Raw genomic sequence first — 144,179 nt, 5'->3', positions numbered from 1 at the left:
GTGCTGTGAATTGTGTAAAATTGATGAATCACAGACTGTACCCTTGAGACAAATAATAAATTTATGTTAATAATAAAAAAAAAGAATTTCACCACATAATTCATTGATGTTTAAGAAGTCTTACTGTCTTTAACTACAAGGAAGGGATATTCTGTTATTTACTGTTAGGTTGAAGATTTTTCTTTGAAGGTGAAAATAAAGAGAAAAATGTACAAATTATTAACATTTTTTAAAAACCTACCAAAGCGTAGTGAATAGTTTCTGTAAAAAAAAGTTTTCATAATTGCATGTGAATGTATCACTTTTCCCTTTGAGATCAAAGTCCTGTTCCTTAGATGCTGACTCTGGAAAATTTAACGTATTATTATGAGAGCAGGGGTTAGAAAACCTCAGTAATTCTAGTCCCAATAATGAATGGGCTGGAGTGTGTGGACAGAATGCATAAGCAGAAAGAAGACTGTGCCTACCAGAGGAACAGTGGAAAATCCTCTTCCCGGTTCTTCAGTTTTATCTCCCATTAGGAGAAATACTTTGAGAATAGCAATTGGAAGTAATTTTCAAAAGATCACTTCATTAATACCATGCAAAAACTATGCAGAATTGGAGAATTCAAAAAAATAAGGCAGTAAGAAAAGTAGGGAGGGAAGAATAAAGGAGAAGAAACCACAATACTAAATAATGTTCTCTAAGATCTTCTGAAGATTCCTTTGTTATTTCTTCTAAGCATTTTAACTTCTCAACATTAAGGCAGTTGTAGCACAATACACAGTCTGTATGTTGAATACTATAATATCATAAATTTTCTTATGCAGTTAAAAGAATTTTAGCTTCTCTAACTTTGGGACTCATCTTGCCTTAATTTCTTTTTTTTTTATTACTTTTACTTTTTGTCAGAGAACTGACATTGGTTGCATAAGAGAAAGAAGACTTAGAGTCAGGTTGTTCTAGGGTTTTCTTATATTACTTAGTGGATTGGGCTACTTTCTTAACCTCGGTTTTCTCATGTGTGAAGTATATAAACACCATCTACTTTGCAGGGCTACTGTGTAGAGTAAATGAAATGATATCCAGGTACACCAATAATACAAAGTATTTCATTTGCTATTATTGTGTAATCTAGTTGTTCTGGATTTTAATAAATTGCTTTTAAGTGTAATTTACTAGATTGTTTCTATGGCAGCTGATAATTTGGGTTATTAAAGTTTGAATACACACAGGAACTTCATAAGGATATCGTACTGTCTCCTCCATTTCTCAGGACAAAGTTGTAGTCCACAGAGAAATGTGTTCTGTCCTTATATAGAGCTGGAAAAGTGACGGCCACTCTCTTACCTGCTGACACAGTAGAGAAAAAAGATGGGAGTGTACCCCATCATCCCCTCTGGAGCAAGATAAGAATTTTGCTTCTTGGTTTAAGATCTCCAGATTTGGTTTATAAATATCATCATTCACATGAAGAAATTGAAGGATAAATGTTCCCCAATGAAAAACTGTGTTCAGTATTGGATTTAGTGATTCTTCCAAATTAATCCTGATGCCACTGATTAAAATGAATGACTCATAAAATTTACTTTATATATATACATTCATATACACACATTTATATATATATACATTTATTATATATATGCTTATATATATATACACACAGTTATATATATACATATTTACTATATATATACACACACTTCTCTCATTCCTGAACTACAGATAGCCTAAATAGTCTAAGATAAACTTTAGTCTTCAGTTATGTCCTGTGTTGGATTAAAAGAAGAATGAAGGTAAACGATTAGCAGAGATTACTAGGAGTGTGAAAAAATTTTTGACAAGAATATGTACTTCACCTGATGAGAGATGGCGCTAACTCAGTTTCACTGATGTGTATTATAAGTAGTGTGAAATCAATGAAAGGTAATCTTGCTTAAAGTGGCTCTCCTGCCTGCCACTCCTCAATGATTGCAAATCCAACAGGAAGAGAGGTACCCCAAGTCAGCACTACTTTATTTATTTATTGAAAAAGATATACGTGGTGTTTTTTTTGAACATTTTTCAAATTTTTTTTCTTTTTTTTTCAATTTATTTATTTTTAGAAAAACAGTATTCATTATTTTTTCACCACACCCAGTGCTCCATGCAATCCATGCCCTCTATAATACCCACCACCTGATATAAGTGTTTTTATTTTATTTTCAAATTTTAACTTTAGTATAGTTAACATACAGTGTTATTTTAGTTTCAGATATACAATATAGTGATTCAACAAGGTCAGTACTACTTTTGCTGCTTTTTACTTTTTACTATCCCAGAAGGAGGAAGAAATGTTCTCTTCCCCAGCAACAGCCCAGCAATGACCACTGAGAAACAGTCATAACTCAGCCAATGAGAAACCACTATACTTTAAATTCCAGGTTACTCCAATTGACTTTTTAAATTATTATTATTATTATTATTATTTTTTAATATAATAGCCCTCTCAGCTTCCCTTTTCCTCTTCATAAAGCCATGTACATCTCCTTTGCTCAGTTTTGTTGTAGCTTACTCTTGTTATTCCCGGGTTAAACCCATTTTTGCTGGTGAAACAACTGGCAGTTTTATTTTTAAGGTTCATAGTACTTTGACATCTTTTGCTGTTTTGTTAGATCAGGGCCTTCCAAGGTATATCTTTTGTCCATTTCTTTTTATAAGAAGTTTTACCATGAAAAAGCCACGTTTCTTGCAAATTCTGCTGTGGGGGGAAAAAAAAACTGTTCTGTGCCCTTTATGTGGAATATGGCCAGCCAGGGTAACACTTGGATGCAACAAAGGCACTTGACATTCGGCTAATGAAAAGCAGAACTTCTGTTCAAGTGAGTAAAGTGGAGTCTGGATAGAAGATAATCACATCTTGAAAGATCAAACTAACGTTTATGATAATCGCTGTCTTTTGTCCCACTTCACTGACGGTTGCTATCCAATTATTGTACTAACTAGAAAAATGAATAGGAATATTTATCATACAAATTGTCCTTTGTTATCCTTGTGCTAACATTATACAATAATAGCACAATTTTAACATTTAATAAATTTTTAGTTCTTCTCATATCCTTTTAAAAAGAATTTTAATTTCAGTATAGTTAACATACAGTGTTATATGAATTTCAGGTTTACAATATAGTGATTCAACAATTCTATACATGACTCAGTGTTTATAAGAAAAGTGGACTCTTTTATCCCCTTCACCTCTTTCACCCATCACTCCCACCCTCTTTTGTCTCTATAGGCTAGAGTCTGTTTTTTGGTTTGTCTCTTCATTTTTCCTGTTTGTTTTGCTTCTTAAATTCTATGTGTGAGTGAAATCATTTGCATTTGCCATATTTCTCTCTTTTTTTTTTAATGTATTTCCAGTTGAGTATGTCAGTTCATTGTTGTATTTATATATAAAGCCCTTGGAGTTAGGGTCCAAAGTTTGTTTTTTGGTTGTGCTTTTCAGTCTTAGGAATAATTATTCCTATTAGTTGAAGTGATAGGACATTAATACAAAAGTAAAATAATGTAAATAAACTCAGAACTCTCACCGTGCTGTGAGAGGCCCAACCCACGTGGAGAAGCCCTGTGTGGGGGTCCGATCATCAGACTCAGCTGAGCTCCCAGGAACAGTATTTACCATCCACTTCACAGGGTCTTCAGATGATTGAAGCCTCTGTCAACAGGGGACTGCAGGGGCCCCGGCTGAGGCTTCTCCAGATTTCTGACTGCCAAAATCACTAGCAGAATAAAATGGTGGTATTGAGCCAGGGGGTTTGGAGGTATAAAAATAGATAAAGAGAACAAAATTTTGTACCTGGAAGTGAGATGCTGCTTAACAAAACCTGAAACACAGGCATTGGTTTTTAAGCCAGGGTATGTTCAGAAGCCCAATGAGTTTGGAGGAAACTATTAGAGTTTGAAAGAAAATGAGAAAAATGCAGTTAGAAACAGGAGAGGTCACTTTACTACATGGAAGCAGCAGTTTGGCAACACTGTTGCAGCTGGTAATGTGGGAAGTAGGAAATGTACCTAATGAATTCAGTGATCTAGCTGACTAGGGCACCTATGAGAGGAACCAACCCTGAAGGGCCTCATCCACACCTGGCCCTGACTTGGGTGATGAGATCCAGACTTGGAACCAGAGCCTGATGCTTTAATTGGATGAGGCTTCTGGGGATCTTGGCAGAGTATAAACGTGTTTGATTGCAGAGAGAATGTAACAAATGTGTTGCTGGAGGCTGGACTAAGGTAGTTTTAACACATGGCTGTGATTTCTTTGCCCCTCTTTCTGCGGAGAAGTATGGAATCCCAAGCTTCACTTTGCTGGTGAAGCTTGGGATTCCTTCAATGGAGAAATGAACTAAGCCAAATAAGACTAGTTGGGGCCTTATGTGCAAGTGATTTATAGATTGGTGGCAAAGGATAAATGGAAGGCCATCATGGGTCCACTGCACTTTCCAATAGACTGAAAGTACCAAGTACAGAAAGGAGGAGGCTTTGCATAATTCAGTCTTTTTTTTTTTTTTAAGATTTTATTTATTTGACAGACCGAGATCACAAGTAGGCAGAGAGGCAGGCAGAGAGAGAGGAGGTAGCAGGCTCCCTGCTGAGCAGAGAGCCTGATGTGGGGCTCCATCCCAGGACTCTGGGATCATGACCTCAGCCGAAGGCAGAGGCTTTAACCCACTGAGCCACTCAGGTGCCCCTGCATAATCAGTCTTAAATCTGTCCTAGAATGAGGTAGAGAATAAACAAAGGAGCTAAATTAATAATTAAATGTGGTCAACCTTGACTCCATCATTTCTGTGTTAGAGTATATGGGGTAACAATATGGCGTTATGTGTACTTTATATTCATTGCTTCAGGAAATCCAGCATATCATTCTCTTCCCTAACTTGAACTGCCCCCAAATGCCAAGGAGGGTGGAGTCTTACTTTGATGTCTAGGTGGAAAGAGAGACCGTAGAGTCTACTGGAGCACTGACATTTCTGTTGGTGCCGTTTGGTATCCTTTCTCAGTCAGTTGTTCATCTGGATCCTTCCACTACTGTAGTGGTTTTTTACGCTAGGATCCAAAAATAGAGCCTATAGGTCTTTATGCAGTGCTCAGACATTTCTCCCTGAAGCACTACTAATGTCTGAATGCAGCCCCTACTCTTGGGCCCCAGTATTCAGCCTAGGGAACCAGCTCAGTCTCTGCCTTCATGGCAAGGTCCCTTTTGGAGTATTTGTATTCCTTTTGGCCTTAAGACCTGGTTCAGGGTCATTCTCACCTGTCCTAAATTAAATTCCCAGTAAGGTTTGAGTTATTGGCCATTTCTCATGAAGAAAGTTGATCTTCCCCGTCCCAAGGAATGCAGAACAAAAAGGAGAAACCATGTTTTCATCACTGAGAAATCACTCAGGTGAGCTTCTAAAGAGCAGAGGTAATTCCAAGGTGACTTTGAGTCTGTCTATACACAGAAATACTGAAGAGTTTATCTTACTAATAAATAAATGTAATGTAAATATGAATTACACCTCACCAAGCATCCTGTTACAGTTTGTGATCTTGACGGTATGATCCTAATGTTCATGGGAAGGGGAAACTGGTGATGGACAGTGACTCTGACAGGATACCCCACCATGCTTTTAGTCTACCCTAAAACTAAAATGTGCCTTCCTATCAGATCACAGCTTGGAAACATTGTTTTAGCAAGAAATTTGAAGAATTCTAGTTCTTTTATTTTTAAAATTGTTCTACTAAACTTCATCTTTTTTTTTTAAGGTTTTTGTTTTTCAGATGTTAATTCCAGTATAGTTAACATGCAGCGTTATATTAGTTTTGGGTAAACAAGATAGTGATTCAGCAACTCTATAAATGACTCAGTGCCCATTGTAAGTGTACTCTTAACCCCTTTCATTTATTTCACCCATCTTCTCTCCAGTCTCCCCTCTGGTAACCATCAGATTGTTCTCTATAGTTGAGTCTGTTTCTTGGTTGGTTTGTTTTTTTTCTTAAATTCCCCACGTGAGAGGAAATCATATTTGTCTTTCTCTGACTGACTTAACTTCACTTAGCAGTCTACTCTCAACACTCATGTTTTATAAATGGCAACATTTCATTTTTTTAATGGATGAGTAATATTCCATTTTGTGTGTGTGAGCATGCATGTGTATGCTTGTGCATGCACACACACACACACACACACACACACACCCCACTTCATCCATTCATTCATGGACAGGCAGCTTCCATAATTTGGCTATTGGAAATAATACTGCAATAAACATAGGGATGCGTATATCTTTTCAAATAAGTGTTTTCATATTCTTTGAAATATGAAATATCCAGTTGTGAAATTACTGGATCATATGGTAATTCTATTTTTATTTTTTTGTGTTACATACATACATACCTACATACATACATTCCACAGTGACTGTACCAGTTTGCATTCCCATGAACAGTGCATGAGGTTTCCTGTTTCTTCATATCCTGGCCAAGAAACTTGTTGTTCCTTGTGTTTTTGATTTTAGCCATTCTGACAGATATGAGGTGATATCTCATTGTGGTTTTGATTTGCATTTTTCCTGATGATTAGCAATATTCAGAATCCTTTCATGTGTCTGTTGGCCATCTGTATATCTTCTTTGGGGAAAAGTCTGTTCATGTCTTCTGCCCATTTTTAAAGTAGAATTTTTTGTGGGGGGGTGTTGAGTTGTATGAGATCTTTATATATTTTGGATACTAACTCTTTTTTAGATATGTCATTTGCAAATATCTTCTCCCATTCAGTAAGTTGCCTTTTAGTCTTGTTGATTTTTTCCTTTGCTGTGCAGAAGCTTTTTATTTTGGTATAGTCCCAATAGTTTATTTTTGTTTTGATTTCCTTTAGGAGACATATCCAGGAAAATGTTGCTATGGCAATGTCAAATAAATTACTGCTTGTGCTCTCTTCTAGGATTTTTACAGTTTCAGATTTCACATTTAGGTTCTTAATCCATTTTGAGTTTATTTTGGTGTATAGTGTAAGAAAGTCGTCCAGTTTCATTCTTTCACATATGGCTAACCAGTCTTCCCAAGCTATCTGTTGAAGAGACTGTCTTTTCCCATTGCAGATTCTTGCCTCCTTTGTCAGAGATTTGACCACGTAATCACGGACTTATTTCGGGGTGCTCTGTTCCGTTTCATTGATCTGTGTGCTTATTTTCATGCTAGTCTCATACTGATTTGATGCTACAGCTTTGTAGTATATATTGTAATCTGGGATGATGACACCTCCAGTCTTTTCTTTTTCAAGATTGTTTTGGCTGTTGGGGGTCTTTTGTGGTTCTGTACAAATTTTAGGATTATTTGTTCCAGTTCTGAAAAAAAAAAATCTGTTGGTAGTTGTACAGAGATTGCATTAATCCGTAGATCGTTTAGGGTCGTATAGACATTTTAACAATATTTGTTGTTCCAATCCATGAACATAGAATTTCTTTCCATTTGTACTGTCTCCAGTTTCTTTCCTCAGTGTTTTATAGTTTTCAGAGTGTAGGTCTTTCACCTTCTTGGTTAAGCTTATTCCTAGGTATTTTATTATCTTTGGTGAAATTATAAATGGGATTGTTCTCTTAATTTTTCTTTACTTCATTATTTGTGTGTAGAAATGCAACAAATTTCCATATTGATTTTGTAACCCATGACCTTACTGAATTTATTAATCAATTCTAGTAGTTTTTGGTTCAGTCTTTATGGTTTGCTCTCTTTATAGTATCATGTCATCTGCAAATAGTGCTGCTTCCTTACCATATTGGACGTCTTTTATTTTATGTCTGATTTCTGTGCTAGGACTTCTAGTACTATGTTGACTAAAAATGGTGAGTGGGTATCCTTGTCTTATTCCTGACGTTAGAGGAAAAGCTCTTGGTTTTTCAGCATTGAATTTGATGTTAGCTGTGGGTTTTTCATTTATGGTCTTTATTACATTGAGGTATGTTCCCCCCACCCACCCAAACCTCTTTCTTTGAAAGTTTTTACATGAATGGGTGTTGGATGGATAACAACTTTTCTGCATCTATGGAAATGATCCTATGGATTTTCTTTTCTTGATGTGTGTACGTATCATGTTGATTTATTTGCAAATAATGAACCACACTGCATCCAAGGAACAAATCCTCTTTGATCATAGTGAATGACTTTTTTAAAATGTGTTGTTGGATTTAGTTTGCTAATTTTGCCAATTTTGTTGAGGATTTTGCATCTGTGTTCCTCAGAAATATTGGCTGATAGTTCTCTTTGTAGAGTCTTTTTCTGATTTTGTATCAGGGTGAATCTGGTCTCATTGAATGAATTTGGAAGCTTTTCTTCCTCTTCTGTTTTTTGGAATAGTTTGAGAAGAATAAATATTGCCTCTTCTTTAAACGTTTGGTAGAATTCACCTATGAAGCCATATGGTCTTGTACTTTTGTTTATTGGGAGGTTTTTGATTACTGATTCAGTTTCATTGATGGTAATCAGTCTATTCATATTTTATATTTCTTCCTGATTTAGTTTTGGGATATTATATGTTTCTAGGAATTTATCCATTTCTTCTGTCCAATTTGTAGGTATATAGTTTTTCATAATATTTTCTTTTAATCATTTGCATTTCTGTGAGATTGTTTATTTCTTTTTCATTTCTGATTATGTTTAAGTCCTCTCTCTCTTTTCTCCTTTTTCTCCCCCCTCCCTCCCTTCCTTTGGATGAGTCTGGATATAATCTTATCCATTTTGTTGATCTTTTCAAAGAACCAGCTCCTGGTTTTTCCTTCTGGCTTGGGGCTTTATTATTTTTTTTTTTCTGGCTCCTTTAGATATAAGGTTAGGTTGTTTGAGACTTTTCTTTTTTCTGGAGGTAGGCCTGCATTGCTATAAACTTGCCTCTTAGAACAGTTTTGCTGCATCCCAAAGATTTTGAACCATTGGGTTTTCATCTGCATTCATCTTTGTGTATTGTTTGATGCCCTCTTTACTTCTTGGTTGACATGTTCATTGTTTAGTAGCATGTTATTTATCCTCTATGAATTTGTATTCTTTCCAGCTTTTTTCTTATGGTTGACTTCCAGTTCCACAGCATTGCTGTCGGAAAGAAGCATGTTATGACTTCGATCTTTTTGAATTTGTTGGAGATTGTTTTGTGTCCTAATATGTGATCTATTCTGTAGAATGTTCCATATGTGCTTGAAAAGAATGTGTAGTCTGCTGTTTTAGGACAGACTGTTCTGATGTATCATTTAGATCCATCCATCATGTCCAATGTGCCATTCAAAGCCACTGTTTCCTGGCTGATTTTCTGTTTGGGTGATCTATCCATTGATATAAATGGGGTGTTAAAATCCCCTACTCTTAATATATTACTATTGTTCATTTTCTTTGTTATATGCTGCTCTGTGTACTTGGGTGTTCTCATGTTGGGTACATAAATATTTACAATTTTTCTATCTTTATGTTGGATTGTTACTTTTATGATTATATATTGTCCTCCTTTGTCTCTTGTTACAGTCTTTGTTTTAAAGTCTATTTTGTCTGATGTAAGAATTGATACCCCAGCTTTCTTTTCACTATGGTTGCATACGTAGTGATTGCATATGGTTGCATATTCAATGCTTCTTATCTCTTCACTTTTAATCTGCTTGTGTGTTTAGGTCTGAAATGAGTTGTAGGCAGTATATAAATGGGTCTTGCTTTTCTATCCATTTTGTCACCCTATGTCTTTTGATTAGAGCATTTAATCCATTTACATTCCAAGTAATTATTGGTAAGTATGTACTTATTGCCATTTTGCTACCTGCTTTATGGTTGTTTTTGTAGTTCTCTGTTCCCTCTCATACTCTCTTTCATGGTTTATTCGCTGTCTTTGGTGATCTACTTGGATTCCTTTCTATTTGTTTTTTGCTTCTCTACCAGAGGTTTTTATTTGTGGTTGCCATTAAGTTCATCTTATGCATATAGTAGTAGTCTATATTAAGTTGATGGCTTAAGTTTGAATCAGTTATTTTCTCCTTTCCCCTGTTCCCCCCCCCACATTTTAGTTATATGATGTCATACTTTATATTCTTTAATTTTGTGAATCCCTTTACTGATTTTATAGGTATACTTAATTTTACTGCTTTTGTGCTTCCTACTTTTCTTGCTTCTGTTTATGGTCTTTCCTTTCCATTCATAGAGTCCCCTTTAATATTTCTTGTGGGGCTGGCTTAGTGGTCATGAATTTCTTAAACTGTTGTTTACCTAGGGAACTCTTTATCTTATTCTGAACGAATAAGAATTAATTATAATTAATTATAAGGCTAGCTGGATAGAGTATTCTTGGTTGCAGATCTATTTCTTTTAGCATTTTGAATATATCACGGCACTCTCTTCTGGCCTGTAAAATTTCTGCTGAAAAATCAGCTGATAGGCTTTTGAGGTTCCCCTAATATGTAATTGTCTTTTTTTCTCTTGAAACCTTTGGTATTCTTTATCACTTTTTTTTGCCATTTTTCTTTCTTTTTTTTTAATTTAAAGATTTTATTTATTTATTTGACAGAGAGACAGAGAGAATGAGAGAGAGAGAGAGCGAGAGCATGAATGGAGAAAGGTCGGTGGGAGAAGCAGACTCTCTGCTGAGCAGGGAGCCCAATGTAGGACTCAATCCTGGGACTCCAGGATCATGACTTGAGCCGAAGGCAGTCGCTTAACCAACTGAGCCACCCAGGTGCCCCTTTTCTTTTGCCATTTTAATTACTATGTGTCCTAGTGTGGATCTCCTTGGGTTGATTTACTTGGGGCTTCTCTGCCTCTTGCATCTGGATTTCTGCTCTCTTTCCCAGATTTGGGAAGTTTTCACCTATTTCCTCAAATAAATTTTCTGCCCCCTTTTCTGTCTCTTCTCTTTCTGGGGTCCATATAATGTGCATATTATTTTTGGTGGTGTCACTAAGTTCCCCAAGTCTATTTTCATTTTTTTTCTCTCTCTCTCTCTCCTATTCAGTCAGATTGCTTTCCATTACTCTGTCCTCCAGGTTACCAATCTATTTCTCTGCTTCCTCTAGTTCTACTATTTATTCTGTCTCTATATTTTTAAATTTAACTATTGTTTCTTTGTCTCTGATTGGTTATGTTTTCTGTCTCTTTGTTGAAGGTCTCACTGAGGTCTTTTCTCAAGCCCATCGGGCATTTTTGTGACCATTACTTTAAATTCTCAATCTGGCATATATAATTATCCCTATTACATGTGGGTCTTTTCTCACATCCACTGAGTATTTTTGTGACCATTACTTTAAACTCTCTATCAGGTGTATATATTAATTATCTCCATTACATTTAGCTCTCTGGCTATGATTTTTTTCCTGTTGCTTTAATTGGGACAAATTCTGCTGTCTTCTCATTTTATGTAACTCCATGTCTGTTTCTATGTGTTAGGGAAGTCAGCTATATCTCCTACTGTTGACAGCCATGGCCTTATCAACAAGAGGTCCTAAGTGCCTTGCAGTGTGATGTCCCTTGTTCACCAGAACCATGCTTCAAGGGCATCTCCTGTGTGTGTTGCATGCACCCTACTATTGCGGCTGAGCTACATTTACCTGTAGGCTACTTGTCTGCAATGGCTCTTTGTTGTGACCAGCATTTGGTACCTGTGTTGTTAATGGGCCATTCTGGAACTCAACTGCTTGAGTTGAGTTAGACCAGGTGTTTGCTGGAGTTGAGGTAGCAGCAAACTGCAGTGTGCTTTTCTTGTATTGTCCCCTGAGAAGTTTTTATTAATGGGGCGGGGGAGGCTGCAGTCAGATCAGATATCTTTCCCCAGCCCCCTACTGGAGCCCCAGTCAGTCTGGTGCTTGTGGTTATCTTTCCCTCTTCCTGGTTTAGAGACTCTTTAAATTGTACTGGCCTCTGTCAGGGCTGCTTGCACACTGCCAGGTTTGTGGCCCGATGTTCTATGGCCAAGGGTGTTTGGGAAAGTACAGGTCCACAGGTAAATGTGGGGGCAAAGCATGTGGTGCCAGCAATGTCCTCACTGGTCTACTTCTGGAGTGGACCAGCAACTGCCAGGGAGAATTTCTGTAGAGGCCAAAGAGGATGGAGGGTACAGATCTATAGAAACCCACAGGGGTGGGCACACTGTTGCCAGTTTAGGTGAAATGTTCAGGCTGCACTGGTTCCTGCAGGTGTCTCTGTATTTAGGTTGGCAGTGGAGGAGGAAAATGGCACCTGCCAGTTCCTTTGTTCTTGAAGTATCCCAAAGATCCCTGCCCCTCCAGCACAAGCTCTAAGATTAGTGAATACATCTCCATTTCCTATGCCCCAGGCATTTTATAAAAATGCTGCTTCTAGGGGCACCTGGCTGATTTAGTTGGTAGAGTATACAACTCTTGATCTCTAGGCTCTGAGTTCAAGCCCCATGTTGGGTGTAGTTATTACTTAAACATAAAAATCTTACAACATAGATGAAGCACTTTTTTTTTTTTTAAATTTAAATCTCAGTAGGGTTGTTTGTTGTGCTGTCTCTTTAACGGTGGGAAGGGCCACCTTCTAAAACAGAGTTTTGTGTTTTGTGGCCCTTCAGCTTTCCTAGAACCAAGTTGCTGATTTTAAATTTCCAGGTGTTAAGCCCCATGATTATAAGAACTTGCAAAGTTAGGCCCCTTTGGTGTTCAAAGCCAAATATTATGGGTATTTGTATTCCAAGTGCAGATCCCCTACTTGGAGTGCAATTTTCTGTTTCTTTTCCCTCCTTGTGCCTGTGACATCCCTCTCTTCTGTGGGCAGTCCTGTTGGTCCATTTAGCTCCCAGCTGCATTTCCACCCTTCTTACACTCTGGATGTGGTCTCTTCTCTATATGTAGTTGCGGAGAGTCCATTCTTCCAGTTTCTGGGTTGTTTTCTGGATGTTTACACTGTTGTGGATGTTATCAAGTTGTATACATGGAACGAGGTGAGTTTAGGGTCCTCCCCATTCTTTTTCCCAAAAGTCAAGTAATCTTTTATTAGGAAAAATTTGTTATATTTATAATTAACCAAAACCAGTTTTAAATGTCTTTTTTCATTCTTTACAAATATATAAATATTTTGTAAATTAAACTAGATACCTACACTTCCTCTTGTTTAGGAATCCTTCATTTTAAGAAAGATAGCACCTAGTTTTGTTACTTGAACAGATTTTTTTAGTGTTTTGGTGAGACTTCTTTGTGTGTTATATTTTGCTGAACGTGTGCATTCTTGATCTTTTTAAGTAGAATATTGTTAGCATGAGAGAGACTGATTTGTGCTCAAGGACATGACCTAAAGCTCACCATTGGGTGGAAGAGGCCACCTGTGAAATGGTAGACAACATTTTTCTTATCCAGGCAACTGAATATCGGGCTGCTTCCAAAAATGTTTCTACAGCAGAAGTGTCATCAACACAGATTTTCAAATTCGGTATCATGTGTCCTATTATCTGCTTCATTGCATTTGTAAATTGCTTGTGTTAAAAAGCCATAAGCACAATTTGGCAGGCCTGTTTCTCACATATTAAGACAGTTAAAATGTACCTTTAAGGGATACAGAATAATGATTTGAAAGCCAACATTCCCAACCAGCAAGTGTTTAGGGAATGCCTTAGCTGCCCCAAACAGATTTGTAGTTAATTTTTAAGTGTCAGTGCAAGCAGTTGGTCTAATCACGTTTTCTCCTTGACAGAGGGCTTTTTAATGGCTGCAACTTCTGACTCAACCCTAGAGCACAACAGGCACATGCTTTGCAAATGTTGAAAATGAAAGATAATACTAGATAATAATGCTTGCTCCTGGTACTTCAGTAACATGCATATCCTTGATAGGAGTGAAAGGATAATTTACTTGAATAGAGCTTTTACCTATCTCTTACCAGCCTTTGCTTATCTGCTATGAATTACCCAAATAGGAGTGTTTCACAAATAACTTCTCTTTCTCTATATGCAACACACACACACACACACACACACACACACGAATGTACCAGTTTTGCTTAAAGTTGTCTTTCAAAGATACTTCTAAAGCCGAAAATTAAAGGGAGTAGGCAATTGATCTAGATTTGTATCAATTGCTATGTCACTTTGTCATTTAGTTTTATTCACCAATACAACCCAGAGAGTTTAATTCTAGAGCCTGTGCTCTTAACCACCATACTATAGTGACTTTTATTTAATGAAGAAGAAGATAAGGAATCTTTTAAGTAATAAAGGTTACTAAGAAAGGGGACTGACTGACCAGAACCCCATGATAGTCTCCTAATGCTTTTCTCTCTCTCCTTCTCTTCCCCTCCTAATTTCACACACATAGAGTTGGGCTTAAAACAGCAAGTGTCAGAGGAGTAAGTGGAAAGCAGGTATTCTTCTGCTAGCAAAAGCCATGAATAATCTAATAGCTTTGGTCTTAACACTATGGGACTGAGTGTGTGTTCACTTCACTGTGCTGTCATTGTCTACATTCCGTGGTTGTTTGCAAAATTAGCCTCTAATAAGTATACACTAAAAAGGGGAGCACAGTCTTTATGCTAATAGACACTAATATAGGCTTGATTTTTTTTTCTTTCAGTTAATGCTCATCCTATAGAGTAAATAAAATTATCAGACAGTATCTCATTCTTTGGGGGTTTTTGGCCAGGAAGACCTCAAATGATTTCATGGATCTTTCAAAAAAGATGTATTTATTAGTAGATATTAAGGAATATTACATGGAGCATTTTCAGATGTAATAAATTACACCAATTTTCAGGAATGATGAGAGCTCTTCCTTCATATAAAACAAGGGGGTATTGCCAATTATGGAACTACAATTAAGCAAACACCAAGATGAGTGACACTGAATGTGTGGTGACCTTGAGGTTCTTCAAGGAAAATTTGAATAGGAAGAGAACAGAGCTTCTGCTATGGATTGTATGCCGGCACTGATAAACATATTATGCTAGAACCATCTCTCTGTAGTTCGTTGTAGAAAATAACCTAGGATACTGCCTATCTATTCACATCTGAACCATGAGTCAGCCTGTCTATGCACCACACTGCTTTCCTTTTCCTTTGCAGTACCCATCATGCCCCACCCCTCCTAGGGACTTCGTCTGTGTGTCCCTCTAATGGAAGCCTCCTTGTGCATCCATTCATTTCTCAAGTCTCAGCTCCTGCATTACCTCTTCAAAGACATCATCCCTGACCTCTTTCATTTGGTCATTGGCTTCTATTAATCCTTCTCTTTGTACCATTTTTGCTCATTTGCATTGCTTGTCAGAATTGTAATTTTATGTTTGTGCAATTCATTCATTAAGATCTCTTTCCCCTATGGGGCGCCTGGGTGGCTCAGTGGGTTAAAGCCTCTTCCTTCGGCTCAGGTCATGATCCCAGGGTCCTGGGATCGAGCCCCACATCAGGCTCTCTGCTCAGCAGGGAGCCTGCTTCCTCCTCTCTCTCTGCCTGCCTCTCTGCCTATTGTGATCTCTGTCTGTCAAATAAATAAATAAACAAAATCTTTAAAAAAAAAAAAAAAGAAAAAAGATCTTTTTCCCCCAATAGACTTTAGGCTCAGAGAACAAGGACTTTAGTGCTGACACATAGCGGGCACTCAAAAATTATCTGTAGAAAGAATGAAGAATGAATAAATTTCTGTCATTATTTCCAACTACTTCCTTACCTTTAAAAAAAAAACCCTCATTTTCCAATGTGAATCAAAACCTTTAAACAGGCTATGAATGTGATAGATTAACATTACCTAGAAAACTAGAAAAAGTATATTAAAGGAAACAGCATAGATTCAGTCTTGCTAATGAAGAAAACAATAAAGATGTAAAAAGGTTTATTTAGTTTTTTGGATATTGGTTGTTTTTCCATTTTCTTTCAATGCTTTGTCTATTTTTTTCCCCAAAGATTTCTTAAAAATATGCATTTCCCACTTTGACCTCCTACTGTCACCCCTTCCATTTCACACTCTGAAATTTAGAACGTGTGTCTTTCTTCTTTTGCTCTTTTGTCTTGCTCCTCTGTGTGGCACTAAATTCTGACAAAAGAAAATCTGAAATCTTATACCTCTGGTTATTTTGTTTACTCTTTTGTTTTTAATAATGTTGTAAATTTTTTTAAAAGATTTTATTTATTTGACAGAGAGAGAGATCACAAGTAGGCAGAGAGGCAGGCAGAGGGGATGGGGAAGCAGGCTCCCTGCTGAGCAGAGCCTGATGCGGGCTCGATCCTAGGACCCTGAGATCATGACCTGAGCCGAAGGCAGAGACCTTACCCACTGAGCCACCCAGGCACCCCATGTTCTACATGTTTTGCTGAATATATCTAAAGTTCCACCCTTGGGTAGGCTGGTCATTTATTCAGAATACAGGCTGGGTATTTTTCTTTGTCCCCTCCAGTTTCCTTCTCTACCTGTTCTTTACCCTGCTTTGTCCTCTGAGAAACTAACATATAACCCTAAGGATTATATCATCAGGTTCTCTAGTCCTGCAGCTTCTGATACGGTTTGGCCAGTGGGAGGTATCAATAATAGATTGGAGGGTGGAGAATGAGTTTGTGAAATGTATTTTTCTGGCTCTCTTCCTGGCAAGTCCATTCAGGTTAGCTATAACTCTCTCCCTAAGGTTTCCAGTCTTATCAGTCAGCGTTTCCATTTCGCCTTTCTTTCTGGATTTGGGTAACCTCTTTCCCCTTTGCTAGTTCAGTCATAGAAGCAAAAATGGCTCCCAGTTGTTGCTAGCTTCTGGGTACTGCATCAACTCTTATTTCCCATAACTCTACCCATATCTTTATTTACTAAACTCTCTACAATTTTTCTGTGTGACTATAACATGTATTTCCTGCTAGGATCCTGCTCTACTCTAAAAAAATAACAACCCAAACTTGAAAGGTATTGCTTCTTAAGTAGTGCTTCAAATGGATCTTTGATAGGGTATTCAACTGTTCATAAGGTTGGCTAGTTCAGGGTTGGTCATCCACTACTGGCAAATATGTCACATAAGCATTGTTAGGAGCCAAGTCAGCCCTTTGGGATAAAACTCCATGTTATCAAAATTCCTGCATAATCTTCATCCCTGTTGTCATGATTACTTTTCAATGAAATCATTAAATAAATGTCTTAACATTTAATCATAAAAGATACCTCTACAAAAGGGTCTTTACTCAGTAACCATATGAAACCTCAACATCTTCATATTTTAGGTCCATTTTGAGTTTAGTCCTTCTAGTTATTTCTCAAACTTCCTTGTCTAATAGTTCTATTTTCAAGTCCATGACAATGTGGCCAAATTGTTGACATCCATTTATGAATAAACAAATAATTCAAGTCCTCTCTTCTTCCAGTCAAAGTAGATAACCAGGAGCATTTCCCCTGATCGGTACCAACAGATCCTCTGTAGCCATCTATGAATGTAGTTTAATTTTTTTCCCCAGTGAACTATCATAAGGTCCCTTTCATGAGTCATAGGTCCATGTTAAGACAGCACCTCAAGAGTCAACATACTATTGTAACCAGTATTTTTATGTAACTTTCTCATGCCTTCATGACTTTCTCAAGCACTGTATGAATATACCACTTCTGCTCAATAATGGAGTGCTGTGGGGCACAGCTAACTTTAGGCTTGATGGATCAGATCACATCTAGTTTATGCTGGGCTTCTTATGTCATTGAGTGATGATTCAGGGTACAGGAGCAACTTCTCAAAAGAACAATTTTTTGCTTGAAACCACATGAATTTTCTCCAAAACCCCAGGGACCCCCAACTATGGTTCTCTAAAAGACATTTTCCATAGGTTGCATACAGCATCCTGTTCTGACAGATATTTTGAGCACCATTGGGTACATTATGCCATGCCTACCGGTAGATCTACATATACAGTAGAATGGATTCTGTTGAAAAACATTTTATTTCTCTGGGTTTTGCTCAAATCTGGTAGGTGATTAGAGTTGTGCCTCTTTCTTAACAGAGAATGCAAGGTGCAGCAACTTATCTTTCACCTTGGAGGAGCTGTCTTACTGGACTCCTCAAGTCTGTTTTAGAAGACTTGCATTTTCCTAAGATTTATTTCCCATTCATTAGCATATGTAAGTCTTTTGGAGGCATCGAGATCACATGCTTTCTAATATTCTCCAGATCTTAGAATGCCACCAACGTAAAGAATTTGTGTGGTGTCCTGTGGAATAAGAGTATCAAAACTCGGCAGACTAAATTGTGGCAAAGAGCTAGGAAGTCCTATGACTTTGAAGGAAGATAGTGAGGATGCAATACTATCTCTTCCAGGTGAAAGCGAATTCCCTTGGTGTTCTCCACTTACTGGGAAAGGAGGAAAGGACCAGCTGCTGTATTCAAGGCAGCAGAGACCACTTTGATGTGTTCTAGTAAAGACTACAACCTGAAGAACAGTTAAAATTAAGGTTGTGACTTCATTAAGCTAAAGATAATTCTTATCATTCTTTTGAAGCCATTCTCTTGCTACAATGGCCAATCATGATGAAATATAGTTTCCTTAGGGAGAATGTGTTAATTATGAAATAATATACTAAATATGAATGTGTTCATCTCTATATCCTCAGAGTCTTTATGTGCCTACCACAATAAGTATGGCCCAATGAGTGAATGACTAAATGGATAGAAATGTGATAATTGACAATCCTATATGTATGAATGAGTGAATGGGAGTTTGATCATATTCTAGACTGGCACTTTAAAGCTTTTCATGCTAACTTTCATTTAAGAATTAAGATTAATAGGTATCAGGTGCTGTATAATTGGTTAGGACCTAGGGAATATCACTATATGTATTAAATCATATAGTGAAGAAACAAAAATTACTAAAATCCTAGCAATTGTAGCTATGGGTTAAGAAACATAAAAAAATGAATCAAATAGAAAAGAGGATTTAATTATTATGAATATTTAGATCAGAGAAGAGAAAAATGATTAAATCCTTCAAGTATATAAAATATTTTTAAAAGCTGTATAGTAATTGCTTCTTTATTGCTACACAGTTGATCACTCCATAAGGCAATGAATGTTTCTTATTTCACAGTGTCTGTGGTCAAGAATTGGGAACCGCTTCGCCAGGTGGCTCTGGCTCCAAGTTCGTGGCTTCATGAGGTTTCAGTCAAGATTTAAACCTAGGCTACAGTCAGTTGAAGGCTTGTTTAAAGTGGAGGACCAGGCTTTAAGATGGCTCACTTACATGAATGTTGGCAGGAAGCTTCAGTACTCACAGACCGCTGGCAGTCATGTGGGCTTTTCTGTAGGACTTTCTGAGTATCGCAAGCCCTAGAGCTAGTGATCGAAAGGAGAGCAAAGATGGAGCTGTGGATGCCTTTTATGACCTAATTTTGGAAGTCACCCAAATGTAATTTCTGCCACATTCTGTTCATTAGATGCAAGTCACTAAGTCTAGTCCACACGGAAGAGATGGGGAATTATGCACCATCTCTAGAAGGAAAAAGGTCAAATAATTTATGGACCTATCTGAAAGTCGTCATAGGTGGTGGTCAGCTGAATAAAAGTAAATGGTATTAAATTATAAGAAAGAACTCCATGATATATCCACCCCCATAAAATATGGAAGCAAAAAAGATAATTTGGGATATACATACATATGTATGGTTTTTTTTTAATATATATTTTTGAGTGTGTGAATGAACATATAAACCAGTGGAACTCAACTGAAGCAGTACCACTGACTAGGAGGTCTTTCAAAAAATTTGAGTTGACTTTTTGTTTTTTTGTTTTTTTTTTAAAGATTTTATTTATTTATTTGACAGAGATCACAAGTAGGCAGAGAAGCAGGCAGAGAGAGAGAGGAGGAAGCAGACTCCCTGCTGAGCAGAGAGCCTGATGCGGGGCTCAATCCCAGGACCCTGAGATCATGACCTGAGCCGAAGGCAGAGGCTTTAACCCACTGAGCCACCCAGGCACCCCTGAGTTGACTTTTTGATTGTCATAGTGTTTGAGGGGGAGTGCTACTGGCATTTAGTGGATGGGAGCCAGGAAAGGTAGATGTTTTGCAATATCTGGGATAGTTCTATACAACCAAGAATTATCTCACTTACTGCTTGACTTCCCCATGTCCCTCATGTAAATGGCTACTCATTTTTAAGTCTTTGAATCTAGAACTTCTGTTTTAAAATTACAAACATTATTTTTGCATGGTTTCAGTGAATACCAAGGGAATTTGAAGAGTGTAATTTTTTGTTAGAAATCACTAAGATTTATTCACTTAAGAAAATCATATCGTTAACAACACATTTGTATTATTTAAGTCTCTTACACAGTAAGTACATTTACATATTCTTGTAGTTATAGCTGTTACATTCAGTGATTCTATCTATAGGTGCATACAACTAGCTTCATTCACTACCTTTTGGTTTAGCCACTTAAGCATTTGCATATTGATATGCATACTTTATAAACTATTTTCTATTTCTCATTTACATTACATCAGGACATGATATTGATATTTTAAAAGAAATTATGTATGTGGGTGAGTTTGTTATATGTATTATTTTAAAATTGCAAAAGGAACATGGCAAAATATTTATTATAAAAAGGATGCATGGGGTATGATGTGGTTAGAGAAGGACTGACCTGCAAATCTGAAGTTACAGCACTATTTTTTTTTAAAGATTTTAAAAATTATTTTCTAGAGAGAGAGCATGTGAGTTGGGGGAGGGGTAGAAGGAGAGTGAAAGAGAGAATTTCAAGCAGACTCCCTGCCAAGCACAGAACCTAATGCAGGGCTCAATTTTATGACCCCAAGATCATGATCTGAGCTGAAATTAAGAGTTGAACACAGGTGAATAAGCTACCCAGGTGCCCCAACAAATCTGTGATGTAATGGCACTATTAATCAGCTTATATAACAATCCTTGACATTCGTGGAGAAAATTTAAGGGCAGATCTATCCAGGAGCAACAAAATGTGAGTCACGTGTAATGTCATTTTCCATAGCCATTGTTAAGAGAATAAAGAGAGATAAGTGAAAAATTAACTTTAATAATATATTGTATTTAACAATGAGTTCAGATATGATCAATGTAAAAATTATTGAAATTTTAGTTCTTTTTTTCTGCATACTGTCATTAAAATCTGATGTGTATTTTGTACTTCTAACATGTCTCGGTTTAGATAAGCCACAGTTAAGTGTTCAGTGGACTCAAGTGGCTAGTGGCTACCATATTGGATAGCAGATTCCAAGAAGTGCCATGAATAGAGAAATTCTAAGAAAGGGAGTAAAATGTGGCAGTCCCGATTTGTTCACAGATAAAATGCTGTTGCTGCATGTCTCCATTTCCTCCTTTTTTCCCCCCTGTCAAATTCCTCCAGTGAAGGTGTGACAAGATGGGGAATTGATGGAGGAGATAAAACTAGATACCCTTGGCTGAGGTGACTTGGTTGAGCTGGTCTTTGCAGCTGCTAGCAAAGATTTGACGTTCCAGCTCAAGCACAGATGGTCGGCAACACAGCTTCTGTGCCAGTTTGTCTAGAGAGGTGTAGCAGCGACTTCATATCACAGCCACCTGTCTCAATGTAAAACTACAGAACCTAGAAGGGCATTCTTCCCTTGACAATTAAATCTTTGTTCCTTTCTCCTTTGTCCCCAGGTACCAGCTCCCTCCCAACCAGATACTTGTCCTCTCCTGCCAAGTACAAAGTTTTTCTTTTCAAGTGACAGAGTTCCAAAATTACCTGTGATATCTCCTTTCCTACCATATGTGTCCAGCATCCTGCTGCTCCTCATCTAGCCAATATCCATGTAGTTTCCCACTGCTAACAAGCTCATTCCTAATTTATCCTCTAACAGGCAGCATTACAGCTGCCTGGTGGTTAAAGCTTAAGCTTTAGACAGCAACAAACCTAACTTTAAGCCCTGTTCATGCCACTGAAAACCATGACCCTGAGAAGTAAATAAAATTCTGAGGGGTGCTTGGGTGGCTCAGTAGGTTATGTGTCCAACTCTTGATGTTGGCTCAGGTCATGATCTTGGGGTTGTGCAGTCGGGCTTACATGCTGGGCATGGAACCTGCTTAGGATTCTCTCTCTGCCCCTCCCTGCCATCTCTTTACTGCAGCTTTGTTTTTTTTACCCTACAAAATCTGAGTGAAAATAATATCTACCTTATAGAATTATTGCAAGACTCAAATGAGACAATGGATGCAATACAATTAGCATAGTACTTGACCCATTGTAAATGATTAATATATTGAAGCTCTTATCATTATACTGTTTCCTCAGTCTATAAATTCTTCCCTGCTCCTGGCTACCTGATCCAAGTTCTAGTAATTTTTCAGTCTTTGCCAGGTTCAGCTCTTCTCTATGGCTTTGGTAAATTTTAAAGATTTTATTTATTTATTTGAGAGGGCATGAAAGCTCATGGGCATGAGGGAGGGGCAAAAGGAGAGAGGGAGAGAGAGAATCTCAAGCAAATTCCTTGTTGAGGGTGGAGCTCGACTTGAGGTTCAATCTCACCACCCTAGATCATGACCTGAGCAGAATTTGAGTCAGATGCTAAACCAACTGAGCCACTCAGGTACCTGCTTCTGCAAATTTTGTTGCTCCTTTTCCTGTTTTTTTTTTTTTTTTTGAAGTCTGATATAAACTCTATTGGTATTGACTTCTAGTACTGGACACATAGTGGCCCCTTAGTAAATTCGTTGGTTAATTGATGAAAAAGGGAAAGAAACTATGGTAGATTCTGCTAATGCCCCTCACATCCCTTCCGTTCTTCTGGGTTTGCTTGCAGCTATGGTAGGCTATTTCACCATGCCCCTCAGTAAGCATGTTCTATGTGGTTCCTCAGAAGGTCCTCAGCAGGATGGAGTCACCACGCCCCCAAAAGTACCCCACTTGTGAACATGCCTTTTGTTGGTTTTGCTTCCTTCCCACTTACGCTTCCTAGAATTATCTCCTAAATTAACCTACCCACAGCAAAGTCCTTTTCTCCGGGATTTACATCTGGGAACCCTAAAATAGGAACTAACGTTAACCAAGTCCATATTGCATGCAAAGCACCATGTTAGGTATTATACTTTATTATCTTCTTTCATATTCTCAACATTCTTATAGGATTTGGTATTGTTGTGCCCATTTTGTAGCAAGAAATTAGAAAGCCAAAACTAAAACAATTAAATGACTTGTTCAGTGTCATAAGTATATTAAGAAGCCAACCTAGCAATCTAAATACTTCTTTATGTGCCATTTCTGAGTTAATATTTGTATAGGAAATGAATAAAATATTTCAGGATAAAAGAAAAATATTGCAGGAAATAGGTAAAAGTGGACCTCTTAGTTTTAGTTAAAATGTGACTACAAAAAAAGACATAAAAGCAGAGTATAATGAAATAGCATCCAGAGACATTGGCCACTGAATGCTTAGATGACATTTAAATGCTTTCTTTACAGTCCACTATCTTTGTTCTGGGAAATACAGACAGGAAGATAAGGCAGCAGAGGACTGCCTGAGTGAATCAGATTTTATAAGACTGTATTAGAAGATGAAACCTATTTGGCTCTATGACATTGAAGAAAGAATGAAACAAAGACTTTTCTGGGTACTTAGATAGTAAAAGGAAAGACTTGGATGGATGAGAAAAATTATTGAGAAAAATTTCTCTTCCATATTAAAATTCTCATTCAGAATTGATTTTTTTTTTATCTTCCTGAGTCACACAGGCCATGTACCTGAGGGTGATTGAATTATTACATGAACTGTCAAATCCAATAAATGTGAGTAAGGAGATAGCTGGGCAACTGTTAAGGGAAGCAAAGGAAAAAGAGATAGGTTTTCCATATGCAGAGGCAAGTGTTTTAAGATGGCTAGTGCATTTTCTAGATTTTTAGGAACTATATAAGTCAGACTGAAAACGTTAGAAACATTCAGTTAGAATTAGATGGTACTATTTAGCTAATGCCTGTTACTTTCTGTCATTCTATATTCTCACTGTCAGTCAAGTTCATAATTCTTGGAAAATAAAGGTGGTGAGTTTATATGATGTAAAGCTCAGCATTTTCTGAAAAAACAGAATCAAGCCTTCAGTTTTCCTTAAGTTTGAGAACACTTGATATTTATACTAAGCTTTGAGATTATCTGACAAAATGCAGAAAAAAATCTTTATTATATATTGCCACTAAAGTTGCTGATGTTTGCCTTTCATAATGGCATATAAAGTCATAAAGAACTAGTCAATGTGAATTGGGTACTATAGTTTCATTCGGTTGAATTTTTAAATGGTTTTCACTTATATATAACCCAAAAGAATTACATCATAATATTTACTGTAAATTTATTAGCTCTGCTATGAAGTCATTTAGTTTTAAGCCCTAGAAAAAAAGTGACTTCAAGCCAACCAAGCATTTGTAGTGTGCCCTCTAATTCACATTCTAATAAATGTCATTTTCTAAGTGCATTACCTCAGGTTTTGGCTACAACCCAGATGAGTCCTGAGAGATTAAGAGAAATGTGTTTTCTGACTGATTCATCCATATTTTATTTTACTTTTCATTAAGAAATTACTCTTTGAAGAAAATCAATAATCTCCTGTGACTGAGGGGAGAGGTTAGTGTGTTGCAGTCATGCATTCTAATTTCTCAAATCAGACTGCCTTTAGTCAGCTGTCGCTGATAGAGTTTTTGTCCTTTTTTGTTCCTGCAGCCTGGGTACATGGAGACCCTAGGAGAGTGGCCTACCCTACAGACAGCAAGGGTCACTTTTGTGGCCAGAAGGGCACCCCCAATGAGTGAGTATGGCTGCCTTTCCTTTGTCTGATATTACTGTCTAAGGGGGAGCCAAGAAATAGTAACTGAACCAGCGTGAGCTCACTCCTTGGTGAGTCTCAGGTAGAAACTACATCAGGTGAGTTGTTACACAAAGGAAACTTTATTTGCACTAAATAAGTTGATCACAGGAAATAAAGTTGTAACTCTCTGAGCAAGGATGAATGGGTCCCTTTTATTTGAGGTTAGGATGAATATTTAGATAGGAAAGCCTTGTCATTGTATGCAGAGGTAAGTATAAGGTCATACCTGAACCTTAAAGAACTATGCCTAAAGATATATATATATATATATATATACATACTTTTGAGATATATATCATATGGTATGTAAATGAGGCTCATGCTCCATCTTGGGCAGAGATTTTAGTATTACAATGAAGTTAAGGTAATTGTAGGTCATTCCAGAGGTCATTCCATGGTCCATCTGTGCAGAAGTGAGTCAGGGTTTAGCTCAAACTGGCTTGGTGGTCTGGGCCACCAGAGCTCTTCCTCAGGCAGTCATTATTGCTTGAGGTAGTTTCAATGTCCATCATGAGAAGTTATGCCCATAAGGTCCTTTGTCTGAGTTAAGAGCTAAGTTGGGAAGAAGAGCTTAAGGAAAAGGTGGGACAAATGTTGGTGGGTACAAGCAGGTGAGCCGTAATGGCCAGGACTTGGGGTCTCGCTGGTGAGAAAATAATTTGTACAATAATCCTACTAGACTTTGTAGGAAGATTGAAATTCGAAAAGAAGTTTTTCCCACCAGTTTTTCTTAGATACATATATAAGCAATTGGGAAATTTCATACCATATGACTTAGGACAAATTGTCATTGTTATGCAGCATTTATTAGAATGCATGAAGACTCTGCTTAGTAAAAGTATAATTATAGTGGATGAATTGGATGAGTGATTTTTATCAGAAACCATTTTTTAAAATGCCTTATGAAATAGGCTTTTGGAACGCTGAGTTCTGACTGGCTAAACATTACAGTTAGAATTGTTTTTGCCACAGTGCCTACTGACAAATCACTTCACATTTGAAAATGTGTGTCACCCAGAAGTCTTCAGTGAGTGGTAGGCTTTTCAGGGCTTCTTGGTTACCAGAGATAATGACTCTGACTAGCTGAAATAAAGGAGGATGTTCTATCAAATTCCTTTCTAATGTTAATCATAACAAAAGTTTCCAATTTCCGAAAGCACGTTTTCTATTTCTTTACCCTAAAAAAACAAAATAAAAACATAAATTTCACATTTTTAGAAACTCTCCTCTCCTTTCCCACTGGTCCATTTCTTTTCTGGCAATACCTGGGTTTTTACTAGATCTCCTGGTTCTTCATAGCTAAATCCATTTCTGTAAAAGTTAGCATTGAATAGGTTAAAAAAAAAAAAAGCAACCCTCACCTCTACCAAAAGCAACAAAAATATAAGTCCCAAAACATTTTTTGTGTGCTTTCGTGTGAATGTTTGTTGTGTTCAGTCTGTTGCCCACCCATAACTTTGGAGCTTATTATTCCAAGAGATACAAATTTAAAAAATAGATTCAGGAAAGTATTAAAATTCACAGAGTAGAATTATTACAGATGATCGAGAGAAACTAGAAATTTGGGCAGCAGGGTGGGTGAGGATCAAATCCTTAATCATATCAGATTGAGTTTATGACAGAGGAGCGAACTCCTACAAAATGTCCTCGTTGCCCATTGGAGACTGGACTGTCCTCATCTAGAGCGGTAATTCTTATTTAACCTCAGTAACTCAGAAAATCCTAGACATTGCCAAAATGCTTTTATACTATGAAGGACAAAGAAAGCACCAGATGGTGTAAAAAACAAAATAAAACATACAACTGTCCTAATCTCTAGTTCTTAAAATAGGCTATTTTTAAAAGGATCTGTGTAACAGTAAGTTTTCTAGATCTAAGCCAATGACCTACTTATATCCAACAAAAATGGGATACAAATTGCAGCACCTAAAGATCATTCAAAGACAATCCTAGTGTAACACAGACATGTGCATTAAACTATGATTTATAACAACAATATATTGGAAACTCTACAGATATCCAGAAATGTGTGGATGATGATAAATTATGATGCCTCTAATGTAATGGAGCCATTAAAAATTATGTTTGTGTTTTTAGGAGGTAATTCTGTTGATTTTTTTCCATTATAGTTTTTAGATTTTTTTTATTGTTATGTTGGTCACCATACAGTAGTACATCATTAGTTTTTGATGTAGTGTTCCATGATAAATTGTTTGCATATAACACCCTGTACTCCATGCAATCTGTGCCCTCATTAATACCCATCACCCAGCTCACCCATCCCCTCAACGCCCTCCCTTCTAAAACCCCCAGTTTGTTTCCCAGAGTACATAGTCTCTCATGGTTTGTCTTCTGCTCGGATTTCTCTCCCTTTGTTTTTCCCTTCCTTCTCCTAATGGCCTCCATGTTATTCCTTATGTTCCACAAGTAAGTGAAACCATATGATAATTGACTTTCTCTGTTTAACTTATTTCACTCAGTATAATCTCCAGTCCCATCCATGTTGATGCAAAAGTTGGGTATTCATCCTTTCTGATGGCTAACTAATATTCCATTGTGTATATGGACTGCATCTTCTTTATCTGTTGAAAGGCATCTAAGCTCTTTCCACAATTTAGCTATTGTGGACATTGCTGCTTTGAACACTGAGGTTCATGTGACACTTCTTTTCACTATATCTGTATCTTTGGGGTAAATACACAGTAGTGCAATTGCTGGGTCATAGGGTAATTCTATTTTTAATTTTTCGAGGAAATTTCACGCTGTTTTCCCAAGTGGCTGCACCAACTTGCATTCGCACCAACAGTGTAAGAGGGTTCCCCTTTCTCCACAACGTCTCCAATCTTTGTTGTTTCTTGTTTTGTTGATTTTTGCCATGCTAACTGGTGTAAGGTAGTATATCAGTGTGGTTTTGATTTGAATTTCCCTGATGGCTAAGGATGATGAACACTTTTTCATGTGTCTGTTAGCCAATTTTATGTCTTTTTTGGAGAAGTGTCTGTTCATGTCTTCTGCCCATTTTTTGACTTGATTATTTGTTTTGTTTTGTTGGGGGGGGTATTGAGTTTGAGAAGATCTTTATAGATCTTGGGTATCAGCCCTTTCTCTGTAGTGTCATTTGCAAATATCTTCTCCTATTCTGTAGGTTACCTTTTAGTTTTGTTGACTCTTTCTTTTGCTGCGCAGAAGGTTTTTGTCTTGATGAAGTCCTAGTAGTTCATTTTTGCCTTTGTTTCCCTTCCCTTTGGAAAAGAGTCTTGCAAGAAGTTGCTGCAGCCAAGGTTGAAGAGGTTGCTGTGTGTGCTCTCCTCAAGGATTTTGATGGATTCCTGTCTCATATTGAGGTCTTTCATCTATTTAGAGTTTATCTTTGTGTAGAATGTAAGAGAATGGTTGAGTTTCAGTCTTCTGTATATAGCTGTTCAATTTTCCCAGCACCATTTATTGAAGAGACTGTCTTTTTCCCATTGGATATTTTTTCTGCTTTTTCAAAGATTATTTGACCATAGAGTTGATAGTCCATATCTGGGCTCTCTATTCTGTTCCATTGGTCTATGTGTCTATTTTTGTGCCAGTACCATACTGTCTTGGTGATCACAGCTTTGTAATGTAGCTTGAAATCAGGCAGTGTGATGCCCCCAGCTTTGTTTCTCTTTTTCAGCATTTCTTTGGCAATTCAGGGTCTTTTCTGGTTCCATACAGATTTTAGGATTGTTTGTTCCAGCATTCTGAAAAATTGCCATTGTTATTTTGATTGGGATAGCATTGAAGGTATAGATTGCTCTAGGCAGCATAGACATGTTAATAATGTTTATTCTTCTGATCCACGAGCTTGGAATGTTTTTCTATCTTTTTGTGTCTTCAATTTCTTTCATGAATGTTCTCCTAAAGTATAGATCCTTACCTCTTTGGCAAGGTTTATTCCAAGGTATCTGATAGTTTTTAGTGCTATTGTAAGTGGAATTGATTCTCTAATTTCTCTTTTTACAGTTCCATTGCTAGTATATAAGAAAGCAGCTGATTAGTTTCTGGATTTTGTGTCATGACTAGAACTGCTTTCCTACTCTTGAAAATAACATTCACCTTTATTTCTCTTGTATTTTTGTGGTTCCTTTAATTTTATATTTAAATTTCTAATCTACTTAGAATTTCTTTTTTGTAAATGGACTGAAGTAGGAATCCAAATTTTTTCTAACTGCAGATGCAATTATCTGAGAATAGTTGGTAGTTGGTTGAGCAATATGTTTTGCCCACTGATTTCTGATACCATAACTATCATGTAATAATTACATAATACATGATAAATTTATAGTTTTAAGCTTCTCAATTGTTTTAATTCTCATAATAAATGTATATTAATATGAAAATTTATGAAGGAGGTTTAAATGATGGTTAGTTTTTAATCGTAAATGAAAATATTTATGAGAATGTCAGATTTCAATCACTTAAACAGTGTGGAACTATCATAGAAATAGGCAGAAAGAAGTAAATACATTTATAAATATAAATTTGGAATGTGATAAAGGTAGGATTTTGAATCAGTAACAAAAATGAATTGTTAAATAGTACTGGATTAATGGAAATACTATTCAAAAATTAGATATTTATCTCCTACCTTACACCAAAATGAATACTGAAACACTGAAGATTTTGTACATAAAATATACAATAAAAGAAGTAACGGAAGAAAACATAGAGGTATGTTTATAGAATTATGGGTAAGAAAGTCTATCTAAAAATATATTGCCACTGTGTTACCACTTAACTCATTGTATACAAAGTTAAAAGATAAGTGGCAGTCCAGAAAAAAATATTTTCAATGTATGTATCTAACAATGGGTCAATAGCTTTATTATATGAACTGTGTGACAAGATCAAAGAGGAAAAGAATAATTCAGTATCAATGCTGGCAAAAGTCATAAAGAGAAAATAACATAATGGCCAATAATCATACGAGACACTGTTCAACTATAGTTAAAGAAATGCAAATTAATACTTTTTTTGTTTATTAGGTTGTCAGATTTAAAACATTAAAATTTTACAGTGCTAAACAGAGTAAGGGGGGAAAGCATCTCATTTTCTACTGTGGAATTAAATATAATATATGAAATGAAATATAATATTTATCAAAACTGTGGTATCTAAATGTGGTGTTTCCCTCTCAGGAGAAGGAATGGGGGGGCACCAGATGTGAGGCTACTATCAGGTGGAAGCCAGTGGCGCTGGCAGTAGCAAGAATTCACCTGAGGCAGGGGTGCTTGGGTGGCTCAGATGTTTCGGCATCTGCCTTTGGCTCAGGTCATGATCTGCAGATCTTGGGATGGAACCCTGCAACAGGCTTCCTGATGAGTGGGGAGCCTTCTTCTCCCTCTCCTTCTGCCCCTCCCCCTGCTGTTTATTGAATCCATCTCAAGAGAGCTGCAGGCCAGAGAGATCTGCAAGGAAGGTAGTGAGTTGAGTAGGGGCTGTTTTTAAAGGGGGAAGGTGAGGAGGTATGGAAACATGAACTTCCCTGTTTTGATAACTGTGGCTGGTTGTAAATGGCTCATGGGTTATCTCTAACCTATGGACCTTTTGAGGTGGGTCCCCTGATGGGCCTGTTGTATTCATTCAGCCAGGGTCACTTTGGGCCCTTCTGCCTTGATCAAGTTTCCATTGCCCAAGCCTGTTGTCTAAAAGTGGCTTCTCTGAAATACTCATCAAATTTGTATGTTCTTTCTGACTCAGAAGTTTTCCTCCTAGAAACTTATCTAGTGGAAATTTGCATAAAATTTCCTAATGTTACAGTGACACAGGTACTATGAAATAGTAGTAATAAAGTGGGAAAAGCTTACATGACCATCAATAGAGATTAATTAAATAAATTATAGAACAGTTCTATGATAAAGCATTGCATATTTACCAGTCCTAAAAACCTTGAACATAAACTGGTAAAATGTCATTAAAATAACACACACACACACACAAACACGCATGCACACATTTCTGTTGTAAAATGTAATGCATCTATGTTAGGATGTGTAATTAATTTAAGAACCCCAAACGAAACAGTCCAGGATATTCTTGTTAGATTATAACAGAATATTTGTACTAAGTTAATGTCACAATGTACTTACAACAACTTTTAGATTCTCAGCTCTCAAATACCTTCCTTATAACTAAGCTTAAATTTCATGTTTAGAAATGGCATGATAACATTTGGGATGTAGAGTTTGACCATTTTGTGTTTTGTTTATCCATGCCTAACCAAAAGGACTCTTGGAGAAGCACTGGAGTTTTCTAAAATGTTGAAACAGATAAGACAGAGACCTCAAAGGAAAACAGAGTTCTCTGTTGATGTAACTTTCTCTGCCTATTGAGTTTCAGGCAAGTTATTCCTGATACTTGCATATGTTCCTGTTCTTTGGGATTTCCACTCAATTGATTTTGATGCCACCTTCTGGCTACTACAAAAACTTCAGCTTATAGAAGTGTTTTGAACATGGACGCAGCATAGTTACCAAATCAGAGGGAAATACCATCCCTAGTATGTGATTCAGTTAGAGACACAGGTAAGATTAAGAGCAAAACTCTCACGTTTAAGTTTTGGCATCTAAGTCAAGCAAGAAAACTTGTCTTCAATTTACTGTAGAACCTCTCCTAAAATAGCAAGAAATTCTCACCAATTTGTTGAAACACACTACAAGCCCAGATATATTACTTGATTTAATTTTAAAAATCTATATTGATATAACAGGTATAATATATACATGTAAAGATAAACTGAATATTAATGAAAAGCTTATAAAGGCAATAAAAGCAATGGTTTCCTGTCCTATGACTCCTTACTGACAATTTTATTCCAGAGACCCTCTCTTATTTCTCTGGTTCACTTAGTGAATTCAGGCTGCTATAACAAAATAGGGTGGCTTGTGAATGACAGAAATTCATTCCTTATAGTTCTGGGGACTGGAAGTCCAAGATCAGGGTGCCAGTGTGGTCAGGCTCTTGGTGAGGGCCTGTTCCCCAATGTGCAGACAGAAGTCCTCACTCTGTATCTTCAAATGGAGGAAGGGGCTCGAGAGCTCTCTGGAGTCTAAGAGCACTAATCCTGTTCATGGGAGCTCCACCCACATGACCCATTCACCTCCCAAAAGTTCTGCCTCCTAGGATTATCACATTGGGGGTTAGGATTTCATCATATGAGTTTGTGGCTAAACACAGGCATTCAGTCTGTAAAACTGGCCTTAGTTCTCTGGTGGTTTTTTTGCATAACTTTAAGTAATATGCTTATTCTTTTGTTCTGTGCTTTATTAATGTTAGAAAGTATGCATTAAAAAAAGTATTCATTGCCAGCCTGCTATGAAAAATGAAGATTTAACTCAGGATCTTCACCTGATCCCTTCCTCTTCCCTTGTTTGCAGTTAGATTATTACCTTTAGATTTTCATATGGTTACTTCTGTGACTTTAAATAGTATACTAACAGCTCTATTTCTTGTTCCATTAACTTTTGTCAGTGTTTTGATTCCTCTTTATATAAAAGGAGGATATTATCCTGCTACCCTTCTCTCCCTTCCCCTTCCACTTTCTATATTTACCTTTTACATAATCAAATTTGTTATGATGTTCAGTTCCACAACTTTAACAGTACCTGTCTTGTTCCACTGGTAGGTTGATTTTAGAAGTTGGAAGCAAAAGACTTTGTGTTATAACTCTATAAACTTTATTCAATACCAGGCCATATCAAAGTTAGATCTTTTGCTTTATTAGTGGCTTAGTATCATCCCACATTTTAGTTTGCTTTAACATAGGATATTAACATTCTTAATTATATTTTGTTTGCCAACAAGTTTTTTTCCTTAAAAATTTTTTAACTGGCCTATAGTTGACTTATACTTTTACCTTTTATGTAATATAATATGTAATTATATGTAAAAATGTTGACATACTGTTTCAGGTGTGCAATGTAGTGATTCAACAACTGTATACATTTCCATATGCTCACCATGTCAAGGGTAGTTACCATCTGTCCTCAGAGAAAGTTATTACAGTATTATTGACTCTATTCCCTATGCTGTGCTTCTCATCCCTGTGACCTATTTATTTTATAACTGGAAGTATATACCTTTTCATCCTCATCTGCCTATTTTGCCTATCTCTCTGCTCCTATCCCTCTGGCAACCACCAGTTTATTCTCTGTATTTATGAGTCTGTTGCTCTTTTGTTGTATTCATGTGTTCACTTGTTTTGTGCCATATAAACATAATGGAATATTAGCCACTAAAAAGGAATGAAATCTTGCCATTTGCAATAACATGGGTGGAACTAGAAGGTATTATGTGAAGTTTTTAATGAACAACCTTTATCAGGACCACAAGTTTTGCTACCCAATCACCCCATTTTTCAGAGGCCCTTTTTTTTCTGAAGACAACCCTGCAGAACCTCTGTCCTTTTGTTTCACTCAGGACCTGGTAAATTTTAGATCTACTGCATAACTTTAATTTTGGGACCTGTCTACCCCATTAGATTGGATCCTGATTCTAGAGTTGCCAGATTTAGTGAACAAAAACACAGAATTCCCACTTAAATTTTAATTTCAGATAAACAACAGACACTTGTTAAAGTATGTACATGTCCCAGGTACTGTTTTCTGTTTGCCAATTCATATTCCTTGCTGACACCCTTGTTTTGATGGAGAACATTCTCGATATTCCTAGGAAAAGAAAGCACAGGAAGTATATTTCCCGAGTCCCTAGAAATACTTTTCTCTCTTTATAGTTAATTGATGGCCTACTGAAAGATTTGTACTTTTTTTTTCATTTTATTTTATTTTATTTTAATTTTATTTTATTTTAGTTCTTTCCAGTGTTCCAGCATTCATGATTTATGCACCACACCCAGTGCTCCATGCAATACCTGCCCTCTAATACCCACTACCAGGCTCACCCAACCCCCCCACCCCTCCCCTCCAAAATCCTCAGTTTGTTTCTCAGAGTCCACAGTGTCTCATGGTTTGTCTCCCCCTCCATTTCCCCCTAACTCACTTCTTTTTTGAAGGACAATTTTTGTCAGAGATTTGAAGACATTTTTTTCAGTGTTTTTGAAGTCCAGTATGGCTAATGCCCGTCTGATTCACATACTTTGTGGTGACATTTTTCCTTTTGGAAAATACATTTAAAAATCATTTCTTTTTCCTTAGTGTTTTGAAATCTCACAATGTGACATAGAACTTTTTCTCTTCTTAAATTCTTTTTTTCAGTCCTGAGTCTGTCAATTCTGGAAAACTAGGATTCTTATTAGGCCTGGAAAATTTTCTTCAGTTATTTCTTTGCTGTTTTCATTCTTTCCATTTTATAGGTTGTCTGTTTGGAATTCTGTTATTCACACCTTGGACTTCCTGGATTAACTTCTTTTCTTTCTTTCTTTTTTTTTTTTTTTCTAGTTTCACATTTTTATTTAAATTTCAGTTGGTTAACATACAATGTAATGCTAATTTCAGGTGTAGTTTAGTGACTCATCACTTTCTATAATACCCAATGCTGCTCACAACCAGTGCCCATTTAACCCATCCCCCCACCCATCTCCTCTCCAGCAACCCTCAGTTTGTTCTCTATAGTTAAGAGTTGGTTTTATGGGTTACCTCTCTTTTTCCCCCTTCTGTTCATGTTTTGTTTCTTAAATTCCACATAGGACTGAACTCATACAGTATTTTTCTTTCTCTTACTGATTTATTTCACTTAGCATAATACTCTAGTTTCATCTACTTTGTTTCAAATGGCAAGATTTCATTCTTTTTAATGGCTGAGTAATATTCCTGTGTGTGTGTGTGTGTGTGTATTTACACACACCCCAAATATTCTTTATCCGTTAATCAGTTGAGGAGTATTTGGGCTCTTTCCACAATTGGACTATTGTTGATAGTGCTGCTATAAACATCAGGATGCATGTATCCCTTCAAATGAGTATTTTTCTATCTTTTGGGTGAATACCTAGTGGTACCATTGCTGGGACATAGACTAGTTCTATTTTTAACTTTCTGAGGAGCCTCCATACTGTTTTCCAGAGTGGCTCCACCAGTGTGCATTCCTACAAACGGTATAAGAGTGTTTCCCTTTCTCCACATCTTTGCCAACATTTGTTGTTTCCTGTGTTGTTATTTTTAGCCATTTTGACAGGAATGTGGTGATATCTCACTGTAGTTTTATTTGCATTTTTCTGATGAGCAATGATATTGAGCAACTTTTCATGTGTCTGTTGGCCATCTGGAAGTCTCCTTTGGAAAAATGTCTGATCATGTCTTCAGCCCATTTTTTTAACTGGATTATTTGTTTTCTGAGTGTTGAGTTTGATGAGTTCTTTTTAGATTTTAGATACCAACAGTTTATCAGACGTGTCATTTGCTAATATCTTCCTCCATTTCATGATGCCTTATAGTTTTGTTGATTGTTTCCTTTGCTGTGCAGAAGATTTTTATCTTGATAAAGTCCCAATAGTTCATTTTTGCTTCTATTTTCTGTGCCTCCCGTGACAGGTTTAGTAAGAAGCTGCTACAGCTGATGTGAAAGAGGTTATCATCAAAGAGGATTTTGCTGGTTTCCTATCTCACATTTAGGTCTTCAATCCATTTTTATTTTTGTGTATGGTGTAGGAAAGTGTCCAGTAAATGACATTGCTTATGGTTTTCCCTATCCACTCAAAGAGTCCCCGTTAACATTTTTTGTAGGGCTGGTGTAGTGGTCATGAGTTCCTTTAATTTTTGTTTGTCTGGGAAATTCTTTTTTTCTTTCTATTCTGTCTGATGCCTTGCTAGATAGAGCATTCTTAGTTGCAGGTTTTTTTTCTTTCAGTATTTTGAATACATCATGCCATCCTCTTCAGGCTTACAAAATTTCTGCTGAAAAATCAGCTGATGCCTTATGGGATTTTCCTTGTATGCACCTGTTTTCTTTTGCTGCTTTTAAAATTCTCTCCTTACCACTACTTTTTGCCGTTTTAATTACTATGTATCTTGGTGTGGACCTTCCTGGATTGATGTTGATGGGAGTTCTCTGGGAGTTTTGAATCTAGATTTCTGTCTCCTTCCCCCAGATTTGAGAAGTTTTCACCTATTATTTCTTCAGATAAATTTTCTAGCTTTCTTTTTTCTTTGTTCTTTTTCTAGGATCTGTATAATGCAAATGTAGATACACTGGATGGTGTCACTGAGGTCCCTAAGTCCTTTTCCATTTTGTATTATCTTTTTCTCTCACTTGTTCAGGTTGATTGCTTTCTATTAGTCTGTCCTCCAGATCATTAATTTTTTTTCTCCATCTCCTCTAGTCCACTATTTATTCCATTTAGTCTTTTTTTAAAATTTTTGTTATTTCTTCATCTCTGGTTTGTTTTTGTTTTCTGTCTCTTTGTTGGGGGTCTCATTGAATTCCTCCACTCTTTTCTCAAGTCCACTGAGTATTTTTGTGCCCATTATTTTAAATTCTCTATTTAAGAGAAGGCATATATATATATTATTTCATTACATTTAGTGCTCTTGCTATAGTTTTGCCCTCTTCTTTTATTTGGAACAAGTTCATCTGTCTCCTTAATTTGTGGAACTCTGTGTCTATTTTTATGTGTTAGGAAAGTCAGCTGTATTTCCTGCTCTTGAAAGTAATGGCCTTATAAAGGGGAGGTCCTGCAGTGCCCTGTCCTGGAATGTTCTCCATTTACCAGAACCTGGCACTTTAGGAATGTCTCTGTGTGTTGGGTGTGCCCTGCTGTGGTGGCTGAGCTGTATTTGCCTTTAGTCCAGTTATCTGCAATGGCTCTCTCCTTGTGGGCAGTGTTGTGCCCTGTGTTAGTGGACTAGTCTGCAGCCATCTTGCAGTTGAGTTGAGTCAGACTAAATGTTTGCCAGAGATGGTGTAGCACCGAACTGTAAGGTTCTTTCCTCTCTGGTGTCCCTTGAGAAGCTTTTGTTGGTGGGAAGGGTCAGTAGTCAGGCCAGATGTCTGCCCATCCTAACTTTGTGGCCAAATTCAGTCTGGTATGTGTGGTTATCACCCCCTTTCCCCTGGGCAGGAGTCACTTTGAAGTTGTGCTGGCATCTCTCAGGGCTGCTTGCACACTGCCAGCCTCATGAGAGAACTTTGAATGGTCTCTCCATGGTTGTATTGGAGGGGGCAAGTCCACAGGAGAACACAGGGGTGAGGTACATGGTGTCAGGAAGCTTTGCTCAAGTCTGCTTGGCAGTGGCCCTAGAATAAAGGCTTGGCTGTGGAGAGGCATGTCTGCTGGAGACTGCGAGGGCAGGGTACAGTGTTAGCAAGCAAGGATATCAAGTGTTGGCACTATGTTGGTTAGACACAGGTGTCTTTGTGTCTAAGCTGAGGGGCATTGTAAGGGGAGGAATGACACCTGTCCTCTTTTGTTCTTGGTGAAATCCCCCCAAATCCCTGCCCTTCCAGACTTCACTCCCAGATTAGTAAACAAATCTCCATCCTGTGTATCCCAAGTGTTTTTCAAACTGCTGCTTCTATACTGTACCTTAGTGGGACTATTTGTTGTGTGATCTTTTTAAGGGTGGGGAGTCCGTTTCCTCCTGTCTTTCAGGCTCTCCCAGCTCTTCCAGAATCCACCCTGCTGACTTTTAAAGTTCCAGGTATTAAGCCCCAGTGACTGTAAAAACTCACAAAACTCACTCTGTCTGATTTTCAAAGTCAAATGCTGTGGTGGTATCTTCTCGATGCAGATTCTCTATGCCTGGGATACCTGGTTTACTTGCATTATCCCTCTGGGGACAGTCCTGTGGGTCTGTTTAACTCTTCTCTGTATCTCTGTTCTTCCTACCCCCTTCAGGGTGACCTCTTCTTTACATTTAGCTTTGGAGAATCTGTTCTGCCAATCTTTTGGTCATTTTCTGGGTTATTTATACTGATGGGGGTGTTCTCTTGTATCCATGGGATGTGGGGAGCTTAGGGTCTTCTTACTCTTCCATTCTCCTCATTTTTTTCATCTTTAAAGGCTTTATCCTCTATTCCTTTGTAATGTTATAATATTTTTATTTTATGGACAGTCTGCTTGAATTACCTTGAAAATACTGGATTTTCTTTCAAGGTCCATACTATGGACTAAATTATTTTGTTTCATTCAGCATCAGTTTTAGTTTTGTTTTTTTTTTTTTTTAATTTAGTCTTTCTCTTTTCATATTCTGGTTCCTCCTTACATTTCTGATTCTACTTGATTACCCATTATTATTTAAAAAAAAAAATAAGTCACCTGTGTGAATTGGTCCCACAGCTATGTTAGTAAGTCAGTTTTCCTGTGAGACCTCTGCACTGTAGAAGGTAATGAAGCCATGTTTGCTTCACTGCGGCATGAACTGATGGGAAGCTGGCTGTCAGGCACGTGCTTGGGAACATGCCAGAATATGAAGGCATGTAGGCTGGGACACCAAATTCCATAAAAGCCTCTGCTAACCCCAGAAGGTTCATTCCATAATGGAGGCCTCAATTTTGCATGTTTTTCTTGGATGCTGGAATTCTAAGTGCCGAGATTCAGGAAAAACAGAGAGGTGCTGGTTTGTACTATAGCTCTGTATATAAAACTTCAGTTACTTTTGTGATCAGCCACATTTTTCATTTTCAACTCCAAATCCAGCATCTCATGATTTCTAACAGGCAAGTTGTATTTCACCCTTTCCCTACCCCTCTGTGGTGCATTCATCACTCAACATACTCTCATATGCTTTCCATCTTCCAGAAATTGTTGAACTCTCATACAGTTGTGAACAGATCCTGTCTTTCCCACTTTCAGCTGGTGTGGTGAGGTTTATTCCTTTTTGTACTTCCATTCTTTTATTTCTGTGAGTCTCAGGAAAGAGGAGAGAAGGCTTAAGTGTATGGTACATCATTTTGAACTAGTAGTTTGCAGTTGATTTTACTTTGTTTTTTCTTGATGGAAATACAGTTTAAGTTAGTTACTCCCTCATTCATTCCCATGGCATTGCTCAGTTGCAACCACCATCCCCAAGGCTGTACCTGAGGAATATGAGGTTCACTGAAGTTTGTTTTTGTTTTCTAAGATTTATTTTAGAGAAAGAGTACATGGGTGGGGAAATTGCAAAGAAAGAGCACAGAACTCAATGTGGGGTTCTGTCCCAGACATTCAGTTCATGACACTGAACTGAAATCAAGAGCCAGGGGCACCCCATGAGGTTCACTAATGTTTAAAGATATCAGACAGACCTGGGTTGAATGTAGATTTGTACTGGGAATCTAAGGAGGTTTCTTTTCTTTTCTTTTCTTTTTTTTTTTAAAGATTTTATTTATTTAACAGACAGAGATCACAAGTAGGCAGAGAGGCAGGCAGAGAGAGAGGAGGAAGCAGGCTCCCTGCTGAGCAGAGAGCCCAATGCAGGGCTCCATCCCAGGACCCCGGGATCATGACCCAAGCCTAAGGCAGAGGCTTTAACCCACTGAGCCACCCAGGCGCCCCTCTAAGGAGGTTTCTAAGATGAAACAACATCTTACTCTGGAGTTATTCTCATTCATTCAGCAACACTTAATAAATATCTAGAATGAGCCAAATACTAGGATAAGTGTTGGAAAAGTGGGATATAAAGGTGAAAGAGGTATAAACCTTACCCTTGACAATAGCATAATCTGGTGAATAACTTGAGTTTTGGTAGCATTTTGCCATTTGTAAATCAATTTTACCTATAAGGGACTCTTGACACTTAGTGATTTACCATTCACAGTTTTAATTACTCCCAAGGAACTCCAATAATGCATGACATGCAATAATTTATTCATTTGCATAGATGCAAATTCAAATCACATGTACCACAAGACTGTGTGGATGATAGGGCTGTTTGGTGCAGGAGCAAAGTTGGCTCTTGTGGAATCATGAAGTACCTGTGTGCATACTATGTGTAAGATGATGGCAGTATTCTTGAGGTCTCTGAAATTGATAGAATTATAAACATGAAATGGGTTTATTTTTCCCCTATCCTTGCCTTGAACAAAGTTCTTTCAAGTCTGTCTTCTTACTTCAAGGTCTCTGGTAGATTCTGTATTTTTCCAGACCCTTTCTGTTGTTACAGAGTTTAGTGTCACCCAGTTTAAACTTTGAATCTCTCTTCTTCCAATCCCCCAGCTCAAGTTTGAACTCTGAAAGGGAACTGAGAGAGGAAGAGAGGGCCTGGTCTGCTGTTTCCCTTCTCTTCCCTCTCTTTTGGTTCTGGCTCTTTCATTGTGTTATGAGGGACAGAAGGAGGAGGAGTGTCTGGCCATGGCCCTCGTCCCATGTGGTTGTTGCTACTGCAGTTAAGACATGATTAAATAGACATCAACACCTTCTTTGGAGTAAGCATCTAAAAGTTGACTCTCCCATGGTGATTCTCTGGGGGAAACTCCTTACTAAATAGTACTTCAGTTTGAGAGATCAGCTCTGGCTTATCACCCTCCAAACCCCCTCAGCTCCATCTCTGGTGATGCACCTCCTGTCTCTTGGTGCCAGATGAGGTATCACCAGGGAAGTACAAGCCCATTTACTTGATTCTACATCCTTCCTTAAGAGGCTACTTCAGGGCTGCCCTCTTTCTGTGCCATTGGCTTTTCTAACCCTCTGTGGTCTCTTTGGGTTTCATTTCTCACTTCTAAAATGGGCACAAAGTAAGTCTGCCACAGAAGAGATGTACAATTGAAAATGAGATGCTGGTCTGCCCTTCCTATAGGTACCCTCAGTTTTTATGAGAGGTTCTCTCAGGGCCCTCTGCAATTTGGAATTGGGAAAAAATTCACCCATTCAAGGGGAGGAAGAGGGTAGAAATGATGTAAGAATCTAGCCATTATTTATTGTGGAGAGCTTTCTTTGTTTTTACATTTGGATCCTACTTGGCAATTCTGAGTCAACAATCTATTATACATTCTGCTGTGTATGTAGTTACATTAATTAATGGGGACTTAACAAATACTTGAATGTTTAGGGCTGTATTTCTCAAGGTATGGTTTATAAACCACTAGTATCTAAATCTGGGAAGGAAGTGGAAGGAAGATGGCAGAACAGTAGGGCCCTTGTTTCATCTGGTCCCTTGAATTCAGCTAGATACCTATCAAATCATTCTGTATGCCTGAAAAGTCAAACTGAGATCTAAGAAAAGAATGGCTGCAATTCTACAAATAGAAAATGGCCACTTTCTGCAAAGAGAAGTATAGAGGTATGGAGAAGTGAATCTTAGCCATTATATTGGAAGAAAAACTGTAGGGGGAGGGAGACTCTGTAAACTGACAACTGGAAAGTGATATAGCAGCAGAGCATAAAATCGGAACTTTTGGAAGTCTTCTCAGGTGAGTGACATCTCTGCCTAAAAGATGTTCAGGTGGTGAAGTGGGGCAGAAAGATAGGTAGGACAGTGTGGTCTCAGGATCCCCAGGGTCACAGAAAGAATGGGGGTGCTTGAGTGGAGCAGAGTTCCCAAGCATTGGAGCAGGAAAGCCAGCTATCATTAGCAAGCCCCAGAGTGGCCTCTCAGCTAGGTGGGAGGCCAGTCCTGGAAGAACTGGTGCACTGCAGGAGTCTGTGGGCACCACAAAAGTCTGTGGAGTTTGATGTACAGAAAAGTGGTTCCTGCTTTTCCCTGAGAGTACACTGAAGAGTGGGGGCCACAATCATTCAGCCCAGGGGCTGGAGATAGGGTTGCCACCATTTTTTTTTTTTTCCATCTCAAATGGCATGAAAAGCCTTCAAAGAACAAAAGCCACTTAGAGCAACCCAGAGCAACTTATACTGAGCCCAGCCCCCTGGCAGGGGGTGGTGTAAGTCTGCCCAGGAAAAGACACCTGAGAATCAGCACAGTAGGCTCCTCCCATGGAAGATCAGCAGAAATATCAGGCGAATACAAAGTTTATGGATCACACAGAACTGGAAAACTCCTGCGGTAGGGGAAAATAGTATATAGAATTTGAGGGGTTTTTTCTTATAATTCCTTAATCTTTTAATTTAAAATTTTCTTTTTCTTTTGTTTTTCTGTTTTTCCCTTTCTTTAATTTAATTTCTTTGCAGTGTAAAAGAATTCATTGTTTATGCACCACACCCAGTGCTCCAGCAATACGCGCCTTCCATAATACCCACCACCAGGCTCCCCCACCTTCCACCCCCCCACCCCTTCAAAACCGTCAGATTGTTTTTCAGAGTCCATAGTCTCTCATGGTTCATCTCTGCCTCCAATTTCCCTCAACTCCCTTTTCCCCATCTCCCCATGTCCTTCCTGTTATTTCTTATGCTCCACAAATAAGTGAAACCATATGATAATTGACTCTCTCTGCTTGACTTATTTCACTCAGCATAATCTCTTCCAGTCCCATCCATGTTGCTACAAAAGTTGGGTATTCATCCTTTCTGATGGAGGCATAGTACTCCATACTGTATATGGACCACATCTTCTTTATCCATTCATCTGTTGAAGGGCATCTTGGTTCTTTCCACAGTTTGGCGACCGGGGCCATTGCTGCTATGAACATTGGGGTACAGATGGCCCTTCTTTTCACGACATCTGTATCTTTGGGGTAAATACCCAGTAGTGCAATGGCAGGGTCATAGGGAAGCTCTATTTTTAATTTCTTGAGGAATCTCCACACTGTTCTCCAAAGTGGCTGCACCAACTTGCATTCCCACCAACAGTGTAAGAGGGTTCCCCTTTTTCCATATCCCTTCCAACAGTTGTTGTTTCCTGTCTTGCTAATTTTGGCCATTCTAAGTGGGTGTAAGGTGGCATCTCAATGTGGTTTTGATTTGAATCTCCCTGATGGCTAATGATGAGGAACATTTTTTCATGTGCATTAGCCATTTATATGTCTTCATTGGAGAGGTGTCTGTTCATGTCTTCTGCCCATTTCTTGACATGATTATCTGTTTTGTGTGTGTTGAGTTTGAGAAGTTCTTTATAGATCCTGGATATCAACCTTTTGTCTATACTGTCATTTGCAAATATCTTCTCCCATTCCGTGGGTTGCCTCTTTGTTTTGTTGACTGTTTCCTTTCTATGCAGAAGCTTTTGATCTTGATGAAGTCCCCAGAATTCATTTTTGCTTTTGTTTCCTTTGCCTTTGGAGACATAATCTTGAAAGAAGTGGCTGATATCGAAGAGGTTACTGCCTATGTTCTCCTCTAGGATTCTGATGGATTCCTGCTTCACATTGAGGTCTTTTATCCATTTTGAGTTTATCTTTGTGAACGGTGTAAGAGAATGGTCGAGTTTCATTCTTCTACATATAGCTGTCCAATATTCCCAGCACCATTTATTGAAGAGACTGTCTTTTTTCCACTATATATTTTTTTCCTGTTTTGTCAAAGATTATTTGACTATAGAGTTGAGGGTACATATCTGGATTCTTTACTGTTTCACTGGTTTATGTGTCTGTTTTTATGCCAGTACCATGCTGCCTTGGTGATCACAGCTTTGTAGTAAAGCTTGAAATCAGGCAATGTGGTGCTGCCAGTTTTGTTTTTGTTTTTCAACATTTCCTTAGCAATTTGGGGTCTCTTCTGATTCCATACAAATTTTAGGATTATTTTCTCTAGCTCTTTGAAAAATAACGGTGGAATTTTGATTGGAATGGCATTAAAAGTATAGATTGTTCTAGGCAGTATAGACATTTTAACAATGTTTATTCTTCCTATCCAAGAGCATGGAATGCTCTTCCATCTTTTTGTGTCTTCTTCAGTTTCTTCATGAGTGTTCTGTAGTTCCTTGAGTACAGATCCTTTACCTCTTTCATTAGGTTTATTCCCAGGTATCTTATGGTTCTTGGTGCTATAGTAAACGGAATCATTCTCTAATTTCCCTTTCTATTTTTTCATTGTTAGTATATAAGAAAGCAACTGATTTCTGTACATTGACTTTGTATCCTGCCACGTTACTGAATTGCTGTATGAGTTCTAGTAGTTTGGGGGTGGAGTCTTTTGGGTTTTCCATATAAAGTATCATGTCATCTGCAAAGAGAGAGAGTTTGACTTCTTCATTGCCAATTTGGATACCTTTATTTCTCTTTGTTGTCTGATTGCTGTTGCTAGGACTTCTAATACTATGTTGAACAAGAGTGGTGAGAGGGGGCATCCTTGTCGTGTTCCTGATCTCAACGGGAAGGCTGTGAGCTTTTTCCCATTGAGGATGATATTTGCTGTGGGTTTTTCATAGATAGATTTTATGAAGTTGAGGAATGTTCCCTCTATCCCTATACTTTGAAGCGTTTTAATCAGGAACAGATGCTGGATTTTGTCAAATGCTTTTTCTGCATCAACTGAGAGGACCATGTGGTTCTTCTCTCTCCTCTTATTGATTTGTTCTATCACATTGAATGATTTGCGAATGTTGAACCATCTTTGCAACCCAAGGATAAAGCCCACCTGGTGATGGTGGATAATCTTTTTAATGTGCTGTTGGATCCTAGCTAGGATCTTGTTGAGAATCTTAACATCCATATTCATCAGGGATATTGGTCTGAAATTCTCCTTTTTGGTAGGGTCTTTGCCTGGTTTGGGGATCAGGGTAATCCTGGCTTCATAAAAAGACTCTGGAAATTTTCCTTCTGCTTCAATTTTTTGAAACAGCTTCAGGAGAATAGGTGTTATTTCTTCTATGAAAGTTTGGTGGCATTCCCCAGGGAATCCATCAGGTCCTGGGCTCTTGTTTTTTGGGAGGTTTTTGATCACTGCTTCAATCTCGTTACTAGATATTGGTCTATTCAGGTTGTCAATTTCTTCCTGGTTCAATTTTGGAAGTTTATAGTTTTCCAGGAATGCATCCATTTCATCTAGGTTGCTTAACTTATTGACATATAACTGTTGATAATAACTTCTGATGATTGTTTCTATCTCCTTGGTGTTGGTTGTGATCTCTCCCTTTTCATTCATAATTTTATTAATTTGGGCCTTCTCTCTTTTCTTTCGGATTAATTTGGCCAATGGTTTATCGATCTTATTGATTCTTTCAAAAAACCAGCTTCTAGTTTCATTGATATGTTCTACTGTATTTCTAGTTTCTATCTCATTGATCTCTGCTCTAATCTTGATTATCTTCCTTCTTGTGTGTGGAGCTGGCTTAATTTGTTGTTGATTCTCCAGTTCTTTAAGGTATAGAGACAGCTGGTATATTCTGGATTTTTCAATTTTTTTGAGGGAGGCTTGGATGGCTATGTATTTTCCCCTTAGGACTGCTTTTGCTGTATCCCATAGGTTTGGGACCAAAGTTTATTAATTCTCATTGGTTTCCATGAATTGTTTAAGTTCTTCTTTGATTTCCTGGTTGATCCATGCATTCTTAAGCAAGGTGGTCTTTAGCTTCCAGGTATTTGAGTTCCTTCCAAACTTTTCCTTGTGGTTGAGCTCCAGTTTCAAAGCCCTGTGATCTGAGAAAATGCAGGGAATAATCTCAGTCCTTTGGTATCGGTTGAGCCCTGATTTGTGATCCAGTATGTGGTCTATTCTGGAGAAGGTTCCATGTTCTCTCGAGAGGAATGAGTATTCTGTTGTTTTAGGGTGGAATGTTCTGTATGTACCTATGAGGTCCATCTGGTCCAATGTGTCATTCAATGCTCTTGTTTCTTTGTTGATTTTCTGCTTCGATGATCTGTCTGTTACTGAGAGTGGTGTGTTAAGATCCCCTTCTATTAATGTATTCATATCAATATGGCTCTTTATCTTACAGTTGTCCTGTGCAGTTGGCTGCTTCCATATTGGGAGCATAAATAATTACAATTGTTAGATCTTCTTGGTGGATAGACCCTTTAAGAATGATGTAGTGTCCTTCTGTATCTCTGAGTATAGTCTTTAGTTTAAAATCGAATTTACCTGATATGAGAATCGCTACCCCAGCCTTCTTTTGAGGCCCTTTGGCATTAAAGGTGCTTCTCCATCCCTTCACTTTCAGTCTGGGTATATCCTTAGGTTTGAAATGGGTCTCTTGTAGACAACATATGGATGTGTCCTGTCGTTTTATCCAATCTGCAACCCTGTGTCATTTTATGGGCACATTTAGGCCATTCACATTGAGAGTGATTATTGAGAGATACATTTTTATTGACATCATGTTACCTGTGAAGTCTTTGTTTCTGTAGATTGCCTCCATATATTTCTGTTCAATGATATTCTTAGAATTTTTCCTCTTTTATAAAACCCCCCTTAGTATTTTCTGCAGTGTCGGCTTGGTGGTCGCATACTCCTTTAAACCTTGCTGGTCTTGGAAGCTGTTTATCCCTTCATCCATTTTGAATGTCAGTCTTACTGGATAAAGTATTCTTGGCTGCATGTTCTTCTCATTTAGTGCCCTGAATACGTCTTGCCAGCCCTTTCTCTGTTTTTCCTTTTCAACTAGCTTCCTTTTTCAACTCCTTATGTCTTTTTTCAATTTTAATTTTTACATATACATTTTATAGATATATTCTTCATTTCTGGCTTCCTTTCACTGTATTCAGTTTTGTGTGTGTGTGTGTGTGTGTGTGTTCTTTCTTTCTTTCTTTACAGTTTTGGGATCAGGTGTCTTCTAACAAACAGACAAAAGTATATCCAGGACCAAGGGTAGCACCTTGTTCTACCTGTTTGATTATAGTCTCTACTCCCACCTTTTTTTCTTTCCTTTTTTGGTTTTTAATCTCTTCTGATTTGCCTAGTGTATTTTTACTGGGGTCATGGTTGATATTTTTATTTTTTATTTCTTTTTTGTTCTCTTGTTCATCTATTTTTTCTCTAGACAAAATGAGCAGAAGGAAAAATTTCCAGAAAAAAAGAACAAGAAGTAATCACTGTAATAGACTTAATAAATATGGATTTTGGTAAAATGTCAGAGCTAGAATTAAGAACAATGATTATAAAGACACTAGCTGGGCTTTAAAAAAGCACAGAGGACACAAGAGAATCCCTTTCTGGGGAAATAAAAGAATTAAGACCTAATCAGATTGAAAAGGTTGATGCTGAGGTGCAATCAACAATGGAGGCTCTTACTGCTAGGATAAATAAGGCAGAAGAGAGAATAAGTGATATAGAAGATAAAATTTTGGAGAATAAAGAAACTGAGCAGAAGTGAGATAACCAAATACTGGACCATGAGGTCAGGATTCAAGAGCTCAGTGATAATATAAAGCAAAGCAGGATTAGAATTATGGATATTCCAGAGGAAGAAGAAAGAGAAGGGCAGAAGATAGGTATCTTTGAGCAAATTATAGCTGAGAACATCTCTAACCTGGGGAAGGATATAGGCTTTCATGTCCAGGAGGCAGAGAGAATCTCCCTTAAAATCAATAAATATAGATCAGCACCCTGACAAATAACAGTGAAGCTTGCAAATTTCAGAGATAAAGAGAAAATCTTGAAAGCAGCTTGAGACAAGAGGTCCTTAACCTACTACGGTAGAAACATTACACCAGCAAAAAACTTATCCACAGATATCAGGCAGGCTAGAAAGGGCTGAAATGACATGTTCAGGGTACTAAATGAGACAAATATAAAGCCAAGAATACTTTATCCAGCAAGGCTGTCATTCAGAATGGAAGGATAGCTAAAGAGCTTCTAGGACAAACAGAAACTTAAAGAATTTGTGATTGTTAAACCAGCTCTGTATGAAATATTAGAAGGGACCTCTCAAGTGAAGAGAGAGCCCAGAATTAACATTGACCAGAAAGGAACAGAGACAATACACAGAAGCAGTGATTTTACAGGTAATACAATGACACTAAATTCTTATATTTCAATAGTTACTCTGAATGTAAATGGACTAAATGCTCCAATCAAAAAACACAGGGTATTAGACTGAATTAAAAAGCAAAACCCATTGATATGCTGTCTGTAGGAGACTCATTTTAGACCTGAAGACCCCTCCAGACTGAAAGAGAGTGGAGAACAATTCGTTATGCTAATGGACATCAAAAGAAAGCTAGGGTTGCAATCCTAATGTTAGACAAACTAGATTTTAAACCAAAGACTGTAGTAAGGGATAAAGAGGGATACTATATCATACTTAAAGTGTCTATCCAATAAGAAGATCTAATAATTTTAAATATTTATGTGCCCAACATATGAGCAGCCAATTCTATCAACCAATTAATAACAAAATTAAACACATTGATAATAATACAATAATAGTAGGGGATTTTAACACCCCACAGATCATCTAAGCAGATTAACAAGGAAACAAGGGCTTTGAATGACACACTGGACCAGATGGACTTCACAGATATATACAGAGCATTCCGTCCTAAAGCAACAGAATACACATTCTTTCTGAGGGCACATGGAACATTTTCCAGAATAGATCACATACTGGGTCACAAATCAGGTCTCAACAAGTAATGAAAGATTGAGATTATTCCTTGCATATTTTTAAGCCATGGGGCTTTGAAACTTGAATTCAATCACAAGAGGAAATTTGGAAGGAACTCAAATACTTGGAGGTTAAAGTACATCCTATCAAAGAATGCATGGGTCAACCAGGAAATTAAAGAAGAATTTTAAAAATTCATGGAAACAAATGAAAATGAAAAAACAAACAAAAAAACCAACCCTGTTCAAAATCACTGGGATACTGCAAAGGTGGTCCAAAGAGAGGAAGTACATAGCAATACAAGTCTTTCTCAAGAAATTAGAAAAGTATGAGATACACAAGCTAATCTTACATCTAAAGGAGCTGGAGAAAGAAGAGCAAATAGAGCCTACATCTAGCCAGAGATGAGAAATAATAAAGATTAGAACAGAAATCAATCAAATTAAAACCAAAGGAGCAGTAGAACAGAAGAACAGTAGAAGCTGGTTTTTTGAAAGAATTAATAAGACTGATAAACCCCTAGCCAGACTTATCAAAAAGGGGGAAAAAAGCCCAAATTAATAAAATCATGAATGGAAGAGGAGAAATCATGACCAACACCAAGGAAATAGACCATTATAAGAACATATTATGAACAACTAACTATACACCAACAAACTAGGAAACCTGGAAGAAATGGGTGTATTCCTAGAGATGTATAAACTACCAAAACCGAACCAAAAAGAAACAGAAAACATGAGCAGACCCATAACTAGTAAGGAAATTGAAGCAGTAATAAAAAAGTCTCCCAACAAACAAGAGGCCAGGGCCATATGGCTTCCCAGGGGAATTCTACCAAGCTTTTAAAGAAGAATTAATACCCATTATTCTGAAGCTTTTTCAAAAAACAGAAATGGAAAGACAACTTCCAAATTCTATGAGGTCAGTATTACCCTGATCCCAAAAGCAAAGACCCCACCAAAAAGAATTACAGACATGTCCCTGATGAACACAGATGCCAAAATATTCACCAAGATACTAACCCACAGGATCCAACAGTACATTAAAAGATCTTGGTCACCAAGACCAAGAGAGATTTATTCCTGGGCTGCAAGAGTGGTTCAACATCTGCAAATCAATCAGTGTGGTATACTACATTAATATTAAGTAATATAGATATTCATAAATGACAAATCAAATAATTGATTTGCAAATCAATTTGCAAATGACAAATCAGATAAAGGGCTAGTATCCAAGATCTATAAAGAACTTATCAAACTCAACATTGAAAGAACAAATAATCCAAGAAACAGGCAGAAGACTGAACAGACATTTCTCCAAAGAAGACCTTCAAATAGCCAACAGACACATGAAAAAATGTTCAACGTGATTTGGCATCAGGGAATAACAAATCAAAACTACCTCACACATACTGGGTCACACTCAAAATGGCTAAAATTAAGTCAGGAAACAACAAATGTTGTCAAGGATGTGGAGAAGGGGGAACCCTCTTACATTGTTGGTGGGAATGCATGCTGGTACAGCCACTCTGGAAAACAGTATGGATGATCCTCAGAAAGTTAAAAATAGATCTACCTGAGACACAGCAATTGCACTTCTAGGTACTCACCCCAGAGATACAAATGTAGTGATCTGAGGGGGCACATGTATCCCAATTTTATAGAAGTCCACAATAGCTGAACTATGGAAAGGGCTGAGAATGTCCATTGACAGATGAATGGATTAAAAAAAAGATGTGGTGTATACATACACATGCACACACACACACACACACACACATACACACACACAGAGAGGAATATTACTCAGCCATCAGAAAGGATGAATACCACCATTTATATGATGTGGTTGGAACTGGAGGGTGTTAGGCTGAGTGAAGTAAGTCAGAGAAAAGACAATTAAATGGTTTCACTCATATGTGGAATATAAGAAAGAGCATAAAGGATCATAGAAGAAGTGAAGAAAAACTGAATGGGAAGTAATCAGAGGGAGAAAAACTATGAGAGACTCTAAACTATAGGAAACAAACTGAGGATTGCTGGAGGGTAGGGGGTGAGGAATGGGCTAACTAGATGTTGGGCATTAGGGAGGGCTCGTGTTGTGATGAGTACTGGGTGTTACAACTGATGAATTATTGAACTCTACATCTGAAATTAATGATATACTATATGTTGGCTATTCAAATTTACATAAAAATAATTAGAAAAATAAATCCACTGGGGAGAATAGGGGAAAAAAATGTGAATTCCAAAATCCTCAAGGGTTGAGGAAGAGTCAGGAATCATGATTTTCAACAAAGACTTCAAATTTTAGAAATACATATTGGAGTTGGACAGCCACTTGTCTTGAGTTCACTACATATTCTCTTATGTCCTTCCAACACAACTGTGAAGTTAGTAGGGCTGGTATTATCCCCCATTGTACAGATGAAATTGAGATTCAAAAGAGAATCATGGATTGCTAAATGGCAGATTACTACTCTACTCAATTCTAGTGATAGTGAATATCACCCTGCCTCATTATTATGCTACTGCCCACAATTTCAAACAGAATATCTCACTGAATTTATTTGTCTTTTTTTAGTTTACCAAAGTGATACCTTTATTTTAGAAAATCCATAAAGACACAAAAATTAACTAAACATATTATCCTGCTATTCATATATATTAATTTGTTTCTACATATGTTTTATCTGTTTTTGAAAAACTAAAATCTAACTATATTTTAATACTTTTTAGTGACCTGCTTCCTAAAATTAATGTATTGTGAATTTACCCATCTGTTAAACATTTTCTTCAATATTATTTTCAATGGTAATATAGTCTTCTTTGTGGACATAAAATTCTGTAACTAATCTACTGTTGATGGACAATTTCATTATTTCAACTTTTTATTATTACAAAAAGTTTTGAATGTTAGGCAGCTTAAAGGGGAGTTGTGGACTATATTGTAGCTATCTGGGGAAAATGAAACCAAATTTTAAAGGTCATTATATTAAAGGTGTACAGGGTCTGAAATGATATAGACTATTTCCACAATCACTAAAAAGATTATTTTATGCTGTTTTCTTAACAGGAACAAGACCATTTTGTTTTACTTTAACTTGTTCAGCTGTACTAGTCCTTCTGTGGTGGTAAACCTACAGTGCCCTACTACACAGGTAAGGCAGAAAATGTGTTTCAATTTTGAACATTCTTGGATAAAAGAATAAGCAATTCCATTTGAATCCGGAGTGTGTATAGTTAATGATAAATTTATGGAAGATGGGAAGACATAAGCATGAGCACATGTTTGTTCATATACCATCAAAATAAGGCAGGATTAATTATTGTAGTATCACTAAAGATTTTCTTTGACCACCTAATTTTATAAAATGAACAAACTACTGTCCTGAGAAGTGGCATTTTTTTCTCAAGGTCAGTATTAGGAAGAGCAAAGCTAGCTAGTATAATGAATAAACTTGAGTTTCTTAAGTATCTTAACACAGTAAAGTTTATTTCTGGTCATGTTACAGTATAAGGCTGGTGTTTGTGGTCAGTAGGCAGCCCTTCTCTAAGCTCCTTTCACCTGGTGGCTCTGCCTTAAGACCTTATCATCTGTATCTACCTGCCAGAAGGAAACATAAGACAAATAAGCATCTCTGCTGTTTTTTAATTTTTTATTTTTTATTAACATATAATGTATTATTAGCCCCAGGGATACAGGTCTGTGAATTGCCAGGTTTATACACATCACCATACTCACCATAGCACATACCTTCCCCAGTGTCCATAACCCAACCACCCTCTCCCTGCCTCCCTCCCCCCAGCAACCCTCAGTTTGTTTTGTGAGAATAAGAGTCTCTTATGGTTTGTCTCCCTCCCGATCCCATCTTACTTCATTTATTCCCTTCCTACCCTCCAAACCCCCAACACTGCCTCTCAACTTCCTCATATCAGGGAGATCGTATGATAACTGTCTTTCTCTGACTGACTTATTTCATTAAGCATAATACCCTCTAGTTTCCATCCACATTGTCGCAAATGGCAAGATTTCATTTCCTTTGATGGCTGTGTAGTATTCCATTGTATATATATACCTCTTCTTTATCTGTTCATCTGTTGATGGACATCTAGGTTCTTTCCATAGTTTGGCTATTGTGGACATTGCTGCTATAAACATTCGGGTACACGTGCCCCTTCGGATCACTACGTTTGTATCTTTAGGGTAAATACCCAGTAGTGCAATTGCTGGGTCATAAGGTAGCTCTATTTTCAACTTTTTGGGGAACCTCCATGCTGTTTTCCAGAGTGGCTGCACCAGCTTGCATTCCCACCAACAGTGTAGGAGGGTTCCCCTTTCTCCGCATCCTTGCCAGCATCTATCATTTCCTGACTTGTTAATTTTAGCCATTCTGACTGGTGTGAGGTGGTGTCTCATTGTGGTTTTGATTTGTATGTCCCTGATGCCAAGTGATGTGGAGCACTTTTTCATGTGTCTGTTGGCCATCTGGATGTCTTCTTTGCAGAAATGTCTGTTCATGTCCTCTGCCCATTTCTTGATTGGATTATTTGTTCTTTGGGTGTTAAGTTTGATAAGTTCTTTATAGATTTTGAATACTAGTCCTTTATCTGATATGTCGTTTGCAAATATCTTCTCCCATTCTGTCAGTTGTCTTTTGGTTTTGTTAACTGTTTCCTTTGCTGTGCAGAAGCTTTGGATCCTGATGAAGTCCCAGTATTTCATTTTTGCCCTTGCTTCCCTTGCCTTTGGTGTTGTTCCTAGGAAGAAGTTGCTGTGACTGAGGTGGAAGAAGTTGCTGCCTGTGTTGTCCTCAAGGGTTTTGATGGATTCCTTTCTCACATTGAGGTCCTTCATCCATTTTGAGTCAATTTTCGTGTGTAGTGTAAGGAAATGATCCAGTTTCATTCTTCTCCATGTGGCTGTCCAATTTTCCCAACACCATTTATTGCGGAGACTCTCTTTTTTCCATTGGACATTCTTTCCTGCTTTGTCAACGATTAGTTGACCACAGAGTTGAGGGTCTATTTCTGGGCTTCCTATTCTGTTCCATTGATCTATGTGTCTGTTTTAATGCCAGTACATACTGTCTTGATAATGACAGCTTTGTAATAGAGTTTGAAGTCTGGAATTGTGATGCCACCAACTTTGGCTTGCTTTTTCAACATTCCTCCGGCTATTTGAGCATCTCTGCTCTTAAAATCCTTGGCTTAGAAGTGTTCTTGCATTGCATTTCTACTTAAACAACATGATTATTATTTTTATATGTTCACACCTAGGTGCAAAGGAAGGACTAAAGGAATGCCACTGTGGGATAAAGCACAGACTTCAATGGGCAGTTAGTTGGGTCTTCCATAGTCTATCCCTCTTTCCTCCAGAATGTTCTTCTTCCCAAGGGAGATAACCCAGCATCCCACTTAGTACTATCTTTAACCCAAAGTCCAAGGATCTCTGGGTGATAAGTCCTCTTTAAGGTCTTTACATTGAATGTACAATGGGGAATGAGGCTCGGACTATTAGAATACAACTCCAGATTGGAAAAGGAGGGGTGATAAATGCACAGTGGTTTCTGGTGCATGGCACTGGAAAACATTCTTATTCAACCTGCATTATATTCCCCATTTCATCCTATGGTCCTTTACTCAACTACTTGGAAGGTTATTTCCTGTCTGCTATCCTCAGACCACATCATTGCTGAGCATTGGAGATATATGCTCTATTGAGGGCCATCGAACTTTGAAGCTCCCTTCCTGTTGTGCAAATTTAGCACCTCAGAGATTATTTTAACAGTCAAAGGCCTTTTCAGATTAGGTCATGAAATCTTTGACAGCATAACTGCCTTATTCGCTTCCTCTTTGCTCCATGTACTAGTAAACCACACCCAAAGATCTTCTCTGATCTAGTTGTAAATCTGCTTGCTTGCTCTCTTCCTCATTTCTCTCAAATAATTTTGATATCTTATTTCCTACTGAGACAAAAGCTAACTTGAGATATTGGCATCTTAGTTCTGTGACTACCTCTATCACAAGACTTCATTTTCTGTCATAGCCACCCACTCCCAAGATCAAATCTTTGAACTCTTCATATCAGTAGTTACCACCCTTCATAATCTCAATTTCAAACATCCCTATATCTGACCATCTCAGTCCCTCTAACATTCCAATTACAATCCTTCTACTTCACTGGGACCTACAAATCCCTAATGTTAACCCTTTCACAGTATCCCTTAGTTCCCTCATGTTTTCATTTCCATCTCTGTCTTAGATTTCATGACTCCTTTTTAAATTCATTCCCTTATGTAAACCCTCAATTCCTTTGCCCCCTCCCAAGTAGTTGTACTTCCTTACAAAATTTCATCCTTAGCTAAGTGCAACTCTCTGCCTATTCTATGTCTAAGTGCAGGCAGCTGTGAATTTTTGGAGAAAACATATAGAATAGTTCTTCTGATTCAGAACCACTAATCTCAGTGGGCCCTTAGTGTTATCCCACAACCATGCTACAAACCCCTTGTCTATTCACTAGCCTGGCCTTCTAGAAAACAATTTCACACCTTTTCCTCTTAAACCTCTAAGAACTCTGTGTCAATCTCTTTGTTAGCCTCTGACTTTTCTTCCTATTTCACTGAGAAAGTGTAAGCGTTCAGAAGACAACTTTTAAAAGCTCCTACAGTAATATCCTCTTGCCTACCTGTCATCATTTGTGTTCATTTATTTGTTCAGCTTTTCCTTGTCATAATGTGGATGAACTGCATGTGCTCTTAAGGTCAGCCCATCCATTTGTGCATTATATCTCACACATTCAAGCACAGCACTCCAGAAATTTTCTGTTTTGGGTTTTTTTTTTTTTAAGATTTTATTTATTCATTTGACAGAAAGATCACAAGTAGGCAGAGAGGCAGGCAAAGAGAGAGGGGGAAGCAGGCTCCCTGCTGAGCAGACAGCCTGATGTGGGTCTCAATCCCAGGACCCCGAGATCAGGGAGGATTAACCCACTGAGCCACCCAGGTGCCCTTGGGTTTTTTTAATTACCACTTTTCCTTCTCTACTAAATCATCTCCATCAGTATAAAACATGCTGTTATTTCTTCTGTCTCAAAGAATTCTCTCCTTGATCCCACTTACCCCGCCCTCCAGGTACTGCTTCATATCTCTGTACCTCTTTTTTGCAAAAGTCCTCAGAACAATAGTCTCTATTCAATGAATCTAAATCCTCTATTCTCATTCAGGCTTTTATTCCTACACGAGTTTTTTCCAAGTGATACCATTGAACTCTGTATTATTAAACAAATGGCTAATTCTCATTTCCACATTTACTTGATCTAACAGCATTGTTCATTCAAGCTGCCCTCCTTAAAACACTTTCTTAACTTGGATTTTAGGACACAACATGCTTCTAGGTTTCCTCCCAACTCTCTGGATACACCTCGTTAGTCTCCTTTGCTGGGTTTTCTTCATCTTTCCAACTCCTTGTAAATGTTGGAGTTCCCTCCCATCACCAAGCTTAGTCCTTTTCAAAATCTACATTTACTCTTTTGGTGATCTCATCTAGTCTCATGGTCTTAACATCATCTATATGCTGCCCTCCCTAATTTATATCTCCAGATAAATCTGCTTCCTAATCTCTTGATCTTTATATCCAACCACCTGTGCAATGTCTCTACATGGATATTTAGTTTGTATCTCAAATTTAACATCTCCAAAACTCAATTCCTAGCCTCTGACTTTATCCTTTAAACTATTTTCCCATCATACCTGTCTTCCCTCTTTCAATTAAGGCCAGCTCTAGATACCATGGAATCAATTCTTCATTCCTCTTTTTCTCTCGCACTTCAGCTAATTCCTCTGATCTCCATTCAAAATATGCCTAGACCAAATTAGTTTTCACCATCTCTTCCTTTTTTCAAAAAACCATCATCTCTTATCTGCATTAGTTCAGTGACCTTCTGACTGGTCTCTCTGACTCTATCCTTGCCCTAATTTCTACCCCTTACAGTCTCTTTTCTACTCAGCAGCTAGTGTGATCCTATTAAATATGTCACATTTAGGCCTTGTCCCCATAACTTCCCAGGTTACTGAGATTAAAAGCAAAGTCTTAACAGTGGCCTTACAGGATCCTTCACTGTCTGTCCAACTTTGACTACATTTGCTGTTACTCTCTCTCTGCTTACTGCACTCGGGTTATATTACCCATCTATTGTCTGTGAAAGGATCCAGGAGTGCTCCTGCCTCAGAGCCTTGGACTTTGCTATTCTCTCTGCCTAGAGTACTTTTTCTCCAAATGACTATGGTTTGATGAATAGTCTTCACATCTTTCCTCAAATGTTACCTTTTTATTTAGGGCCTCCCTTGATTACCCATTTAAAACTGGAATCTTGGTTACCCTAGCTGTTAGAGAATTTAAATTAGATTGGATATCATTGATAGCAATTTTAACTTCTTCCTGGGCAGTTTCACTTCTGCCTTACTTGATTCCATGCTGTCATTAACGGTTTTCTCCAATCTAGCTATTGTCTGGATAATTGTTACCCTGAATTCCCTTTCCTACATACTGTTTATGTCCATATCCAATGGCTCTGATGGAGAGGGCACCGTCTCTGAATTTTTCCTCTGTTAGGCATTCCTCCTCCTAGTCATTTTGGTGAGAGGTGGTTGAGGGGATGTGTAACTGAATATATCAATCATGATCCAGGAAAGGTGCACCCTGGAATGCTTCCGAGCAATCAGAAGTCATTACCAAACAGAAAGAAAAAAGAAAAAGAGAGAGAGAGACAGAGAGACAGACAGAAAACAAAAAGAAAAGACCCAGCCAGAATGGGCCCCAAAGGTAAGGTTTGTAAGGTATACAAACAAAAATGGACAAACAAAAAGATCGACAAAAGTAAATGACAAGAAAAGAAAAAGAACCCAGCCAAAATGAACCCCTAGGATAAGATTTATATAATAGTAGAACAAAACAAATACACAGAAACACGGATGGAAGAAAAAGATGAGAGGGTGGTTATAAATCCTCAATGTGGGCAAGGAAGGTTACTTTGATTCTTCCTGGGTGTATCTTGATATCTTTGTTAAAGGACTCAGCTTTCCAGAGATAAAGGGAGATTAAAACTCATTTATATATAGGGGTAGTGTTGATTAGGGAAAGAGGATTACCTTAAGCTTATATCTATGTGTATATTTTAAAAAAATAGAAAAGCAAAAGAAAAACACAGGTATATGTACGAAAAAAGTTAAAGTTAAAAGGTAATTATGGAATATGTTATATTAAGCTCATTGTAATGGTAAATAGGTTAAAAAATTAAAAAGAATAAGAATAGTGAGAATGAATTAAAAATAAAAGTTGTATCTATGAAATAACAGGTTTTAGGGCAATACTGGGAGCTTAATATCTTGTTTTCCCCTGATATTTGGGTTTTACAGTTTTATGGGGACCCTGTGGTGGTTGTCCTCTTGTTCTTTTGGCTGGCTTTCTGGGGGAGGGGCCTGCTGTGCTGCTTTTCAGTCAGTCTTGCTTGGGTTGAGTCCTCCTGCTCCCTATCAAGGTGCTAGGCTTTGTGGAAGCCGTTTTTTTCAGGCTTTTCTTCTCTGGGGTTTTTGTTTTTGTTTTTGTTTTTGTTTTTCCTTTGGCGGCTTTTTGTGGCCTTTCAGAGGTTTAATGGAGAGCAAACTGTACCCAGACCTCCATCTCAGAGAGAAGCCTCAGTCTGCTTCCCTCTGGGTTGTCCAGAACACACAGAATCCCCTTTTGCAAACTCCGCTGAGCCAGGCAACCTCCCACAGGCAGTGCACATCCCCAGCCACTGTCTCGGGGATCATCCAAAGCACTTGCTTGTCTCTGCACCCCTGTGCCATTAAAACCATAAGTGATACTGGTCCGGGGAGCCCACTTTCAGTGGCAGCCTCTGCTGGGACTGCTCTCTGGGGTCCAGACCTCCCCAGAGATCCCAACTAGAGATAGCATGCTGAGATTTTCAAGCCCAGGCTGGGAGTGTTCAGACTCTCGGCCAGTCCTAGAGACCACTGCTAGTGTCCGCATGGAACTCTCTCAGGTGCGGGTAACCAAGGCAGAAGATAGAATTAATGATCTAGAAGACAAACTGATAGAGAAAAAGGATCAGGAGGAGGCCTGGTACAAAAAGCTTAGAAGCCTTTAAAACAGAATTAGGGAAATAATGATGCCATAAAATGTTCCAAAGCCAGAATTATTGGGTCCCTGAGGGGGAGGAGAAAGAAAGAAGACTAGAAGATATACCTGAACAAACTCTCCATGAAAATTTTCCCAATCTGGGGAATGGAACCAGTGTTCCTGTCCTAGAGGCAGAAAGATCACCCCTCAAATCAATGAATCTGGAAAGACCTCAAGACATTGATTGTGAAACCGATGAGTCATAATTTTAGACAAGATCTCTTGAGAGCAGCAAGGGGGAAGAGATTCCTTATGTATAGAGGCAGGTCCATCAGAATAACATCAGACCTGTTCACAGAAACTTGACAAGCCAGAAAGGGCTGGCAAGACATATTCTGGGCACTAAATGAGAAGAACATTCAGTCAAGAATACTTTATCCATCAAGGCTGACATTCAAAATATATGGAAAGATAAAGAGCTTCCAAGACTGGCAAAGCTTAAAAGAGTATGTGACCACCAAGCCAGACTACAAGAAATATTAAGGGGGGGTTCTTTAAAAGAAGAAGGAACCTAAGAGTATCATAGAACAGAAGTTTACAGAGACAATCTGTAGAAACAAAGAATTCACAGGCAACAGGATGTCAATAAAAATTTATCTTTCAAAATCACTCTCAATGTGAATGGCCTAAATGCTCCCATAAAATGGCACAGGGTTCCAAATTGTATAAAATGACAGGACCCAGGATGCCTGGGTGGCTCAGTTGGTTAAGCGGCTGCCTTTGGCTCAGGTCATGATCCCAGCATCCTGGGATCGAGTCCCACATCGGGCTCCTTGCTCGGCAGGGAGACTGCTTCTCCCTCTGCCTCTGCTGCCACTCTGTCTGCCTATGCTTGCGCACTCTCTCTCTCTCTCTCCCTAACAAATAAATAAAATCTTTAAAAAAAAAAAATGACAGGACCCATCCATATGTTGTCTACAAGAGACCCATTTGGAACCTAAGGATACATCCAGACTGAAATTTAAGGGATGGAGAAGCATCTTTCATGCCAATGGGCCTCAAAAAAGGGGGGGGGGTAGAAAGAAAATATCCATCTGATATGGCTTCTCATATCAGATAAATTAGATTTTAAACTAAAGACTTTAGTCAGAGATAAATAAGGACATTATATCATTCTTAAAGGGTCTATCCACCAAGAAGATCTAACAATTGTAATTATTTATGCCCCCAATATGGAAGCAGCCAACTGCACAGGACAAATGTAAGATAAAGAGCCATATTGATATGAATACATTAATAGAAGGGGATCTTAACACACCACTCTCAGTAATAGACAGATCATCGAAGCAGAAAATCAACAAAGAAACAAGAGCATTGAATGACACATTGGACCAGATGGACCTCATAGGTACATACAGAACATTCCACCCTAAAACAACAGAATACTCATTCCTCTCGAGAGAACATGGAACCTTCTCCAGAATAGACCACATACTGGATCACAAATCAGGGCTCAACCGATACCAAAGGACTGAGATTATTCCCTGCATTTTCTCAGATCACAGGGCTTTGAAACTGGAGCTCAACCACAAGGAAAAGTTTGGAAGGAACTCAAATACTTGGAAGCTAAAGACCACCTTGCTTAAGAATGCATGGATCAACCAGGAAATCAAAGAAGAACTTAAACAATTCATGGAAACCAATGAGAATTAATAAACTTTGGTCCCAAACCTATGGGATACAGCAAAGGCAGTCCTAAGGGGGAAATACATAGCCATCCAAGCCTCCCTCAAAAAAATTGAAAAATCCAGAATATACCAGCTGTCTCTATACCTTAAAGAACTGGAGAATCAACAACAAATTAAGCCAGCTCCACACACAAGAAGGAAGATAATCAAGATTAGAGCAGAGATCAATGAGATAGAAACTAGAAATACAGTAGAACACATCAATGAAACTAGAAGCTGGTTTTTTGAAAGAATCATTAAGATCGATAAACCATTGGCCAAATTAATCCAAAAGAAAAGAGAGAAGGCCCAAATTAATAAAATTATGAATGAAAAGGGAGAGATCACAACCAACACCAAGGAGATAGAAACAATCATCAGAAGTTATTATCAACAGTTATATGTCAATAAGTTAAGCAACCTAGATGAAATGGATGCATTCCTGGAAAACTATAAACTTCCAAAATTGAACCAGGAAGAAATTGACAACCTGAATAGACCAATATCTAGTAACGAGATTGAAGCAGTGATCAAAAACCTCCCAAAAAACAAGAGCCCAGGACCTGATGGATTCCCTGGGGAATGCCACCAAACTTTCATAGAAGAAATAACACCTATTCTCCTGAAGCTGTTTCAAAAAATTGAAGCAGAAGGAAAATTTCCAGGGTCTTTTTATGAAGCCAGGATTACCCTGATCCCCAAACCAGGCAAAGACCCTACCAAAAAGGAGAATTTCAGACCAATATCCCTGATGAATATGGATGTTAAGATTCTCAACAAGATCCTAGCTAATAGGATCCAACAGCACATTAAAAAGATTATCCACCATGACCAGGTGGGATTTATCCCTGGGTTGCAAAGATGGTTCAACATTCGCAAATCAATCAATGTGATAGAACAAATCAATAAGAGGAGAGAGAAGAACCACATGGTCCTCTCAGTTGATGCAGAAAAAGCATTTGACAAAATCCAGCATCTGTTCCTGATTAAAACGCTTCAAAGTATAGGGATAGAGGGAGCATTCCTCAACTTCATAAAATCCATCTATGAAAAACCCACAGCAAATATCATCCTCAATGGGAAAAAGCTCACAGCCTTCCCGTTGAGATCAGGAACACGACAAGGATGCCCCCTCTCACCACTCTTGTTCAACATAGTATTAGAAGTCCTAGCAACAGCAATCGACAACAAAGAGAAATAAAGGTATCCAAATTGGCAATGAAGAAGTCAAACTCTCTCTCTTCGCAGATGACATGATATTTTATATGGAAAACCCAAAAGACTCCACCCCCAAACTACTAGAACTCATACAGCATTTCAGCAACGTGGCAGGATACAAAGTCAATGTACAGAAATCAGTTGCTTTCTTATATGCTAATAATGAAAAAATAGAAAGGGAAATTAGAGAATGATTCCATTTACTATAGCACCAAGAACCATATGATACCTGGGAATAAACCTAATGAAAGAGGTAAAGGATCTATACTCAAAGAGTTACAGAACACTCATGAAGAAATTGAAGAAGACACAAAAAGATGGAAGAGCATTCCATACTCAGGATCGGAAGAATAAACATTGTTAAAATGTCTATACTGCCTAAAGCCATCTATACTTTCAATGCTATCCCAATCAAAATTCCACTGGCATTTTTCAAAGAGCTGGAAGAAACAATCCTAAAATTTGTATGGAACCGGAAGAGACCCCAAATTGTTAAGGAAATGTTGAAAAGTAAAACAAAACTGGGGGCATCATGTTTCCTTGAAGCTTTACTACAAAGCTGTGATCACCAAGACAGGATGACACTGACACAAAAACAGACACATAGACCAGTGGAACAGAATAGAGAGCCCAGATACAGACCCTCAGCTCTATGGTCAAATAATATTTGACAAAGCAGGAAAAAATATACAGTGGAAAAATATAGTCTCTTCAATAAATAGTGCTGGAAAAATTGGACAGCTATGTGTAGAAGAATGAAACTCAAGCATTCTCTTACAACATACACAAAGATAAATTCGAAATGGATAAAAGACCTAAATGTGAGGCAGGAAATCGATCAAAATCCTAGAGGAGAACATAGGCAGTAACCTCTTTGACATCAGCCACAGCAACTTCTTTCAAGATATGAAAGAAGGCAAAGGAAAACAAAGGAAAAGCAAACAAAGGCAAAGGAAAGAAAAAAAAATGAACTTTTGGGACTTCATCAAGATCAAAAGCTTCTGCACAGTAAAGGAAACAGTCAACAAAACAAAGAGGCAATCCATGGAATGGAAGAAGATATTTGCAAATGACAGTACAAAGGGCTGATATCCAAGATCTATAAAGAACTCTTCAAACTCAACATATACAAAGCAGATTATCACATCAAAAAATGGGCAGAAGACATGAACAGATACTTATCCAAAGAAGACATACAAATGGCTAACAGACACATGAAAAAATGTTCATCATCAGTAGCGATCAGGGAGATTCAAATCAAAACCATATTGAGATACCACCTTACACCAGTTAGAATGGCCAAAATTACCACACAGGAAACAACAAGTGTTGGAAGGGATGTGGAGAAAGGGGAACCCTCTAACATTGTTGGTGGGAAGGCAAGTAGGTGCAGCCACTTTGGAAAACAGTGTGGAGATTCCTTAAGAAACTAAAAATTGAGCTTCCCTATGACCCTGCCATTGCACTACTGGGCATTTACCCCAAAGATACAGATGTAGTGAAAAGAAGGGCCACCTGTACCCCGATGTTCATAGTAGCAATGGCCACAGTCACCAAACTGTGGAAAGAACCAAAATGCCCTTCAACGGATGAATGGATAAAGAAGATATGGTCCATATATACAATGGAGTAGTATGCCTCTATCAGAAAGGATGAATACCCAACTTTTGTAGCAATGTGGACGGGACTGGAAGAGATTATGCTGAGTGAAATAAGTCAAGCAGAGAGAGTCAATTATCATATAGTTTCATTTACTTGTGGAGCATAAGGAATAATACAGAGGACATTGGGAGATGCAGAGGAGAAATGAGATGGGGGAAATCGGAGGGCGGGACAAACCATGAGAGACTGTGGACTCTGAGAAAAAAACTGAATTTGGAGGGGAAGAAGGGGGTTGGGTGAGCCTGGTGGTGGGTATTATGGAGGGCACACATTGCATGGAGCACTGGGTGTAGTGCATAAACAATGAATTTTGGAACATTGAAAAGAAATAAAATAAAGCTAGAATCTTACTCAGCTACCTTTTATCCTCTAACCTTTCTAGCCTTATTTTTCTCCATAGCACTTATTACCACTTTATAACAAACAATTATACTTATTTGTTGTTATCCATCTCTCCTCTATTAGAAAGTAAACAGTTTGAGGGCAAAAATTTTATTTTTTTTATTCACTGTGTTTCCAGTGCCTAGAACAGGCTCAGAGCAGATGATCAATAAGTATTTGTTGAAGGAATAAATGAGTGAATTAATATCTTCCTACTTCCCAGTCTAGGAAATTTTCCACTGTATAGATCCATCATTCCCATGAGGAAACAAAAATATCTTTGTACAGATGTTTTTTTTAATATGCGCATGTACATTTTATTTACATTTATGTAAAGTACCCCACTAGATCGTGCTTTTTTCATAGCAAATGTAGTGTTGTCACCTACAGATAGCTCTTCTACTCAGCAAATTCTGATTTGTATTAGAATGTTAAACTATATTTTTAGTGCCCCTTTGTGGTCACACAAAGAAGCAGAATTGAGTCAGAATGTATTTTTGCTGCCAGTCATGGAGACTTGCTTTTAGTCTGCCAGGCATCAGTCTATCTACTGATCCAAGCCATATTTTTTTTTTAAAGATTTTATCTATCTGTCAGAGAGAGAGAGGGAGAGAGAGCGAGGACAAGCAGACAGAATGGCAGGCAGAGGCAGAGGGAGAAGCAGGCTCCCTGCCGAGCAAGGAGCCCGATGTGGGACTTGATCCCAGGACGCTGGGATCATGACCTGAGCCGAAGGCAGCTGCTTAACCAACTGAGCCACCCAGGCGTCCCTCCAAGCCATATTTTTATGCATTATGTTTTTTGTTAACTGCCAGCATAGTCCAGACATGTGTCACAAGCGTTTAGAGGACAGACTGTGATCAGTTGGATACCGTGCCTCAATGTGACCTTCATTTTTGGCTAATTATATGTTGATTGCTACTAATCAGCATCGTATTTGAAATGAACAAATTGGTCTGCTAGAGGGAGAGAGTGGAGAGCAGTTGCTATATTGTATTTTAACAGCTTGTTTGTGTCTGGAATGAAATTTGATGTGCTTCTCTTTAACAAACCACTTTTTACCATCTTAATTACTTTCTTGTATACGTTGCATACACAGCACTGTTAATATGGAGTGTACATTGTGTGTATGTGTATGTGTATGTGTATATATAGAAATCATGGTCCCAACTCAGTAGTTCCTATTGTCATTTAAGGCCTATGAAAGCATTAGTACTTTCAGTATTCGTTTTATAAATCCATTTAAATCTACCTGATAGGGGAACTAGTGAAGTTATGTTTCAAACTATATTATTATCAAAGTCTAAATGTAAAGTATCTTCCAATATGTTAAAGGTTTACTCAGTCAGCTTAGCTCCAATCGAGTGAAATTTTGACATTTGTATTGATGATAACCTTAACCTTCTTTAAAAAAAAAAAAGAAGAAGTGAGCATCTTGGGGGCTTTGAATGTCCCTAAACAGTACTTCAGCTTTTGCAGAAAGATATCTGTGAAATTTAAATATTTCCTCTAGAGGTGTGTGAGTGTGTGTGTGTATGTGTTTGTGTGCATGTGTGCACACACACCTGCGCATGAATGCCTATGTATATATGAGAAACTGACACAGAGGAAATACATACAGAGGTGTGAATGTGGAGACAGGTTGTTTGCCATGTCCGAACTTGTAGAAGAAATTCAGTTGCTGCAGCTGCTACTACAAAACAACATTAATGGTGAGATTTGACATATCTGTTTAGTTTTCTACCTCTTCCCTTAGCTGTGGAGTTGACACCAAATGTTTTTGTGTGTGGTAGAAACATGACCCAGATAATGGGGAAGAGCTGTCAGCTAAGCAGCAGTGTTTTTACCTAGCTGCCAATGCATTGAGCTAGAATCTGGCCAGTGAGAAGTTAACAAATTACAGCAGGCTTATGGAGCAAGTCAGTGCTGAGAAGGCTTTCATAAGGAGGAACCAAAGGTTGGGGAGAAAATGTCTAGGGACTGGAACTCTGATGGCTTAATGGGATCTTTGTTTTTTGCTTTTTGTTTTTTTAAATTACAAACAAAAGCAAAACCGATAGAGTGTATCTTTCTGGATTCTGCTTTCTCTCTGTGGAGTTCCTACTTAGATTTCAGTCACTCCACAATGGCTCTGTGAACTAGTAGTCACAGTGGTCTGGTTTGGTATTAATAGGCCCTCTAAGGTCATTAATGTAAAATAATTGCATTGGTGAATTCTCTGCCCACATTTGGCTGGTGTTGTTGGTAAAAGACTATAATAATGATTGCCACAAATAGTCCCAGTTTTGTTATTTTCTTATAGTAATAAGTCCAATATTATATTTTGAGAATTATTGAAAATTCACTGACATGGATAGTTATTAGTGGCATAAGTTATCAATATTTGGAGCATTTTTAATGACCATTTTATTCATATATAGAAAAGGAAGCAAGATTCTAACCCTGAATATACATAAACTACACCGACAAAATTAATCTTGCAAAAAATTAATCATGCATTATACTCTTATCTACTAACTCAGAAACTAATAAGGGAATATTTTATTAAAAAAATCCATCACTGTCCTGTGGTAGTGGTCACATGAATCTAAACATGATAAAATTGCATAGAAATGTATATGCATGGATGCACACACACACATACACACACAAATAAATGAGTGTATGTAAGACTGGTAGAATCTAAATAAGATTAGTGGGTGGTAACAATACCAATTTTTTGGTTGTGATATTGTTCTGTAATTGTACAAGTTATTACCATTGATTAAAACTGGGTGGAATATGCTATTTCTACAGCTACAAGTAGGTCTACAATTATTCCAAAATCAGATGTTAAAAATAAGCCTGTCATTGTACAGCATCTATTTTCTTAACACAAATCATTGTCAAAAGGCAAGAAGTAGAGATTGATAACTATTACATGAAATTTTATTTTTTACATAAATTAGAAAATTGCTGCAAGTTTCTTTGATGGAAAATGGTGCTTTGCTTCTTGTAGTGGTAGATAGCTTAGAAGTTCTAATCTTACAGATACTTCCTTGGTTTATTCAATTCAGTTGAGTCTCCACCACTGTGTTTTCCTTTTCTTCACAGATCTGTGTCTCCAAGTGCCCAGAAAAGTTTCTAACCTACATGGAAATACAATTTTCATACAGAACAAACAAACACTATTGGACATACTACAGCCAATTCTGCAAATCCCCTTTTGTTAAGCCTGTGAAGGTATGTGTGTTTAAACTTGAAACTAGAGAAGACTTTAACTCTTGTTTCAATCTTAAGTGTAAGATGAGCATTTGTAATGGACAAGCTCCTAAATCCTCTAGGAAATGAGTATTTATTATTCCATTAAGACACAAATGCACGTGTACATACAAATTTACATGTACCATTTATAGCATATCACTGTGTAGACTTTGGGTATTATTCAAAACTCTTAAGCCTGGTAAGTTACCTTTAGCTTTAACTATTCCCTGAAACCAACAAATTCTCTACTTGGCTGGACCCTGTCATCAAGATCTAGGAGCTAACTAATGGTAATATTTATATTATCATTTCATTAATGTGGTGATGAAGATCCATGACTTAGTAACAAGTAGAATTTTACTTCCAAACTCAATTTGATAATTATTTATTTAAGAAAAAAATCCTCAAACCCTACCTAGGTTTGGGACTTAAGAAGGAATTCTAAAGCCCCATTAATTTAAATAGTATTAATGGCTTCTAACTTAGAGAAGATGCTGTTTTTCCAGAAAAAAAAAAAAATGAAGAATTAGAGACTCAAAATGTGACTAAGACATAGATACACACTTTCAAAAGTGTGTCTTGACTTCAGTGGGTCTGGTTTTATTATTGTTGATTTGATTGAATTACAGTTAGAACATTTTAGAGAATTTGTCAAATAAGTATGTGTGTATGATAATCTTAAAATCATTCTTATAGGGGAGTAACATGAAATAATGAGATAATTATGGAGTTAAATTTTCAAAGGACACAATTTTTATACTGAGAATAAAAGTTGTCATTACATAGCCTTTGAAATGTTAATATACTCTTCCTTCCATTTTAGACTCTCTCACAAGTCTTACTGGATGATGACTGTCCAACAGCAATTTTTCCAAGCAAACCATGTAAGTGGTTATTACTTATCTTATCTTAGAACATATAAGAAGTTACTTCAATTCCCTTAATTTCTCTGTTGACAAAATTGAAGCCAAGAATAGTTGTATGATTGGCCCAGTGTCCCAGAATTAATTAGGAGAAAATCGAAGCTAAAGCCCATTCTCCTGACTCCAGCCAGAGACATTTCTACAGGAGATCTGTTAGTTTTAGGGTTTTGCTGCATCAAGATACACAGAAAAGATTAAGAACTGATTCTAAAAGCCCAGATTGATTACTTGGTGCTCTATAAGCATATATATGCGCAAGACATAATCTTGCATACTCACCCCTGAATTTAGCCAAAGAGTTTGTTCCGAAGTTGCCCGGGGTGATGGTGGGACATAAACTTGTCCTATAATTTGAAATTTGAAATATTTATGTATCTCTTAAAGGAATCGATATTTTATATTTTTAATATTTATAAATTTTATTTAAAGTTTATATAAACTTTGTTTCATTTTCTTTTTTAAAAAGTTACACAATCACTAATATTCCATTCCTACAAATATAATCCTAACCCAAGAGAAACAATGTTACATAAAGATGACCATCACAGTGTTATTCAGAAGAACTAAAAATAAAGAGAAAAAAAAGAAAATTAAAAGAAATACTCTTACGTCCAAGAGCAAGAAAGTGCTTAAATAAATGATGATGTATTCATTAAATGGAATATTTTAGAGTTATTAAATATAAGTACTATGTAACATACTGTTAATAAAATGTTATGTACATTATAATGATATTTTATAATTATATATTATGTAATTATAATATAATTATATAAAATTATTATAAATTATAATAATTTAATGTATAAATTAAAATAAAATTAAAAAGCTATTCAAAGAAAAATATTGGAAAGAAATATGCCAAAATAGTATGGATATTTTGGAGATGGCAAGACTGTGGGCATTTCTTCTCTTCTTTCTTTTTTCAATTGGAGTAGAAGGTCATGTACCATTTTCTATTTGAGTAGAAAGTCAGGTACCATTGAAGTAGCTACCACCAAACACAATGCCTTACGTTTCCCTCTCCCTTTTCTTTGGGTCACTGAGGACCCTGATGTAAGATGTAGGTCTTTCAAACAACTTCATGTTGCCAAGAATAATGTTACAAAAGGATAAAAATGAATCCTTAGTCACTGAAGATATAGTAGGCATAAGAATGTAAGACATCCCTGCCCTTACAAGTGTACTTTGTTTAAATCACACACTATAAAATGGACACTGGGGATACAAAAATGAATAAGGCATAGTCCCGCACAATACAGTACAGTGGTGCTCATTCCCCCAATAGGTAATTAAACATGCTACTTAATTAAATAGTATATAGCAAATAAAATTCACTTATTAAATAGTTTATGAAAAGAAATAAGTAATATTAAAAAAAAAGAAACAAGGGAAAACCCTGCATTTATTTTATGGTTATGACTCTCAAAAAATTTTCTTGCAGAGAAAGACTAAAAAGAAATTCATCTAAAATGTTAGAGTTCATTTTGGGTGGTAGGACTATGTATTGTTTTGCATTTTCCTTCTTTTTTTCTCTACTTTTCAAATATATAATGGACATATTTAGCCATTGGAGTTAACTGATTGAATAAAATTGCCCAGAACAGGGTTGGAGGACTCTATGGGTGGAAACAGTCCTATTATAAGGCGTGGCAAAGGAAAGAATGCACAGTAAAACTAAAGGGAGGCAGGAGAGAGCCTGGGTATGTAAGCCAAAGGGAGAGAGTTTCAAAAGACAGGGTTTGTCTACCATGTCAAAGACTCAGAAAAGTTAGCTCAATTGACAGCCAATATTAACTGAGTTCTACTATATACCAAACACTGTGCTAGATAATGGTTGAGTTCAAGCAGGATAATGACTAAAAGATATTTGGAGGTTTTGGCCATTAAAAGATTATTGGGATCACTGGGAGGAAAATTTCTTTGGAGTGGTGGGGACAGCATGTGATTGGAATGAGAGGGAATGTCAGATTTGCCAGGGAAGAACCAGAAAAAGATGAGAAGATACTAAAGGACTCAGCCTTATTTTAAATGCTCTAGGAGATCAAAGTGGGTAGACAGAAGATCATTTTAAGCCCAAAAAGTCAGGAAAGGCTTGGTAAAGACCTATTTCTTCATTCCCTATATCAACTACTTTAATATTTTCAAGCTTAAATTCCCTGAAAAGTCAAGCAAATCTGTGATGCTTCCTATAAGAAAAAATATGAAAATGATCCACTTCTGATTTCTCTTCCCTCTTGATTTAAAATTGGAGTTTTAAAATATTTTTAGTAATACAGATATGTAAAGAAGCAAGGATTCTATTTAATCAAAGTTAAGTGTATAGAAAATTGAACAGTGAAGTAAGTCTTCTGAGGAATTATGCTAGTCTACAAAGTGTGGGCCATTTTGATAGCTTTACAATTTCTATTTCCAGTCCCTCCAAAAAACCAGGTAAATGAGAAAGCTGGAAAACACAAATTATTAAGACTTCACAAATAAAATTTCAGTTGTCTTAATGGCCTGAAGTTTGAGATAGTCCTTATTTTTCAAGAAATTATTCACTAATCTCCAGTTTTCAAGGTTTCAGTCAAGTATTTTTTTTTTTTTTTTTAAGAAAAAGTAAACTCAGAAGTGCCTGGGTGGCTCAGGTGGTTAAGCGTCTGCCTTCAGCTCAGGTCATGATCCCAGGGCCAGCCCCATATCAAGCTCCCTGCTCAGCAGGGAGTCTGTTGCTTCCTGTTCCTCTGCCTGCTGCTCTGCCTACTTGTGGTCTCTATCTCTCTGTCAAATAAATAAAAAATTCTTAAAAAAAAAAAAAAAGTAAACTCAGGACATCTGGGGGGCTCAGCCTAATAAGCATCTGCCTTCAGCTCAGGCCATGATCCCAGAGTCGTGGGATGAAGCCACACACACACCTGGTTTCCTGCTCAGCGTGGAGTCTCCTTCTCCCTTTTTTTTTCCCCCTCCCCACTGCCCTCTCTCTCTCTCCCTCTTTCTCTTAAATAAATAAAATCTTTTATAAAAAAAGAAATAAACTCAGTCATACAAGTAAATATAGCCTTTTTATTAATTTTTTTTACCATGTGAGATGTTATCCTTATTACTCTTTTTTAAAAACCTATGCTGTGCATCTTACTTATTAGCAACTTGATGAATGTACCATGAGTAAAATAACAAGGTTAGAGTGTAGCTTCAGACTGTGATCATATTTTCTTTCTACAGCTGTCTGAGAACCATCAGAAAACCTTCTGACCATCAAGTAATGGACAATTATCTATGTTGAGCAATATGCTTATACATTGTCTAGCAAGAATTTGACTATAAATAACAGAAAGCTTAAGAAAGGGAGAACATTACATAGGAAGAAGTAGAAAAATAACTACCATAATTTTATTTTTTTTACAGTTCTCCAGAGATGTTTCCCTGACTTCACTACTAAAAATGGCACTTTGACAGTAGGAAATAAAACAACATTTGAAGATGGAAGTGGAAAAACAAGAAATGCTATAGAACTCAGGACAGCTGCAAAGTATGTTTGTTTGCATTCTTATTTTCAGTTTGGATGAATCCTATTACTGTGCACAAAACTAAAACTTCCATTAGGTTAAGGGTTATAGAGGAAGAATATGCATTATTATGAAATACACATGTCACTGTGGTTTGGAGACCCTGGTGTGTATTGTTAAGAAAAACAGATAAGGGAGAAACCAAAGTGAATTAGAAAGTGCAATGATGTTTTTTTTAAATGGTTAAATCTTTCATTATCAACAGATAAAGAAATGAAATTTCCGTAAGCATATTGAAAGACCTTAATGTACTTGTTGAGGGAACACAATAAAAAGATGATATTTAAATCACCATTCAAAAAAATTGACTAAAATTATGAAACTGCACTGACTAAAATTATGTCTTAAAGGGAAGAGGGCCTTAAGAAAGTCAAGACAACTTTGGTAATGTTTCTATGTACTAACTACAAGGAAGTCAATTTACTCTTTCCCTTCGCATACACATCATGATGTTTCAGGTTACAGGGAAATACAATTCTCTGGGTGGGTAAAGTCCCATGTGTGCACAAACAGAGTATCATTGTATAGCTCAGTTGTTGAATTAAAAGTGAAACATAAAGATACTCTAAAAATGTTTTTCTCTTCCAAAGAGTTTAGCAGTCCAAGTAGAATACGGTAGGCCCTGCATATTTCAAATGTAATAGCAACTTGATGGATTTCACAACTATAAATCTGTGTGAACCAAATCACAAAATAATAGCACAAGTGCAGTTCCACTGATAGAAAAATTCAAAACCAAGAGCAACTAAATTAAGTTACCCAACGATGCATAGGTAAGTGGTAAAACTGAAAAAGAAAACCAGGGAATTATTAGCACAAAAGTCAGGTCTGTGGTTACCTTAGTGGAAGGACGAGGTGTTTGTAACTGGGGCCACTGGGAAAGGGACAACAGTGTTGTAGTTACAGAGTACATTCACTTCTGATAATTCGTCAAACTGGACAGTAATGATTTGTGCACTTTTCTGTATGTGCTCCATGGTGCCTTCCTGCAACAGCTGTCAGAGGATTAGAAAAGGGAATTAAGGATGATGGTCATTCTTGACTCTATGGATTTTGTAAGCTAAGGACTGATCTTATTTAAATTCATTTCTTACAGTGAAATTTCTGCAATATTGAGGACATGTCACATATGTTGAAAAGGGATCTGTTCACCATTCTTGAAAGCCACGTTCTCTGTGTGTGGCTATAGCTGCCTTTGTAGTATACCAAAGTGACATCTCACATATTGTGGCTGGGGAAGGAGTGCCTCTTGATAAATGGTTTCTAAAAATATGTTTTGAACAGCATCTTTCAAAACCCCTTTTATCATAACAAGAACATTTCTGTTTAGTGGCAGTCAAAATAATTGATTTTTTCCTCCTTTGAATTCAGTCGTGTCAATAAAATCCTTGATGCAAGGGCAATTGGAATGAAAGTATTTGAAGACTATGCAACAACTTGGTATTGGATTCTCATGTAAGTGCAAATGCTGGTGTTTCTTCTCCAACCCCATTTTATCCTTGTTTTTATTTTATTGCTTTTGTCAAACTCCCCATTCAGGGTGTCCGGGTGGCTCAGCTTGTTAAGCGTCTGCCTTCAGCTCAGGTCATGATCCCAGAGCCCTGGGATCAAGCCCCACATCCAGCTGTCTGCTCAGTGGGGAGGCTGCTTTTCCCTCTACCCTTCCCTTCCGCTCCTGATCTCTCTGTCTCTCACTCAAATCTTCAAATAAATTTTTAAAAAAGAAATTCCCCATTCATATTTGTGAATAAAAGTTTGACTCAGTTCCTGCCATTTTCTTTTTCAGATAGGCTGAAAATGGGGCAAAGATATTTGCAAATATACCCAGTGTTACAAAAATTATAAGAATGAAAATTTGAACTTTATTCATTAAATTCCCAATAAAAGTACTTGTATAAATATACTTGAAGTCATGTGGGGACAACATCTGTAGTATGTTTGCTTCTTACTGTTAAGTTACAGTGAATGCAGTTTATTTCTCTGAGTCTGTTTTCTCATTTGTACTTCCCTTGACCTCCCAAGGATCACTCTTATTTTATAACACATCCTTTTCACATAATGTTTGTTATCGTCATCACCAAAGGTCACTGTAGTTATGAAGAGCTGAAAAATATATATGAAAGGAGTGGGAGATTAAGAATTTTTAGACATAAGACTTGCATTCCTGAAAGGTATGGGAAAATGCAATCACTCTACTGGAGCAGGTTCATGTGTCTGATATATTTAAGGCTATTGTTACTCTCTGGCTCTTATATCACCTTCTTGTGCTTAAAAGCATCTATGGTTCCCTAGTGATCAAAGAGCAAAGAGATAGTTACAGGGCCCTTTACAGCCTTGTCCAACTAGTTTCCCAGATTCATCTCCACCCCGGTTACTTGATTAACCCTATAAACACATGAAATAACACACCCATTCTTAGACTGTCAAGTCCCCTGTTTTTGCACATTCTGTTCTCTTTCCTAGCACATCCTTCCTGTGTCCTGGGCAACTCTGTCAAATTACTTAAAATCATCTTTTGTGTAAATTTTGAAGTCTTTCTTGACTTCTCCAGATATAATTAAATTCCCCTTCTGTATTCCTCCTACCCACACACATGCACACGCATGCACACACATGTACACACACACACACACACACACACACCCCTATACATACACACATGCTTATCGTCCAGATAGCACCTAGAATTGTATGTTATTTACCTGGCTCTCTGATAAACTATGAATTCTTTATGTAACTATGTCTAACTCATTTCTATTTTTCTACCTCCCAGTTTGGTCCTTGAAACACAGATGCATAGAAAATGTGGGTTCAAGGAACAGTTATAAAACCACGAGGGGAACAAGAGAGATATAATATTTATAATGTAATATGTAATACTTAATAAAGTCAAAATTGTTTTGTGTGTAAAATAGTAGTGATTAGTTTTTAGAGCTGTAAAACTAGCTAGTGTTTTTTGAGATTTTACTCATTTCGATGCTTTGTCTTAAACACAATAATTATTTTCAGTGTGTATCAGTATTTCAGGATCTCTCTTCATAGCAGAAATTGTAGTCTATACTTGACAGTGGTTAAACTTGTTCCCCTATTGTCAAACTCAAATATCATTAGATAATTTGCATATTTCTTCTTTATTTTGGCTTTTTAACTACTATCTGAAAAAGTATACATTATGATAGACCTTTCTATTTACCTCATTCCCAACGTACACTGAAACCCTCTCCACCCAGGCACAGCTCACAACACTAGAACATAAATACTCCTTATCTTTGACTCTTCTGGTTCTCCATCTATCTCACAAATATAAAACCAAAGACTAATATGCTGTGCCTTAGTTTATTCAGTTACAATTTTATGCAGGAATTAAAACCACAAAGAATAAACAGCTATATTTCTTTTCTCCCCCCTGACCTTTTTGCTTATTCCTCTGGGACTATGCCATAGAATAATCTTTCCACATATTAAATATTTAAGCATTAAAGTATCTGTGATTTTAATAGGGAATGCCTTCTGGAGTTGAAAGCATAGGCTTTGTAAGAATTGTGACCTTAGAAATTACTTTGATACAATGCTATCATCTATTCAGTGACAGTATTTATTAAGATTTTTTTTTTTAAAGATAATACTTGGAGACCATAAACTCAGTAAATTTACCAGGTAATGTTTCTGTTTGGAAACTTACAAAGAGTATCAGAGGTATCAGTTCTTAATGGAAACATCATCCAAATTTCTAATCTTAATGAGTTCTGTTTAATGAAATTACCTAGAAGAATTCAATATGGATTTAACCTGGATATATGGGCTGGGGGTGGGAGGTGGGGAAGTATCTCTAGTATTTCAAACTCCAGGATAAAATTAAAACCAAAAACATAGTCATGCTGCTGATTGCTTTATAAAGTCATATGGCCCAGGAGATACAGAAGCTGTATCATAGCTCCATATAATGGCCCACAGATCACCGGGGACCTGAGATAGATGTCTGGTGATGTCAAACATCACAAATTATTAAAAATAATTAGACTGTAATAATGACTACAAAGCCATGGATTCAGGAACTGTGTGGGCAATTATTTTTCTTTTCTTCCCTAAGACTGCTCTCTTACTTCTAGATAGTTCTGATGTATAAGGTTTCCTTCTGTTACTATCATGGATATGTTTTATAATTTGTCACTTAGTGAGACGTGTGGAGGGGAAAAAAAATACAGCATGACAACTGTGGCAGATAGGCCAAAACTGTAGGTGGAAGGAATTGTGTTTTTCTTTGAACAGTGGTTGCTACTGGACTTCCATTTACCGAGGTACACAGGTTTTGACTCAGGTGTGAAGTTCCCGACGGTCCGACTCTTTCATATGAAAGTCTTAATAGAAACTATTGTTTGTACTTTTTAATATTATAAATATTTCCATAGCCAGCTAAAATAGAATAATCTGAGATTATTCTGAATAGAAATGTTGTCTTGCTGTTAACTTTATGTTATGTTTAGCACACTTGATCCCTGTGTGTTTTATGCTTTTTCCTCTAGTGGCCTGACTATCGCCATGCTCCTCAGTTGGATGTTTGTGATACTCCTGAGGTTCATAGCTGGATTCCTTTTCTGGGTCTTCATGGCGGGTGTGATTGGAATTATAGGTTACGGTACGTATCATCGCCCTTCTTAAAAATCACAACTATTCAAAATAGTCCTTTTCTTTCCAGTTGCCATTATCAGTTATCAGAAAGCATTTAACTTGCAGTAAGTTTAGTTATTTACTTCTCACCCCAAAGTATTAAATTGAGAAAAAATATTTAATTTTGCATATATTATTCCTATAACTTTTATCTTCTTTATCTTGAAAAAAGTGCTATTAAAATGTTCTACATGTTTTCCTTAGTGACCTTTGGTCCCGTGCCTTATGGTTATTAAGATGGAGATAAAAAGAATACCATTTAGGTTAATGAAAAACATTTCAGAAAACTTATTTTATTCATTTAACTTTTTTGTTTGCTCAAAGGCTAGGTCTATGTAGTTACAGAAGTGTGATCTCTTTTTCTCTTTCAATTTACTAATTTTAATCCAGGTACTCTCACACTTTCTAATAGCTGGCCAGTACTCCATAATGAGGCATCACCCTCTAGAGGCAGGTATTCTGAATTACACTCTTTGGGTGGAGAATTACTTTTTATCAAGTTTGAAATCTAGCCAATCACCCAGTCCCCTCAAAAGCAGTAAAGGTACAGTGTGAACACCAGAAAAGAACTGAAGTTTCTTCCAAGGAGCAGTGTAGCATTTATGGAAGCTTCTTTCAGAGCGCCAATAAACAGATGGGGCCAATAGATGAATGTTTGTGAGGTTTCTATTCAGGAGTAATTTTCCCTGCAGTACCATTTGGATTGACAATGCACTTTTATGGTAGCAGACATCAAAAAGAGAAATTTCCTGTTATTGTCACCTGAAGAAGAGCTTTACACATATCAATATAAGAATGATGTTGAATACCTGGGTTGTGTAGTTAACCTAGTTCTAATCCCAGCTCCATAACGGATAACTGAGGAACTTTGGAAATGCTTCCTAATGATTATAAGACCCATTTTTCTTACCCATAACGGAACAGTAATGGTATGTATCTCCATCTCACGAGGCTGTGAGGATTAACTGAGACAATGAATATAAAGCTCTTAGAACAGTATCTGAAAAACAATAAACTCTTAGTATGTATGTGTTGGTTTATTGTTACTATCCTCCTTGTTATCCTCAATAGGTTTCTAGATAGCTTCAGGTCTCCTCAGGGTTTCCTTATCTGCTGCCTCTGTGCAGCTACATGTGAAAAGGTTGGGTCAGTCTGGTGGAGGAATGTAAGAACTGCTACCCCTTAATCAAAGACTCCCAAGAAACCTTTCTGTATAAAAGTCTTTTGTGTATGTTTTTGCTTGGAGCTCAAAATAATCTCTGCCCTTTACTACAATATAGCCTCGGCATGTGATTCAGTCACTCTTATTGTCATCAAGAAGGGAAAGACAGTAAAGTCTGGTATTGATTTCAGTAACTTGTCGTAGGGGGAGCAAGAAAAATCTGAGATTGGCTATAGTTCAAGTTTGACAGTGGCAAGAAGGAGAGAGAGTGTCAATATATCAAAAATACAGGAGAAACAACCAATTTCAGCTCCCTGTTGACTTCCTAGTTAGTTCTAACTCAGCAGTTAATGGTGTGGCAAGTCGGCTTAAAGCCATTCATTGGGTGGGGAAATGTCCAGTTAGACTGAGACGTGTAACACTGTGACTCACCTTTGCTTCTACCTGGGACAACCGATTTTCTCTGTATCTTGGGAAACCAATCATTTCCCATTTCCTATGGCAAACAACATATGAAAAAGCCAGACTATTTGTGGGCAAGTGCCCTTGACCATCAGTGGAACAATACTTATTGACCAGAACAGGTTAGGATTTATACAGGAGAGGTTATAGAACAGTGGGGTTAGAGACATGGATTTGGAGTTTGAAAAGGCACAGATTCATTGCACATGAACTGTGTGAACCTCTGCAAGTACATGGTCTAATTCGTAGTTTCTTCAACTTTACAATAGGATTCTGTGAATCTTTTTAAAAATAATGTACTTAAAGCCCTTTGAAAGAGGCTTAGTACATACTAAATGTTCAGTAGAAAGTCTCAGTTATAGTTGTTAATACAGGAATGGCTGTTGAATTTTCTTGAATGCTTGTCTGCATCTATTGAGATTATCATGTGATTTTTATCTTTCATTTCATTAATGTGGTAGATCATATTTATTTATTTATGGATGCTGAACCATCCTTGCATCTCTGGGATAAATCCCATGATGTATGACATTTTTAATATAGTGTTGAATTCAGTTTGCCAATATGTTGTTCAGGATTTGTACATCTATTTTCAATAGAAATATAAATGAAATATTTGTTCATCAGGGGTATTGGCCAGTAGTTCTCTTTTCTTGTGGTTTTCTTGTCTGATTTTTCTATCAGGGTACTGTTGGCCTTGGAAAATGAGTTTGGAAATATTCTCTCCACTTTTGTTTTTTGGTAGAGCTTGAGGAGGTTGGTGTTAAATCTTCTTTGAATTTTGGTAGACTTCACCAGTGAAGCTATCTGGTCCCGGCCTTTGGTTTGTTGGGAGACTTTTGATTACCAACTCAATTTTCTTAGTAGAAATTGGCCTGTTAGGTATTCAATTTTATCATGATTCAGCCTTGGTAGGCTGTATCTTTCTAGGAATTCATCCATCTCAGTTGTTGAATTTGTTGGCATATAATTGTTCACAGTATAGTTGAACTTTGAATATCATGGATTTGAACTGCATGTGTCCACTTATATGCAGATTTTTTAATAAACTCAGTACTATAAATGAATTTCCTTTTCCTTATGATTTTCCTAATAATGTTTTCTTTTCTGTAGCTTACTTTATTATGAGAATACCTAATACATATAGCATACTAAGTGTTAGGGGTTAATGTTAACTGTTAATCAGCTGCTTGTGGTATCAGTGAGGCTTCTGGTCAATAGTTGGCTATTAATAGTTAAGATTTTGGGGAGTCAAAATTTACATATGGGTTTTTGACTGCATTGGGGTAGGTACCCCTAACCTTCCTGTTGTTTAAGGATTGACTGGAGTCTCTTATGATCCTTTGTATTTCTGTAGTATCAGTTGTAACCTCTCCTCTTTTCTGATTTTGAGTGCTCTCTTTCTTGGTGAGTCTGGCTAATCACTTGTCCACTTTTCTCATTTTTTCAAAGACCATCTCTTAGTCTCATTGATCTTTTGTATTGTCTTTTTAGTCTCTGTCTTATTTATTTCTGCTCTAATCTTTGTTATTTCCTTCCTTCTAAATTTGGCTTTCATTTGTTCTTTTCTTCAAACCTCAAGGGAAGTATAATGTTAGGTTATTTGAGGTAAAGCTGTGCCCTTAGGAACTTCCTTCTTGAACTGCTTTTACTGTGTACCACAAATTTTGGTATATTTCTATTTTCATTTGTCACAAGGTATTATTTTCCTTTTGATTTCTTCTTTAACCTATTGGTTGTTTGGTAATATGTTGTTTAATCTCTGCATATTTGTGAGTTTTTCAGTTTTCCTCATGTAATTTCTGGTTTCATACCAGTGTGGTCAAAGAAGATACTCAATATAATTTCTATTCTCTTAAATTTATTAAGCCTTGTTTTGTGGCCTAACATATGATCTGCCCTTAAAAAGACTTATGTGCGCTTGAGAAGAATGTGTATTCTGTTGTTTTTGTTGGGATATTCTATATACATCTATATATTAGACCAGTCCACCTGGTCTAATGTGTTGTTTAAAGACTGATGTTTCCTTACTGATTTTCTGTGTGGGTGGTCTATCCATTTATAATCCCATTTACATCAGAAGAATTGCATCAGTTGCATCAGAAGAATAAAATAACTAGGAATAAATTTAACAAAGGAGATGAAAGTCCTATGTATTGAAAACTATAAGACATTAATAACAAAAGATTGGAGAAGAAACAAAAAATGGAAAGATATTCTATGCTCATGGATTGGGAGAATAAATATTGTTAAAATCTGCAAACTACCCAAAGGATCTACAGATTCAGTGCAATCCCTATCAAAATTCAAATTTCACTTTTAAAATAAGTGGGGCAATAAATAAATAAATAAAATAAGTGGGGCAGATAGTCCTAAAATTTGTATGGAACCGCAAATAAAAAAAAAAAAAAACGCCAAAATGAAACAGAAAAAACACAAACCCACAAAACCAAAAAGCCAAAGCAATCTCGAGAAAGGAGAAAAAAACTCGAGGTATCATATGCCCTGATTTCAAACTATATTACAAAACTATAGTAATTAAAACAATATGGTATTGGCATAAAAACAGACACATACATCAATGGAACAGCATAGAGAGCCCCAAAATAAACCTACTCATGTATCAATTTATGACAAAGGAGCCAAGATATACAGTGGAAAAGACATTCTCCTCAATAAATTGTGTTGGAAAAACTGGACAGGCACACAAAAAGAATAAAACTGGACCACTATCTTATAGCATACACAAAAATTAACTCAAAATGGATTAGATACTTGAATGAAGGACCTGAAACCAAGGAACTGAAACCATAAAACTCCTAGAAGAAAACATAGGCAGTAAGCTCCTTGATACAGGTCTTGGCAATGATTTTTTTGGATCTGACCTAAAAATCATAAGCAATAAAAACAAAGATAAATAAGTGGAACTATGTAATCTACAAAGCTTCTGAACAGCAAAGAAATCCCTCAACCAAATGAAAAGACAAACTATTGGATAAAGAAAATATTTGCAAATCAGATACAATACCTGATAAGGAGCTAATATAAAGAATTCATACAACTTAGTAGCAAAAAAAGGTAAAGTTAAAAAAATCAAACAACCCAACTTAAAAATGGGCAGAAAATATGAATAGATATTTTCTCAGAGAAAACCTGAGTATGGCCAACTGTTACATGAAAGGTACTCAACATCACTATTCATCAGGGAAATACAAATCAAAACCATAATACGATAGCACCCCACACCTGTTAGAATGTCTATTATCAAAAAGACAATGATTAAGTGTTAGCAAGGATGTAGAGAAAAATGAACACTTCTGCACAGTTGGTAGGAATATAAATTGGTTCAGCCACTATGGAAAATATTATGGAGGTTCCTTAAGAAATTAAAAATAGAGGGGCACCTGGGTGGCTCCATTGGTTAAATGTCTGCCTTCAGCTCAGGTGATGATCCTAGAGTCCTGGGATCGAGCCCTTCATCAGGCTTGCTGCTCAGTGGAGAGCCTACTTCTCCCTCCCCATCTGCTACTCCCTTTGCTTGTACTCTCTCCCTCTGTGTTGTGTGTGTGTGTGTGTGTGTGTGTGTCAAATAAGTGAATAAAATCTTTAAGAAAAATTAAAAATAGAAATACCATCTGATTCAACAAGTCCACTTTTGGATGTTTACCTGAAGAAAATGAAAACACTAGCTTGAAAAGATATATGAACCCCCATGTTCATTACAACATTATATACAATAGCCAAGATATGGAAACAACCATCAATGGATGAATGGATAAAGAAATTTATTTAAAAAAATGGATTAAAAAGAATGAAACCTTGCCACTTCTAACAACATGAATCCATAGAGTATTATGCTAACGGAAGTAAGTCCGATAAAGAAAAATACCATATGATTTTACTTACATGTGGAATCTAAAAAACAAACAAGCACAGAAACAGACCCATAAATATAGAGAACAAATTGGTGGTTGCCAGAGGGGTGGGGAGTGGGGAGTGAGATAAATGAAAGAGATTAAGAGTTACAACAAGTCATGGGGATGCAAAGTACAGCATAGGAAAAATAGTCAATAATATTAAAATAGCTTTATATGATGACAGATGGTAACTATACTTTTTCTAGTGAGTGTTTTGTAATATATAAAATTGTCAAATCACTGTTACACTAATATATTGTGTGTCAACTATATTGCAATTAAAAATTAAGAATATAAAATTAAAAAAACAAGCTTGTAGGTACAAGAACAGATGAGTAGTTGCCAGAGGCAGGAGGTGGGGGGATGGAGGTGGAAGAAATTGGTGAAATGGGTATAAATTTATTTAAAATCATTAACAGAAATCAGCAGTTGCCATATTAACCAGACAAAACAGGTTTAAAAATAAAAAGCATTATTAGAGATAGAAGGGATTTAATTTGCTTAAAAGATATACCAAACATTTAAAGAAGAATTAATACCTATTTTCTTGAAATTGTTCCAAAAAATAGAAATGGAAGGAAAACTTCAAAACTCATTTTATGAGGCCAGCATTACCTTGATCCCAAAACCAGACAAAGACCCCATCAAAAAGTTATACACTGTGAAGAGTTTGATCAAGAAATGATGCTATACTTTGTCAAATGCTTTTTCAGCATCTATCGAGAGTATCATATGCTTCCTGTTCTTTCTTTTATTAATGTATTGATCACATTAATTATGTGATTGATTATGATTAATTAAAAATGTGATTATGTGATTGATTGATTTGCAGATGTTGCACCAACCTTGCAGCCCAGGAATAAATCCCCCTTGGTTGTGGTGAATAATCCTTTTAATGTGCTGTTGGATCCTATTGGCTAGTATTTTGGTGAGAATTTTTGCATCTCTGTTCATCAAGGATATTGGTCTGTAATTCTCCTTTTTGATGGGGTCTTTGTCTGCTTTGGGGATCAAAGTAATGCTGGCCTTATAAAATGAGTTAGGAAGTTTTCCTTCCATTTCTATTTTTTGGAACAATTTCAGTAGATTAGGTATTAATTCTTCTTAAATGTTTGGTAGAATTCCCCTGTGAAGCCGTCTGGCCTTGGGCTCTTGTTTGTTGGGAGAGTTTTGAGGACTGCTTCAGTCTACTTACTATTCAGGTTTTCTATGTCTTCCTGGTTCAGTTTTGGTTTATATGTCTCTAGGAATGCATCCATTTCTTCCAGATTGTCAAATTTGCTGGTGTATAGTTGGTCATAATATGTTCTTGTAATTGTTTGTGTTTCTTTGGTGTTGGTTGTGATCTCTCCCTTTCATTCATGATTTTATTTATTTGGGTCCTTTCTCTTTTCTTTTTGACAAGGCTGCCCTGGGGATTACCAGTCTTATTAATTCTTTCAAAGAACCAGCTCCTTGTTTCGTTGATTTGTTCTACTGTTCTTTTTGGTTTCTATTTCATTGATTTCTGCTCTGATCTTTATCATTTCTCTTCTCCTGCTAGGTTTAGGCTTTCTTTGCTGTTCTTTCTCCAGCTTCTTTAGGTGTAGGGTTAGGTTGTGTACTTGGAACCTTTCTTGTTTCTTGAGAAAGACTTATATGGCTATATACTTTCCTTTCAGGACTGCTTTTGCTGTGTTCCAAAGATTTTAAATAGTTGTGCTTTCATTTTCATTTGTTTCCATGAATTTTTAAAATTCTTCTTTAATTTGCTGGTGGCCCATTCACTCTTTAGTAGGATGCTCTTTAGCCTCCACATATTTGAGTTCTTTCCAACTTTCTCCTTGTGGTTGAGGTCTAGTTTCAAAGCATTGTGGTCTGAAAATATGCAGGGAATAATCCCTATTTTTGGTACCAGTTGAGACCTTATTTCTGACCCAGGATGTGATCTATTCTGGAGAATGTTCCATGTGTACTAGAGAAGAATGTGTGTTCTGTTGGTTTGGGATGGAATGTCCTGAATATATCTGTTATGTCCATCTGGTCCAGTGTGTCACTTAAAGCCTTTATTTCTTTTTAATCTTTTGCTTAAGTGATCTGTCCATTTCAGTGAGGGGAGTGTTAAAGTCCCTTGCTATTACTGTATTATTGTTGATGTGCTTCTTTGATTTTATTATTTATTTATTCATTTATTTATGTTAAAGAATATTTTATTTATTTATTTGACAGACAGAGATCGCAAGTAGGCAGAGACAGAGAGGAAGGGAAGCAGGCTCCCTGCTGAGCAGAGAGCCTGATGTGGGACTTGATCCCAGAACCCTGGGATCATGACCTGAGCCAAAGGCAGAGGCCTTAACCCACCAAGCCACCCAGGCACTCCTGATTTTATTATTAATTGGTTTATATAACTGACTGCTCCCATGTTAGGGGTATAGATACTTAAAATTGTTAGATCTTATTGGACAGACCCTTTAAGTATGATATAGTGTCCTTCCTCATCTCTTATTACAGTCTTTGGCTTAAAATCCAATTTACCTGATACAAGGTTTGCCACCGCAGCTTTCTTTTGATGTCCATTAGCATGGTAAGTTGTTTTACGTCCCCTCACTTTAAATCTGGAGGTGTCTTTGGGTCTAAAATGAGTTTCTTGTAGATAGCATATTAATGGGTTTGGGTTTTTATCCATTCTAATACACTGTGTCTTTTTGACTGGGGCATTTAGCCCATTTACATTCAGTGTAACAACTGAAAGATATGAATTTAGTGCCATTCTGTTTTCTGTAAGGTAAGTGTTTATATTTTCTCTGTTCCTTTCTGGTCTGTTACTTTTTGTCTCTCTCTTTGCTTAGAGGACCTCTTTCAATATTTCCTGTAGGGCTGATTTGGTGTTTGCAAGTTTTTTCAGTCTTTGTTTGTCCTGGAAGCTTTTTATCTCTCCTTCTATTTTCAGTGATAGCCCAGGTGGATGTAGTATTCTTGGCTGCATATTTTTCTCATTTAGTACTCTGAATATTTCATGCCAGTCCTTTCTAGTCTGCCAGGTCTCTGTAGATAGGTCTGCTGCCAATCTAATATTTCTACCATTGTATGTTACAGACCTCTTATCCCAAGCTGCTTTCAGAATCTTCTCTTTGTCACTGTGACTTGTAAGTTTTACTATTAGATGAAAGGGTGTGGACTTATTTTTATTGATTTTGAGGGGCATTCTCTGTGCCTCCTGGATTTTGATGCTTGCTCTCTTCACCATATTAGGGAAATTCTCTGCTATAATTTGCTCCAATATACCTTCTGCCCCTCTCTCCCTTCTTCTTCTGGGATCCCAATTATTCTAATAGTGTTTCGTCTCATGGTATCACTTATCTCTCAAATTCTCCCCTCATGGTTCAGTAGTTGTTTCTCTTTTTCTTAGTTTCTTTATTCTCCATCATTTGGTCTTCTGTATCACTAATTCTCTCTTCTGCCTCATTTATCCTAGCAGTAGCATTTATCCATTTGTTATTGCACCTCATTAATAGCTTTTTAATTGACACTTGGTTAGATTTTAGTTAATTTCTCCAGAAAGGGATGTTATTTCTCCAGAAAGGGATTATCTAATATCTGTCATGCATTTTTCAAGCCCAGCTAGCACCTTGATAATCATCACATGGAACTCTAGATCTGACATCTTACTAATGTCCATATTGATGGGGTCCCAAGCTGTTGGTACTGCCTCTTGTTCTTTTTTTTTTTTTTTTGAGGTGAATTTTTCTGCCTCGTCATTTTATCCAGATAAGAATAGATGAATTAAAGAACAGAATACTAAAAGGGTAGCAATGACCCCAGAAAAATATACACTAACCAAATCGGAAGAGACCTGAAACCTTTGGTTGGGGGGGCGGAGAAGAAAGGTGAAAAAATATATATGTATATGTCAGTTATGTATATACATACATACATACACACACACACACACACGCATGCGCGCATATATATATTAGATTGGTGAATAAAACAGAGCCACACACGTGATTTTGGGTGTACTTTGGTCTATTAGAAGAAACTGCCTCCCAAAATTTTAAAGAAAGAAAAACTTACATATATACAAAAATAAGGGTAAGCACGATGAAGGGATGGAATATGACTGTAAAGATGAAACTTTAAAAAGATTCTCAAAAAGGAATTGAAAAGAAGTGGGTTGAAAAAAGAAAAAAAAAAAAGAGGAAAGAATGTGATCAGGCCGGAGACTAGAACAAAGCCATACATTAGATTTAGCGTATATTTTGAGCTGTTAGAAGAAACTATCTCCCAAAATTTTAAAGAAAGAAAAACCTATATGTATTCAAAAAACAAGGCTAAATACAATAAAGGGATTGAATATGACTGTAACAATGAAAATTTTAAAAGATTTTTTAAAAGGTATTGATAAAATAAAGTAGTTAAAAATAGGAAAGAAGAATAATTTTAAAAAATAGAATTAAAAAATTTTTAAAAATTTAGCTTTGAAAAACTAAAGAATCATGGGGAAAATATTCCAAGTGAATTTTAAGATGAATTCTATGTGTTGCATTCCCCTAACTCTGGAGTTCCACAGTTCTCATTGATTCGTGAACTTGGTCTTTGCTGGATGTTCTTGCTGATCTTCTGGGGGAGGGGCCTGTTGCAGTGATTCTCAAATGTCTTTGCCTGTGGCAGAATTGCACCACCCTTGCCAGGAGCCAGGCTAAGTACTCTGCTTGGGTTCACTCTTGGGAGCTTTTATTCCCTGAACAATTTCAGAATAGCTTTAGAGGACAGGAATGAAAATGGCCTCCCATCTCCAGCCCCAGAGCAGCCAAGAGCTCAGGGCCTCACAGTTCAGTGTCCCCTCAGAGAAAATCAGTCAGTTAGTCCTGTCCCCGGTCTCTGACTGCACTCCATGCTCACCTGGCCTGTGACTGAGGCCTTTGACTGAGCGTTTTGTATCTCTGGTGCATGGCCCACTTTGGAGTCTCCAAACCCAGCAGATTCCTGCAGCATGCTCCTGCACTGCTCTCCCGGAGGAAGGAGGGTGGCTCCCCGGATCTGCCACTTGTGGGGTCGCTGCTTGAAGAGCAGTGGTCCTACTATGCCTCGGATCACAGTTTAAGGTAACTTCAAGCCGAGAGCATACTTCTTGGCTCTGTCTGCAGCCGGCTTCCCTGCTCTGATACCTGGGACTCTCAGACACCCCTGGTCTTTTTGTGACCCCCAAAGGCCCTGGGCGCACACTGCTTAGCCTCTGAAACAACGTCCTTCAGTGTAGCAGACTTCTAAAAGTTCTGATTTTGTGCTCTGCTGCTCTACCACTTGCCAGGAGCTGGCCCCTCCCCCTTTGGTCTATCGTCTTATATGTCACCTCGGATTCACTTCTCTGCACAGCCTACCTTCCAGAATGTGGTCGCTTTTCTGTTCCTATAATTGCTGCTCTTCTTCTCTTCAATCCCCTGTTGAGTTTGTAGGTGTTCAGAATGGTTTGGTAACTATCCAGCTGAACCCCTGGGATCTGATATTAGGTCTCCTAATCCTTTGCCATCTTGCTCCTCCCTCCAAAAATATTTTTTTGAACTCTAAAGTATTTTTTCAACTTAATGATTTTTACAAATTTGCTTCTTAAATTGATTGTATATCTATGTGCTTCAAATTTCAAAAGGTATAAATTCTATACAGTGAAATATCCTTCTTGTTCTATTCCTTGGTTGGTAAGTTTCCTTCCCTGGAGGTAAAAAAATACACTGCTGTGTATCCTTCCAGAGATACTGTATGTGTATATAAGAAAATATATGTAAAGATTATTCTTATTATGTGAATTATAGCATACTTTTATGCCATTTTGTACCTCGCTTTTTTCACTTATCAAAATAACTTAGTGATCATTGAATATCAGTGTACTTTCTCTTATTTATATGAAAAGCTAGTATTCTACGGTACACACATACCATAATTTATTTAGCCAGTCCCTCTTGATGGACATTGAGGTTGTTTCTAGTCAAAAGGACATTTAAAGCCAGAAGTCACTGTAATCAGCCAGGTAAATACTGATAACATTTATTTTGAATATAGAATATACAGTTAGAATATTAGAGCCATATAAAATGTTTACTTTGTAAATATGAATCTTGCCTTTGTAGAAATGACCAGCTATTCGATTTCATATAGATATGTATAAGTGTGTAGCTTACATTTCAGGAAATGGAATTTTATATTAGTCTGTTTTTCTTTTCTTTTCAAGGAATATGGTACTGTTACCAGGAATATAGCAATCTTCAGGGACGGCCAAATTCTCACTTAAGTATATATGACATCGGAATTCAGACTGATATAAGCATGTACTTCCAACTGAAACAAACGTGGTTCGCATTTAGTGAGTGGATTTTAAAAAACTAATTTTGTTAAAGTAATAATAATGAAAGAGAATCTTTGTCCAAAGGAAATCTTGGGTTGGTGTAACCTGTTAGATACACTTATCACAATGTCATTAAAGTAAATGTGTCTGTAATCTTTATAGCTAGAGTAAATGGCAAAGTCAATTAGGGGAATTTATTATATCGTCTAAGAAAATAGTACTTTACAATGTCATGCTGTTTGCTTTCACCTTAGAATGGTTTGGATGTGGATATTTATAGCCTTTAACTTGATACCCAAGAAAGGTGTTTTAAAAGGAAAAAAAATGTTTGATTTTTTAAACTTGTTTTAAAAACAGAAAAAGACCAATTTTTTTCACAAGACTTTTAAACTATTATAGAAATTGAAATAATGAGTAATTTATATTTTTGAAGTGTTTATTCAAACTATTGAATTAGTTAAGGGTAATATTAACAAAAATTTTAAAGCAAGATAATTTCAGAGATAGCTTTAATTTATTTATATTTATATTTACATTTATTTATATAGCTTTAATTTGTTCCTAAAATGGCTCTAGTATAATATTCCTCCAATTTCATGTTCTTTAATCAAGATTTAAAATAATCTCTAATTACATGTTGCTTTAAAAAAAGAATTCTTTATATTGTTTAAATTAGAGAGCCAAACAAAGCACTTCAAGGAGGCCTGGTAAGAAGCCCAGAGATTGCCTCAGAGTTGACCAGTATTTTGATGGGAGGCATCACGGGTCCACGTATGGGTCTCATCTCCATAAATGTGAAAACTTGGTTTTGCCACTTCCCCTAGAAGTCTTCAGGCTTTCAAGGACAGGCTCATGTTATGTAACTAGTGTGCCATTTTAGTTGTTTCTATACTAGGATACCCATCCTGACCAGAATGCAGATCTAGTCCATCTAGGACACTGCTTTCCTGGAATCAAGGCATGTGAGGAACAAAATTAATAATGAGTAGCCTTTTTAGCAAAGGTTTTTGCTTCGAGAGATTTTATTCTATAGGTTCCTGGCAAGCTTGATGACCTAGCCTTGCACAGAAGCCCCCCACCGGATTCCTTTTGTCTGCCACATTGAGTTTTTCCTCTTTCCCTTGGGCAGTGTTGGATCAAAATGCCACATCCTTGTTCCTTGGCTTCCCACTTCAGTTCACGTGCAGATTAGTTCCTTTATTTAACAATTTTTTTTCAAATATGTTGCAGAAAGATTATTTCATTTATAGCCATTTCTTTTTAATTATAAAGAGCAGGCATCTTAGGACTCATATCCTCACCATTTTCCCTGAATTTGAGTGATTTCGTATGTTCTCAGCAATTCACTTGCAATTATCTGTCATGTCAAGAGATGATGAATCTCATTCATTATGTATTGAAACCTCTAGTTTTATTCTCAGGTGGCTCTTAATTACAGGTTCTGTGGTCATTCCACTGTTGTTTCTTAAGGGCTTTCAACACAAAAATTATTGGCATGATGAGAATCTGCCATTGGAGGAGTTAAGAGATGTCCTTTGAGGAAAATATAGAGTTTGCTTTTATTTTTAAGTCTGGCAATACCAGTCTTTCCTCAAATTAGTCGCCACTTTCACAGCCCATTTATTGGACATTAATTGATGACTTACTCTGGGACTGGACAAAATTCTAGGTATCAGAGAGAAGGGCATAATGTAAAATTATACTCTTTGATGGAAACGCTGAAAATAAGCAGAATTACACATATAAAAACTATCATTTTTATGAGTCTCAGATGTGTTGGGAGATGGTTCTATTCACATTTCTGCTATGAGTTTTCCCAGTCTCCTCTTCAGAAGAGTTAGAGTTATACCAGCTTTTCAACAGGGTCTCAAAAAATAGATTTCAAACACAAGAAAGGGATATAATACATAAATTCAAAAGACAATAAAATTTCTCTAAATGTTTTGGATATGCGATTTTGTATAAGCTTCATATGCAATGTTGTTCATCAATGCAATTTCAAAATATAAAATGATTCTGGGTATATCTCATCTTCTCAGGTTTGTCTGAAGATAACGATTTTAGCTTAATATGGCCATACCCCATAATTTTGGACTCAGTTTATTTTTTTAAGAGAATCAAATATGCATGACAACATACATAATTTAACTAAAAGAAGACATGTGTTTGGTGACATCAGAATCTTAGTGGTGTAACAATTGAATGAAATAATGAGTGCCTATCACTCAAAGTGCTCAGACATGAGCAGAATAACTGTCTACCAAAGGATGTAATAGAGCAGATTCTTTTGCAGGTGGGGCTTTAAATTTCCATTAAGTTTCTTCTATAATTTCAGACTCTATGATTAGCAGTGCTATATTTCCTTAATTTTAAGATCCAGACTTTTCACTTTTCAACATCTCTGAAGTCAGGATGCATCTTATAATCGGTGAAAAGATAAAAAATGAAAAATAAAATCCTTTCCTGAAAAGTTATTACTTAATTAAAGATGTGTCTTAAAATTGAGAAAATATAGTGATTATGACCATTTGGCTTAAAGTAAAAAGGAACTAATTGAGCGTAGCCAAAAAGAAAAGAAAATTGGAACAAGCTGGGGGCAAGGGATTGGTACTTATTATAAGAATATGGAAGTAGCTCATCGAAGTAAAAAAAAAAAAAAAGGCAGAAAAACAGTTGGACTTTCAAGGGTACTTGGATCCAGCAAACAGAAAGCCAAAAGAACTCAAGATTGCCTCTCTGTTGTGTTTCTTTAACACACATACACTTTATTCTTTCTTTGCAAATTCACTTATTTCACATAAAGGTGACACCGTTCATTGAGTTTGTATAACTCGAAGTTCAAGAGGTCCATAACCTTCAATTCAAAACTGAAGTAGAGTCCCTTAGTTCTAATCCCGAGACTTTTATTAGAGACTTTTATTGAGTTTACATCCTGATTCCATCAATGGTAACCATGATGGGTAGAGTCACAAAATAAAAATGTGGCAGCCAAGAGCCTGCCCTGTCAGTCAGCAAGGTCAGTTAATGAAGAGGCATTGTGAACGGGGTGAGCAATTCAAAGAGTTTCTCCTGTAATGACTCTCTTACTCAACAAAATGAAAGTGAAAACATCTGAAATCGAGCTGCCTGTCGCAGTCCTTCCTTCTCTCATTTCTACAAATGGTGTGAAATATTTCTAGAGATAAAATGGAGCCTGACCAGTTGAGTTGCTCAGACTCTAGCTAGATGTTTTAATCTAGATTTCTTGGAGGTTTTGAAAGTGAATTTCTAAGATTAGCATTTTGGGAGACATAGCACTGCTTAAATTAGAGTGTCAGAATTGGGAGAAAAAGTCATGAAACTCAGTCCTGACTTTTGCAGAGAAGTTTTTTTTGGGGGTTGATTTGAATCACACTGATTTTTTTTTTTTTTTCCCTGTTTAAAGTGATAATACTCTGCCTTCTTGAAGTGCTTATCATCCTCATGCTGATCTTCCTCAGGGGACGAATCTGCATCTCCATTGCCCTGCTGAAGGAAGGGAGCAAGTAAGGCCCTGATGGAGAAACTCACATAACTTTTATCTGTCATTCAAATCAGTCACTGCCTATTGTGTAGATGCCCCCAGATGACTTCCCCTTTAAGACTTGTTGAAGAGGGACGCCTGGGTGGGTCAGTTGGTTAAGCAGCTGCCTTCGGCTCCAGCGTCCTGGGATCCTGGGATCCAGTCCCACATGGGGCTCCTTACTCCGCAGGGAGCCTGCTTCTCCCTCTGACTCTGCCTTCCACTCTGTCTGCCTGTGCTCGTTCTCTCTCCCTCTCTCTCTGACAAATAAATAAATAAAATCTTTAAAAAAAAAAAAAAAGACTTGTTGAAGAAATCTGCTTGCCATTCAAGAAGACTGAAGTTCAGACTTTGCCACTTATTAGAAAGGTCATTCTAACAAATCCTTCAGTATCTCCACACCTCAATTATCATAGGATGAACTAAGGCTCAAACCTGTGTAGTATAGGTATTAGCACTTTTTGAACACATTAGAATAACGTGTGAAAGTATGATAAAGTACTGTATAAAGGTAACTTGTATTATATATTGTATTATTCCCCTGCTGAATCATATGTTAATATTGATGATTGAGATCACTTGCCATAAATCACCATAATTCTATGAAGTTAATTATGTGTTATTACTATTTCTATGTGAATGACAAAATTTGCTTATAGAGGGAATTGATCCTAGGAGCACCAGACTATACATTTTGTATCTATAGCTCTTAATTCAGAACACTTTATACCTGGGGCCTTTTTTGTTAAAAAATGCTGTAAAATAAACACCAAAATTCATGCTGGAAGATAATGATCCCTACAGGTTATAAACTATTCCAAAGGTCACTTGACGGTAATACTTTAAACCTTTGAATAATGCATGGAAGAAACAAAAAGCATTACTATCAAGCCAACAGACCATGCATTCTATTTAGAATGATGAAAATCTAAATTATTAGTGACCAAAGCCAAAATTATTTTAAATAGTCTGTAAGGATTATTTTAACAAAATAATCATCCATAATTGTAATAATCATCTATATATTATATAGATGACTAAAATAGTCATCTATAATTGTAATAGTGCCACTGGAATCTAATGGTTTAAATAGTTAATAAGCAGTTTAAATTCTCTCTCCTTTTCATAACTGAAACCCTATCATTAGCCCCTGAAAACTCTGATTTGCTGAGTTTATTTTTTAAATAAAATGATACTGTACAATTTACTGTAACTTGCCCCATTGTTATGTGTGTGTATGTGTGTGTGTGTGTGAAAGGACCAATACAACTGTGACAAGTTAATAATTTTTTTCAAGGGAAAGTAAGAGCTGGAATAAATTGGTGTGAGAATACAGGGTGAACACAGAGATGCTCAGTTTCACTTAATTAGCAAAATCTGGAGAAAGGAGGGAATTTAGCTCAAATAGTGAGGTGAACGAGGTAACGGATGCAAAAGGCATCTAAACTATGGCAGTGCATTACATTAGAACTGGAAATAGTTCCATCATCGTTCTTGGTGGTTATATCAAACAGTATTGGGCTTCCAGTGTCATATGCTGAAAAGACCATTCAAAAGTAGGAACAGGGGAACTAGGATGGCGAACACTTCAGACACCACAACTTATGAGGAAATATTAAAGGAATGATTATATTGAAGTATAAAAGAATAAGGAGTTCCTTGAAAGGGAGCTATATGGAAAAGTGATAATTTCTTCTCTTAAAGGTAGTGGATATGAGTAGCAGGCTAGCAGATAAGGAAGAACTTTCTAATATTTTGGTTGTTGTTAAGCGCTGTCATACAAAAGTAAGTTTTTATCACTCCATATGGTCATCAAAAACTAATAAACATTTAAAAGATAGTACAGTCCCTTCTATTCTTCCTGAATTAGAAAGGGATTCTCACATTTGATCAGATGATCTCAAGGTCTTCTCCAATTTTGAGAGTCTAAGAATCTTAACAAAAGGAAGAACTATGATTATAATATATCAAATCTTTATGAGTCATACAGAAATAACCAAAGAAGAGAAGATTTAGGGTATCAGATCTTTGAGTCATACAGAAACCTGGGGGAAGTTTGGGGAACTTTTGACAAGAATCAAATATGAACAATAAAAAAGGCTTCTAATTACTAAAAACAAATAAATAATATTTAAGTAAAATTTAAAAGCCAATCAAAAAATTTAAAAATGTTTAAGAAAATGCCAGAATGATCAGCAAAAAAGAGTCAATGGTTATTACCATCATTCTTAAATGGATTCAGTTTAAAGCTTATTTCTAATTTTAACAGGTAAAGATTTAATTGAGAAATTACATCTCTGAATTATTTTTAATTTCAACTATTTTGCTTTATTTCAGAGCCATTGGATACCTCCCTACTACGTTAATTTATCCAGTTTTAACTTTCATTTTCCTCTCTATCTGTATTGCCTACTGGGCAGTGACAGCAATGTATCCTTTGGTAACTGACATTTTTAAACCTCACATCCACACTACTATTCACACTACTACTATTGTTTCTGGTGCTTTCCATCCTAGGAAGACTAGGAACATCATAAACGTTTTTCATTTGTCTGTTTTTTACTAAGCTCTAAAAAATCTTTGTCTACTTATTGAATTTCCCTCCCCCCACAGATAGGTCATGCAGTAGATTTTGTTTTGGCTTCACATATGGTGCTTCTTCTTGGCGGTAACCTAAGGAAATTCCTTTGTATTTGACTATGAGGGGGCCACTCAGTGTAGCTGACCCATGTTATATTATTCCAGATCTGAAAAAAATGTATGAATTATTAAAAGATTAGAAGTTTTTTTAAGTTAATCTCTCTGTAGACTTTTGAGGTTTTTGCATTATTTTCTTGTCCATCTACTTTCCTTCTACCAGCCAGTAGTTTTTTCTTAATAGGTTAACCCAGTTACTTGGCTACATCAGGGGTACCTATATACAAAGTCATATCCCCAGAAAGGACATGTGAACATGAAAATACAACCTGTAACCCAGAGGTAAGTCAAAGAAACTCTCTCTCTTTTACTTACTTCAGTATAGTGCTCTACTACATTTCACCTAGCGTTGCAAAAACAATGCAGAAATAGAGAACTTAATGGGAATCACTGTTAAGGGTAGGTGGATCAGGTGTTAGCAGGAGAGCACTGAAATGATAGGCAGAATAGAGGAAAAGCACTATTATTTCCTGAGCCTCTGGAAGAGGCAGGAATGGTTAACAACAACATTAATAAATGTGAAATTTTAGTGGGTGCAGAGTGGTAAACATATGACAGAAAATGAAATACCTTACAGTGCTCATTAAGGAATAATATAGAATGATGGGATAGAAAATAGGAGTAACAGAGGTGTCTGGGTGGCTCTGTCATTAAACATCTGCCTTTGGCTCAGGTCATGATTTCAGGGTCCTGGGACTGAGTCTCTTGTTGGGCTCCCTGCCCAGCGGGGAGCCTGCTTCTCCCTTTCCCTCTGCCCATCCCCCCACTTGTGCTCCTGCTGTTTCTCGTGCTCACTCAGTCTCACATCTTAAAAAAAAACTATATATTCAAAAAAAGAAAATAGGACTAACAGTGGGAGTTAATGGGAAAAGAGTAGGACAGGCAATTGAGGGTTACGAAAGAAGAGAAGGCAGGGAAGGTGTTATTTTGGAATGGCGTTTCATACTATCTTATCTGTATATTTTTTTTTTCTGAATACAGATCTTTAATACAACTGAAATTGCCAAAGCTTGCCCTGGGGCTCAGTGTAACTTTGCTTTCTATGGTGGAAAGAGCCTGTACCATCAGTATGTCCCTACCTTCCAGATTTTCAATCTATTTGTCTTTCTCTGGCTTATAAACTTTGTCATTGCACTGGGTCAGTGTGCCCTTGCTGGTGCCTTTGCTTCTTATTACTGGGCCTTGAAAAAACCTGATGACATCCCACCATATCCACTTTTTACTGCATTTGGGCGAGCCATACGGTAAGTTCCATATTCAATCCTACATCTATCATCCCAGTTATGTTTAGTGTGCGTAAAATTCAGTCTTATGCTTATATAATTCAAGTGGCAAAATACAAATGAGGTCAAAGTTATGATTTAAGATTCATGGATGTCCATTGCTTATGTCTGATTTTATAGCCATAGTTTTACAATCCCTACCCAGGCCAACTTCCTTCTAAAAGCCGTAAATTGCTGAAGACAAATAGTAGGGGAGGGCACCAAAATAAAAATTAAGAATTAACTGGGCTCTATCTTTCCATTGCTTAGCCCAAACATAGTATTTTATGATGACAAGCTATTGGTATTTTTATAGACATGTATCATCATAGACGTGTATCATTTAAAATCCTCTAAGGAGACCTTTATCAACCTGAATAAGAAAGTGTGATAAACCCTTCCTTATCCTTCTGCAGATCCTTTTTACCTATTAAAATTATTTAGCATCCTATTAGTTAGTAATGAAGATGCTTTAACTTTGATTCTCATTTTATCTTTGCTCAGTTATCACACAGGATCCCTAGCATTTGGATCTTTAATTCTTGCATTAGTTCAAATGTTTAAATTCATCCTAGAATACTTGGACCGCCGTCTGAAAGGTAAGACTCTAGAATTCATCTTTTCTCAGACTTCCTGACTTTTGTAAAAATAATGGTTTGGGGCAAGGAGTTAGGGGAAATATTATGACTACAAGTTGGACTAGGGAATAAGGATGGAAGTGGTCAGATTGGGGATATGTTTGGAAGGAAAAGCCTTGGTGAGAGGACTTGGTGAGAGATAAGATATGGGACAGGAGAGGATGTGAAGAGAAGCAGGGTAAAGAAAAAAGACAAAAAGTGTGTGATGCCATTTATGAAGATGTAGAAACCAGGAGAAGCAAATTTCAAAGAAGAGATGAAAAACAGTGTTTGGGGCATGTTGATATTGAGAAGCTTGGTGGAGATAGTCAGGTAGTTTTAAGCCTGAAGCTCAGGATGAGTCAGGCTTAAAATATAAACATGGGTGTCATCAGCATAAATCTTTACACATAACACATATAGTTTACAAACTCTACCTTGAATATACTTTGTTTTTTTTTTAATTTATTTTTTATTTTCAGCATAACAGTATTCATTATTTTTGCACCACACCCAGTGCTCCATGCAATCCGTGCCCTCTATAATACCCACCACCTGGCTTATTATTAATTGCCAAAACAGTCTTCAAACATAGCTAAGTTGGACATTCCCTGTTACATGATTTTAAAAATTAGTATCAAACTACAGTAATCAGTGTGGTGCTACCATAAGGACAGACACATAAAACTGGAATAGAATAGAAACCCCAAAATTAACCCTCATACATATGGCCAATCAATGGGGAAAGGACAGTTTTCTCAACTAACATTTCTAGAAAAATGGATATCTACCTGCAAAAGAATAAAGTTGGACCATTACACAATATACAAAAGTTAATTCAAAAAATGGATCAAAGACTTAAAAGTTAAAATAGAAGTAAAACTCTGAGAAGAAAGCATAGGAGGAAATCTTTAGGATGTTGGATTTGATGAAGATCTCTTAGCACAGGTAATAAAAGAAAAAAAACCAGACTTTATATACATGCGCAAAGTCTGTGTATCAAAGGACACTATTAAGAGAATGAAAAGACAACCCACAAAATAGGAAAAAAACATTTGCAAGTCATTTGCCAGATAAACAACTGTTATTCAGAATATATAAAGAGCTTCCATGGTGGAAGATGATGGAAGATGATGGAAGAACAGGGGACCTTATATCATCTGGTCCCTTGACATTAGCTGGATATCTGTAGAACCATTCTGAACACCCATGAATTCATCCTGAGATGTAAGAAAAATAAATCTGGAACTCTACGAGTAGAAAAGCAACTGTATTTTGCAAGGTAGGAGATATGGAGAACTCAATATGCAGAGAGATATTGCAACATAAATGGAGGGAGAGGGAGCCTCCATAAGCCAGCTACTGGAAAACGATACAGCTCCAGAGGACAAAATTGGAAACCTTAGAAATCTGCTCACTGGAGCAGATTTCCTGTCTGAAAGAGGCTCAGGGGATGAAAAGAGCAGAATTCTAGGTGGGTCATTGTGGTCTCAGGATCCCAGGAGTCACAGAATGAATGGGGTATCTGAACTGGTAGAGTGCCCAAGCAGTAGAGTGGGGAAACTGGTTATAGTCAGTGAGCCCAGGAGGGGACTTTTAGCCCAGGTCACCATAAACTGTAAGCCAGGCTGGTTGGGTGACCACTCTGCCTGAGCACCCTGAAAAGAACTGGAACATGTGGCCATTTGCCTTACCCCAGAAGGGGCCAAAAGGCTGCACACATGACTGAACAATAGCTCTCAAGGTGGCAGCCCTGGAAAGGACAGTACGGTGACACCCAGCAGTCCCCTGGGAGCAGTGGAGCAGGTTATGCACATGAGCCTGCAACTACTCTCAGTCCCTGGGCCCACAAAAGGCAGTGACACAGGCCCCTTGGGTGCCTGCCAGGAGGATTACAGTGGGCATGCACTGCAAGAGACTGTGAGATGGGCACACACAAAACTGAAGTCTATTTGCCCTAGAGGTTTTATTGAAGGGGGGGACTACAGTCTTTCAGCTCTGGGGCTGGGGATCTGGGCACATCTAAAGAGGTGCAGAAAGCCTATAAGGAACAAAAGCCACACAGAGGACCAGCTTACACTGAGCCCAGCGCCCTGGCAAAGGGCCATGCAAATCCAACCAGGCAAAGACCTGAGAAGCTGCACAGCAGGCCCTGCCCTAGGAGGTAATCTGGAAGAACAGGTACAAACTAGGTTACCAATCCCACAAGACTGTAAAATTCCAGAGCCAGGGGAAAATAGTATATTGAGCTCAAGGTTCATTCTCATGATTTGGTTATCATTCAGTCTTAAAATTTTCCATTTCTTTTTTTTTCTTTTTTAACTTTTTCCCATTTCAACTAGTTTCTTATTTTACCAACCTATTTATTTATTTATTTATTTTTAAGATTTTATTTATTTATCAGAGAGAGACACAGTTTCTATTTCAATGAAATAGAAACCAGAGAGTGGGAGAGGGAGAAGCAGGTTTCCCGTCAAGCAGGGAGCCCAAAGTGGGGCTCGATCCCTGGGATCATGACCCGAGCCAAAGGCAGATGCTTAACGACTGAGCCACCAAGGCACCCTCCCAACTTATGTTTTCAAGTCACTTTTTAACTTTTTCTTTTACATATATGTTTAATAGATATATGCTTCATTTAATCCTTATCTTCACTCTATTCAGTTTTATTTTTGTGTATAGGTAAGAACTTATCTATATAAACCAATTAATAAGCAAAATAAATAAACACATTGATAATAATTTATTAATAATAGGGAACTTGTACACCCCACTCACAGCAATGGTCAGATCATCTAAGGAGAAGATCAACAAAGAAACAAGAGCTTTGAATGACACACTAGGCCAGATGGACTTCACAGATATGTAGGGAACATTCCATCCTAAAACAACAAAATACTCATTCTCAATAGAACTTTCTCGTAGAACTTTCTCTAGAACAGACCACATACTGGGTCATAAAATAAATCTCAACTGATACCAAAAGACTGAGATTATCCCTTGCATATTTTTTGACCATAGTGCTTTGAAACTTGAACTCAATCACAAGAGGAAATTTGGAAGGAGCTCAACACTTGGAGGTTAAGGAAAATCCTGCTAAAGCATGAAAGGTCAACCAGGAAATTAAAGAAGAACTTAAATGATTCCATGAATCATTTCAAACCAGTGAAATTAAATGAAAACGCATTGGATCAAAACCTATGGGATACTGCAAAGGCAGTCCTAGGAGGAGAATACATAACCATCCAAGCCTCTCTCAAAAAATTAGAAAAATCAAAAAATTAGAAAGATACAAGCTAACCTTACACTCAAAAGACCTAGAGAAAGAACAGCAAATAAATCCTAAACCAACAGAAGAGAAATAATAAAGATTAGAGCAGAAAACAATGAAATAGAAACCAGAAAATCAGTAGAACTGATTAACAAAACTAGAAGCTGGCTCTTTGAAAGAATTAAAAGATCGATAAGCTTCTGGCCAGATTTATCCAAAAGAAAAGAGAAAGAACCCAAATTAATACAATCATGAATGAAAGGGGAGAGGAACAACACAAGGGAATAGAAAATTGTAAGAACATATTATGAGCAACTATATGCCAACAAATTAGGCAATCTGGAAGGAAGAAATGGATGTATTCCTGGAAACTTTTGAACTACCAAAACTGAAAAAGGAAGAAACAGAAAATCTGGAAAGACCAATATCCAGCAAGGAAAATGAAGCAGTAATCAAAAATCTCCCAACACATGAGTCCAGGGCCAATGGCTTCCCAGGGGGAATTCTACCTAACATTTAAAGAAGAAATAATACCTATTCTTCTGAAGCTGTTTCAAAAAATTGAAATAGAAGGAAAACTTCCAAACTCATTCTATGAGGCCAACATTACCTTGATCCCTAAACCAGAAAAACACCCCATCAAAAAGAGAATTACAGACCAATATCCCCTCATCCCTAATGAACATGGATGCCAAAATACTTACCAAGATACTAGCCCATAGGATCCAATAGTACATTAAAAGGATTATTCACCATGACCAAGTGGGATTTATTCCTGGGATGAAATGGTGGTTCGATATCCCCAAATCAATCAATGTGATACACCACATTAATAAAAGAAAAGGTAAGAACCATATGATCCTCTCATTTGCTGCAGAAAAAGCTTTTGACAAAATACGGCATCCTTTTTTGATTAAAACTCCTCACAGTGTAGGGATAGAGGGTACATACCTCAATATCATAGAAGTCATATATGAAAAGCCCACAAGAAATGTCATTCTCAATGGGGAAAAAAATGAGAGCTTTTCCCTTAATTTCAGGAACACGACAGGAATGCCCACTCTCACTACTATTGTTCAACATAGTATTAGAAGTCCTAGCTTTAGCAGTTAGACAACGAAAGGAAATAAAAGGCATTCAAATTGGCAAAGAAGTCAAACTCTCACTCTTTACAGATGACATGATACTTTATATGGAAAACCCAAAAGACCCCACCCCAACATTGCTAGAACTCATACAGCAATTCAGCAACGTGGCAGGATACAAAATCAATGCACAGAAATCAGTTGCATTTCTATACACTATGTGACTGAAGAAAGAGAAATTAAGCAATTACATTTACAGTTGTACCAAAAACCATAAGATACCTTGGGATAAACCTAACCAAAGAAGTAAAGATCTGTACTCTAAAAACTACAGGACACTTAGGAAGGAAATTGAGGGAGACACAAAGAGATGGAAAAGATTCCATGCTCATCCTTTGGAAAAAGAAACATTGTTAAAATGTCTCTGTTGCCCAGAGCAATCTACACATTCAATGCAATCCCCATCAAAATACCATCGACATTGTTCAAGCTGGAACAGACAGTCCTAAAATTTGTATGGAACCACAAAAGACCCCAAATAGCCAAAGCAAACTTGAAAAAGAAAAGCAAAGCTGGTGGCATCACAATGCTGGACTTCAAGCTACATTACAAAGCCATTATCATCAAGACAGTATGATACTGGCACAAAAAAAGACACATAGATCATTAGAACAGAGTAGAGAGCCCAGAAATGGACCCACAACTCTATGGTCAACCAGTATTTGGACAAGCAGAAAGAAATGTCCAATGGAAAAAAAGATAGTCTCTTCAACAAATGGTGTTGGGAAAATTGGACAGCCATAAGCAGAAGAATGAAACTGGACCATTTCCTTACGCAACACACAAAAGCAGACTCAAAATGGATGAAAGACTTAATGTGAGACAGGAATCCACCAAAATCCTTAAGGAGAGCACAGGCTCTCAACCTCTTCAACCTTGGCTGCAGCAACTTCTTGCAATACACTTCTCCAAAGGCAAGGGAAACAAAGGCAAAAATGAACTATTAGGACTTCATCAAGACAAAAACCTTCTGCACAGCAAAGGAAGCAGTCAACAAAACTAAAAGGCAACCTACAGAGTAGCAGATTTTGGCAAATGACAAAGGGCTGGTATCCAAGAGGTAGAAAGAACTTATCAAACCCAACACCCAAAAACCAAATAATCTAGTCGAGAAATGGCCAGAAGACATGAATAGACACTTCTCCAAAGAAGACATATGGATGGCCAGGAGATATATGAGAAAATGTTCCATATCACTTGTCATGAGGGAAGTACAAATCAAAACCATAATTAGAATGGCTAAAATTAATAAGATAGGAAACAACAAATGTTGCCAAGGATATGGAGAACAGGTAACACCCTTATACTCTTGGTGGGAATGCAAGCTGGTGCAGCCACTCTGGAAAACAGTATGAAGGTTCCTCAAGAAGTTAAAATACAGTTACCCAATGACCTGGAGGTTGCACTACTGGGTATTTACCCCAAAGATACAGATGTAGTGAAAAGATGGGGTTACCTGCATCCCAATGTTCATAGCAGCAATGTCCATAATAGCCAAACTGCGGAAGGAGACAAAATGTCCTTCAACAGATGAATGGATAAAGATGTGGTTCATCTATATAATGGAATATTACTCAGCCATCAGAAAGGAGGAATACCTACCATTTACTTCAACATGGATAGAACTCCAGGGTATTGGGCTGAGTGAGGTGAGTCAGTTAGAAAAAGACAATTACGATATGGTTTAACTCATAGGTAGAATATAAGAAATACTGCAGAAGATCACAGGAAGGAAGGGAAGGGAGGGAAAACTAAATGGGAAGAAATCAGAGAGCAAGACAAACGTTGAGAGACTCTGGACTCCAGGAGACAAACTGAGGGTTACAGAAGGGAGGTGGGTGGGGGGATGTGGTAACCAGGTGACGGGTATTGAAGAGGGCATGTGTTATGATGAGCACTGGGTGTTATATGCAACTAATGAATCACTGAAAACTACATCAAAACCTAATGATGTACTATATGTTGTTTAATTGAATTTAAATTAAAAAAAAGAGCTGCTACAACTCAACAATAAACTATCTGATTCAACATGAACAAAGGATTTTTAAAATTATGTAACATTTTTTCAGCTTTATTGAGGCATAATTGACAAAATAATAATATATTTAAAATGTACAACATGTTTTTTTGATATGCACATGCATTGTGAAAGGAGTGTATACACATACACATTCAAGGTAATAAACATGTCCGTTACCTCACATATTTCTCTTTTCCTCTTTTCTTTCTTTCCCTCCCTCCCTTCCTTCTATGAGAATGCTTAAGTTCTCTATAAGCAAATTTAAATTATACAATGTAGTATTATCAGCTATATTCACTGTTATACAGTGGCTCAAAAGAACTTATTCATCTTATAACTTAAAATTTATACCTTTTTACTAGCTTCTCCCTGTTTCCCCCACCACCCCCCTGACTATTTTGACCTCCATTCTGCTCTTTCTATGAGTTATACATTTTAAAAAATTATACATGTAAGTGATGTCATGTGTATTTGTCTTTATCTAGCTTATTTCTTTTAGCATCATGCTCTTCAGGTTAATCCGTGCTGCAAAAGCAGCATTTCCCTCTTTTTAAAAGCTGAATTAAAAAAAATAATAATAAAAAAAATAAAAGCTGAATTATATTCCATTGTGTATCTATATCACATTTTCTTTATCCATTGTTCACTCACTGACATGTTGTTTTCATACATTTGATATTGTAAGTGATTCTGCAGTCAACATAGGAGTACAGGTATCTCATTGACATAGTGATTTCACTTTCTTTGGATATATACACAGAAATGGAGTTTCTGGATCATATGGTAGTTCTGTTTTTAAATTTTTTGAGGAAATGCCATACTGTTTTCCATAGTGGACACAACAATTTACCTTCCCACCAACAGTATACAAGAGTTCCCTTTTCTCCACATCATCACCTCCACATCCTCATCTTTTATCATTTGGATAATAGACATCCTATCCTCTAACTTGTTGTGGTTTTCATTTGCATTTCTCTGTTGAGCAGTAATGTTGAGCACCATTTCATGTACTTATTGGCCATCTGTATGTCTTCTTTGGAAAAATGTCTCTTTGGGTCGTTTACCCATTTTTTAAAAATTGGGTTATTGGTGTTTTTCCTATTGAGTTCTATGAGTTCCTCGTATATTTTGGATAGTAACTCACCATCACATATACGGTTTGCAAATAATTTTTCTCATTCCATGGGTTGCCTTTATATTTTGTTGATGGTTTTCTTTGCTGTGCAGAAGCTTTTTACTTTGATGCAGTCTCACTACTTTATTTTTGCTTTTGTTGCCCTTGCTTTTAGCATCAAATCCAAACAGTCATTGCTAAGACCAATGTCTTGTTTTCTTCTAGGAGTTTTATGGTTTCAAATCTCCATTCAAATCTTTAATCCATTTTGAATTGTTTTGTGTGATGTAAGAGTCCAATTTTATTCTTTTTTATGTGGACATTCAGTTTTCCCAGAACATTGAATTGAAGAGACTAGCCTTTCTCCATTGTATATTATTTACTTCTTTTTTGAAAATTAATTGACCATATATGTATGCATGTATGTGTATGTGTGTGTGTGTGTGTGTGTGTGTGTCTGTGTGTGTGTGTATTTCTGGGTTCTCTATTCTGTTCCATTCATTTGTGTGTCTCTTTCTTTCCCAACACTATAATATTTTGATTATCATCCTTCATAATATAGTCTGAAATCAGGAAATGTAATGCCTTCAGTTTTATTCTTCTTTCAAATTGCTTTGGCTATTCAGAGTCTTTTGTGATTCCAAACAAATTTTAGGACAGTTTTTTTCTATTTCTGTGGAAAATGCCATTGGAATTTTGATAGGTATTGCATTGATTTTGTTAATTGTTTGGGGTATTATGGACATTTAACAATATTATTTTTTCCAAGCAATGATCATAGGATATTTTTTCATTTATTTGTCTTTATTTCATCAACGGCTTACAGTTTTCAATGCACAAGTAATTCCCTACCTTAGTTAATTTTTCCCTAGGTATTTTCTTGTTTTTGATACAGTTGTAAATTGGATTGTCTTCTTAATTTCCCTTTTCAATAATTAGTTGTTATTATATAGAAATGCAGCTGAGTTTGTATATTGACTACCTTTCCTGCAACTTCACTGAATTCATTTATTAGTTTTAATAGGGTGGGGTGTTTTGGTGGTATTTTTTGTTTTGTTTTGTTTTGTTTTTGGTGAACTCTAGGGTTTTCTATAAATAATATCATTTGATCTGCAAAGACAATTTTATTTCTTCTTTTAGAGTTTTAATTTCTTTTATTTCTTTTTCTTGCCTAATTGCTCTGACTAGGACTTCTAGTACTATATTGAATAAAAATGGCAAGAGTGGACATCCTTGTCTTACTCCTCATTTCAGAAAAAAGGCTTTCAACTTTTTACCATTGAGTATCATGTTAGTTGTGGCCTTGCCGTATGTGGTTTTCATTATTTTAAGGCATTCTATAATAAATTTATTGAGAGTTTTTATCATGAAAGAAGGCTAAATTTTGTCAAGTGAATTTTCTGCATCTACCAAGATGACCATGATTTGGATCCTTCATTTTGTTAATATGGTACATCACATTTATTGATTTACATATATTGAACCATCCTTGCTTCTCTTGGTAAATCCACTTGTTCTTGGTGTATGATTCTTTTACTGTACTGCTGAATTCAGTTTGCTAATATTTTGTTAAGAATTTTTGCATTTATGATCATTAGGGATATTGGTCTATAATTTTCTCTTAGTGTAGTGTCTTTCTTGCTTTGATTATCAGAGTGATGCTGGCCTTGTAAAATGAATTTGGAAATGTTTCTCTTATTCAGTTTTTTAGAAGAGTTTGAGAAGGATTAATATTAATTCTTCTTTAAATGTCTGATAGAATTTACCAGTAAAGCCATCTAGTTGTGGCCTTTGTTTGTTAGAAAGTTTTTGATTATTGATTCAAAATCCTTACTAGTAATTGGTCTTTACAGATTTTCTATTTCATCATAATCCAGTCTTACTAGGTTGTGTATCTGTAGGAATTTATGCATTTCTTCTAGGTTATCTAATTTTTGCACAACTGTTCATAGTAGTCTCTTATGATCCTTTGTACTTCTGTGGTATTGATTGTAATACCTGTTCTTTCATTTCTGAAATGAAATGTTCCTCTTTGTTCCTTGGTCTAACTAAAGTTTGTTAATTTTGTTTATCTTTTCAGAAAACCAATGATTATTTCCACTGATGTTTTCTATGGTCTTCTTAATTTCTATTTCATCTATTTCCACTCTGAAATTTCCCTTCTCTTTCCTTCTACTAATTTGTGCTCATTTGTTCTTCTTTTTCTACTTCCTTAAGGTGTAAAGTCAGATTGATATCTTATGTTGTTCTTAATATAGGTGTTCATTGCTATGAACCTTCTTCTTTGAATTACTTTGCTGCATTCCATATGTTGGCATGCTGTGTTTCCAGTTTTGTCTCAAGATACTCTTTGATTTCCTCTTTGGCTCATTGGTTGTTCAGTAATATGTAGTTTAATCTCCACACACTGGTGAATTTTCCAGTTTTCTTCCCGTAATTGATTTCTAGTTTCAAACCACTGTGGTTGGAGGAGGTTCTTGATATTATTTCAGTCTTATATTTATTAAGACCTGTTTTGTGGTCTAGCAATGATCTATCCTGGACAGTGTTCCATATGCACTTGAGAAGAATGTATATTCTGCTGTGTTTGGAAGGACTGTATTGTAAATGTCTAATCTGTCTTGTCAATGTACAGTTTAAGTCCAGTACTTCCTTTCTGCTCTTCTATCTGGATGATCTGTTGTTGAAAGTGGGGTATTGAAATCCTCTAGTATTAATATATTGCTATATATGTTCCCCTTAATATCTGTTTATATTTTGCTTTGTATATTTTGGTGTTCCAGTGTTGGGTACATTAATATTTATGATTTTTATATTCTTTTAATGAATAGACTCCTTTATCACAGTATAATGACCTTTATGTTAGTTTTTGGCTTAACTATTTTTGGCTTAACCAAACTCCTTTTGGTTTCCATTTGCATGAAAAAAATTTTTTTTATTTTTTTAAAGATTTTATTTATTTATTTGACAGACAGAGATCACAAGCAGGCACAGAGGCAGGCAGAGAGAGAGAGAGGAGAAAGCATGCTCCCTGCCAAGCAGAGAGTCCGATGCGGGACTCGATCCCAGGACCCTGAGATCATGACCTGAGCCAAAGGCAGAGGCTTAACCCACTGAGCCACCCAGGCACCCCACATGAAAAAATTTTTTCCAATCCTTCACTTTAATTCTTTATGTGTTTTTACAGATGAAGTGAGACTTATAGGTAGCTTATAACTGAGGGTTTTTTTTTTTTTTTTAATACACTCAGACACTTTGTGTCTTCTGGTTGGAGAATTTCATTCACTTATAGATAATTATGGACTTAGTATTGCTATTTTGTTGATTGTTTTCTTGCTGTTTTATATCTTAAATAAAATATCTTGTATCTATTTTAAGCTGATAACTTAATTTCAAATGTGTACAAAAGCTCTGCATTTTTACACTTTCCCCACATTAATGCTACATTTTTGATGATTACGATTTACCTCTTTTTATGTTGTGTATCCATTAACAACTTGCTGTAGTTAGTTATCTTTAACACTTTGTATTTTAATCCTTATACTAGAATTGTGATTTACCTGCTACCATTAGTTTGAGTATTCTGAATTTAATTATACATCTACCTTTTACTAGTGAATTTTATACTTCCACATATTTTCATGTTACTAATTAGCTCCTTTGTTTCAGCTTAAAAAACTCCCTTTAACATTTCTTGTAAGGCTGACTAGGGAGGATGAACTCTTCAGCTTTTTTTTGTCTGGAAAACTTTACCCTTCGATTCTGAAGGACAGTTTGGCCCCATAGAGTTTCTTGCTTGGCAGTTTTTTTCCTTCATCACTTTGAATATATAATTCCACTCTCTTCTGGCCTATAAAATTTCTGCTGAAAAAGTCACTTTTCTGTGACTTTTTTTTTTTATCCCAAACAAAGTAGAAGTCACTTTTCTCCTGCTGCCTTTAATTGCCTTTCAGCTTCTGAAAATTTGTTTGTGTTTCAATATGGATCTCTTTAGATTCATCTTTTTGAGATTCTTTAGACTTTCTGGATCTGAATGTCTGTTTGTTTCTACAGATTAAGGAAATTTACAGCCATTATTTCTACAGTTAAGCTTTCTGCACCTTTCTCTCTCTCTCTCTCTTCTCCTTCTGGGACCTCCAATTTGGTCTGCTTGTTGGTGTCCAATAAATACACGCCTCTCTCCATTCTTTTTCCCTTTTGCTTCTCTAATTGGATGAATTCCACTTCCTTGTCTTTGAGTTTGTTGATCCTTTCCTCTGCTTGATCTGGTCTGCTATTAAAACCCTCTATTGAATTTTTAAAGTCTGTTATTGTATTCTCTGGTTCTATAAATTCTGTTTAGTGCTTTTTTATATTTTCTGTCCCTTTGTTAAAATTCTCAATGTTCATGTATTGTTCCCCAGACCTTGATGAGCATCTTTATGGCCATTATTTCAAACCCTATCAGGTAGACCACTTACTTCTGAAATACCAGTTTCTAGAGATTTATCCTGTTTTTTTATTTGGAATATATTCTCTTCTTTCTTCATTTTTTTCTTGAGTCTCTATGGTGGATTCATTGTATTAGATAAAACAGTCACTTCTCCCAGTCTTGACAGACTTGTCTTACACAGGAGATGAATTTCATCAGTCAGCCAAGCTCAAGCTTCTAGGTCTCTCAGGCATTTGTGATTCTCCTAGCCACCAGATTCTTAATGTTCCGCAACAGCTGAATATGTGCCAAGACCTCAGTGTTCCAAAGAGAAAGATCACAGTCAGAACCTATATGCAGGCTAAATTAGAAGCCAGACCCTCAGGCAGCAGGTGGGAAAGTATGCAGGTGAGGCTCTTCCACAGAGAAACTAAGAAGTAGGTATTTGCCTATTCCTTCTGCACTGAGCCAGGGTGTGTATCCATGCTGGGATTGGAGGAGGGTGCTCCTGCACCACTTAAAAACTGCTTATTTGTTTGTTATAGTCCCGTAGGACTTTTCAGTGCAACCCCCATTGGCAATCAGAGCCAGGGAAGGTGTGGACCATCCTCAGGCAGCAACTGTAAAAACTAGGGCAGTAGGTATGTGTAAAGTCTCCTTCTAATAGTGGCCTAATTATATAATTGGAGTTAGCTAGAGGGAGAAAATAGTAGAAGTGCCCACTAGCTCCCCTGGACAATTCCATTAAGGACTGTAACTAACAACTAGATATGTGCAAATTATAAACCAGACCCTCAGGCAGTGGGCTGTTAAGCATGTAGTCCACTCCCTTCCAGGAAAAGACTAAAAAATGGACCCTTTTTTCCCCCCTGCTTCCTCTGTACTAAGCCTCTTGGAGGACATCCACAGTGAGTGCTAGCATGTAAAGAACTAGCTTTGTTTTCTGTGGTGCTGTGGGACTTGTGGTTATAAATTCCACTGGCTTTCAGAGCTAGGAATTTTGGGCACCTGTCCCTTGGGTGAGAACCTTAAAAGTTGGAATCTTTTATGTCCTGACCAAATGCTTTTCTCCTCAGGAAGAGGCTGAGAGTTGGGGGTATCTTCCTTATAGTATGGTTCTGTGCCAGAAATGGGTTTACAATATGTTTGTCTCATCTTTCCTACCCATTTCACTGTGGTTATTTTTTTAGTTGATTGATGTGGTAGGAGTCAATCAGCTAGTTTCCAGGTTTTTTTTGCCACGGAAATTGTTCCATGAGTAGCTGTACTTTATGTGCATCTGTGGAAGGAGCGAAATTCAGGGGCCTCCTGTGTCACCACCTTAGTCCCTTCTACAAAGGAATGGCATATACATTGCTCCAAAGAAGATATACAAATGGCGAATAAGCACATGGAAAGATGCTCCGTATAATTCATTAAGGAAATTCAAATCAAAATCATAATAAGGTTACCACTTCGCATCCATTGGAATGGCTACTATTTTTAAAAAATGTAAAATAACAAGTATTTATAGGATGAGGATAAGCTGGGAACCTTTGTGTATTGTTGCTAGAAATGTAAAATGGTATAGCCATTATGGAGAACATTATGATGATCCTTCAGAAAGTTAAAAGTAGGATTGCCATATAATCCAGCAATTTCACTACCATAGATATATACTCAAAAGAATTGAAAACAGGGACTCAAATACTTGCATACAAGTATTCACGTTAGCATTATTCTCTGTAGCTAAAAGGTAGAAACAACCCAAATCTCCATGAACAGATAAAGGATAAGCAAAATGTGATATATACATGCAATGGAATGTTGTTCAGCTTTAAAACAGAATGAAATGATGAACCTTGAAAACCTTGTTAAGTGAAATAAGACACAAAAGGATAAATATTGTATCATTCCACTTATATGAGGTGTCCAGAAGAAGCAAATTCATACAAACTGCAATAGAACTTATTCTTAGGGGCTTAGGGAAGAGGAGAACGAGAAGTTATTGTTTAATAGGTACAGAGTTTCTATTTGAGATGATAAGTTCTAGAAATGGATAGTGATGATGATTGTGCAACACTATGAATGCACTTAATGGATTGAATTGAATTGACTTGTACAATATTGTACATAATTGAATAGTACACTTAGAATAGTTAAAACGGTAACTGTATATTTTATCAAAAAATTTTTAAAAGCCTATTTTTAAAAAAGATTTTATTTATTTACTTGACAGACAGAGATCACAAGTAGGCAGAGAGGCAGGCAGAGAGAGAGGAGGAAGCAGGCTCCCTGCTAGAGCAGAGAGCCCGATGTGGGGCTCAATCCTAGGACCCTGGGATCATGACCTGAGCCGAAGGCAGAGGCTCAACCCACTGAGCCACCCAGGCGCCCCTAAAAAGCCTATTTTTTTTTAAAGATTATTTATTTATTTATTTATTTGACAGAGAGAAATCACAAGTAGGCAGAGAGGCAGGCAGAGAGAGAGAGAGGGAAGCAGGCTCCCTGCCGAGCAGAGAGCCCGACGCGGGACTCGATCCCAGGACTCTGAGATCATGACCTGAGCCGAAGGCAGAGGCCCAACCCACTGAGCCACCCAGGCGCCCTAAAAAGCCTATTTTTAAAATTTTTATTTTTTGATCATAAAGTTTAGTTACAAATCATTAATATATTTGAATATTTCATTTTCATAGAGGCCCAGAACAACGTTTGTAAATTTCTCCAGTGCTGCCTAAAATGCTGTTTCTGGTGTTTGGAAAGAATGGTAAAGTTTTTTAACAGAAATGCCTATGTTATGGTAAGTAGATTATTTTTTATTTACTGATTTCTTCTTTGCAAACCCAAACCCCATTTGCACATTTCCATCTCTAACACTTTTTACCTCATGCAGTTGAATTTATCACCATGTTGATACAAGGATTTGTGATTTCCATGTATGATTCAGAGCTATGCTTTCCTAGTTGAGATAACATCTAAACTGTACTTCATTATTCCTGTTAATATCGTTTTAAAGAGGGAAAATATTATTTACCTTAGAAATTTTTAAATATGCTAGATTGAAAAGATTTTGTGTGTCTTTGACATTGTTTAGTGGAAGGAGAGGTTAGTCTATATTCCACTCTGAGAAAAAAAAAAGTCTTTCTAATTCTGGGATTTACATATTTCTAGGGAATGGTCTATTTCTTCTTGTAAATCTTATGTTGAAATGTGTGGGAATCGATAAGGCCTAACTAAAGTGTTACTTCTTTCCTATGGGGAATATGGAGATTTTTAAAAACAGGGGTTCCAAAAACACAATTCTTCTAAAATTTAGTAACTACGACCTTATGATCCTTGCTGATTATCACCATGACACAGAATCTGCAGGGGGTGATTCAAATAGTCCTGAAGATTTAAATAGTCATTAATTTACCTCCAGTAGGAATACTGTATTGAGCCTTTTAATCAATAAATCAATGTATCGAAAGGTATTGTTTTCCTGAGAATAATCTTTAAAGTAAATGCTGCAACATTTTTCCTATTCACAACAGACCCTGCCTAGTCCAGACACTTCAAAGACAGAAACCATATCCTGGGATTTGAGAAAAAGATTTACTTCTGTGTGAATTCCCATGGAGTTAACAGGCATATAGCATCTGAAGCACACCTTATTGTAAACGCCCTGACAGCTGTGCAGAGTTGAGGATGTACAGTTCTCTGGTCTCACATGTACCCAAAGGCTAGAAAGAGGAATGACAGTAGCAGGCTGAGTGATAAGAGAATTAATTCATTTTCCTGTCATTGGATTGTCTGTTGGTCTTGTTAGGGCATGTTACTGACTCCAGAATAATAACAACTGTTTTCCTCAGATTGCAATATATGGCAAAAACTTCTGCAGGTCAGCAAGAGATGCTTTCAATCTGCTGATGAGAAATGTTTTAAAGTAAGTAATCAGGTTGAATTTGCAAAAGAAAATTTGGTGAACCTTGAGCATCAAATACTTCACATGTGATTTAAATTGATGGTGATCTTATTAGACATGAATATTATCTTTCAATTGGATAGATTTAAATCTCCCTCACACTATTTGTATCTTAGAATGTTGCTTCTATCATCCATCTACATCTTCACACTCACTGGCATTTTATTGATTTTTATTATCCCTTCTGCTCCAGAAAGTCTCCACACAAACATCATGTCTCTGACAATTTCCTTCTCCCCAAATTGACAGAGTGAGCAAAAGCAGGGAAGAAATGAAACCTTCTCAAAATTCAGGGTGTCTTACTTGGGCTTTGAAACAGAGGCTGACACATCTAATTATGCCAGATAGCCCTACAATGCCATCTTCTGTTTACTTCATCAAAAATAAATCAGAACTTCATTTGGGAGGTCTACCTTCATTTCTTGCATTTAACAAAGGCCAAATAAAATTTTCAGTGAAGACATATCAAAACGAGCTCATGAATTATTTACTCTCATAAATTTCAAGTGACAAATGTAATTTAAACACAAAATTATACTTTCTTTTTTTTTTTCTGACTCTCAGAGTTGCAGTTATGGATAAAGTTACAGACTTTGTACTAATCCTGGGGAAAATTCTAGTTGCTGGATGTATAGGTAAGTGATAATAATAAATATAGTAGTAAGTCTAAAAGGTACTTGGAAAAACTTCTTTGCTATAAAAAACTATTTTCTTTGCAAATACATAATATGCATGTTCTGCCTGTCCAATGTAGGTGTGCTGGCCTTTTTACTCTTCACACACAGATTGCCAACAATGATAGAAGGACCGACATCTTTAAATTACTACTGGGTACCTTTGCTGGTAAGATCTGGTCTTAGTCAGTTCAAGCGTCTATAATAAAAATATCATAGATTGGATGGCTTAAGCAAGAATTTATTCCTCACGGTTATGAAGGCTGAGAAGTCGAAGATTAAGGTACCCACAGAGTCAGTTCCTGGTGAGAGCTCTCTTCCTGGTTTGCAAAGAGACATCCCCCTCCCCCGCCTTCTCACTATATCCTAACATGGTGGAGAGAGATCTCATCATCTCTCCTTTCTCGTCTTTTAAGGGCACTAATCCCATTCATGAGGGCTCCACCCTCATGACCTTCTTACCTCCCCAAACCTCACCTCTAGATATCCTCATATTAGGGATTAGGTTCAACATCTGCATTTTGAGAGGACACAATTCATTCATAGCCACTGGGTAATATTGACTCTGATTTATCAGAGATGGCAAAAAAAAAAAAAGGGCGGGGACAAGAAAAGTAATAATAGTTAACATTATTGGTCCTACTTTGTGCCAAGCCTTATTCTGTTTCAGATTGGATTGCTTAGAAACAACCTCTGAGACAGGACTGCATGCAGAAGGTTTATTAGGAAGTGTTTTCCTGAGATACCCTGGTAACAAGGAAGTGAGGAGGGCAGGCATGGGCAAAGGAAAAAGCTGCAGTTAGAGTGGGGGCCTCAGACATATTGACGGGAATTCTTCTGAAGGAAGAAGTAGGCCTCTGTATGTGGTGGTTGGCCAGGGATTGCCCCCTGGATGGGAGTGTAACCTTGGGTGAGGCAGTTCCCGGCTATAAGGGCAATTCCTAGTGAGGGAAGCCTCTCAGTCTTCTGCAGCCTACATTCCTAACAACTGGAGGAGAGATGCAGCAGTTGGAGAGGACCTGATGGGAGCCTGGCAGCATCTATAGCAATTAACTCATTCACTCAATCCATATGCCATAAATACTGTTATTATTCACATTCTCCCCTCGCCCACCAGTAATTTTTTTTTCAAAGATTTTATCCATTTACTTGACAGAGATCACAAGTAGGCAGAGAGGCAGGCAGCGAGAGAGAGAGAGAAGCAGGCTCCCTGCTGAGCAGGGAGCCTGATGTGGGGCTTGATCCCAGAACCCTGGGATCATGACCTGAGCCGAAGGCAGAGGCTTAACCCACTGAGCCACCCAGGCGCCCCTCACCAGTTGTTTTTTATTGGAGGCAGGAGGCACAGTGAGGTTAAGTAATTTGTTGAGTGAGTGCCTGGCAAGTGATTCAACCCCTAGGCATTGTGTGCTCTTAACTCGCATGCTTTCCTGCCTCAGTGTACAGGATCCTAAATCTAGGGTATTTTTGTAGGCATCGGGGATAGTGGTAAGAAAATTAATAGGTAATATAATATACTTAAATCCCAGTGCAAAGTACCCAAAATTGTTATTGGATTTTTTGGGGTCTCTATGTTGAAATCTTTTCTACATAGGGTACTTCAAAGTTTCTCATCCTGACTTTCATTTAAAGCTGCATTAGTGTGCTTCTGGACAAGTTAATGACATCTTCATTTTGTTCTTTACTCATTTGCAGACTGTCATTATTGGATCTTACCTAGTTGCCCATGGATTCTTCAGCGTCTATGCAATGTGTATTGATACAATTTTCATCTGCTTCTGTAAGTTTTCAGTATATGTGTTTTCTTCCTTTGGAGAGTAACTGAAAGATAAGAAGGTTGAGACCCATGTACTTAGCTGGCTTGTGGATTTGCTATGGTTTGGCTGCAACTACCAAATACTGTTTATTTGGAAAGAGATTCTATTTAGTAGATGCTCTTTAAACCTTAACAGCTGAGAGAATGAAGTTGGCAAAGCACAGGAGAGTCCACTACTGAAATGAACCTCAGGCTCCACTGCATGGTGTTAGCATGAAACCATTTTTTTCGTTTCTTAGTATTTTCAAGTTTTAATGATAAATCACAACAGAATCGAATCATTAACAGAACTGAGGACATAACTGGGCTTTGAGACCAGAGTAGAGGAACACTTTGAGGAGAGCTTTTATAATTCTGATAAAGCCAAGCTGGCAATGGTTTCAGAGACACATAGAGCCAATTCACACTATATTCACAGAGGGGAATGTCTGGGAAACAGCTCGATCATTCTGATGCTTATAGTTAAAATACTTCTTGCGAGCTTTCATCACTGACTTATTTCTGTGCCTCTATGTGGCATTTGTAGCTCATAATGGATAGGTTTTCTATTAGTATCTCATCTTAAAGGCCTTGGAGAACCTGGTGCCCTAGGAACTTGACTTGGCCCTTACCTTCAGCCTAGAGAAAGGAGGCTCAGCAGGTGAAAGAACAAATTGTTAAGCCCTCCAGCTATGCCCTATAGAGATTATTTCTCTGGCACCTTGTTCTTAAGAGAAGCAGAGAAAACATTCTATGACAAGTCATTACTGAGTGATCCACTTGTGTAAAATTAACAGTTTATTTTTTGGCGTCACTCACAACACCAACTTTACACAGGGGTCAGGGGAGGAGATACTACTTATAAGGAGATATATTCAAGGGGGAAAAAAAAAACTCCTAGAAAGTGGTTTGCCTTTTTTTTCTTAATATTTAAAAATTATTTTCAGTAGCTGGACAATTCAGAAATCAAGAAAACTATACATACTAGTTAGTTCTCTCTCTGGCTATGAACGAAACAGACATGTTTAATCATCTTCTAATGCCACTGTCAGCGGTTTATTAGGAGAAGCCATCTACAAAATGCCACATGAACAAACTTCAGCTCAGGTTGGAGATGGAGGAAGGAGCACAGAATTGTAGTGCCTGAGACAGAGGTCTTAAATGTTCAAAGATCTCTTTTTTCATCTCAGATACTAATGATAGCAACAGTGGGAGATCCCTTTAGGATCTTCCCCCTTCTTATAACTGAAAATGTCTCTGAATATGTATCTCAGGGAATGCATAGGAGCCACTAGCTCTCAATCTTTGGAAGCTTTGGAAAAATCTTACAGATTTTAAATTTGACAAGGATATTAAATTTGAGTGGTAAGAACTGTTTCCCAACTTGTTATGTTAATAATTGCCAACTTCTGAAAATCAGGTGTAATTTCAGCTTTACTCAATCTTGTGTGTTGAACATGAACAGTTTCCTTCTGGAGACTCTTGTCTTTGAGAATAAAGAACAAGGGATACCAAATTCTTTTTCTTCTTCCTCCCTAACTTTTATTATTGCAACATCTTACTTTGGAAAACATTCTTCTTAAATGGTGCTATAAGCCAAATTCTGATTGTGTATAACTGTACCCATATAATCTCTATAATTTTTATATAATCTTTTATAATCTCTTTTTATACTTATTCTCTTGGCTGCCAGATAGCTGGTATTTTTAAAAATGCAAACCATTTGCAAACACTGTGTTTATAGAAACATGGCTTCTTTTTAATATTACCTGGCAATGAGAATTTTGGTCCCAGTTTGAGAAAAAAGTAATGTTATTGATGATTATTAATGTGATCCATACCAAGCTTCCTAATAATGCTTCAAGGGTAATAACAATATAGATGTACTATATATGATATAGAAATATGGTTAAGGAAGAAAGAACAAAAATGTGTCCATCATATTCACTCCTCAGCTTTCCATTTTGTCTGAGAAAGGTCACTGTGAGGTCCAATGTAAAAAATCTAAATCAGTAATCCAACCATTCCCCCAAAAGGATGAAAAACAATTTAGAATTATTCCATAAATCTATGATTATCTTGTATGTTTTTACATAATATTTCTTATCCTTTGTCATAATAAGGGCTATGAATAACAAAATCTTTAATACACTTAGTAAAAACATAGAGTTAAGCTGTAATTGTATACTTATTGATAGATATTATCTGCTACAAATTCTATCTTTAGGAAGCTTAATTCTGTGCCAACTTCTTACACTTCAGCATCATTTTGGGGCTTTCCCTGAATCACCTGATAGGTATGTGCTCAGTGAACACTCCGTCATTTTATTATTAGCCTAGGCAAAGCAGGAAGGTAAATTCATGTGTTATGTGAAGTCAGAAAACACTGCCACTAATTTTCTAATGCAATTCTGAGGAGATTTAAGACAGGATGACTCATAGTTAAGTAGAACCAGAACCGAACTAGTTGTTCAAGAGGCTGGGTCCTCACCTCATTCTGACTGCTCCAGAGCTTTTGACGTCAGGAGAATCATTTCAACACGTGGGTCTCCGTTTCTTCATCTATAATGTTACAGGTATGGACTTTCATTAAAAGTGACTTTGTACTCTGAAATTCAATTATTATTCTACATTTATCACAGACTTTTTATTCAGCTTCCTCTCAGAAGACGTGGCATTTTACCTTTCTGAAATGAACAGTCACAGATTTAGAGATGATTCTGTTGAAAGCACATGAAGGATCTTATTAACCTTTAAATGATATAAATATAAACCTTTAAACTATAAAATAAACCTCTTTGGGCATTGGTGGGATTTAGGAAGTTTCAGTTCTTCCTGGAAGAGATTGAAGTTTCTTACTTGGTCCAGCAATTTAACAGTACTAATTGTCTTATATTTGACTTTCTAACAATAATTTCTCTGATTTTTCCTTGTTTGATTCTCCAATTCATAAAAATACATTTAATTCTGCTGCCGCTTGCTGCTTTTGCCTGCTTTGGCTGCTGCATATACAGGTGAAGATCTGGAAAGAAATGATGGATCCAGAGAAAAACCCTACTACATAGCCCCTACCCTGCACGGAACTCTGAACAAGATGCAACTAGTTCCCCAGAAGCAGAAAGAGTAGAAAAGCTCCAAACAGTGACATTCATTTTTAAATAGAACTTTTGTAAATTAGATCATTTGTAACTTGAAAATGATGCTTTTGAGTAATGTGAAATTTCAGAGCTTATTCCTGAAAAACCAGAACGTGGTACCACCTGAGGTGACAAGCATTTGATGACAGTAGCCTCTGTGAACTAGGATACTTTATAGACTGTGGTCCCAGCTGAAAAGCAAGGTGTAAATGTCAAACATATTTTTAAAGCCTATAGCCAAAAGTGTTTTAAATGAGACTTTTATAACTCAGAGTGCTGTTTCCCACTGAAGCACTTTGCTCGCCTTTCTTTTTATAAATGTATATTTGTAAAGGGTATTCAGGCAATTTTTTGAAAGCACTATAAATGTATAGTCAATTAGCCATAAAAAGATGATATAGCTAACCAGCATATGGTACTAAATTTGTAAATATGGTGCTATGGTTATAGCTGCTCCAGCTAGTGGACAGCTTTCTCAACTGTGATTAAACAATGTATAAATGTTTTCCTAGGAAGTATATTTCAGTGTGTGATTCAAGACCATTTGAAACAGAGATGTTAATGTTATACAAGTTCCATAGAGAACTCTGCTAGGTAAAAATTACTGGGGAACCTCATAGCCCACTTCGTTTTGGTGAAATTATATTCATAGTAAAGTTGAATCTGGGTTTTGGGATATCATTTCCAATAATATGAACATCCAGCCACCATGAATATATTCTGAACAAAACTGAAATAGATACATAACTTACACCTTTTGTCTCTAACCCAGATGGAGACCAATTCCTATTTTCCTATTCCCACCATACAGAAAGTTGGAATGGATTTGTTTCAGAAGAGTGATTCTATCTTTTACAAGCATATCTGTTTTTCTAGATGAAAGAGTTTTTTTTTTTACTTCATTCTACAAAAGGTTTAGTTGTAGCTCAACTTATGTGAGGAAAGAGAAAAGATGATTAAGACACTATAGATTTTACCCTAAGGAAATATACTCCTAGCACCCCACTGTTACCTTTCCTCGTACCTTTATAGGGGTGTACTGTGCATTAGGAAATCTCTCCTTTGAGAGTTTTAGTAGGAAAGTTATTTTTATACTCCATCCTTGCTGGTCACAGCAACAAGCTGGTTGCTGGCAGCCATACCTTAGTCTTTTGCAGAGTGGAGCAGAACATGAATCAGACAGTCAAGTACTTGGCCCGTCTACTCCTGTGTGCACACGTGTATGATTGGCTAACAGTTACCCCAAAAGAACACCAGCAAGTAGTATCCTTGGGCATTTACACTAAGCTCGTGTATAGGGATTATTTTATGTATGTATTGATAGAAAGAAATGTGTTGATCTAAGATTGTGGTCGAAATGTGATCTAACTATGATCCATATATTTAAGAAGAGTCAGAAATGTATCAACGTGTCACAAATTAATTTAATATATGTGACAAATAAATGTCACAAATTAAAAACCGACTTACTTAATGATCCTGAAGTATGGGAACCTAGATTTAGGCTGATTCTGATAGTTTAATAGCAAGAAGTCAATGAATATGGAAGATTTTCTAAATAGGTCTTTATAATGGCCACCATCTTGTTCTTGGCTTATTTTCTTGAGATTATTAGAGTCAGAAGTGTCACTTGGCTTCACCTAGTGGCAAAGGGCCTTCACTCTCATTCTCCTTGACGTATAAATTCAGAGAAGGGTGATAATCTGTCTTTCTGGATGGTGATTGTTATCCAACAACACAGAAGTCTCAACCAAGATCTAGTAAATAGTTACTTCTCTTTTTTCTTAATTTTTAAAAAATTTTTTTAAAGATTTTATTTATTTATTTGACAGGCAGAGATCACAAGTAGGCAGAGAGACAGGCAAAGAGAGAGGAGGAAGCAGGCTCCCTGCTGAGCAGAGAGCCCCATGCAGGGCTCAATCCCAGGACCCTGGGATCATGACCTGAGCCGAAGGCAGCGACTTAACCCACTGAGCCACCCAGGCGCCCCAACTTCTCTTTTTTCTTTTTCTCTTTCTTTTCTTTTTTCTTTTTCTTTTCTTTCTTTCTTTTTTTTTTTTTTTAGAGCGAGAGAGAGAGAGTGCAAGTAAACGTGTGTACACACGAGCAGCAGGAAAGAGGAGAGGGAGAGAATCTTAAACAGGTTCCACATCCAGTGCAGAGCCCAGTGCTGGACCTCATGACCCTGAGATTATGACCTGAGCCAAAATCAAGAGTAGGAGGCTTAACCATCTGAGCTACCCAGGTGTCCCAGTTACCTCTCTCTTAAGTGCTGAAAAATGATAGAGAATATATCCTCTTCAGGAGTAGTTGAATGATACATAATGATGAAACAACACAATTCTAATTCTTTTTGGTAGGCATCAGAATCATTCTGAGAACTTCTAATAGACATCTGTGCCCCTTCCCTAACAGATTCTGATGTGTTGTGTTTGGGCACAGGGTAGCTTGTGAATTATTATAAAGTTCTCTAGTTGATTCTGATACACATAAAAGTTGGAAAATCACTTGAATAAAATACAAATCAACACACAAGAAACTAGTTGCCTGTATTATATTCTTGACTGTTTCAGGAGTTAGAAAATTAAGACAAAGATTAATTTGGAGACTTTGAATAATCATAACTACTTCTGTATTTTAGATTATTGGACTAGGTGGGGCCCATGTGTTACATGTTTAATATTATACCTGCTGATCAGACCAAAAAGTTCACTAGAGTATCACTAGAGTAAGAGTGTTCACTGAATTATATGGAGGCACATTCTATAGCTGGTTATAATTTAAAGATATAACCCATGGATACAAAATCATAAGAAAAGAAATGTCATTTGGCTCAATATTTTTAAATAATTTCTTTGCTACTTAAAGGAAGAATCTCTAAGTACAGAAGTTTTAACTATATTATGGACCTAGTTCTAGTTAGAAAGAGTTTTCCTCATTAGTTACTTCTTCGTGTAGAAGAGAATAAAAATGAGCATTATTTTTGAGGGAAGAAATTAGAAGCTATTATCTTATAAAGCAATTAAAGTAATTAACTGCAAAACAATATTTTTCAAAACTTGAGGTTTAAGGCTTTGAAATACATTAAAACTTTACAAATCTTTAAAACTCTGCTACCCAAATTGTTGATGGCAAAACAAAAGCAATTTTGAACAAACACAATAATTTAGAAAGTAAATTGAGTACATGCTACTTTTCAGGAATTTGAAGGTGAATTTAGAAATTCCAGATGAGGCTTTTTGTTTTTGTTATTTTTGGTTAGTTTGCCATCCGAAAGAAGGTAGAAGTTATTTCCTCAATCATGGCCCTGAGAGGCATGCATTATTGGCAGACTATGACTTGATACACAGAATTAGATGGTATTTTACTAACATGATAACAAGGGCTGCTTGTTTTCTCCTAGGTATGTTAATAATGATGATACCAAACTATGCTATTTTTAAAAAGAGAATGTTTTGAACTGCTGTAAAGCAAGTGTGCAGCAGATGGCGACGTTACTTCTCTTACAGTTTTGCTTTGATATTTACTCTGTGCCATTCTTCCTCCTAGTGGAAGATATAGAAAGAAACGATGGTTCTCCTGAAAGGCCCTATTACATGAGTCAGTCTCTGCTGAAGATTTTGAACGAGCCAAATATGCAAACTAAGAAGCATTAGAAGTGCAAACTGTGGTCATCCTGCAGCGCGGTGTGTAACCTAATCTTCATCTGCTGTGTCTGCACAACACTCGTTTCATAAGTGCTTTGTATTTGGGACACTGTATTCACCACCTTGTTGGCTTTTATTTGCATGTTTAATACCAAAGCTTATACTGTAACATGTGAAGCCATCAGAAGTCGCAAGGGAATTGTTAACAACATGGTACATTTTTATACTAAGATCTTTTGTTGTGTAATTCATTTTTAAATACAGTGGCTTGGATGTTTTGAAAACACTATTGAATATGTTCATATTCTTTATATATTACATTGAAAAGTGAAACGTTATTTAAACTGATAGCTCCTAATATATTTTTTAAATTACAACTAAAAGACTTCTGCAGGGAAAATTGGTCAACAAAGTGAAATAGAAAATTTTAAAGTTTTCCCCACTCCTGTTTGGCAGTAAATTGGTAAAAGGACTGCCTGCTCCAGATTTTGCTCTCTTTAAGTATAGAATGTTTCCTATTAAACAAATTGCCAATCATCCAGCCTTTACTACTTAGTCCTCTCTGACAAAGTGCCTTACTGGCTGTTTAATATTACCCAGCTTTTGTGGGCAAGTTTACAAACGCTGTTTAAAAAAAAAAACAAAAAAACAACCTGCAACGTTTAGTGATTGAAACAAGTCTCCTTGAATTTGTTTTCCTCTTAGCTCACTGGTTACAAACCACTTGTCATTTCAGTATGTTTGATATCTTCACTATATAGAGTACGTTTTGCAGCATAAACAATTTCCCTTGCGCCTAGTGGACATTCATGAATGTGTACTACACGCAAGAAAAAAAAAAAAAGTGAAAGGTTGCTTGTTAGTTTTTTTTTTACTAAAAGTGAAAAGTTTAAAAATCTAATCTTTTCTATAGTAAATCTTTGAAAATAGGTATAAGATTACATTTCTCAATGTTTTACACAATTTGGAAAAGGACACCTTGAGAAATTACAAAGGGAAACTTTACCCCTGGAAAGGGTGCTCACAGGTGTCATGTTCTGAATCCCTCTGTTTTAAATGATTGTTTATTATCATCAAGAAGTGGTCTATGTATGTTATTTCATTTTTTAACTTTTGATATGAAATAATCACTTTATTAATAATGTTAACTTTTATTGTGCTAATGTAAAAAGGAATATGATTTCTAATTCAATTTTAAGTAATTTTACTAGTACTGCTAACTTTAAAGAAAATGAATTCAGTTGGTTACTCAGTGTTAAAGTATTCACCCCAAGGGAATGTCAGTCAGATATGATAATTTGTGAAAAAGCCTTGAGAATCAACTGTAAGTTACTATCAGCTTATCTATGATCACGTTTGTTTAAATGTGACTTTAGATATTCTTTTATGCCAAAAACAAATTCACATGAGCACATGACAGTCTGAGCTCTATAATCACTGTGTTTCTGCTGTGCAGAAATATTAGGAACATATTGTCTAAATATCTTTGATAACTAAAATGTTTAATATTAAATAAAATTTGTTGTTACTCATCATTTTAAATCTGTTTTTTTTCTTCTAATAAAGATTTAGATAAAAAAAAAAAAAGCCCTGTCTTTTTATTTCTTTAAGCTAGAAAATGAGAAAAGCTTTAGTTTTTAAAACCTACCACAGGCTGACAGAATCTTCTCTGTATCAACTAAGGGTTTTGTTTATTTTTTTTTACTAGATTTATCCTTTTAAAAATTTCCATTTTTCTCTAGCTGTGCATTGTCCAATAACTGTAACTGATAATTTATATGAAGTGAATAGGTAAAAACTAAATGGATAAGAGATGGATTTTAAAAACCCAAACAGTGGCCTAAATTAGTTGGTCTTTGTTTTAATTTACCAAAGGTTTGCTCAGTCCCTTGTTTGGTTTTACCAACATTGGAAGAAGCAAATCTCATTTTAAAGGCAGGGATGAATTTAGAGAAGGTTTAAAAAATGTGAACACTAATGATAGTTTTCTAAGACAAGATTAAGTGTACCTATCAATAGCTTATCTTAAGCTAAAAGTTTTCTTTTACATCCAGCTCTTCCTTAACAAATGTGTAAGAATCTGTTTTTTACTTAAGTCATCAAAATTAATTTTTCTTTAAAATTTAATGATTTCTTTCAATGGAAACATAAAATATTCTTGCAGTTTTCAGTGTTCTTTTAAAATGTTCCAAATCTAATTAGATGCTAATACAATTAGTGATTCTTACTAACTTAAAATAAAAATACAGCTTGGTTTCTGGAAGAAATCTAAATTCTACTTTAGATTTTAATAACTCTTACTTTTAGAAGATAAAGCACTATCCTATTTCTAAAGTGTTTGAAACAGGATTATGATTAGATTTTTCTGTGTTGCCTACAAAGTTTAAGAGGTTTGTAAATCCATACACTAAAATTACACTATTAAAAGTTCTGGGGAATCACCAGGCAAAATGCAGTTATTATTTAAACTAATATTGGAAATGGGCTCTGTGTACCAATTCTGTATTTTTCTTTTACTGTGTAGATGAATAGCACTCATTCCAATGTATGTTCTTTCACTTTTACAAGTGGTTCCTCAGGAAATTGCTCTTAAACTCTAACCAGGCACAATAATTATCTCCAGTATTATCTGGTTCTGGGCTGGGGAACATGCTTTATAAATCAGTCTTTGTTGGCATAAGATGGACAAAATTGAACTAAAATTATTATTGCAGACCATGGTATATGAAATGGTGTCTTGACATTTTTTCCAGTTTTTTTGCAAATATTATCCTTAATGTTTGTTTTTAAAGTATAGCTATATGATTATAAAAATACAATTCAATAAATTACAGATGAAAATAAATAGCTTACCAATATAGCAGTAATAATTTACTTTCCCAAAGTAATTGTCCATATATCGTGTTTTTTCTGCTAGAACTAACATGGATATTGAAGACTTCTCTGAGGACCTAAGTTACTTCTGGCCCCTGTGAGTCTATACATCTCCCAGAAAACAAAGCTATCCCTCACTAAAACAAATGTGATTGATTCACTCATGAAAATTGAGTACCACATTATACAAGGCTTGGACATCAGGATAACATCAAGGTCATGGACTCTTGGGCCAAATTAGCCAACTTCTCCACAACCTTCCAAGAATAAAAGGTAGCTAAAACAGCACAGAATCTGGCAATATCTTTTCTAATGTTTTTTGTGCTGGGAAGACTGGGACTGTTATGGCACATTTGAAAGCAATCAAGAGTTCCAGGGAAGATGACAGAGTAGGAAGATCCTAAGCTCACCTCCTCCAAGGGATACAGCCAGATAACACCTACATCAGGGTAAACAACCCAGAAAAGAACCCAAAGACTGACAGAACAGACTCTGCACAACTAAATGTAGAGAAGAGGTCACATCAAAGAGGGTAGGAAGGACAGAGATGCGTTGGGAACTAAACAGACCCATAATAGTACTGTCTGCAGGAGGGAGGGATGCCCTGGGTGTGGAGGGGGAGAGGAGCAACATGCCATGCCACACATGGGGAACCTGCACAAGGAAGAGGAATCCCTATAACGTTTGGCTTTGAAAAACCAGAGGGGTAGATTTTCTGAGTCTTACAATCAGTGGAGCTTAAAATCTGTAACTTTAAAAATCAGCAGGCTGGCCTCTGGGCAAGCTAGGAGGGCAATAAGAATGTGAGTCCCTACACTTAAAGAGACAGCACAACAAATATCCCCTCAGAGATACTGCACAGATGCTGCAGTATGAAAAAGTCTGGGCTATACAAGAGGGAGATTTGTTTATTAACCTCAGTGTGTGTGCTGGATGGGGAGGGATCTTTGAGAGATTTTGAGAACAAAATTTCTGGAGGGTGCCATTTCCCTCCCCTGACTCCTAGTCTAGATACACAGAAGCCTGCAAGAATAAGCATAGTGTCCACACTTTCCACCTTGCTTATGAACAGTGTGCCCCACCACTGCACATTTCTGTGGATTTATGCTCTCTAACCCAGCAACAGTTTTGCCTGTCAGCTGCAGGGCCCTTCCCATAGCAAAACTGTATACCTTGCTGCCACCCTGCACCCTGCTTCCACACTCTCCTGTGGAGTCGCCCCCCTCTAACCCTGTGCCAGGAGTTCCTAAAGCAGCTCAGTTCTTCTCCCACAGCAGATCTGTCCAAACCTTGCTAACATTGTGCACTCTGTCCCTGCAATCTCCTGCAGACCTGCCCCCTCCATTACATCATTTGCTGAAGGATCCTGGAGTGTGCAAGCACCCAACAAGGGTCAGAAGCTCTCCAAAGTGATTCCTGCCCTAGGGAGAGGATAAGATAACCACCATTTCAACTGCAGCTCTAGCAAGGGGGCAGACTTCTGGTCTAACTGTGGGCCCCCTACCAACAAAAGCTTCTCAGAGGAAAACAAGGGAAAGCACCCTGCAGTTCAGCGCTACAGCATCTCTGGCAAATTACTAACTAGACTGATGCAACTGAAGCCAAAGGCATCCCCAGCCTGGCCCACCGATGACACAGGGTCCAAATGCTGCCCACAACAGGGAAAGGGAGCTATTGCAAATGACTGGACTAAAGGCAAATGCAGCTCAGCCATAACAGCAGGATGCACACAACATAGGAGACACTTCTGAAGCACCAGGTTCTGGGGAATGGGTGACATTGCACTGCAGGTCACTACTTTCAGGAACAGGAGACATAGCTGATATTCCTAACACATGGAAACAGACACAGAGAGCTAAACAAAGTGAGACAGAAGTATATATCTCAAATAAAAGAACAGGACAAAATCACAGCAAGAGACTTAAAATGGAGGTAAGTTATATACCTGCTAGAGAATTTAAAGTAATGGTCATAAAGATACTTCTTGGATTTGAGAGAAGAGTGGAGGAACTCAGTGAGACTCTTAAATAAGAGAAAACATAAAAATTAATGAATATAGATGAAGACTCAATAACTAAAATTAACAATACAATAAATGGAACATGTAGTAAAACACAGGAAGCAGAATTGATCAGTGACCTAGAGGACTGAGTAATGGGAGCAATCAAGGTGAAAAAGAGAAAATAATAATAAATAAAAATAGACTTAGGGATCTCAGTGACATTATCAAGCATAGTAACATTCACATCATACAAATCCCAGGAGGAAAAGAGAGAGAAAAGGGGGGAAATGTATTTCAAGATATAATAGCTGAAAAATTCCCCTAATCCGGGAAAGGAAACAGAAATCCGTATCCAGAAGGCACAGAGAGCACCCAACAAAATCAACCCAAAGAGGACCACACCAAGACACATTGTAATTAAAATGGGAAAAAGTAGTGATAATGAATTTTAAAAGCAGTAAGGGAAAACAGTTACATACAAAGGAAACCTCATAAGGCAATCAGCTGATCTTTCAGCAGGAACTGCAGGCCAGAATAGAGGGCCATGATATATTCAAAGTGCTGGAAGGGAAGAATTTGCAGCCAAGAATATGCTATGCAGCAAGGTTATCAATCAGAATAGAAGAAGAGATAAAGAGTTTTCCAGACAAACATAATTAAAGGAATTCATGACCACTAAATAATCCCTACAAGAAATGTTAAAGGAACTCTGCAAGTGAAAAACAAAAGCTATAAGTACGAGTAAGAAAAATAGGAAGCACCAAAAAAAGAATATATTAAAAATCAGGCAAGAGAAACACAAAAGGATGCAAAATTTGAACCAAATATCTGAAACATGGAGAGGAGAACAGCAAAGGATGAGATCAAAATTAAACACCATCAGCTTAATATAGACAGCTATATACAGAAGATGTTATATATAAAATGGTAATCACAAGTCAAAAAATAGTACTCTATATGCAAAAAATAAAAAGAGATCCAAGAATTTTGCTAAAGAAAACTAATCATGGGAGAAGACAGCAAGAGAAGAAAGAAGAGAGGAACTACCAAAACAACCATAAAACAAGTAACAAAAAAGCAATAAATACACACATATTAAAAATTGCTTTGAATGTAAATGGACTAAATACTCCAATCAAAAGACATAAGGTGACAGGATGGATAAAAAAGCTAAATCTATCTATATGTTACCTACAAAAGACTCACTTCAGACCTAAAACACTTATAGGTTTAAAGCAAAGGGATAGAAAAATATTTATCATGAAAATGTAAGTAAAGAGAAAGCTGGGTTACCAATTTTTATATTAGATAAAATAGACTTTAAAATAAAGATGGTAACAAGGAACAAAGAAGGATACTACACAACCATAAATGGTGCAATTCAACAAGAAGATATAACAATTGTAAATGTTTTTTTTTCCAATTTATTTATTTTCAGAAAAACAGTATTCATTATTTTTTCACCACACCCAGTGCTCCATGCAAGCCATGCCCTCTATAATACCCACCACCTGGTACCCCACCTCCCACCCCTCCACCACTTCAAACCCCTCAGATTGTTTTTCAGAGTCCATAGTCTCTCATGGTTCACCACCCCTTCCAATTTACCCAAAAGCACATACCCTCCCCAATGTCCATAGCCCTACCCCCCTTCTCCCAACCCCCCTCCCCCCAGCAACCCACAGTTTGTTTCCTGAGATTAAGAGTCACTTATGGTTTGTCTCCCTCCCTATCCCATCTTGTTTCATGGATTCTTCTCCTACCCACTTAAGCCCCCATGTTGCATCACTACTTCCTCATATCAGGGAGATCATATGATAGTTGTCTTTCTCCACTTGACTTATTTCGCTAAGCATGATACGCTCTAGTTCCATCCATGTTGTCACAAATGGCAAGATTTCGTTTCTTTTGATGGCTGCATAGTATTCCATTGTGTATATATACCACCTCTTCTTGATCCATTCATCTGTTGATGGACATCTAGGTTCTTTCCATAGTTTGGCTATTGTGGACATTGCTGCTATAAACATTCGGGTACACGTGCCCCTTTGGATCACTACCTTTGTATCTTTAGGGTAAATTCCCAGTAGTGCAATTGCTGGGTCATAGGGCAGTTCTATTTTCAACATTTTGAGGAACCTCCATGCTGTTTTCCAGAGTGGTTGCACCAGCTTGCATTCCCACCAACAGTGTAGGAGGATTCCCCTTTCTCCGCATCCTCGCCAGCATCTGTCATTACCTGACTTGTTGATTTTAGCCATTCTGACTGGTGTGAGGTGATATCTCATTGTGGTTTTGATTTGTATTTCCCTGATGCCGAGTGATATGGAGCACTTTTTCATGTGTCTGTTGGCCATCTGGATGTCTTCTTTGCTGAAACGTCTGTTCATGTCCTCTGCCCATTTCTTGATTGGATTATTTGTTCTTTGGGTGTTGAGTTTGTTAAGTTCTTTATAGATTTTGGACACTAGTCCTTTATCTGATATGTCGTTTGCAAATATCTTCTCCCATTCTGTCAGTTGTCTTTTGGTTTTGTTAACTGTTTCCTTTGCTGTGCAAAAGCTTTTGATCTTGATGAAATTCCAACAGTTCATTTTTGCCTTTGCTTCCCTTGCCTTTGGCGATGTTGCTAGGAAGATGTTGCTGCGGCTTAGGTCGAAGAGGTTGCTGCCTGTGTTCTCCTCAAGGATTTTGATGGATTCCTTTCTCACATTGAAGTCCTTAATCCATTTTGAGTTTATTTTTGTGTGTGGTGTAAGGAAATAGTCCAATTTCATTTTTCTGCACGTGGCTGTCCAATTTTCCCAACACCATTTATTAAAGAGGCTGTCTTTTTTCCATTGGACATTCTTTCCTGCTTTGTGAAAGATTAGTTGACCATAGAGTTGAGGGTCTATTTCTGGGCTCTCTCTTCTGTTCCATTGATCTATGTGTCTGTTTTTGTGCCAGTACCATGCTGTCTTGATGATGACAGCTTTGTAATAGAGCTTGAAGTCCGGAATTGTGATGCCACCAACTTTGGCTTTCTTTGTCAATATCCCTTTGGCTATTCGAGGTCTTTTCTGGTTCCATATAAATTTTAAAATTATTTGTTCCATTTCTTTGAAAAAGATGGATGGTACTTTGATAGGAATTGCATTAAATGTGTAGATTGCTTTAGGTAGCATAGACATTTTCACAATATTTATTCTTCCAATCCAGGAGCATGGAACATTTTTCCATTTCTTTGTGTCTTCCTCAATTTCTTTCATGAGTACTTTATAGTTTTCTGAGTATAGATTCTTAGCCTCTTTGGTTAGGTTTATTCCTAGGTATCTTATGGTTTGGGGTGCAACTGTAAATGGGATTGACTCCTTAATTTCTCTTTCTTCTGTCTTGTTGTTGGTGTAGAGAAATGCAACTGATTTCTGTGCATTGATTATATATCCTGACACTTTACTGAATTCCTGTACAAGTTCTAGCAGTTTTGGAATGGAGTCTTTTGGGTTTTCCACATATATAGTATCATATCATCTGCGAAGAGTGATAACTTGACTTCTTCTTTGCCGATTTGGACGCCTTTAATTTCCTTATGTTGTCTGATTGCTGAGGCTAGGACTTCTAGTACTATGTTGAATAGCAGTGGTGATAATGGACATCCCTGCCGTGTTCCTGACCTTAGTGGAAAAGCTTTCAGTTTTTCTCCATTGAGAATGATATTTGCGGTGGGTTTTTCATAGATGTCTTTGATAATATTGAGGTATGTGCCCTCTATCCCTACACTTTGAAGAGTTTTGATCAGGAAGGGATGCTGTACTTTGTCAAATGCTTTTTCAGCATCTATTGAGAGTATCATATGGTTCTTGTTCTTTCTTTCATTGATGTGTTGTATCACATTGACTGATTTGCGGATGTTGAACCAACCTTGCAGCCCTGGAATAAATCCCACTTGGTCGTGGTGAATAATCCTTTTGATGTACTGTTGAATCCTATTGGCTAGTATTTTGGTGAGAATTTTCGCATCTGTGTTCATCAAGGATATTGGTCTATAGCTCTCTTTTTTGGTGGGATCCTTGTCTGGTTTTGGGATCAAGGTGATGTTGGCCTCATAAAATGAGTTTGGAAGTTTTCCTTCCATTTCTATTTTTTGGAACAGTTTCAGGAAAATAGGAATTAGTTCTTCTTTAAATGTTTGGTAGAATTACCCCAGGAAGCCGTCTGGCCCTGGGTTTTTGTTTGTTTGGAGATTTTTAATGACTGTTTCAATTTCCTTACTGGTTATGGCTCTGTTCAGGCTTTCTATTTCTTCCTGGTTCAGTTGTGGTAGTTTATATGTTTCTAGAAATGCATCCATTTCTTCCAGATTGTCAAATTTGTTGGCGTAGAGTTGCTCATAGTATGCTCTTATAATAGTTTGTATTTCTTTGGTGTTAGTTGTGATCTCTCCTCTTTCATTCATGATTTTATTTATTTGGGTCCTTTCTCTTTTCTTTTTGATAAGTCTGGCCAGGGGTTTATCAATTTTATTAATTCTTTCAAAGAACCAGCTCCTAGTTTCGTTGATTTGTTCTATTGTTTTTTTGGTTTCTATTTCATTGATTTCTGCTCTGATCTTTATGATTTCTCTTCTCCTGCTGGGCTTAGGGTTTCTTTCTTGTTCTTTCTCCAGCTCCTTTAGGTGTAGGGTTAGGTTATGTACCTGAGACCTTTCTTGTTTCTTGAGAAAAGCTTGTACCGCTATATATTTTCCTCTCAGGACTGCCTTTGTTGTGTCCCACAGATTTTGAACCATTGTATTTTCATTATCATTTGTTTCCATGATTTTTTTCAATTCTTCTTTAATTTCCCGGTTGACCCATTCATTCTTTAGAAGGATGCTGTTTAGTCTCCATGTATTTGGGTTCTTTCCAAACTTCCTCTTGTGGTTGAGTTCTAGCTTCAGAGCATTGTGGTCTGAAAATATGCAGGGAATGATCCCAATCTTTTGATACCGGTTGAGTCCTGATTTAGGACCGAGGATGTGATCTATTCTGGAGAATGTTCCATGTGCACTAGAGAAGAATGTGTATTCTGTTGCTTTGGGATGAAATGTTCTGAATATATCTGTGATGTCCATCTCATCCAGTGTATCATTTAAGGCCTTTATTTCCCTGTTGATCTTTTGCTTGGATGATCTGTCCATTTCAGTGAGGGGAGTGTTAAAGTATTATTGTATTATTATTGATGATGTTTTTATTATTGTATTATTGTTGATGTGTTTCTTTGATTTTGTTATTAATTGGTTTATATAGTTGGCTGCTCCCACGTTGGGGGCATAGATATTTAAAATTGTTAGATCTTCTTGTTGGACAGACCCTTTGAGTATGATATAGTGTCCTTCCTCATCTCTTATTATAGTCTTTGGCTTAAAATCTAATTGATCTGATATAAGAATTGCCACTCCTGCTTTTTTCTGATGTCCATTAGCATGGTAAATTCTTTTCCACCCCCTCACTTTAAATCTGGTGGTGTCTTTGGGCTTAAAATGAGTTTCTTGGAGGCAACATATAGATGGGTTTTGTTTTTTTATCCATTCTGATACCCTGTGTCTTTTGATTGGGGCATTTAGCCCATTAACATTCAGGGTAACTATTGAGAGATATGATTTTAGTGCCATTGTATTGCCTGTAAGGTGACTGTTACTGTATATTGTCTCTGTTCCTTTCTGATCTACCACTTGTATGCTCTCTCTTTGCTTAGAGGACCCCTTTCAGTATTTCCTGTAGAGCTGGTTTGGTGTTTGCAAATTCTTTCAGTTTTTGTTTGTCCTGGAAGCTTTTAATCTCTCCTTCTATTTTCAATGATAGCCTAGCTGGATATAGTATTCTTGGCTGCATGTTTTTCTCGTTTAGTGCTCTGAAAATATCATGCCAGCTCTTTCTGGCCTGCCAGGTCTCTGTGGATAAGTCAGCTGCCAATCTAATACTTTTACCATTGTATGTTACAGCTTCTTTTCCCGGGCTGCTTTCAGGATTTGCTCTTTGTCACTAAGGCTTGTAAATTTTACTATTAAGTGACGGGGTGTGGGCCTATTCTTATTGATTTTGAGGGGCGTTCTCTGAACCTCCTGAATTTTGATGCTCGTTCCCTTTGCCATATTGGGGAAATTCTCCCCAATAATTCTCTCCAGTATACCTTCTGCTCCCCTCTCTCTTTCTTCTTCTTCTGGAATCCCAATTATTCTAATGTTGTTTCGTATTATGGTGTCACTTATCTCTCGAATTCTCCCCTCATCGTCCAGTAGCTGTTTGTCCCTCTTTTGCTCAGCTTCTTCATTCTCTGTCATTTGGTCTTCTATATCGCTAATTCTTTCTTCTGCCTCATTTATCCTAGCAGTGAGACCCTCATTTTTGATTGAACCTCATTAATAGCTCTTTTGATTTCAACTTGGTTAGATTTTAGTTCTTTTATTTCTCCAGAAAGGGCTCTTATATCTCTGGAGAGGGTTTCTCTAATATCTTCCATGCTTTTTTCAAGCCCGGCTAGAACCTTGAGAATTGTCATTTTGAACTCTAGATCTGACATATTACCAATGTCTGCATTGATTAGGTCCCTAGCCTTCGGTACTGCCTCTTGTTTTTTTTTTTGTTGTGAATTTTTCCGCCTTGTCATTTTGTCCAGCTAAGAGTATATGAAGGAGCAAGTAAAATACTAAAAGGGTGGCAACAATCCCAGGAAAATATGCTTTAACCAAATCAGAAGAGATCCCAAATCGTGAGGGGGGATTTCTACCCCCTCACGATTGGGTGAGGGATCTCCTCTGATTGGGATCTCCCAATTTCTTCTGATTGGGGTCTCTTCTGATTTGGGGATAAAAAGAGGTTCAAAAATAAAGAAAGAAAAAAAAGAATTAAAAAATACGTATATATATTAGATAAACTAGTTAAAAAACGTTAAAAAAGAAAAGGGTAAAAGTTTAAAAAAATTTAGCAGAAGAAGAGGAAAAAAAAATGAAAAAGAAAAAAATTAAATTAACTGCAAGACTAAAAAATCACAGGGAGAAAGCCATGAGTTCCGTGGTTTGTTTTCTCCTCCTCTGGAATTCTGCTGTTCTCTCCTTGGTATTGAAACTGCACTCCTTGGTAGGTGAACTTGGTCTTGCCTGGATTTCTTGTTGATCTTCTGGGGGAGGGGCCTGTTGTAGTGATTCTCAAGTGTCTTTGCCCTAGGCGGAATTGCACCGCCCTTACCAGGGGCCGGGCTGAGTGATCCGCTTGGCTTTGTTTTCAGGAGCTTTTGTTCCCTGAGCGCTTACGTAGAGTTCCGGAGGACGGGAACACAAATGGCGGCCTCCTGGTCTCCGGCCCGGAGGAGCCGAAAGCCCGGGGCCCCACTCCCCAGTGCGCCCTCAGCGAACAGCTCCTAGTAACTCGCGTCTGCCCAACCTCTGGCCGCGCTCCGAGCTCACCGAGCCCGCGACTGGCTCAAGGCAACACCGAGCTGCGAGCTTACTGTCGGCTCTGTCTCTGCAGCCGGCTTTCCCGTTCTAATATCCGCAAGCTCTACAACACTCAGACACCCCGGATCCTTCTGTGACCCTGCGAGACCTGAGGCCACGCCGACCCCGCGTGGGCTTAGCCCCGGTTTAGCCTCTGGAGCGATGTCCCTCAGTGGCACAGACTTTTAAAATTCCCGATTTTGTGCTCCGTTGCTCCGCCGCTTGCTGGGAGCCAGCCCCTCCCCCGGGGTCTATCTTCCCGTCGCTTTGGATTTACTTCTCCGCCAGTTCTACCTTTCAGAAAGTGGTTGTTTTTCTGTTTCTAGAATTGCTATTCTTCTTCTCTTCGATCTGCCGATGGATTTGCAGGTGTTTGCAATCTTTAGATAAGCTCTCTAGCTGATCTCCTGCTAGCTGAAGTAGTCTCAGCCTGCTACTTCTCCGCCATCTTGACTCCTCCTCACAATTGTAAATGTTTTAGCACCCAACATGCAAGTACCCAAATACATAAAGCAGCTAATAACAAACATAAAGGAAATGATCAATAATAATACAACAATAGTAGGGGACTTTAACACCCCACTTAAATCAATGGATAGAGCACCCAAACAAAATCAGCAAGGAAACAGTGGCTTTGAGTGAAACAAAAGACCAGATAGATCTGACAGATATATTCAGAATACTGCATTCTAAACAGCAGAGTACACATTCTTCTCAAGTGTACATGGAACATTCTCCAGAAGAAATCACAGGTTAGGCCACAAAACAAGTCTCACCAAATTCAAAAAGATAAAAGTCATACCATACCTCTTTTCTGACTATAACACAATGAACTAGAAATCAACCACAAGAAAAAATATGGAAGGAACACAAACACAAGGAGGTTAAATAAAATGCTACTAAACAATGAATGGGTCAACCAACCAATCAAAGAGGAAATTTAAAAATATATGAAGACAAATGAAAATGAAAACACAACAGTCCTGGAACATCTAGGTAGCTCAGTTGGTTAAGTGTCCAAGTCTTGGCTTCAGCTCAGGTCCTGATCTCATGGACCATGAGGTTGAGCCCTGCATTAGGCTCAAACTCAGCAGGAGTACTTGGATATTCTCTCCCTCTTTTGCTTTTTTCCACTCATGCTCTCTCTCTCTCTCAAATAAACGAAGAAAGGAAGGAAGGAATAAAGGAAGGAAGGAAGGAAACACAATAGTCCCAAATCTTTGGGATACAACTAAGGGTGTTCTAAGAAGGAAGTTTATAGCATTACGGGCCTACCTCAAGAAGCAAGGAGCATCTCAAATAAATAACCTAATCTTAGACATAAAGGAATGAAAAAAATAAGAGCAAAAAAGTCCAAAACTAGGAGAAGGAAGGAAATAATAAAGATCAGAGCCAAAATAAACAAAATAGAAACTAAAAAACAATAAAACATCAATGAAATGAGGAGCTGCTTCTTTGAAAAGAGCAACAAAATCAATAAGGCTTTAACTAGATTAATAAAAAACAGGACTCAAAATCATGAATGAAAGAGGAGAAATAACAATTGATACCACAGAAATACAAAAGATTGTAAGAAAGTATTATGAAAAAATATATGTCCCAAAAATGGCAACCCAGAAGAAATGGATAAAGTCCTAGAAATATATAACCTCCCCAAATCGAATCAGGTATAAACAGAAAATGTGAACAGGCCGGTTACTCGCAATGAAATTGAATCAATAATCACAAAACTATCAGTGAACAGGAAGTCCAGAGCCAGACAGGCTCACTGGTGAATTCTACCAAACATGTAAAGAAGAAAAAAGCATAAAAAGCATTTGACAAAGTACAAAATCCATTCAGGATAAAAACAAAGTAGACTAGAGTGAACACACCTCAACATAATAAAAGCAATCTTTGAAAAAAACCACAGCTAATATCATACTCAATGTTGGAAAACTGAGAGCATTTCCCCTAAGGTCAAGAATAAGACACTTTTAAAAACAAGAAGTCCTGGCCACAGCAATCATATAATAAAAAGAAATAAAAGACATCCAAACTGGTAGGGAAGAAGTAAAACTCACACTATTTGCACCCAACATGATTGTATATACAGAAAGCCCTAAAAACTACTAAAAAACTCTAGAATTGATAAATGATTTCAGTAAGTTGTCAGGATAAAAATAAATGTAAAGAAATCTGTGGCATTTTTATGTACTAATAATGAAGCAAGAGAAAGAGAAATTAAGAAAACAATCTCATCTACAATTACACCAATAATAATAAAATATCTAGGATAAACTTAGCCAAGGAGGTGAAAGACCTGTACTCTGAAAACTGTAACACTCAGATGAAAGATACTGAAGAAGAAACAAATAAAAAGATATCCCATGCTTATGGATTAGAAGAACAAATGTTAAAATGTCCATACAACTGAAAGCAATCTACAGATTTAATGCAATCTCTGTCAAATAGCAACAACATTTTTCACAGTACTAGAACAAACTATGCTAAAAAACTGGAACCACAAAAGACCCCAAATAGCCAAAACAATCTTAAAAAGAAAAACAAAGCTAGAGATATGACAAGTCCAGAATTCAATATATACTATAAAGCTGTTGTAATCAATACAGTATGGTACTGCCATAGAAAAAGACCCACAGATCAACAGAATAGAATAGAAAGCCCAGAAATAAACCCATAATTATTTGGTCAATTAATCTTTGACAATGGAGTAAATAATATGCAATGGGAAAAAGTCTCTTCAACAAATGGTGCTGGAAAAACTGGACAGCTCCAAGCAGAAGACTGAAACTGGACCACTGACTTACACCATACACAAAATAAACTCAAAATGGATTAAGGATTAAATGTAGACCTAAAACCATAAAAATGCTGGAGGAGAGCACAGGCTGTAATATCTCTAACATTGGCCAGAGCAACATTTTTCTAGATATGTCTCCTGAGGCAAGGGAAATAAAAGCAAAAATAAACCATTGGGACTATGTCAAAATAAAAAGTTTCTGCACATCAAAGGAAAGAATATGAAAACTCTAATTTAAAAAGATACACACATCCCTATGTTTGTTTACAATATTTGTTTACAATGTTTGTTACAATAGCCAAATTATGGAAGCAGTCCAAATGTCAATCAATAGATGAGTGGATAAAGAAGTGACATATATATATATATATATATATATATATATATATATACATATATTTCATTTAGCAGTATACTCCCTACATCCATCCATATCACTGCAAATGATAAGATTTCATTCTTTTTTTATGGCCCAGAAATATTCCATATACAATATACTGCTAAGTGAAATAAGTCAGTCAAAGACAAATATCATACAATTTCACTCATATATGAAATTTAAGGCAGGGGAAAAAAAAGCAAAGAAGAGACAAAACAAACGAAAAAACAGACTCTAAACGGTAGAGAACAAAGGATGGTTACCAGAGGGAAGGTGGGTAGAGAGATGGATGAAATAGGTGAAGGGAGTTACTCTCACCATGGTGATCACTGAGTCAAGTACAGAATTGTTGAATCACTATATTGTACACCCAAAACTAATACAACACTGTATGTTAACTACATATAACTAAATTTTTTTAAAAGCAATCAATTCAATTTTACTATTTAAAGTCACTAACTTTCTTTTTTAAATGCCTTGTTTCTTTTTGCCCAGTCCTTTACATCTACTATATGATTTGGAATACTTTAAGGAAGGAAAGGAAACAATCTTGTGAATAAAATAAAATATGCTTCTACTTAAGGCTTGCAAATATGGGCATTTTAATATTCTTGCCCTTTGCTATTTAAAAACACTGTGTTTTGAGGCACTGGGGCGGCTCAGTCAGTTAAGCATCTGCCTTTAGCTCAGGTCCTGATCCTGGGGTCCTGGGATCGAATCCCAAGCTGGGCTCTCTGCTCAGTGGGAGTCTGCTTCTCCCTCTGCGCCTCACCTCTGCTTGTGCTTGCTCACTCTCTCTCAAATAAATAAAATATTTAAAAAAAATAAATAAAAAGCATTGTGATTTAAAGGGGGCAGGAGAAACTTATCAAGAAAGGATGTTCCATTTTGCATGTAAATTCAAGGGAACTCAGACTTGATTCATTGTTAGATTAACCTTGAAATCTCTAAATTTCCCAGCCAGATGAATGTGTGCTACTGCAATAGTGTCTGTAAGGTACAGAAAAGAAAATAAAGGGAACATGTTGGGAAAAGCATTGGCATTCAAGGGGAGAAGAGAAAAAAGTTAAGGATAGATTTTAAAAGTCTCCAGTAGAATTCAAGAAGGCAACATTACAAAAGTGGGGTGCCTTCTGAAGGCAATTCATAAATCTACTGAAAAAGCAACTCAGTAACAAATTAGAAGCCAATAATAAATAAAATACTTTCCATTTTCTGATAAACATTGAAAGATTATAATAAAACCAATCACATAGACGAATTTTTAGCTCAAGCAAACAAAGAAAAAAGAATGATGTCCCAACATGATTTATGATTAAGGGATTAAAAAACATCTGCCTCCTTTTCTCAGTGCTCCTGTAGGTTAGCCAAAGTTTTGCTATTATGATAAGTTGGTGTATTTTTCTCTTCACTCCAGCTCACTCTCTCCTTCTAGCTCATTTCTCCTTGCCTATAAGATATTGAGGTTCTAATAAGGTCTTTGAAAAGAAACGGGGTTGGAAGAGGAAAAGGAAGAATAAAAATGAAGACATCCGGTAGAAGCCTGGGTTGTGCTATAAATATCGGGTTCATGGAATGAGTTCTGAGCACCAGGGCACCAGGGATGGCAAATGACAGAGATCAGGAGTAGAGCATATTGGGTATTAGGATGGGCTTTAGAACCAGGTATCGGGTTAGCTTTGAATCTAAGTTACCCTGTTACTACATGACCATGGACAAAGTGTTTAACTGCTCAGAAGTTTTTTTAGCTGGAAATGGCATCATGTGCCTTGTGCCTGGGATTGAGAGGGCCTGGTACACAGAAACACTCCCTGCCTACTAGGCATTAATGATGTTCTCTTGACTGAGGACCTATTATGCCCCTGATGATTGGACTTTGCCCCTCCCTTTGATCCAGCAGGCAGCTTACTTTGGCTTCTCTGTGAAGCTGGTGAAGGGCATCATAGTGGGGGTCTCTTCCCATCACCAACACCACAGCTAGGCCAGAATAAATGTCCTTGGTACATGGGTGGCTCTCAATTCTTCCCTGGAGTTTCATTCCAAATCCCACATGAGATGTCCTTAACAAAGCTTGAATTCTTGGCTCACTAATGCAGACCATTTTTTAGTAACCAAGGAAAATTTCACTGAGATTTCAGCTTTTCTGACTCATATTCTGTCACTATCACCTTCCTCTTTTATTCTAAATTCCGGCATTAAGCCAGGTTTGTGAAGTTAGTAAATTGGATGGCATTCCTATCATCTCTTAACCTTTACTTGTTCTTTAGGTCATGCTGAAAACCAGTAACATTTCAATTTAATGTTGCACAACGGCACAATTGCAGCCTTCAGAATTGGGGCCAAAGATCTGCACTTTATGTATTTGGTTGGTGGCTTTTCTCTACAGACACTGCTCCAGGAGTTTCTGTAGATCCATGGAAGATCTTTCATTTTGCTTCCCTACCCGGGTTCCTGGGCAGGAAGCCCTCGATAAACTGCAAGTTTTAGGCCTTTCTTGAGGACTGTTTCAGGCTTCTATGAGGGCTCCTGTTTTCCTGAGGCAGAACAATATGGCCCCACAAATCTTAAATAAAATCATCTGAGAAAGAAATAATGTTTAAAAGCAAGTGTTCCTTTTCTTTTGACAGGTCCTAATTAGCTTTTGGTGGCCATTAAAAAAAAAAAAAAAAGGAGTAGCTAGAAATCATTTTATGCCATGTCATTTAAATAATTACAGTGTTTATTTCAACTCACCGTGTAAACTGATTAATAGGCAAATCCTTTTGTCATCTACAACATGGAAACTTAAATTCCAGTGTGTTGTTGGAAGATGGCATGAAGAGAAATCAAACTACTAGAAGATTTTGGAAATTATACAATCGTGTTCTTTTTAATAAGGCTTGCTAATTTATCAGGGTATTTTTAGACTGCTAATTTATCATTTATATGATAGAGGTAAAGAATATCTGAGCACAAAATGTTTCCTAATTCAAAAAGTACTTGTGAAAGGAACAAAGTTCAGTATAAAACATAATAAATGTTGAGATTGTTTCCACATTTTCCTAGATTATAATTTTTAAATTAAATTATTTCTTTAATTTCTAATTTGAAATTTTTTTGGAAAACAAAGTTGTTTTATATTTGCTATTTGGAACTTCTTTTTAAAATGACTTTCATTTGCTCCTGACATAATCTATTGTCCTGTTGCTGTTTTGCATATGGGAGTCTTGGGCATAGAAACTGTTCTTGAGCTGGTTTTTATCAAGTGTGGGTCATTATGAAATAGTCACTCTCAAATGATACTTAATGGAACTTAAAAGCAGAAAATAAACCACAAATAGGGAGGCCCCTTGATGGGCCTTGATTGCCTCCAAGCACTATGCCTGCAGCGTGTGTGCCTGCACGTGTGCAAGATGGGCAAATGTGTGTGTATTAAGAGGGGGGTATGTTGTGTGTGCCTGGCATACAGGAGAGCATATGAGTCCATCTCCTCTACTGCTAGTGTCTCAGAAATACAAAAACAATCTCTATAAGAAGCTTAGCCAGATACCAAAACTACCTTAAGATTAAAAACAGAAATAAGAGCTGATCTAAAATGTTTCCTATTATGCTCCACTATCTCTCCCCCAAGCCACTGAAAACCCTCATTAGGTTTATAACATGGTGAGTTTGGAGGGAAGACCAGTACTGACACAATCTTCAAAGGGAAGAGTCACAACTATGGCAGCGCCAGCTATTTGGCTGTCATTTGTTCTCCAGCCAGCTTTTAGCTGAATTCACATTAAAGTGTGCCATGTGTATTTCATTCAAGCTCCAGAGAATTGGAATTCCTGCCAGTACCACCCAGTAAGCCCCTGAAGAAGCAGCTGCTTGATCCAGGATGTGCTTACATCCGTGCAGAACTGCTCCAAGAATTTTTCCCACCTGGCAATTACCACTTGAATATCAAGCATCTATGAGGTGTCCCAGGTCCTCCAGGACCCCAGAGTACTGGCAATGGTCCTCACAGGACCCAGAGGCAAATGCATGGGAATAGACCCTGCCAAGAGATCTTTTCTCAGCTTTGAAAAAAAATTCAACTTGATAGTTAACAAACTCTTTCTGGATGGGAGTAATGTAGAAGAATTGAAAGTGTATCAAATTTTCCATGCCCTGTGCTTTCCCTCTAGAGAAGACTTTACAAGTACTTATTTATAGCCCCCACTAGATTATAAGCTCGATGAGGACACATACTGCATCTGTCTTGTTCTTTACTCTCTCCTCCTGTCGTATAAAACTGCTCATTAAATGTTTCTTCAATAAGTGAATGAGATGGGAGAAGATTTCATGGAAAAGGTAGAACTTGTATTGTCTTTGGAAGGATATTGAGGGTTGGTATAAGATAATGAAGAAATATGTTATAGATAAAAAGAAAATAGGAATTCCAAAAGGGAGGCAAAAAAGAGAAATTAATTCCACATTTTGAACACTGGTTTGTGCACTGTTGGGGCAGGTGTAGCAGACAATTCTTGATGAATGACTCCAGAGGCCTGAAGTACAGCATAACAAGTATCTAGGCAAGGGAACCATGAAAGCCCCAGGAGTGAATACCATCTCAGAGAATGGGTGTGAGGCAGGAGGGCTGGGGAAGCATCTTGGCGTGAAGCCCACAAAGACTGAACAATAAGATTCAGAGAGCAGAAGAGAGAAAGAGAGAGCGAGTAACCCAAAAGGTAGATTAAGGATATCCTTATCATTTAAGGATCAAGACTGTTTCTTTTATCACCAGCTGGCAGGGCTCCTCATTGCTGGCTACCAGGTAAAGTCTTCCCTTGAGCCAGGATTTGGGGACATGGTACAACACCTACACACTCACTCTTGGACAAGTTACTTTACCTCTCTGAAATTCAGATTTCTCAGTAAAGTTGGGATGAGACCTGCCTCTTGGAATTGAGATAAAAGTGTTAAATGTGATAAGGCATCTAAAGCAACAAACACACAGTACCTGACATATCACAGAAGAGACTGATTATAGATAGATAGATAGATAGATATAGATACAGATACAGTTATAAATATAAATATAGGTAGATAGATACACATATCATTTTCTTTCTCCCACTTAACCACTTACGTCTTAGAAGACAAGTTTAAGACCTCGCTTAGCCACTACATTGACATGTGACCATGTGCCTCAATTTCCTCACTGAGGAAATATGAGGGAATAGGATGGTCTATCTCTAAACTACCTTCAAGTCCTAAAATTCTCTAATTCCCAGGATGCAAGGAGGAATGGTTGGGGATCACATTTTTAAGCTTTTTAAGAATGTGATTTCTCAGGAGAGGTGAAAAATTACAAAATAACTAGTCTTCTCTTAGCCTCTTTACTAAACTGTAAGAACGCCATGACAATACTTTCTGATCTTCTTCCTCACACAGGTAATGAATGTGTCTGTGACACTTAATTCTTAGGAGAATCACCCATGAGTGAAGGGAAGGACTGAAGTCCATGAGAGAAATTCCCTGCTTTCCATCAAGGCACGGGAAAGTTAAGTGTGTCAGCTTGGAAGAAACACTGGAGTGAATCATGAAAGCACAGGTGGTGGCTATAAATGCTGAGAGGAAGGATATCAAATGCAGACTTGGCATTACACTGAAAGCACATTTCTACACAAATCTTCATGGTGTTAGTTTAGTTAGTGTACTATCTCCAGAGCCATAGGCTTTTATAACAATTATGTCACCAACCATACTTACCACCTCTCCCCACCCCCCACCCAGCCCAATACTTTGCTTCAGGCAAGGGCCTAACAACCCATGGTGCTTCAGTACCTGGCTCCTACTGTCCCTCCCACCAGATAATGCTGGCCTTGTTCTTTGGGTCCCCCCACAGCCCTCTCAGGATGGGGTCTTACATAGAGATAGCACTCAGAAATGCAGGGTAAATTGAATAAAAGGTAGGAGGCATGCCCCTAAAGTCCTTGTCACCCTCAGTAATGGCTAACAGTATGAAGCTATCTGAGCCTTTTTAGAATTTGTTTCATATTTTCAGCCTGTATGAGTTTAGATAATTAGTGACGGAACACTTCCATTCATTTGTTTTGAACAGTTCTTTCTGCTTTGAAGCATCAAGAAGTGCTGGGTCTGGGGCACCTGGGTGGCTCAGTGGGTTAAGGCCTCTGCATTCAGCTCAGGTCATGATCTCAGGGTCCTGGGATTGGGCCCTGCATCAGGCTCTCTGCTTAGCAGGGAGCCTGCTTCCCCCTCTCTCTCTGCCTGCCTCTCTGCCTACTTGTGATCTGTCTGCCAAATAAATAAATAAAATCTTAAAAAAAAAAAGCAGAAGCAGCACTGGGTCTGATGGGAGAGGTAGCGGATGCGTAAATAGGTATTACAGAGGAGACGGTGAATCTTCATAAATAAAGTAAAAAAAAAAAAACATTGTGAATTAAAGGAGAAGGTGATGTTTGAGGAAACAGAAACGTTTTGTGGACTGAGGGTATTTGTGTGAAGATTCTGAGTAATAGAAAAAGAGCAAGACGACATCTTAAGCAAATTATAGAGCCTGAGCAAAGCATGCAAGGGAAGAACACATCCTGAAAGGAACTGGTCAGATTAAATGTAGGCTACTTAGATAAATTAAGTTAAATGTACGCTGGGGGTTGTAAGGGTTAAGGCAGAAGCACAGGTTGAGGTTTTATCGTGAAGAGATTTTATTTACTATTCAATTATGTAAGCCACAATATTTTAGCAGGAAGAACAGGATCAAAGTTTAGGAACACTAACCTGAAAATTGGACTAAAAAAGAAAACATCTGGATTCTGGGGCTCTCACTAGAAGACTAAGTGTCTTGCTCCCCAGAGTGTGGTAGGTAACCAGCAGCTTTGGCACCACCTGGAGCTTGTTAGGAATGTGGAAACGGGTTGTTCCAGGCCTACAGAATCAGAATCTGTATTTGAACGGGATCCCTGGGTGATCGACATGCTCATTAAGATATAAGAAGCACTGGTCAAAGGAGGGCTGAGGGGAGCCTGAACATAAGCAGCTGCTCAAAGATGATCGAGGAGACCAAGAAGAGATGTGGAGAGGCAATGCAAGCCATCTAGGGCATTTGAGGCTTTGCACTAGGACCAAGAGAATGGTGGGGTCCTTCTGAGGAAGGAAAGGATGTAGAGCTCATAGGATGATAGGAAAGGTGAAATTATGCCTTCACTTACAGAGGTGGAGGAGCCTTCAGGGAATACCTAGGTACAGATGCCCAGAAGGTATTTGGAGCACATTAGATTACAAAGTCCTTTTATTGACATTTAAAGAGGTAAAAAAAAAAAAGGAGAAGAAAGAAAGAAAGAAAGAAAGAAAATCACCTGTAGTGTTGGAATAGAATAAGAAAATGTCAGAACTCAACGGATAACAAGGATAACATAGATGTCATCTAGTTCAACCCTCTCTTGTAATGGGAGGAGTTGTAGGCCCAGGAAGGGGAAGTGATTTTGACAAGTGACACAGAAAAAACTACCTCATCCAGATACTTGTCACCTGACTGCCAACCCACATCCACATCACTGTTACTCTAAAAGTATTGGCCTTTTTTCCCAGGAATGCCGAAACTGGCTTCTAGAAAAATATAGCTAGAAATCCCAAAAGAATCAATGGAAATCTTAGCAAATGCCTCAGCAAGAAAACTTCATGAATTTTGTAAACTAGTCACCTTGTGTGGTTCACAGACTTCGGTCAGGTTTTAGGGTTATTTCAGAACATACTTAGTATTGGCATACCAAGACCAACTCTAATCTGGGAAGTTTATTATATGATAATCATATTAACTACAATTTATATAGCACTTACCATGTGCCTGGGACTCTAGTATGTGTGTGTGTGTGTGTGTATGTATGTATATATATATATATATATGCATATGTATATGGACTCACTTAATATAACAACTACATGAAATAAGCACTAACCCTCTCTTCCATTTTACAGATAGAGAATCTGAGGCACAAACACATTAAATAACCTATCCATGGTCACACAACCAG

At 37.2% G+C, this 144,179-nt stretch overlaps 1 protein-coding gene across 1 annotated transcript; it reads left to right on the top strand.

The window, feature by feature from the left end:
- The first annotated feature begins 51,174 nt into the window (after positions 1-51,174).
- On the top strand, positions 51,175-123,608 carry SLC44A5 (solute carrier family 44 member 5). Its single transcript, XM_044238482.1, has 19 exons — positions 51,175-51,206; positions 66,249-66,377; positions 67,222-67,282; positions 70,709-70,832; positions 72,241-72,324; positions 75,393-75,505; positions 87,284-87,415; positions 90,822-90,921; positions 93,276-93,368; positions 93,830-93,917; positions 94,617-94,879; positions 95,402-95,496; positions 110,148-110,251; positions 111,303-111,376; positions 111,980-112,050; positions 112,170-112,258; positions 113,785-113,869; positions 120,571-120,707; positions 123,586-123,608. The coding sequence occupies exons 2-18, from the start codon at positions 66,288-66,290 to the stop codon at positions 120,675-120,677; spliced, it is 1,773 nt and encodes a 590-aa protein (XP_044094417.1). The 5' UTR covers positions 51,175-51,206; positions 66,249-66,287; the 3' UTR covers positions 120,678-120,707; positions 123,586-123,608.
- Positions 123,609-144,179: the final 20,571 nt, after the last annotated feature.

The sequence above is a fragment of the Neovison vison genome, chromosome 2, assembly GCF_020171115.1.
Source record: "Neovison vison isolate M4711 chromosome 2, ASM_NN_V1, whole genome shotgun sequence".
Lineage (NCBI taxonomy): Eukaryota > Metazoa > Chordata > Mammalia > Carnivora > Mustelidae > Neogale > Neogale vison.
The sequence above is the reverse complement of the archived record's forward strand: the minus strand, read 5'-3'. Positions and strand labels throughout refer to the sequence as shown.

Coding starts and splice junctions, on each gene's coding strand:
- SLC44A5 (XM_044238482.1), top strand. CDS start 66,288: ATGGAAATACAATTTTCATACAGAACAAACAAACACTATTGGACATAC. Junction 93,369..93,829: donor TACTGGGCAGTGACAGCAAT/GTATCCTTTGGT, acceptor AGGTTAACCCAG/TTACTTGGCTACATCAGGGG. Junction 111,377..111,979: donor CTGATGAGAAATGTTTTAAA/GTAAGTAATCAG, acceptor TCTGACTCTCAG/AGTTGCAGTTATGGATAAAG.